Source organism: Vombatus ursinus, unplaced genomic scaffold (genome assembly GCF_900497805.2).
Source record: "Vombatus ursinus unplaced genomic scaffold, bare-nosed wombat genome assembly UNPS02014894.1, whole genome shotgun sequence".
Lineage (NCBI taxonomy): Eukaryota > Metazoa > Chordata > Mammalia > Diprotodontia > Vombatidae > Vombatus > Vombatus ursinus.
Window position 1 is genome coordinate 4,754,341 of NW_020954672.1, and position 143,394 is coordinate 4,897,734.

Genomic DNA, 143,394 nt, shown 5'->3' on the forward strand with positions numbered 1-143,394 from the left:
TCTATCTTCCTGGGAACTGATCCTGCTAGTATTTGAGGGTGGGCTAGGATGAGGATGCAATAGGGAAGGAGGTTATAATGATCTGGAGGTCTCCTCTGGATTCTAATGGCCCTTTTGCCAAATTGGGGCTAGGCAGATTCTGGGTTACCCTCAGTGTATGTGCACAATGAGGTTCCTTTGGTCTCTGAGTATAGCTGCCATGGAGGAAGTGTGGGGTCACCCCAAACTCAGGGGCACATGTGATGCTCTGTCCACCCCCCACACCCATTGAAGCCATTCAAAGTTCTGTGGCTGCTTTCCCCATTCTAATGTCCACTGAGGTGGAGGGTAGGGAGAAAGGGACCACCATTTGCTGCTGCTTTTGGCTAAGATTTTCCCCTTCCTCCACAAATGGATGCATGAAATCTCTCTCCTTCTTCAAACGTGGTGGTGAAGGTCTGAATTAGCCATCCATTCAGATTACTCCTACCCCTGAGTGAGGCAGCATACACAGCACCCTACCCTGTGGGCTAAGGGGTGAGGGGAGGAGAGAAGAAGTCCAATGTTAGAGATCAGGGCCAGCTTTCTCTGCAGTAGTGGAGATATGATAGGGAGCTCAGAGAACCTCAGTGGTGGAAGTGGGATAGCTTTTGGATAACGGACTAGGATCTAGTCCAATTCTCTGTTGGAGAAACATAGACATAGTGGAAAAGGATGCCTTGAGTTTGGCATAGGGCCTTAGAGTCTTAGATTATGGCCTGCCTAGCGAGGTCTGAAGCCTTTGGGGAGAGAGGGGACCTATTCCAACTTCCTTTGGCTCCTCATCTCCTTCTCCCTTCCAGTGAGTGAAATCATTGGCCGAGACCTGAGTGGCTTCCCTGTGCCCCCTGGAGAAGAGCCTCCTGCCTGAATTGTTGCTGTGGTGGTGTGCTCCACCTGCCCCCAAGCTTTCTCTGCCTGGATGGTGGCTCCTGCCCTCCCCTCCCTCCCTCCCTCACTGCCCTTCCTCCTTCCTCCCCTTTCTCCCCCCTATAGTTTTGGGGTAGAGTCCTCCTCTGGTGCTGCTTCATTCTACCTTTGGGTTCCTGGCCCCGACCTCTAGCCCGGGGTCTCACCCCACCAAAGTGGTGCTACTTAGGAAGCCCTGGTGGCAGTGAGGACAGGTGTGGGGAGAGGGACTAGACTGGGGTGGGAGGTTGGAAAAAGAAGAGGGGGAAGGTTAGAGGGAGGAGGAGGAGCCTAGGAAAGTACAGGGAGCTTCTAGGGGATGGTCTCCTTGACTAGAGAGAGAGAGTGATGACTCCTGGGCCTGGTAGAGGGGACCCCTGGGGCTCTGGTTAACAAGGGTAAGGGGTGTATATAGATAATATGTACAGGATGTGGTATATTGGATGGCAGGGGAGATTCTGTATTAATAATAAACTGCTCATTGGTTAGCATAATTGACTCAGTTATTTTTTTGGGGGGGGGGTTGAGACAAGCTATTCTCTAGCCCTGCTTTCAGGAAGCCAGTGGGATTGGAGAGAGAGGAAGGTTGGGTGGGTCTCCAACTGCTGGCACTGAATCCAAGAGTTTCCTGGAGGAAGTGAGCTGGTGAGGGAAGGAATCGGAGACCTGCTTTGTTGAGGCTCACAGGGGTTGGGAGTGGGAAGGTGGGGACGGGGGGAGTTGTTGGTTGAAGGAATGTTTCTCTTTAAGGCTCTGGCCAGGAAAGAACTATTTCACTAGAACTACTGAACTACTACCAGACAGAGGGCTCGGAGAGAGGTGAAAATTCAAGCTTTAGGTTTTGCATCTGGCTCCCACTTGAGGCAGAAACCTTGAAGATTCTGAATGTGTAATTCATCTAGGCAAGGGGCATTTCATCACCTGATGGGGCCTACAGACCAATGTCCCTTCCAAGCTCCGAGATTGTCTTCAAACCCAACCTTATTGTTTTATAGAGGAGCAAACAAGACGAGTGGCAAAATAACTTGTCCGTGGTGACAGTCAGTGGTGGAACCGGGACAAGAACCAAGCCCAGGGATCTTTCATAACTCAGTCCAATTCACTGAACACTTGAAGCTGCCCTTCCTCTGTGATGCTACCCTTAGCCTGAGGTCAGCGGGATCTGTGTTCTTTGAACTGATTTCCTAGAAGTGTAGATGTATTTACTCTAATATTCCCAGCCCTGGTGAACACACACACACACACGTAGATTACAGCTGTGGACCAGAGAGGAGGTACCTGGTCCGACCCAGCACTGACCTCCTTGGCAGGATACTCTGGCAAGCTTAGCTAACCCCAGAATTTCACTATCAAGAGCACCGGCGCCCTCTGTAGGTCAAACAGGAGCACCCAGGGATCTTAGCCAGTCGTAAAATCCTTTACCAGTGATAAGCCCCAAGTGCCATTTTGAATGTCTTCTCCTATACTTAGATGTAGTAGCCCTGTGGTTTTAGTCCCTAGGGTTGGTTTGGGGAAGGGTGGGGACCCCTACGAGTACTTAACATTACAAGGCTATGGAATATTCTCAGGTAGAGAGTGGGATCCTGGGTTGTAAAAAAAATATATGAATGGCTTACCTTTATTAATCTAATAAAATGACTACTACATTCTAGGCATTGTGCTAAACTTGAGGGATACAACGACAAAAGTGGAATCCTTGTCCTCCTCAAACTTGCATTCTTACTGGGGAAACATATCCATGTAGCAATCATAGACTCTGGCCCTATTCTCCCAGAGTAGTCAATTAGGTTGCTTCCTCAGGGTTCTAGGGCTAGTTATCCCATGAAATGTTGGGGGGGGGTGGTGGTGATGTGTGTGTGTGTGTGTGTTTCTTCTCTAAAACTATTGGCTCAAATCCCCATTCCAGTATATTCCAGCCCCCTCTGTCATTAGTGATTAGTGACTAGTGCTCCAGTTCTATTTAACCAATTAATATCAATTAGCTTTTAAAATAAATATTTACTTCAAAGATAAAAATACGAGAACTTAAGTTACAAACATTTCCCCTCCAACACTTTCCTCTATATCATCCCTGTCCCTGGGGAAAGCGGACTTATACTTAACACAATTTCTACCTAGCATTCACTCCATCAAGTTCATTTCCAGATGGTGGCATGTTTGATGGATGGATGAGTGCGGATCTCTGCTGCTATTATACTGGGCCAGGAAAGTATGGCTTTTGGCAAATTCTGGCATGGACTCCAGCTCTCAGACTTTGGTGATTCACTCTCCTGACCTTTTGAAGCTCACAAGGTCATAACCATCTCAAATCTCCTTCCTCTAAAACAGGAAAGAATAAATGCAAAGAGGTCTATATTTATGAGACCACATGTCAACCTTAAATGGGGAGGGCCCTAGCCCTCTCGCCTTGCAGCATTGTCTCTCTCACCAGAGCTCAGCCAGGCAGGATAAAAATTAAGAAACTGGGATTGGATAACTAGTGCCTTTTGAATTCGTCCTTGTTTCAGCCTACATAGGCAATCAAAAAAAGTTCTTCTTCATCTCATAGTTACTGGACCTGAACCAGTTAAAGTTGATGCAAGCTCAAGTTTATATGGAAATTACATCAGCAGAACATACTACACATGGTCATAAAGACCAGGCTTATTGGTCATAAAAAAGTATATGCAAAATGATTACAAGGTAGTTTTTGGAGGGAAAACACTAGTGGCTGGGAAGAATGAGTTCTCAGGAGGATCTGCTCACCTAGCGTTGGTGGACCCTAATCAATGCATCTTCTGGAAGGCTTTGCAAAGGACCTAGATCCCAGGGGTGAGTGTGGCAAGAGCTGGGTCGGGGGTTTATAGGGTGGCTTTTGTCTGGGAAGCCAGTAGTCTGGAAGATTCTCACATCTCACTTCCCTGGCTTTCTGTAGTATAAATCTGTGTTTTTGGTGGGTTGGGGGTGGGTGGGGTGCTTATCTCCCTTCTTTAGATCTTAAGCACTGGTATACCCAGGAAGCAGTGAATACAGAGACTGGATAATTGCCCCAGTGCCCTCTCTTTGGGTAATATCCTAATCATTTCTGTGTCCAGAAACCCCCTCTGACCATTTAAGAACTTTTGCTTAACATCTCCTGTGTGCAAGGCGTTGTGCTAGGTGCTGGGCCAGAGAAATGCCGTGATAAAGACAATTTGGTTCACCCAGCCCCACTCCTTACCACCATGAAGCTCTTAATCTAGTAGAGGTGGTGAGTACACATGAGACTACAAGGCGGAATGAATTAAGTGCCATTGAAGAGGTTAAACAAAATGCAATGAAAGTTCAGAAGAGATCATTCTGGCTAGAGGAAGGCTTTAAGGCTTTGAGGGAGGTGTACAGTTTCATCAGGAAGAGATGTGGGGGAGGTAGGTAATCTTGGGAGAGGGAACTGAATAAGCAAAAAGTTTGAGGCAGGGAGGTTTAGTGGACAGATGGTTGTATTTGGAGTCAGAGGACCTGGGTTCATAATCTGACTCTGTCACCTTGAGCCAATTACTTAATTTCTTTTGGCCTTAGGTTTTGTTTTTGTTTTTTAATCTGTAAAAGGATGGGTCAGACTTTGGTGTTCCGTCACTTCCGACTCTTTGTGACCCTATTTGAGGTTTTCTTGGCAAAGATACTTAGAGTAGTTTGCCATTTCCTTCTCCAGCTCATTTCACAGATGAAGAAACTGAGGCAAACAGGGTTCAGTGACTTGCCCAAGGTAACATTGCTCATAAGCGTCTGAGGCCAGATTTGAACTCGTGGAGATGAGTCTTCCTGACTCTAGGCCTGGTGCTCTGTCCACTGTGCCACCTACCTCCCCAAGAGTTGGACTAGATGACCTCTAAGTTCCCTTCAGACTAAATTTATGCTCTTAAATGCATAGTGGGTACTAGAAACAGAGAACAGTCTGCTCTGGGTGGAGCGTGTGGTGTCTGAAGGGAATTAGTAAGACATAAGTTTGGAAAGGGGAGAGTTGGGCTTGATTTTGGAGGCCCCTGAGAATTAGGCTAAGGAATGCTAACTGTATTTTGTAGGCAGTGAGACTGAAAGTTTCTGAGCTGGGAGATTGTATGATCACAGATGTGTGTTGGACAGATCAATGTGGCAGTGGCGAGAAGGATGGATTGGAGACAGGAGAGACTACAGTCAGGTAGGTCACATTGGAGGGCATTGGAGAAGTTAGAAGCAATGAGGGGGGTAGCTAGGTGGCACAGTGGATAGAGCTCTGGCCTTGGAGTCAGGAGGACCTCAGTTCAAATCCAGCCTCAGACACTTGACACTTACTGGCTGTGTGACCACGGGGCAAGTCACTTAATCCGGATTGCATCACAAAAAAACAAAATAAAACAATGAGGTCTTGAATTAGGGCCGCAGCAGTGGAAACAAAAAGGAAAGGACAGACGAAAGAGACTTTATGGAAGAAGAGTGGCTAGGATGCGGATGTTAGAAGAGTTGACGTTGACTGAGATCAGACATCGGTAAGTTAAGAGGGCTAGGTTTTTTTTGGGGGGGTGGGGAGAGAGATAATTATCTCAGCTTTGGAGATATTGAATTTGATGTGCAAATGGAATGTTCAGATGGAGACATCTAGCAGGAAGTTAAAACTATGGGTCTCAAACCCAGAGGAGAGATGTAGGTTTCATATATACGTACAAACATCATCATCACTGAAGTGATAATTGAAGCTATGGGAGTGCTTCACGTTGCCAAAGGAAGGAATAGAGAGAGATAAAAGAAGAAAGAATGATGGCAATGATGTCTTGTATAAAACTGACATTCCTGGTGTGGAAGGAGGAAGAGATGCAGAAGAAATAGTCAGAGACAAAGAAAGAAAATTATGACTGAAGTCTTCAATGTCAGAGGAATAGGCTATCACGATGAAGGAGATGATAACAGTCAAAGGCAAGACGGTAGAATAAAATGAATACTGGATTTAGCGTCAGAGGGCTTTGCCACTTAACACCTTTGTCAATTCTCTTAACCTCTCTTGGCCTCAATTTTCTTATCAATCAATTAAATTAATGTTCAATTCTACAAAAGCTAGTAAGCACCTACTATGTGCAAGGTATTGTATTAAAGGCTACAAAACCAAAAATGAAACAGTCTCTTCTCTGGAGGAGAGAAGAGGGAAATATATATATATATATTCAGATAAATGAAGATAAACTATATGGGGCAAATGAGAGTACTTGGAGGGGTGGAAAGGGAAAGGGGGAATCAGGAAAGGCCTCAGCCAATCAGTCAGTCAGTGAATTTAGCTTTTATTAAATGCTTACTAAGTGCCAGGTATGGTGCTAGGTACTGGGGATACAAAGAAAAGCAACAACAAAAAATAAGAAACAAAAAGAACCAGTTTGTTCTCCAGGAGCTCACAGTCTAATTCAGGGGTGGAAAACCTGTGGCCTCAAGGCCACATGTGGCCCTCTAGGTCCTCAACAATCCCCAGGGCTTGTTCTGTGAAGTGGATTCAGTCAAAGGGCTGCACTTGAGGACCTAGAGACATGTGGGCTTGAGGTCGCAGGTTCCCCACCCCTGGTCTACGTACTGAGTACATTCATGCCAGGTTTGGGTGGTGGGAGCAGTACTCTGGGTAAAGATAGAGAGACTGGAGAAGGGTTATCTTTTACATGAAACAACTAGTAGATCAGTTTAGTTAGAACTGTATGAACAAGAGTTATGATATGTGTGAAAAGTTGGGCTAGAGCCAGATTGTGAAGGGCATTAAATGATGAAATAAGCAAATGTATGTGTTATCTTAGAAACAATAGAGAACCATTGTAGCTTACTGTAGGAAACTAGGAGGCACAGGGAATGGAGTGCTGGACTTGAAATCAGGAAGACTTATTTTCATGAGTTCAAATCTGGCTTCAGATACTTTCTAGCTGTGTGACTCTGGGTAAGTCCTTTCATCCCATTTGCCTCAGTTTCCTCATCTGTAAAATGAACTGGAAAAGGAAATGGCAAACCTGTCTTTGTATCTTTACACTTTAGTATCTTTGCTAAGAAAATCCCAGTTGGAGTCCCGAATAGTTGGACATGAAAACAAAGTAGCTTATTGAGCAGAGGAGTGACATGGTCAAGCCTGTGCTTGAGGATGATTATTTTGGTAGCTTGTGGAGGATAAGCTGGAGAAGGTAGAGAATGAGAAGAGGGAGACTGATTAAGAAGCTATTATAGAGGCCTAAAATGAAGAGGTTGGACTAGAGATCTAAAGTCTGGAATCTGCGGTAGTCAAGAGGATAAGCACTGAGACAAGGCGATTGGGTTTGGCAGTTAGGAGGCCACTGCTGACTTTTGAGAAAGCCTTTTCATGGGGTGGAGGCAGGGACTTGCCTGAGCTCTCCCCCAAACCCTTCCAAATACCTTTAAAAATGATTCTAAGCAAACTCTAGAGCAGCAGAACTCAGAAAAAGACAGAATGAAATAAATTTCCAGCCTAAGACAACTCGGAAGATCGGCAGGAAAGTTCTGTTGCACCAGGGTGAGAGAGAAGCACGGTCCAGTGCAGGCTGAGCCAGCGCAGCCCCAACCCCAGCAAACCCCGAGCAGACCTCGGGGAAACTGAATCACTGGCAGCAGCGGTGGTTTGTAGACATCTCAACCCACAGACACCAAAGACAACTTAGAAAGTCAGCAGAAGAGGTCTGTCGAACCTGGGTGAAAACGGAGCGCAGTTCAGTACAGGCTGCGCCAGAATAGCCCAAGTCCCAGCAAACCAGGAGCAGGCCTTGGGAGTGACTGAATCGGTAGCGGCAGTGGCTGCTTGTAGAGATCTCAGCCCACAGATGGTAAGGGGGTGAAACGACTGGTCAGAAGGAGATTACAGGGGTCTTTTTGCTAGCACTGAGGCACGACTCTGTTGCTTTGCCCATACTTGGATCTGGGTTGCAGTCCTGGGTGGCAGTCCCAGGGTGAGCACACCAGAGCTTGCAGCCACAGTGGAGGTGGGACCCTCCTCACAGTTCCAGGGCAGAAAAGAGTACGTGTGGTCACTCACAGACCACAGCACAGGCCAGGAGAATAGTAAACACCAATCCTTAGGTCATACTACCTTGAAAGAACTGAAAACTTATGGCTCTGTAGAAGTATCTCTGAAAACAGCTGCACAAATCCCCAAAGCTTGTGACAGTGCGCCCTCCACCCTGGAAGCATAGCCCTACTTTATCAAATAGTTAAAAGTTAAGTAATAGGCTGGGAAAATGAGCAAACGATAGAAACTCTGACTATAGAAAGTTACTATGGAGACGAGGAAGATCAAAACACACACTCAGAAGAAGACAACAAAGTCAAAGCTCCTACATCCAAAGCCTCCAAGAAAAATATGAATTGGTCTCAGGCCATGAAAGAGCTCAAAAAAGGATTTTGAAAATCAAGTAAGAGAAGTAGAGGAGAAATTGGGAAAAGAGTGATGCAAGAAAATCATGAAAAATGAGTCAACAGCTTGGTAAAGAAGACACAAAAAATACTGAAGAAAGTAACACCTTAAAAAACAGACTAGGCCAAATGGTAAAAGAGGTCTAAAAAGCCAATGAGGAGAAAAATGCCTTAAAAAGCAAAATTGGCCAAATGGAAAAGGTGGTCCAAAAGCTCACTAAAGAAAATAATTCCTTAAAAATTAGAATGGAGCAAATGGAAGCTAGTGACTTTATGAGAAATCACAAAACAATAAAACAAGACCAAAAAAATGAAAAAATAGAAGACAATGTGAAATAGCTCATTAGAAAAACAACTGGCCTGGAAAATAGATCCAGGAGAGATAATTTAAAAATTATTGGGCAACCTGAAAGCCACGATCAAAAAGATGCCTAGACATCATCTTTCAAGAAATTATTGAGGAAAACTGCCCTGAGATTCTAGAACCAGGGAGCAAAAAAAAAAAAAATAGAAATTGAAAGAGAAAGCCTTTTGAATGGAGCTGTGGGAAAGAAGTGGGGAGTAAAAGCCAAATTTGAAGGAATTGATATATAGAAGTGGAGGCAATAAATATACACTACTTTCTTGAGGTGAGCAGAAACTAGAGTGAACAACAGATAAGGTTTTGTTTTTAAGGAAAAGGGAAATGATGATATTAGTAAGCAATAGAGAAGGAGCCATTGGAAAGTAAAAAGATGTTAAGAAAGAGAATTGACTGGCTAAGATTTATGAAGAGGAGAAAAGGGATTAGAGAAGGGGTCAGAAGGCTGGGGAGAGAAAGACAGGGCAAGTCCTCCTCGATGACAGGAAGGAAGGAGGAGAAGACAAATGAAGATACAGAAACATTTCGAGGTTTAGTGGGAGGGAATTGAAGGAACTCAGAGTTCAGCACGTATCCTTGATTTTCTCACTTTAGTCAGAGGGAAGGTCATCTGATGCATAGGAGAGTTGGGGGGATGGGACTGGAAAAGTGGAGAAGGTTTGTAACAGCTACTTCAGGGAATTTGATAGGGATGAATGAAAGAATTGCCAAGGGGCAAAGAGCACCCATCTGAGGTCACCCAGCTTGAATTTTTAGTGTACCCAATTAGCCCAGTTTCATTTGGCAACATGAGCAAGCTAGTGGGGTGGGGGATTACCCCGGATTGGGGAAGCAGATGATGGGGGTGATCCAGGATTGGGATCAGGACAAAGTTCATGGCAGAAGGTCAAGGATGTTTTTGAATTCACGGTCCAAAGTATGGACTTTAGAGGGGGGTAGGCTGGATAGGGAGGGAAAGAAAGTCAGAATTTCATCTAACATTAAAAAAACACAACATTTTATGGAGGCCTTTTGCTGTTCATCAAAATCATTTCCCACCACCTCCAAATGGAATCATCCTTGGTGAGAAAGAAAAAAAAACATTTCAGCAAAATCATCTGATTTTAAGATTAAGTCTGACAGTATTTTCTCCTAGTAGGCCCCTACTTTTGTGCATTGAGGTAGAAGGTATGTGGTATGGCATAATGGATAAAGTGCTGACCTTAGTATTAGGGAGACCTATGTTCAAATTCTACCTCACACACCTACTAGCTGGATGACCTTGGGCAAGGTGCTTAACCTCTCACAGCCTCAGTTTCCTCATATGTAAAAATAGGGATAATAATAGCACCAACTTATAGGTGGTTGTGAAATTGAATGAGAATACATGTAAAAGTGCTTTGCACATCTTAAAATGTTAAATAAATTAAATGAACAACAGATAAATATTAGCAATTATGATGATTATTATTAATTCTCTGAGATCTTCACTGGTTTTTCCAATTAATTCAATGAGTTGAACCAAGAATTCACCTTCCTTTTCATGATTCTTTTATTTACATTGTTGTAGTAACTACGTGTATTACTTCCTTGGTTCTATTTATTTCACTCTGCCACCATACCTACAAATCATCGCATGTTTTTCTGAATTCCTCATAGCTATCCCTTCTTATTGCACAATAGTATTCCGTTGTACTCATACTTGTTCTTGTCCTCCTGATCACTCTTCCTCTCTGTCTCTGCCCCTCCCTGAGACCCCTCCCCCCCTTTCTAGTCAGTATAATGAGTTTACAAGTAGCTGTATAAAGGGTCAATAGCAGGAAATTAGATTGCAAAGGGGAATCTAGAAGTCACATACAAACCATTTCAAAGATCAAAGGAGTATACTTTACAAATTGTATTATGTATTAACCAAAATTCACATCCTATTAATATCTGTTGAATCAGGGGAAGCCATCTAGGTGTTGCTTGTCAAGGTTTCTGGTCCTGTGATATGTAAGTTCCAGACAAAATCCAGACTTCCATAATTCTAGACTAGCAGAACTTCAAAAAGGTGCTGATAATTTTAAGATGATGACTTTGAAGTCTTATGATAACTTTGAGAAATGATTTGGATATGTTAATGAACTAACCCCAAGGTAGCCCAGATAGGAATTGGTCTGTTTGCCCAAAAACCCTATAAAGTGAGACCTCAAACTCCTGTTCCCCAATACTCTTCCTTTCCATCAGGGCCTTGATGCCTAGTACTCCCAACTCTAATCCATGGTTAAGGATTAATGTTCTCTGCCCTTCCCCCCTCCCCATTCTTTTCCTTACTGCCTTATTTCACCATCCCATTCCTCCATCCCCAAGCCATGCCTCTGCCTCTGCCTCTGCCTCTGTACAATTTTTTTTATAGGCAATTGGGGTTAAATGACTTGCCCAGGGTCACACAGCTATTAAGTGTCAAGTGTTTGGTCTGAGGTTGGATTTGAACTCAGGTCCTCCTGACTTCAGGGCCGGTGTTCTATCCACTGTGCCACCTAGCTGCCCCCCTCTGTACAATTTTCAATGTTTGTCTCTGCTTTTTGCCCCTATACCCTCTATGTTTAATTAAAGTGTGATTGTCACCCCATCTCCTGTTGTCAATCATGGTCTTTCCTGTTGAGTACCCAAAGAATGGGGCATTTCTGGTCCCATTTCATAATTTCATAAACTAATTATCAATTCATACATCATAATTTTTTCAGCCATTTCCAAATTGATTCACTTTGTATTTGTGGGCAAGTCAATCTGACAAGCATTTATTAAGCACCTGTTAAGCACAAGACATGGTGTAAAAATGAAAAACTGTCTTCAAAAAGTTTACATTCTCTACTGGGAGGAGATAATTATATACATGATGATTTGATGTCTTATAGTTTTTTTAAATTTTCATAACTCTTATCTTATTTCATCCTTCCAACATCTCTGAGAGGTAAGCAGGGCAGAGATTATTATACCCACTTGAGATAGGGAGACTGAGGTTCCATGAAATTAAGGTTTGTAAACCTTAACATATTATCTAAATGTTAGCCATTAAAGTTTATTACCTAGTACATTTTCTTGAACATTGTAGGCACTTAAAACATTTTTTTTCAGTTGAATTGAGATGTGGCCCTATGGCTGAGGAGTGATGGATGAAGGACTTGGTCTCAGACCTTCTGACACCATGCCAGCCTTTCATTTTAATCTTATTTCACGTGAATAAAAATGCTCCCAAGATGGGGGTAGAGGGAAGGTGCACAATATGATTGGTCCAGACCTGGTAACTCAGACATTTTTGAGGCAGAGCCTTTCTCAGCCAGATTGTATTGCTAGGCATACAAACTTCACCTTAATTTAACCACAGGAGGAGAAGAATTCCTTTCCACTGGGACACAGGCGTCAGACCCTATGTGCTATTCCTAGCCTTGGTCAGTGGCTCTCGGATCTAAGGAACATGATAGGAGGGTAATTCTCTGCCCCTGAGGCATGGTATCCTTATCCCTTGTTCTGTTCAGTGGAGACAGGAAGTCATCCTCATGGGCTTCCCAGAGTCCTAGTCTCAGCCCTGGTCAGTGACTTACTGATATGGGAGGAAAGTTTCTTCATTACTGCTAAAGCACAAGCTTCAGTGACCCAATTCTTGCTTTCTCTGGAAAGGTCAGATGATGGCAGCAAGGTTACATGCCCCACTTTGTCCACAGAGGTACAGCTTTCAGGAAACCTAGTATCAGCTTTGGTTAGTGGCTCATGAGTTAAAGAGAGGTTCCTGTGACCTTGGCTTGACCTATTACCCATGTAGGTGGTTTGGTTGGATTCTTACATGTAGGGACAACTCCAAGAATCATTATGGGATACTTTATTAGTAGCACAAGGATACTGAGCACTACCAGAAGCCAGTGGTGGATGTGAATAAGGTCCAGAGTCTAGCAAGATGTGGCAAAACCTGTATTGAGTTTGCCAGGAGAGTGGCTCTCCTCCTTCGGTAGTTACACTGTTTAGGTAGGGAGGAGTGCTTATATAGAGGTGGGGGGAACACAGAGAAGCAGGGGATGAATGTCTAGTGCTAATTAGAAATAGTGCTGTTCCTAAGGCTCCGGGGCAGATCTTAAATCATACTTATTTGTCCATTTAACCCAAGATGTTGTGGTTAATCTAGTTTTCAGAATCAGGTTACAAAACAGGACATGTTGACGACTTGTTCAGACTGCTTGCAATTTCAAGCAGGGGCCTAATAGCAGGGTATTAGCAGGTAACAGAACAGTAGGGTCAGGACCCGTAGGAGTTAAGTAATACCTGTAGCAAGAAAGAGCTGATCTCTGGGCATTTGCTAAGGGGGGGGAGACAAAAACTGGCAGTGATTGCTCCACTGACTAGGGATTTGAGTGGGGTTTTTCTAGGGTTTTTTTTTCTAGTGTGTTTCCCCCAACCATCTGGATGGGTATAGGGCATTCCTCCTTAGCCTCTAAGTGAGGATGAGGTGTTCGCCTCAAGCATCTGAGCAGTGGTAGGGCTCATGTCTAGATGCAAGGTAAGTAAAGTAATATCAGACCATCTTGACAGTGATGGCCTTATGCCAAGAAGCAAGATAAGGAATGGTAGCTTATCAGAATACATAGTTTGGGGAGACCCAGGAATGGGGGTCAGGGTAGCAAGCCAGCTAGGATTCCAGTGAGACTCCCTCCCTATTCCACCCTCCTCTGCTAAAGTTCCTTTTTGCCTATTAGTCAAGAAAACCTCTGTCATTGAAAGTCATGAGAAGGTTCCCAACACAAAGCCCTTTTGCTTTATTTTCCTGATTTCACTTATGCTAAGAGCTGGTTCTGGGTGTACAAAGGCAAAAATGCTTCAAATATATAAATCCATGCACTTCTTCGACATTAAGGTTTTTGTTTTGATTTGGCATTAGGTCTTAGAAGCAAATCTGGTTCTTCTGACATCAAGAAGTCCCATCTTCTTTCTGATTTTTCACCCCAATGCCCTTGTTCTTTCTGACCTGGAGTAAGCCAGTTCCAGAATTTATTTATTATTATTTTTTTTTTACCATATTCCTTTGTTCGTTCCACTCCCTTAAATAGGTTCTGATAGCTTAAGATTTGTCAACCTTCCCTATAGTCTTGCTGCTTCCTCTCCTAGTTGCCTCTAACCATTTGACAGCCTAGTGAATTTTATATGGACCAGGTTGGCCTCCAGGTGATAACATTTTTTTGGCTATCACAACCCAAGAAAAAAAAGCCTTTCAGTCTTGTTCAACACCCTTCTGCTTCTGAAATGATGGTGGTAGTGTATTAGGAAGGTGGGAAAAAAGTACTAAGGACCACACAGATTTTAGTCCATCAATAAACTATAATTTGACTGTTGATACTCTAAATATGAGATCCTTGTCCAATGACCAACAAGTAATCATGTAGCTGTAGTAGGTGGATCATATAAATCTGGATATTCTTGCCATAAATGGAGCCAGAAGAAAGATGGAAATGACAACAAATAGGATTATTCACAAAGGAAGGAGTTGGAAGAGTGAGTTTAATTGTATAATAAGATGTAATAAGAAGCATTATTTCATGGAATGTTTGGTCATCCCATAACCACTGTACTGCAGTACTAAGACAAAGTATTTGTAAAAAGACCACTATAAAAATAATTGCTGCTTATATACCAACATTGGTTTTTACCTATGTGTTGTTATCCAGGCTGGAAAGTTTGGAGTTTTTAAAATTGGAGCCTTACATTGCAATGAGACGCTTGTCCTTGCTCTGATGCCATAGGTCTATAACTCTTTGTGTCCAAAGGAAAGACCATTATTGAATGTCACCAATGACATTTTGGCCAAATCCAACCCTAACCCTAATTTTTTTGTTGTTTTGCTGAGAACATAGTTATTTATTTCTATTTTTATTGTTAAAATAATAAAAGTGAATTATTTTTTAAAAATTTCATTTGAAACCATTGATCACTCCCTCTTTATACTATTTCTTTCTTTAATTTCCATGATGGTACACTTTCTTTGATCTTCTCCTCCTACCTCTCCAACCACTGTTTTTAATTGTGAGCTGCCTCCAAGGTTTATTTTTGCTTCTCTGTTCTTTCTTTATTCACTGTCTTTTGGTGATCTCCTCTACTTCTGTTGCTTCTACTGTTATGTGTGGATGATTCTTAAATCCAAATCTCCCAACTTCAACCTCTCACTTGCACTATGGTTTGGTATTTTCAGAAGCTTATAGGAATTACTGGTATATCTTCACTTTTTAGAATCACAGAATCTGAGTTGGGAAGAACCTTTGAGATGATCTAATCCAACCCCTAGAAGAAGCATGAATCTCTTCTACAAAGTCTTTGACTAGTAAACATCCAGACTCTAATTGACAGGAATTTCATTCTCTCTCTATAATTTCCCCACATTGGACTTAGTTCTTCCCTCATATATAGACAGATATATAGATATAAATACGTACATATATATATATCTATATATCAATATGTACATAAATAGTTCTCTATGTAAATTTATATTATACAAATTTTACTTTAAGTAAAGAATTTGGAAAGAAATCAAATAAAAAAAAACCCAACTATGTTAACTTTACTGTCCAGTACTATGCTCTCTCTCTGCTCCTGCCCCTTAGTTCAGCGCTCTGCATATACTGCCACCCCAATACCCCTGCCAAAAAAAAAGCCAAAAGAAAAACCCTCCCAGAGAGACTACTGCTGCCACCATGCTGGATAGAGGGCTTGGCTTGGGGCCTCCAGGACTGAGAGAGGAGACCTTTGCCCCTCACCACTCACCTGCTTACATGTCTTCACTACATATCTGCCTCGGCTCCCTTAAGTTCCTCCTCCTGCTCTTGATTCTCTGTCCCTGGCTCCAAGTGTCCTTAAACTGTGTGCTGGCCTCCTCCTTCCGTGAGTACATGGCTCTCTTCCTCTCTTCTTTCCCTATGCCTGCAGGTAAATAGTCACATTATGTAAAAATTGTTTTGCCGTAAGTGTCTGCAGAAGGGTCCACTTATGTATAGTGAGAACTGTCCATCTATATCTATGTATCATATATATGTGCGTGTATATACATACATACGTACACATACACACACATATATAACACATATATGTTGCTGTTCAGTCGTTTCAGTGTCTGACTCTTCATGACCCCATTTGTTTGTTTTTTTTTGGCAAAGATACTGGAATGTTTGCCATTTCCTTCTCCAGCTCATTTTACAGATGAGGAAACTGAGGCAAATAGGGTTAAGTCGCTTGCCCAAGGTCACATAGCTAGGAAGATGAATCCTCCTGACTCCAGACCTGGCACTCTATCCACTGCACCACCTAACTCTGTGAGTGAGTGTGTGTGCGTGTGCGTGTGTGTGTGTGTGCATGCACATGCACAAACATATATAAATTGTATCAATTATTATTAGTCTAGGGGATAGAGTTTTTCAAATTCAAGCTAAATTTTTGATCACCATTTCTAAATGGGGATAAAGAAGACCCCAGGCTCTATATCAAAGGCCTGACAGCTTTCCAACAAATACCAGTTTCACAATGAACACATATTACAGTTAGGATAGAGACCTATCTATCCAAGTTGATAGCAAAACAGAAATCATAGGAAGTATACATAGAAGAATATATACCAGACTATACAGAGTGAAGGAGCTCTCCCATTGGGAGAGAGGTAATTCAGCTCAATCAAGAGAGAATGTGAGATCTCACCTGAGGGGAAATTCCCTAAAGCTGATGCAGCAAGCAAGGGAGAGGGTCTGCCAACTCCTCTTATGTCAGCTTTTCCCCAGAGTCTTATTATCCCTTCAGCAACCTGAAGTGAGACTAGCATTATCATCTTCTTTCAAAGCTGGAAGCCAGAAGTGCCCAGAGCCTGAAGAGACTGAAGGGACCTGAAAGGACTGGAGCTCTCCTCTTTCCCACTCTCACCAACACTGTCTCACCCTTCACACAGTCTCAGTGCATTGATCTCCATCAATGAGAGAATCTTGTATCAATAGTCTTTGGGACTCACGTTACATATGTCTTTAAGTATAAATTGAATTCCTCTTCCATATTACAATCTGTCAGAGATTTGAAGATAGTCTCTATTCCTTCTCCCTTAGCAAAGGTTTTTCTTCTTCAAGAGAAATATCCCCTCTTCTTTCAAGTGAATCTTGGATGCGTAACCTGTGACCCAGTTCTTGGTTTATAAAGAGCAGTTTCACTTTTGGAATGTCTTAGCAATCATATTCTTTGGTTCATGCTCCCAACCAGTTTCTCATAAGAATATCAGAGGTTAAATTAAGCCTGGGTCTCTCTACAAAGGGCAAAATGGCCTGTAGCATCCCTGCAGATGGTTACTTAAAGGAACAATACATCATAAATATAGAACAGGATTTGTTGCATGTAGTCAAAGTAACACATACAGGATTAATACCTGACCCCCTTCCCCCTTTTGTAGTCTCAAAACCTTGATTGACAGCAAAGGTCAAAGTAACCTAATGTCTGGATAAGTGTTAAGGTGTAAATGGCCAGGCCACAGGGCCTATGATGCATTAAAGGGGAGTGAAGGCAGAAGGGCTCCCAGAGGGGAAACTTTGCCCCAGGCTGGTAGGTAAGATTGTGTGAGACACAGGGGTTTGTCTTCAGCCAAAGCAGGATCCATATCCTTTCATAAATAAAGATGGGGTACAGGTTGCTGGGAAGTGGGGGTAGGAGAGGGAGAGATAAATAGCAGGACTAACAGCCTCAAAGACAAAGAGAAAGTAATAGTTGAAACAACTCCCCTTCTTTCTGTGCTTCTGGCTCTCCAGACTTTGATACCATGCTTCCTGAGTAGCTACCTTCTATTCCCTACCCTGGCTGTTTTTCAATTCCTTTTTATATATTGTCTTCCCTCACTAGAATGTAAGCTCCTTGAGGGTAAGTGCTTGGAATTGCGTGAAAGCTGAGCCCCCTTCCCCATAGACCTACATAGTCTACCACAGTAGCAGTAGTGGCAAGGTCCAGAATAATTTCTCCAGATGGTGGCTTTGTCTCTCTCTGCTTCTCCACTCTGACTCCTGCTTGCTCTCAGAACTCAGAATTGTCAAGGAACTTTTCCTCTTCTCTCTAAGAGGCTTGGTCCTGGAACTCCATATTGTGCAGGAACTCCTTCATCATTGCCTTTGGCTGCTGCCATCTCTTTGGCCACCATGGTTCCTTGGACAGGCTGCAAGCCCCTACAGGCTTTCCCTCTCTGTCCCCCTCTCCCAGCTTTTATTCTCTAGATCTGTATCTTCTCTCCCTTTTAAAGGTCACACCTGAGAGTATGACTCTGGTGTATACTAACCAAGAGTGAATCCATCATCCTCAAGAATCCTTGATGTCAATGAGCCAACAGTACTTAGGGAAATGGAATTCATTCACATCCTATCACAGAGACATCATCCAAGTTCTGAATATGGTATCACTGGGGATGTTTATACTCTATATGAGGGAATTGAGGGGATTAGGACAACAAATGGTTAATTGTGGGAATTGAGTGAACCACATTGATACCATCTTGTGACTCAATTCTGGAGCTAACTCACTTTCCTTTCTATTTAATTATGAGCAAACAACAACAAAAGAATCGGGCTATAAAGATCTATTATGGTGACAGGGAAGCTTAAGACACAAACTCAGAAGAAGACAATGACTTGAAAACATTTACAAGGAAAGCCTCAAAGAAAAATTCAGATTATATACAGGCCCTATAAGAAAAATACCCTAATTTTGGGGGGTTATTCTATAGATTGCTAAAGTGGGTAATACCACCCCTTAGGGGGTGCTAGAACAATCCAGGGGGGTGGTAGTAGCCTTGGGTGCAATTGGGAGGTATTGAATAAAAATAAGAGGGTGGCAGAAGCATTAGGAAAGAAGAGAAGAAAATTTTGAAAATCCATTTGTACATGTTTTATCTGTTGTGTAACAGAGTTAAAGTCATAGTGATTACATTATTTTCCAAATAAACACACAAAATACAAGTTATAACTGATCATTGGTTAGGTCTACCAACTGGTCTTAACAAGGAAGCATTGGCAGGCTTGTATGTCATGCATTGTCGGGAAGTCCAGCATGCATTGGCAGGAATATGTGTATGTAATGACTTATTTACAATATGACACTATGTACAGTTACATGACACAATATTGCATCATCAAAATTTCAATGCAGGAAGAATCCCACAAATTTACAATAAATTATTAAATTTAAGATGAGTCATTTAAAATATATTTCATATATTTTTTGAAATGATGCAAATTTCAAAAAAACACTAAAGGGTTAAAGAAAGTAGATTTCTGGGGTGGGGTGCTGAGTAAATTTTTTTTGAAAAGGGGGCAGTAGGCCAAATAAGTTTGGGAACCTCTGCTGTAAACCCTGGTAGGATGATATAGTTAGCTACCACCTGGGGAATTGGAACAAGGATTCCCAGAGTTTATAAAAACAAAACCAATGCAATTAGAATTAGAAAGAAAACAGTTGATTGAAAAAAAATTTACATTAACTCTCTCTGATAAAATTTTTATGCCAAGATATATATACATACATATCCATATAAATACATAGATACATACATATATGGAACTGATTCAAAATTTCAAGAATAAGAGTGATTCCCCAACTGAGAAGCAGTCAACTGAGTTCAAATCAGGCCTCAGACCAAACACTTGACACTTACTAGCTGTGTGACCCTGGGCAAGTCACTTAACCCCATTGCCTAGCCAAAAAAAAAAAAAAAAAGGAAAGAGAAGCAGTCAAAGGATGTGGATATAGTTTTCATTTATTTTTTCCAATTACACATAAAAACAATTTTTTACATTTTTTTAATGTTGAGTTCCAAATTCTTTCCCTCCCTCTTTCCTCTTACCCTTCATTGAGAAGGCAAGCAGTTCTATATAGGTTATAATGCATAGTCATGCAAAACATGTTTTCATATTAGTCAGGTTTTGGAAAAAAAAACATAGATGAATACCCCCCCTCCAAAAAAAAAACCTCAAGAAAAAAAAAAGAAAGTTTTAAAAAAGTATGCTTCAGGCTGTATTCAGACTTTCTTTGGAGGTGGGTAGCATTTTTTTTTTTTATCATAAGTCCTTTGGAATTTTCTTTCAACATTGTATTACTAAGTCATTCAAAGTTGATCATTTTACAATATTGCTATTACTGTGTACAATGTTCTTCGGGTTCTATTCATTTCACTTTGCATCAGTTCATATAAGTCTTCCCTGGTTTTTCTGAAACCATCCTGCTCATCATTTCTTAAGGCAAAGTAATATTCTATCACAATCATATATCACAACTTGTTCAGTCATTTCCCAATTGTTGGGCATCCCCTCAATGTCCAATTCTTAGCCACCATAAAAAGAGCTGCTATAAATATTTTTGTACATATAGATCCTTCCCCTACCCCCTTTTTAAAACTCTCTCTGGGATACAGACCTAATAGTGGTATTGCTGGGTCAAAGGGTATGCACAGTTTGATGGCCTTTTGGACATAGTTTCAAATTGTTCTCCAGAAGGGTTGGATCAGTTCACAACTCCACCAACAATGCATTAGTGTTCCAATTTTCCCACATCTCCTCTGATACTTATTTTCCTTTTCTGTCATATTAGCCAATCTGATAGGTTGTGACATGATACCTCAAAGCAGTTTTAATTTCTCTTTCTCTTATCAATAGTGATTTAGAGCATTTTTTTCACTTGTGGCTATAGATAGCTTTGATTTCTTTGTTTGAAAACTGTTTTCAAAGGAAAGAACTCAAGCTTTGATAACTATAAGAAGAAATGTTCCATACCAAAATCAAAGTAGTTTAAGAAATGCAAATTAAAGCAACACTGAGGCTCCATCTCATACCTGCCAGATTGGCAAAGATGACAAAAAAGAAAAGTGACAATTTTTGGAAGGGCTGTGAGAAAATGGGCCTTGTTGGTAGAGCTGTGAATTGATCCAGCCATTCTGTAAAGCCATTTGTAACTATGCCCCAAAGCCACTAGACTTTGCATATCACATCCTAGTATCCACTGTTACTACTACTACACCTACACTCCAAACGGATGAAAGAAAGAGGAAAAGGATCCATCTGTACAAAAATCTTTATAGCAGCTCTTTTTGTAGTGGCAAAGAATGAGAATCTTTGGTGTCAGTGAACCAACAGTACTTGGAGTGATAGAATTCATTCACACCCATTACTGAGACATCATCAAAATCCCAAATGTGGTATTCGTGAGGATGTTTATGGCTTGTAGAGGGAGACATCTTCAAGAAGAGCCTAATCTTCACGAAAGTGACCAGCTGAATTCCAGGCTCCTGGCCTCAGGGAATCATCACCCCCTCACTTCCTCATCAGTAGCCTAATTGCCTGCATCAGCAAACTCCATTCTAGAAGCATGAAATTGGTTTTTCCCAGGTGATTGAGATCTCACTTCTAGAGCAGCTCTTGAGTTGTGGAATAGCATCATGGAAGACTTGTGACCACAAAACCTACAATATTGAGAATTAGACATTTTCCCCAGTTCTTAGGAACTCTCAAAACCCCCTAAAATAAGAATTAGGTACAAAAGGAAAAGTACTTGCAATTGTCTCCACCAAGGCTACACCACCAAGAATCTCAAGGAGGTAACAACTTGATGATTTAACAACAGAGAAGAATAGTTCCCAAGGGCTCACTCAGTACCAACTCAGTATTTTCCCTCTACCCCAACTCTCTGGCACTGTAGCATTCCTCGGTTCATAGGCTTATGCTCTGAGATCCACTCAGTAATTTCATTGTTGCAGCTGCAGTCTCTGCTAGCACACACACCTTGCCTGTGACCTCACCCCACCATTCTGTGGCAGCAAGCAGCAGACCTAAAATAGGCATTGTCATTCCTTTGCTTCTTGTCCCCTATAGAGGAGATGTCAGTATAGGAAATCAAAAGCTTACTTTGTCTGCAGTAACTCAGCCATAGAACTAAAGAACAGAAGGTACTGGGGCAGGGTGACATCGTGTGTGTGTGTGTGTGTGTGTGTGTGTGTGTGTGTGTGTGTGTGTGTGTATGGTTGTATGTATGTGTGGGGGGTGGGGTGGGGGAGCTGTTCCAGGCATGAAGGAAAGAGGACCAACATGCAAGTAGGAACAGTTCTGTTTCCCCAGATGTAGCTTGGGTCAGGAACTGAAACTGATGAAAAGTTAATTTCTCAGTTTGGGAGGAGGCAGAGATAGGTTTGGGGTCTAGCCCTGGGGGGAATCTTCCAATAAAGGGGATGAAGTAATAAAGTAGGTGATATGGGTAGCTAGGTTGCACAGTGAATAGCGCTTTGGCCTTGGAGTGAGGAGGACCTGAGTTCAAATTCTGCCTCATACACTTGACACTTACTAGCTGTGTGACCCTGGGCAAACCACTAACCACTTAACCCTGATTGCCTCACCAAAAAGCCAAAAAAAAAAGTGGGTGATAGGGGAATATTAAAAAAAAAGACTGAAATTACCAAAGGTTTCTTTAAAAAAGACAAATAAAACATATTGTGCTCAAGCAGATAAATCCAAAGGGAAGATGTTAGTAACTGATAGGAAGGTGGCCTCTGGAATATTAAAATGAGTTCATATATCTCTGAATAAACATTACAAGAGAAAGAAAAAATGAAGCAAAACTTGAGGCAGCAAAACCTGTGGATTCCTTTTAGAATCACAGCAGGATGCTTCCCAATGACATAAAAGAGAAATGTGAATCTTGAAAACAGAACTGTATGGCTTGTATAGGAAAAATAATTAACAGAATGGAAAAACCATGTCCATGGTAGCAAATCTCTCCGAAGAAGCAATAGAAAAAAAAACAACTATAATTCCATGAAGAACACAAAGATTAAAGAAGAAATAAAAAAAAATAAAGCTCCTGAATCAAAAAATAAAAATCAAGAAATGAAACAGAATTAATGAAGAGAATGAAGAAATTCTTTTTTAGAAAAAGGAATAGAAAATCCGACCTCAGACACTTGACACTTACTAGTTGTGTGACCCTGGGCAAGTCACTTCATCCTGATTGCCTCACCAAAAAAAAGCAAAAAAAAAAAAAAAGGAATAGGAAAAAAAACTCTAGCAAACAAAATAAGTTGAAAAGAAAGAGAAGAAGGAAGGATTTTAGTTAATGGAGAGAGAAAAAAAGAAGGGAAGAATTAGGCAACTAAGTAAAAGGAAGAAAGAAAAAAGAATTAATAATTCTCCCACCCAATATAAGGGGTGGGTGGGAGAAGGAACTTGAGGGTAGAAGAAACAGCCTGGAGAATAGAGTTTCCTTAATGCAAATTAAGCAAAAATAACAGAAGAGAGAAAAGTATTCTTTTTTTTGACTAGGCAATGGAGTTAAGTGACTTGCCCAGGGTCACATAGCTAGTAAGTGTTATATGTCTGAGGCCAGACTTGAACTCAGGTCTTCCTGACTCCAGGGCTAGTGCTCTATCCACTGTGTCACCTAGCTGCCCCGAAAGTATTTTTTTTTTAAAGAGGAAGAGAAACAAAAATCCTAATTCGGAAAATTTAGGGACGTAGAGAAAAATATAAGCCAAACTATCATAACTTTAAGTGTGAATGGATTAAACAATACAATAAAATAAAAGAGAATTATAGATTGAAAAAGAAAACAAACTCCTCACAATGGATTGCTTATCAGTTTTACTGTTTTTTTTCTCTTTATCTTTTTTTGTTGGTCAATGTAACAAAAAAAATCAATACAATTTGAAAACATAATAAAAAGCATAATCCTACATGATTCAGACATAAAAGATCACCTCATAAACAAATTAGAAGATCAGGGAAAAATTTCTTTTGCAACTGCAGGTGGAGGAAGAGTTAATGACCAACCAAACAGGGGATGGGGAGGATCACAGAAGGTTAAATGGACAATTTGGATTGTGTAAAAATAGAAAATGTTTGTACAAGCGTTAGCTTTTTTTTTTTTTTGACTGCCCTATCCCATTATTTACTCATTCTGGCCCAACTAAAATCTCTAAATCTTTTTTTTAAACTATGATTACTTTTTAGCTTAATCTCATCTAATAGAGGAAGAGAAGGAAATAATCATTTATACAGAATCTGCTATGTGCCTGATTGTGCTAAGCACTTTACAAATATCATCTCATTTGATCCTCAAAACAACTCTGTGTGGGAATTGAATGAATCACACTGACTCCATCTTGTGAATTCTGGAGTTAGCCTTTTCTATTCAATTATGAGTCTAGTCTAATTTCTGTATTGTGAAAAAAAAACTTTATTCAATTATGGGAATTGTGAGCAAATGTTATTGTATTGTTTAAACCTAGCCCTGTGTGACTGGGAAGCTGGATCACCTCTACTTGTTACTCAGAGACCCTTAACTAAGGACCTTGGTCATGCTGACCGAAAGTTCAGTCAGATTCAAAGACTGATGCAAGGAGCTTTCTCACAATTACACGTCTCAAGCAACCCATATGTTTTATCTGAAAACTGGCCCTGTACTGGTTTATCAGTTATTGTTTCCATGTTCCTTTGATTGAATACAGAAACTTTTGGGGAGTGGGACACCTTTCCCCCTCCCAACTTTGAAAGTCCCTAATCTTTCCTCCAATTAGAAATCAGACTACCTGATTTTGTATCCTGATTAACTTTTTTCTTTTAATTGGTCTTATTTGAGTAATTGTTTTTAATACATAAAAATCTGTCTCACTCTATATTTAGAGTCTTTGGATTGACAGGCAAGTCCATTGACCTACTTATTATGCCTGTTTTGTTAATAAATCCAATTTATTGGATTTATTGTTTCCTCAGTTATTATTTAGTTATCCACCGCACCTGCAAGGTAGGCACTGTTCTTGTCTTAATTTTACAGTGGAGGAAACTGAAGTTTAAGTGACTTGCTCAATATTACACAGCTAGTTAGGTGTCTGAAGCTGGATTTGAACTCAGATATTTCTGATTCTTCGTTTAGTGCTCTATCCACTGCACTATCTAGCTGTCCTAGTACGTATACAACTGACATCTCACAATACCTAGCAAAACCTGGGCCAGCTGTTAATAGATTCTCATTGATTAAATGATAAATTTCCTAAAGCTTATTATTGTGTAGGGTTTTTAGAAGGTGTCAAAGCAAATAGGAAGGGGTAACCAGCCCACATTTATACTCACTCATTTACTCACTTGCTCACTCACCCATCACAATCTTAAACTGGCATTTCTTTTTTTCTGTAGGCCTGTCTTCACCAATGTATCTACGCAGATCTCAGTTCCCTTAATCCTCTGGATCCCATTTTCCTAAATCTATATAACTGTGGGACCCTGTCAGAAATGGGATATTCTCCTAAGACAAAGAATCACAAAATTTATCTCGGTTAATAGAAACAGAATGTTAGATCCAGAACAGCACATCTAATCCAACCACCTCATTTTACAGATAAGGAAATAGAGACCCGTAGAGAGATTTAGGGATTTGCTTATTTTCACATAGCTAGTTAGTGACAAAGACTAGACCCAGGTCTCCTGATTCTGAATCCAGGAACTTTTCTACAAAGGTACTGGGCTAGTATAGGATTTAGCTATATTCTTGGATGAGAATTAGTCCCATTTTGTTAAATCAGTGCCCCTCTATCCTCCATTTGGATGTCTTCCTAATATTAAAAGAAATTTATAGTTTCAGAGTCTTCTTGTTTTGGTCTGACATTCTGTGGTTTAATATCTGACTATCTGTTGAGTGTTGTCTTCCATTGTAGTGGAAATACTTTATTTTAAAGTTGCTGTCTTCCTTATTATTTCATGGAACATTTGTATTGGAAGGAACCTTAAACACAATCTAATCCAATAATTCTTTTTTTACATTTTAAAAAATTTTGAGTTCCAAATTCTTTCCCTCCCTCCTATCCCTCCCTCACCCATTGAGAAGGCAAACAATATGATACCCACTAGACATGTGAAATCATGCAAAACATATTTCCGTATTAGCCATGTTGCCAAAAAAAAGCAAGAAAAATAAGGGGGAAAATATGCTTCAATTGGCATTCAAGGTTCATCAGTTTTCTCTCTGCAGGTGGATAGTGTTTTTCATCATGAGTCCTTTGAAATTGTCATGAATCATTGTATTGATTGGTGTAGCTAAATTGTTAACAGTTTATTATCATTAGAATATTGCTCTTACTGCATATAATGCTCTTCTGGTTCTCTTCACTTCACTTTGCATCAGTTCATATAAGTCTTCCCAGGTTTTTCTGAAACCATCCTGCTTATCATTTCTTACAGCACAATAGTACTCCAACACAATCATATACCGCAACTTATTCAGCCATTCCCTAACTGTTGGGCATCCCCTCAATGTTCAACTCTTGGTCACCACAAAAAACTGCTGTAAATATTTTTGTTTTATTTTTATTTTTTATCCAGGCAATGGGGTTAAGTGACTTGCCCAGGGTCACACAGCTAGTAAGTGTTATGTGTCTGAGGCTGGATTTGAACTCAGGTCCTCCCGAATCCAGGGCCGGTGCTCTATCCATTGCACCACCTAGTTGCCCCTGCTGTAAATATTTTTGAACATATAGATCCTTTCCTTTTTTCTTTGATGTCTTTGGGATGTAGACTTAGTAGTGGTATTGCTATAGCCTAATACTTTGTATGAGATGAGATTACTTAGAGAGTTTAAATGACTTGTTCAAGTTCACAAAGCTAGTTAGTGGCAGTGTTGGGAGAATAACTCAGGTGTCCTGACTTCTTTCACTCCACTCCACTATGCTGTATGCCACACCATACTGTTTCTTCAGTTGTAACTGGATGAATGTTTGTGATGATGTGGTTAAAATGACCAGAGGACTGTCTTTGAGTTTTTTCCTTCTGTTTTTTCATAATTACCCTCAAGTATTTTGGGGTCATAATGTCCCCAAATCATTTTATTATACCATTCCAAGAATGGGCAATATCCTTCATCAGTGACGCAGGCCTTTCTTTATCCTTAACACATTTCCAAATACATAGGGTCATAACCACGAAAGCATTTGGGAACATTGCATTACTTGGAAGCCATCCGTCTCACTCACTTACCTTATTCCCCACACCGATTGATAGCTTAGTCACCCTGGACAGGTGGGCAGTAGGAAATAGATTGTTTCCTCCCTTCATCGAAGATCATAGCACCTAGTGCTGAAAGGGGCCTCAGACACCATCTAATCCAAAAGAAGAAATTGAAACTCAGAGAGGTTAAGTAACTGTCCTGTGATCACACAGCTAGTAAGTGTGGAGATCTGAATTTGAGCTCATGTTTCTTGTCTCCAAAAGTCCAGCCTCTTTTCCACTATACCATACTGCCTTTTTGTAAATTCCAGTGTATGTCTGTTTTATTGTATCCTATAATTCTTTATGATGTTGACTCTCAAGTTTATATATTTAGCTCTAACCTTTCCCCTAAACTCTAGACCTGAATTGCCAACTGCCTGCCAGACATTTCTACCTGTAGGTCCCATAGTTGTCTGAAACCTAAATCCAAAATGGAATTTATTAAAATTACCCCCAAACCTAACCCTCCTCCAAACTTCCTCATTTCTATTTATGACACCACCATCCTGACAGTCATCCAGGTTCATAGATGTCATCTCCACCAAGGTTTGCTGATGTTACCTCTACAACATCAAATCTGTATCCTGTCTACTGACAGAGGCTTTTCACATTAAGTGGCCTCCCTGGTTCTTCTCTTTTCTGTCTCCAATCTATCCTCCACATTACTTATATGCTCAAAACATAGATCTGATGATTATGTTACTTACCTACTTAAAAAAATCTTCCATGGCTCCCTACTGATTCCAGGATAAAATATAAAATCTCCAGTCTGGCTAAGAATTTAAAGCCCTGCACAATCTGGATCCAACCTACTTTTCTAGTTTTATTTGATGTTAGTCCCCTTCTGTGTGCTTTGTGTTTTAGTCAAGCTAGTTTTCTGAGTATTGCATGTACACAGTTTTCCATCTCTCACCACTGTGCTTTTTAACAGTGGTTGTAGGATCATAGCTTCAGAGCTGGAAGTGACCTTAGAAGTAATCTAGAAGCTGTGTCCCACCTAAAATAACAGTGTTAGAGTAGGATTTGAACCCAGGTCCTCTGACTCCAAATCCAGTTCCCTTTATATTGAACTATACCCACTCTTTCATTTCTGGAATGCATCTCTCCTTCAGTCCCATGGACTCTCTAGCTTCTTTCAAAGCAGAGCTCAGGTACTACCTGAGGGTGCCTCCCCACCCCCTTCCTCTTTAAATGATACTATGTATATATCTTGTATTCACTTATGTGGGTACATGTTCTATCTTCCTAGAGGAATGTAAACTCCATACTTTCTTTTCTTTTTCTTTTCTTTTTTTGGTCTGTATCTCTGGACTATCTCAGTTATTTGCATGTAATAGGCACTTAAAATTTTTCATCAAAATAACTTAATATAAAATATCTGCATATACCCCCATTCACAGACCAATTTTATTTTATATCCATTCTGCATTCCTAACTCTCTGAACTTTTCCCACCATACCCCAGCAGTCTTTTCTCCCTGAAAGTTCACTTCATTCTGTGGTTCCTTCCTCTGATCCATTGGTTTCTCTCAGAATCTCTATTTTAAGGAAGTGCCCAGGCCAGCTCAGTCATGCCTGTTAGACAATGTATTAGAATGTAAGGTTCTCAAGGTCAGTGATTGGTTTTCTTTTTGCTTCTATCTGTATTCGCAGCACTTAGTACAGTGCTTGGCACATAGTAAGCTCCTAATAAATGCATGATTACTTAAATTTTCTCCAAGGAGAGTTGAATCTAAATCCATTTATAAGTAATATCTGACTTCACATTTTCTTTCCTTAACCCTACTAAGATGCTAGTTTGTAATAAAAATTATAACCATAATGATTAATAATTATGAATATAGTTGATAGAGAATTGGACCTCTGATTTCATCAGTGCAAGGAATTCCCAGTTTAGGAAACTCCTTTTAGCAAGACAGGTTGGCACCTGCTCTGTTACTCATAATCCTAGAGAGCTGCCCAGAGTATTGACAAGTGAAGTGATTTGGCACACAGGCAGTATATGTCAGAGACAGGACTGGAACCTAGGTCTTCTTGGCTTTGAGGTTAGCTCTCCAGCCATTTGTTACATTATGCTGTCATTCTAATTATGTGTATAATGAACTACATATAGGCATAGAGATAGAGATAGAGGTGGTTAGATATATATGTATAGATTTAGATCTATAGATACACACATATATGTATACATATACATACATACACACATTGCCTTACATCTGTAGAGTGATTTATAGTTTACAAAGTGCTTTCACATATATTATCTCACTCCATCCTTTTCACAAACTTTAAAGGTAGGCAGGGGAGGTATGATTATCCCCAGTTTATAGATGAAATAACTGAGGTCGCCAGGCAAGGTTAAATGGAAGAACTTCTTTACACCTGTGTGAATGGTACTGTCTTAAGCTCAGTACTATGTTTTATTTTACTCTTTCACTTAATTCAGTATGGAAGCTTTTTAAGCCCCAGCCCTGACTCACTTGAATTAAAGAGTAAGTTTGCCTTTGCCCTAGAAGAAAGAGAGGGGGGAATCCCTTTTTTAAGGTTTAGGATTAGGCCGGGGTCAGTGAAGTACAGTTATCCTTCCACATCACGTTTCCCCCCAACATGATTTCAATATATCTTGGGTTGGCATAAGAAATTAAATGGAAACTTTAGAGAAGTTTTGTGAAAATTGCAGATGACACGTGAAGGTCAAGAGACAACATAGAAAAAAATTTAGAAACTCAGAAATTCGTAAGATACAGGTATAGTATTATATAATGTCAACATATTATATCTTTGAATACCATAATAATTCAAACTTCTCTGGTATAAAGGGAAGGCCAAAATTTTTTACACAGATTTTCCAGATCACAAGGCACCAGGCCCTTAACCCCTGAGATGTGGAAGGGATAACTATACCTACTTTTACTTTAGAAAGAGACATGGGTCCTGGGTCTATGGCTTTGGTAAGAGTTGGAGGAGGTGTCTGGTAGAGAGATTGGCAGGCTACAATACCTTCCTTTCTACTCCTCTCAAGCCCTCTGTGTCTCCAGACTGCTGCCCTACTTCTCATGGAGGGCCTGGAGTCTCTAACCTTTAAATTTACCCTGGGGCTCCCTCTCTATTGTCCTAGTTCCGTGGGGGAGGGAAGAGGACTTTGTGCTTAGATCTAGTTTCTTACAAGGAAGCTCCTGTAATTTCCTTCTCAAATTAATCTGAGGCAAAGAAGGAAAGGTCTGAGGGGGTTGTGGAAAGCTGGTTATAGAGAAGAACTAGATTTGATTTGTCCACACTCCAGTATCTCCATCTGCCTACTACCTTCCCGCTGCCCCCACAGCAGAACTCAACCCTGGGGTATGCTCATAATCAATAAACTCTACCTCACTACGCCCAGATCCTTAAGCACAGTACCCTGGTCCAAACATTTTATGTTATTTAGGAGACAGCTCAACAAAATGGGAGGAACAGTTGATCTGGGCTCAGAAGACCTGAATTTGAATCTTGACTGCCACTTGTTATGTGTGTACTTGAGCAAGTCACTTAGCCCTTATGGTCCTCTTCTATCCTCATCAATTAAATAAAGAGGTTGGATTAGATGACCTCTACAGGATTAGAGATTCTTAAACTTTGATCCATGGACCCATCCATGAATAATTACATTTATATGGTGCTTTCTTCACAACAACAATGTAGACCTCTAATGGGTATAAGGATCTGCTGGTTTAAGTAACCCCTTCTACCAATGCAGATTGGTACTTGTTCTGTAACTTATAGACTTAGGGAGATGAAGTAGAAAGTAAGGTACTGACTGAGGTAGGTATTAGAGGTCCTTTTATCCCCTTTTGACAGACAAAAAACTGGAGGCTCAGAGTCTTTAAGTGATTGATGCTTTAAAAAAAAAGTGTGTGAAATGGGATTTGAATCCTGGTCTTTCGAACTTCAAGTCAAACACTCTGTGATATCTATCTAGAGCAAGAAAGTAGAAAAATATTGGAAACAAATCTTTATGCAGGGCCTTGAATGCCAGGCTAAGCACTTTGGACTATGACCTATAGGTAAAGGGAAGTGGTTGATGATTTTTGAGTCACTGAGTCACCTGGATCATAGAATTTCTTGCCTGGATTTTAGACATCATCCAGTCCAATCCTTTTACTTTATAGATGAGCAAACAAGTCCAGAAAGTGACTTACCTAAGTACATACAACCAAGTGGTGACAGAGCTGCATATAGAATCCAAGTTTCCTGCTTGACTAAATTCATTAGTCTTTCCACTATGTGAGGCTGCTTTAGACTATATCACCAAGGAAAAGGCTCTACTGATTAGAGGTTGGAACACTGTAGAGCTCTTGGAGAGCTCATTCAGTGACACCTTGAGGAACATTTTTGAGAGGCATAGTGAATAGAAATGCTAGTAAATTGGAATTGGGAAGACCTGAGTTCAAATCCTGCCTCAGATGCTTGCTAGCTATGTGACCTGGACAAGTCATTTAACTTGCCAAAGTATGAACATTTAACAATCTGTTTTTATGAGATGGGTCTAGCATGCCCCTGGATGTTGGTGGTGGTGGGTTATATAATAACTATATGTAACAACTCAGATGTTTGGTAATATGAGTTTGAACTAAGGAGACAGCATTGGAAATGGAAAGAAACAGAGATATTCAAGAATCCACACACGGTAGAAATTGCCAAGTGAATCATCCAAAGTCTGTAAGTTGAGGATGAGAGGAGGAGTTTTCTATGAGATATAAGTAAGAGAACCCAGGAGCTGGGGTGGGAAATATGTTCCATCCATCATTCAGAGGTGGAGGTGGGGACTGAGGTGTAGAGTGACATGAAACTGTTTGATGAAAGAGGAAGAGCTGGGAAGATTGAAGGGAACTGAAAAGCTAAGAACACCGCCTAAGACCTCAGCTTTACCATCAGCTCTTCTCTTTTTCAAAAATAGTTGGGGATAGGGCCAAAAACAGAGGAGACGGTGAAAATGGACAGATACTCCATTTTATCTTTTCCAGAATCCAATCTTGGGAAAATATAGTAGAGGATCTTTCTTCTTCTTCTTCTTCTTCTTCTTCTTCTTCTTCCTCTTCTTCTTCTTCTTCTTTTCCTCCTCACCTCCTCTTCCTCCTCCTCCTCTTCCTACTCCCTCTCAAAGCACCCTACCAACTAAGCAGTGGATAGAGCACTGTGCCTACACTCAGGAAGACTTGACTTTAAGTTCTTCCTCAAACACTTCCTAGCTGTGTGACCTTAGGCAAATCACTTAACTGCTATCTGACTCAGTTTCCTCAACTGTAAAATGGAAACAATAATAGCACCTACCTCCTACTGTTGTGAGGATCAAATGAAATAATATTTGTTTTTGGTACCTATGAGCATTTAATAAATGTTTGTTTCCTTCCTTCCATACCATGTCATCAGAAGGCAATTATGTGACTTGCTAAGAGTAAACTGGGATTGTAGAATGTACCACAAAGCTTGATAGAGAGAAAGTAGGTAGGCAAGCCCCAGATATATGTGAAAGTGTTCAAGGATCTAAATGACATTATTATAGGGGTACCATGAACCCCCTCTCATCCCCAATTCTAGAGAGTATCATGAGTCAACCTAGGATTTGATTTCTGGCAAAAATCTACTTTTATTGACAGGATGCTATTACTAAAAGCCAGTCTGTCTTCATCTAGGACAGGTTTTATCTCTTATCCTAAACTTATTTAAACTTTAATCTTTTTTTCTTTTGACAGGGTTCTTAGAATAGCAGGTCACAGAAATGCTGTAAATACTTTACTTAGATTTCAACAAAGCATTTTAGAGTCTCTCATGTTTTCCTTATGGATGATAGGCTAATCTTCAGAAATGGGGGAACTCTATGATTGGCTAAGGGCAATGTCCATCAACTACTGATCCTTTGTCAGCCGGCTTTTGGGGGCTGTCTACAGGCCTTAAGACTTTGCCATTAAGGTCTTGGACAGGGGTGGAGAAACCTGCGGCCTTAAGGCCACATGTGGCCCTGGTTTTGGGCTTTCCACTTGTTAGAAATGTTCAAGGAGAACTTGTATATACTAGAGCAAGGAAGTTGTGGTTTTTCCAAGCATAGTTTGCTCAAAGTACATTCATAGGAGTGTGGGGAAGATGTGTGTGTGTGTGTGTGTGTGTGTGTGTGTGTGTGTATGTATATGTGTGAAGTATAATTCTAACCTATAGATCAAATATAAGTAATATAATCATCAACACATGGATTAATTAACCGTAGCCTACATGACTTCTATTCTTACAGCATTAACTAAATCAAATTTAAGCCTATACTTCTTAATTTACTAATATAATCACTGATACCTATTAAATCACAAAGAACTGAGTAAATACTGATTAAATTGAGTAGAGGTATCAAAATTATTTTCATGCAAATTGGAAGGATATGGACTAGATCACAGTTCAGTTTGGCGAATTTAGGGACTGGGAAAATGACTAGACACAAAGAATATTCATTAATAACTTCATGTTAACTTAGAAAGAGATGTCTAGGGGGAATGAATGCCTCAGTGATCTGTTTTCAGGCAGGCTCTGTTAATTTTTAAGATTTTTATCAATTACTTTGGTGAAGGAATATATGGTATACTTGTTAGATTTTCAGATGACATAAAGCAGGGAGGAATAGGTAACACGTTAGGATCCCAAAAGATCTCGATAGATCAAAATATGAACCAGTTCTACTAGGATGAAATTTAATAGAAACAAATATAAAGTTCCATACTTGAGTTAAAAAAATCACTTTAAAAAATATATGATGGGGTTAATTGTGATTAGACTTCAGTATGTATAACAAAGATAAGGGAGATTGATTTATTTTTATTCTGAACTTAAAACACACTAAATAAAACATGCATTTCCATGTACATGATAGAACAGAAAAAGACTTATATACAATATCACAGATCTGTATTATGTACCGCTTGCTTTTCTTTTTAAGTAATAATAATAGCTAGCGTACTATGTGCCAGGCACTGTACTAAGCACTTTTACAAACACAATCTCATTTTATCCTCACCACAACCCTGTGAGGTAAATGTTGTTATTGTCCCCATTTACAGTTGAGAAAACTGAGGCAAATGAGGTTAAGTGGCTTGTCCAAGGTTACACAGCTATTATGTTTCTGAGGCTGGATTTATATATAGTACTACATAATAATTTCAGTTCTCAATGCTGTCTTACTTGTCTGGGCTACTTCCTGGCCTTCCTTCTGTTCACTTCTTTGCATTAAAAAAAAAAAGCCTCAATGATCTTTCTTCCTTCCTTCCTCCCTTCCTCCTTCCCTCCCTCCCTCCCTCTCTCTCTCTCTCACTCTCTCTCTCTCTCTTCTTCCTACCCTCTCTCTGCCTGATGGAAAAGAAAAAAAAAGCAGAGCCCTTCTAACAAATATACATAGTCAAACAAACAAATTCCCACATTGGCTGTATCTGAAAATGTGTGTTTTATTTTGCATCTTGAGTTCTATTACATCTATATACTATAATTTGTCTAGCCATTCTGTAAAACATGAATATCCCCTTAGTTTCCAGTTCTTTGTTACTACAAATAGTGTTGCTATAAATATTTTTATACTTATGAATCCTATAGCATTCTGGACATGGAGTCAAGAAGATCATAGTTCTAATTCTGCCTCAGGTATTTATTAGTTAGCTGTGTGACCATGGGCAAGGAACTTAACCTCTCTCAGACTCAGTTTTCTCATTTCTAAAATGGGGTTAATAATAGCACCTACTTCACAGAGTAGTTGTGAGATCTAAAAAAAGATAACATGCTGCAAACAAATGCTTACCATTATCATAATTATTTACCTTTTCATTAATTGCCTTGGAGGCAGAAGCCTATTGCAATATAGCTGGGTCAAAGAGTATGCACAGTTTCATGAAATAAAGGAATTTTAGTAGATTGCAAACTCAATACAAGTTAGTAATGCAAGACCTGCATTATTAGAGAAGCAAAGATACCAGTACACAGGAGGTGATAGTTATGCTGTACATGACCCTGATCAGACCACATCTGGACTATTATGTTTAGTTATTTTGGGAAGGAGAGTCAAAGAGCATCCAGGAGGTGATCCAGTTTGTGAGAAGCGACATGAAATAAGGAATTGGGAATGTTTAACCCAAAGGAGAGCAGACTTAGGAGGGAAATGATTACTGTTTAAATATTTGGAGAGATGTCACGTGGATGAGAGATTTAACTTGGTTCCAGAGGGTAGAACTAGGGGTAATAGGTAGAAGTTATAAAGAAGCACATTCCTATAAGACTTCCTGTAAGAGCCAAACAAAAAGGGATTGGGATGCCTTGGGAGCTGCTAGGTTCCCCCTCAACAGAGGTCTTTAAGCAGAGAGGTTATACAGGATGGTCTTGTCCAGAACAGGTTGGATATGATAGGCTCCAACTCAGAGGTTCTACAATTTGTAGCTGGAAAAAAAAAAAACAACAACTTAGAAAGTTTAGGAATCTGGGGCAGCTAGGTAGTGCAGTGGAGAGAGCACTGGCCCTGGAGTCAGGAGGACCTGAGTTCAAATCTGGCCTCAGACACAACACTCACTAGCTATATGACTCTGGGCAAGTCACTTAACCCCAATTGCCTCATATTAAAAAAAAACAAACCAAGAAAGTTTAGGTATCATCAAGCCTGAGATTAGGTAATTGTATTTTATCCAAGCTTCTAATTATCTGACCCTGGTATATTATTTCTGAATTTTTGTATAATCTTTTGCTTCATAAAGAAGCCCTAGAAAATGTATTTTTGTAATGTGGAGTGTGTGGTAGAATGTGGTTAGTGTTTTGAGAATTTCAGGACCCTTGCAACTACTGCCCGAATAAATTGGCACAGGATACGGACTGGTAAATTGCTGTTTATTCACTCATGAGTGTGACATACACCATCAATAGGGGTTGGATATATGTCTCATAATTCTGCAGATGACTTCTATGTGTCATGTATATATATGTATATATTTATATATATAGGTATGTAGATATCTATATTGAAAGAGAAATTGTATATGTATAAATGTATATGTGTATATATGTATATACATAATTTATGCATATGTACATGTGCACACACATATATCCTACCGAGGTATGTGACCCAGAGAGTGTGACACTCAGGGAGCAAAATAGAAGAAGCAAAATTTACAAAGCAGTTTTGAGTAAGATCCAATAGGGCTATAGGTAGGATTGTTGTTTGTCCTCTTTTCTCGAGGAGGACCATGATATCCGGGAGATGATGATATGACTTGCAATTGAGTTTGATTTTGAGTGAGGGAGGGCTGTGCAAAGTCACCAGCTTCACTTTCTCCTCCAGAGCCATCTAGGTCCAGTGGCCAGACATTCATCAGGATGACTGGAGATGACCCAGGATGCAATGGGAAACCCTGGCCCTTTTAAGCTAAGGTGATTTCAGGTTCTCACTTTGACTGAGGTAACACCCATTCAGCCAATAGGTCTCTTTAAGAAGTGAGTCAAGGGATAGCCCTTTTAACAAACAAACAAGCAAAAAAATCAAACTGGGAGGGGAAGACCCTCAAGGTTGCTGGCCAAAAGAGAAACAATTACTATTTGTATGAAGAGGACCATGACATCAGGGAGGTGATGACATGACTTGCAATTGACTTTGATTTGAGTGAGGGAGGGCTGTGCAAGGTCACCAGCCTCACTTTCTCCTCCAGAGCCTTCTGGGTCCAGTGGCCAGATATTCAAAATGTGTCCTTTAGCATAACCATTTACAGCAGACCCAGAAAACAGTGTCTTCTTTATCAGTCAGTTGGTTATTTAACAATTGTTAAATTCCTATAAGCTTTATTGGATAGGCCTAAAGTGATTAGAGGGATATTGGATAGGTGATTGGGGGAAAAAGGGTGCCAGAGCAGATAATGTCAAAGGGGTATCAGAAAGGGAAAGACAAAGAATAGCAGCAAATATTGAACAAAATGGAGTCAGTTATGTTCTCCCCAAAATCCACTTCAACAGAAGCAAGGAAATAGGAAGTTGATGCTAGAGTCAGGCATGCAGTTACAGCAATGCCACTGTATCACAAGGAAAAAGGGCACAATTAGGCATTGGGTAGGACAGTTACCTGAAGCCAGGGAGACAAGCAATCTCAAGGACCAAGATCAGGAAGTTCATTGGCTCATTGGGGTTTAAGTATCAGTAAAGGTTTAGACAACACTGTGGATTCTAGGTTTTCCCATTTTGCTGTATCCCTAGAGTTTTGTAGTATTGTAAAGGGCTGTGGGTAGGCTAGATATTGCAATCCTGAAGGACTATATATAAGAAGTCACCTTTTCCATGGGAAATCTTGTTGTACCTGGGCAGAACAAAGGCAAACACCTGTTCAACCTGTGTAACTTTATTCTGTTAATTTATTACTTGTTTCTAGAATGGTCCAGCCTCACCTAACTTTGTACTACCCTCATTTGCCTCTGTTGGTATGCCTCTGCTTAGATTCCCCACCCCCACCCCCAGGTAGCTGCAAGAATAAAGAATGCCTTGGCTAACTGAAAAAAAAAATAAATTAAAAAAAGGAGCAATCCATTAATTCTTCAAAAATGGTGAAAGATGAAGGCCTGGGACCAAGAGCAGGGTCTTCTGGTTAGGTCAAAAGGAGCTGGAATTATGGGTTTATAGATTTAGAGGCATAAGGACTCTTAGAGACTATCAACTTGCAACCTTGTTGTTTTCAAAGATAAAGGTCCAGAAAGTTTTAGTGACCAAGGTTACAGATGTTGCAAATAAGAGAACCAGGTTATGAACCCAGGTCTTCCTATTCCTAATCCAATGATCTTCACATGCTGCCTTATTGATAATCCTTATTAAGCACCTACTACATACAAAACACTGTGCTAGTTTGGGGATACAAGACCCTGAGAGATCGCTTCCCTCCTGTGTGGGCTACCATCTTTGGGCCGCTGTTCCAGTCAAGTATAAGACCTTGTTTCTGCTCTTCATGAATCTATTTGGGAAGACAACAGATTCATCCAAGGGAAGGGGGAAGAGAACAAGATAGCTTATATTAAAGTGTTGCACAGACTACTTGAGACTGACTGTATATAAAAACGTGCTTCTTCACCAGACAAACTCTAGCCAGACTTCAAAAGATGACTGAGATGAAATTAGTGGCCACTTTCTCCCTTCCACCCAATTTTTCCTTTCATATTGTAACTCATACTTACTGGTTGAAAGGAGACTTAAAAACAAAGGTTGTCTTTAAAATCTTCCCTCCTCTCCCAGACCTTCCATCTCTGTGGCCTTAGGGAATGATAGCGGGTTGCTGAACAGTCCTAGTCCTTTTGTGTCTTCAGGAATTTTGTGGGATGGTATAGGTCCTATTACCCTTTAACTTCCTGTTTGTTTTCCTGACCTACAGGTTCCCTAAAGGCTAAACCATCCTCCTTCTAAAATCACTATTAACCCTTTTCTCTCAGGAAAGGAGATGCTGGAACCTGTCGCTTGTGGGGTGCCAGAAGGTAAAGGGGGTGGGGTTGGCTGGAAGTGGAAGTGGCGAATTGTCCCAGATTTCAGAGGAATGGGCCTTGCAATCACTCATACCTCTAGACCTTGAACCTCACTACTGCCCCTGTCCTCTTTTATTAAAGTCGCTTGGAAGGAAATTAACTTTTGACCCCTGAACTCTGGACCTTGGCCCAAAGCTTAAGACTTCATTTAGGGGTAGCCAGGGACCTTCCTTTCCCCTCTTAAAGTCTTCCCTCTCCACCTCCTTTTCCCTTTCCCCTCCTCCACTTGCTCCACAGACTCCTGCAACGCTGGGGAGAGGAGAAAAGTTTATTCTGTTCTCCAGAAGCCTGAGGAGCGAAGGCTGGGGACCTGGAGTGGTAGAGGGTGGGCGGCGGAGAGGAGGGCGTAGGGGCGGGGTTGAGTTTGGAGCGGGTCCCACCCCCAGCCCCAGCCCCAGGGCAGAAAGAAAGTGCAGTTTGAGCGGGGGAGTTTAGCTAGTCCGGGTCTGGGGCCCTGGGAGGGCGGGATCCGGCGCCGCGGCTGGTGGGTCGAGTAGGAACTGGGTTGCTGGGGCCTTGGGAGAGTTCTGAGGGGGGCAAAGGCAGAATCAGGGGCTGAGATCCGAGCCCTGGGAGGGCGGGATCCGAAACCACAGTTGGTGGGTCCCGAAGGAAGGGGGGCTGCTGGGGCCTCCAGAGAGCGCTGAGCAGGGACAGGGACAGGGACTGGGACCAGAGCCCTGGGCAGGAGGGATCTGTATTCACAATTGGTGGGTCCTAGAGGAAGCGGGGGCGCAGGGTTCCAGGAAGAGCACTATGTGGGGCTGGGGCCGGGCAGCGACTGGGACAGGAGCAGGGGCTCTGGCGAGGTGGCTCAGTTGGGGAGTTGAGTTGAGGGGTTTGGGGAGTTGCGCACGGAAGAAGGGGCAACGTGTCACCTTCCTCTGCCCGCCTCCGACCCCCGGGACGGATTGTCTCTCTCTCTCCTAGGGTCGGCCGCGCAGCCATGCGGGGCCGGGAGCCCCCGGGGCGCTTCACTGTGCCAGCGGAGGCGGAGGACTCGGTGCTGGAGCTTCGGCCCCATGTGGAGCGCATCTTTAGGGTGCAGCTGAGTGTCCTCGGGGAGCCGGAACCCGGGGCCCCCAGCATTTGGTTGCAGCTGGAGGGCCCCCAGGAGAACGTGGGCAGAGCCAAGGTAAACTGTGCGCCCCTCCTCTCAGCCTTTCTATTCTCCCCCTCTCGATTAATATCCCCTTCCCAACCCAGATCCCTTCTTTGTGCGCGAGGAATGATCTCAAACTCCTGAGTTAGCGGGATACTCCAAGGAATTGTCCAGTTCATTCTCCCAATCTGGTTTGGATGGCGCCTCCTCTAAGTCCGGTAGAGGCCCCCCAGCCTGTGTATCTTTTTTAGTTCTCTCAAAGATCGACCCCTCAGCCTCCCTCTTTCCTGCCCCACCCTCCTCACTTGCGTGTGCCCTCACACGTCCATCCCCTCCCCTCCTGTAATGTGAGAAGTCGGCAGTCTATAACATTGTGTGTGTATGACTTGGGGGTAGGCCTGTCCTGTGAGCCAGAATTTGGGGGTATCTGTCCCCCGAGGCACCTTAAACCTTGTTCTTATGGCACCATCCTATGAGTTAAGGGCCATGCTTTTCTGTGATCTGTGCCCCTTGGCCTCTGCTTTCAAAGTCAAGCTGGAAATCTGTTTCCATGTGACCCAGGGCTCAATTGAATCCTGTTTTCTAAGTTTTAAAACTTGGAATCAGAATTTGAACTGGAAAGGGCTTTAGAAATTATTCAACTCAGTCCCTTGGTTTTGTGTAACATGAGAACATGACAGCCAACAGCACCTTAGGCTGAGGGATAAGGAGAAAACTGAGGTCCAGAGGACTTGTGTTTTTTGTCCAAGAAACACAGTAGGTAGCACAATTAGAGGTAGAACCCAGGTTTCCTGATTCCCAATCTGTTTTTAAACCTTACCACACTGCATTGCTATTCCTGTCCCTTGGGGGCTAAAGGAATAAGAATATATGGGGTGGGGGGAAGGAAAGGAGCTCTGGAAGGCTCCTGTAGAGTTGTGGGGTGGGCGGGGATTGGGGAGGAAACTGTAGGCTGCCAGGATGAAAGAGCCTGCTGTCTGTGGCTGGAAGTTTGACAGACCAGGTCACAGTGAGCCTCTTTTTTGGTTCTGGCTGGCTTTCCCCACAAGTCTCCCCTTGGACTGAACTTGCAGGCTCTGCCCATTCCTCTTGGTCCCCACCCTATAACTACCCCCCTCAGTCATTACTGAAGCTTCTCTCTTTTCCTAAGGTTGCTGTCTCCTTCCAATTATTTTATCTTCTGGGTTAGAAATGCTACTCAGTCTTTCTTTGTTGTTCCTCTCTCCTGAACTGTTTCTCCCCCTCCCCCCTTTCCCAGCTGTGTCTCTACCAAACTGTCCAAATGGGCCCTAGGCCATGGGGTGGAGGAGGCCTAGCTACACAGCAGCTGGCTTTGGATTTTCAACTAGGCTAATTTAACCACCTCGGTTTTCTAAGTTTTCTAGGCATTCAAGGATGACTACATACAATGTAAGGGGAGATGGCAGTGTCCTATTAGCTGAGAGGACTGAGATGGTTATACAGAATTTCTCTAATGATAAATTCTGTTGGGGGAGTATTTTAAGGAGTGGGTCCTTTGGGCCCTCTTATTTTCATGAATGTAAAATGAACTGAGGACCTTTTCTGGGAGTGCCTCCCATGTCCCCAAGTAATTGTTCACATTTATATAACAATCTGTGGTTTACAAAGTGCTGAGTACTACCTTCTCACAATAAACCTTTGAGGTAACTAGTACAAAGAAATGTTACGGCAGTTTTACAGATGAAGAAACATACTGGGAACAACATTATTTAATTAGTAGTTTTAAAGACACAATATTTTATTGATGTTCTTTTTGAAAGTTTTAAAAGTTACTTTTCTTCTCCTTTTTCTTCTGGTCACTTTTTCTTCTCCTAGGACCATATTTTGCAATAAGTAAGTACAGTTAAGCAAAACATTGGTGAAACCTGAAAATGTATGCTTTATTCTATACCTGTAGTCTAGCCTTTTTCTGCTGAGAAGTGGGAGGCCTTCTCCCAGTTCTCAGAGGTAATGATTACTTACTGTATTGATCAGAGTTCTGTAGTTTTTCAGTGCTGTTTTCTTTAACATTATCATGGGTCATTGTGCAAATTGTTCTCCTGGTTCTGCTTACTTGGTTCTATATTGGTTCTTAGGAATCTTCTCAAGTCTTCCTGAATTCTTTATATTTATAGGTTCTTCGGATGCAATAACAGTTTCATCATATTATATACTACAAAGTATTGTAAGCTACTAGTTATCAGAGCTGGTACTTGAATGGGAAGATTGGGTCTATGAGTGGCCACTACACCTCCAGATTGGGTAGCATATAAGGACTTAGTCTCCATAAATTTTTTTAAAAAGATTTATGAGATATTCCCTGTATACTACTGAGCCCTCCCCTCCCCTCCCCGGAGATCTTTCTAAACAAAGTTCCATTGCTTTTGGTTCTATAGGACAGTGCCTCTCTCCTGCAGGCCACGTCTCACATAACATCCTATCTACCTCCTGTTCCCACTGTTTTTGGAAGTTCCTTGGAGCCAGTATCACTACTTCCTGAGGAATTAGCTCCCCAGGGCCTCTTATTCTTTCAATTCTGCCCTTCTCACAATTGACAAGTGTTTATGGAGCACCTACTATGTTCCAGGGACTCTCATAAATTCTAGGGACACAAAAAGAGTGAAAAAAATTTTAAAAAGAGTGAAACACACATATGTACACAGATTTCCATGTTTGTGAATAATATCCATGACCCATTGAGAAGCCTGGGTTTATAAGAGGTTTCAAGTAGAGACATGGGAAAGACAAGGGATTTTGACAGTATCATCTATTCTCTGTTATTGAAAAGAGCAGGCAGAGAGAATTTATGCCAGGTGCAAGTAGGGGATGAGGGTGTAGGCCAGAGTTAGAAACAGCACTGACCTGGAAGTCACCAGGCCTAGGTCTTGGACTTAGCTTGGGGGTGGTGGCAGAGCACTGACTGCTACCACTGCTGCCACTACTCCTTCTCCTACACTTACTTACTATTTACTACTACTATTTAGGATATATGGGTTTAGAAAACATTTTCCATATATTATCTCATTTGGTACTCACAACAACCTTGTGACATACATGCTATTATTATTTTCATTTTATAGACAAGGAAATTGAGACTGGAAGAAGTTAAATAAATTGCCCAGGGTCACACAAAAAGTAAATATCTGAGGCTGGGTTTGAACTCAGATTTTCATTATTCCAAGTCTCAAGCTCTAACTGCTGTTATCACCTAACTGCTTGTGACCTTAGGCAAGTCAAATACTGTTTTGCACCTTCGGTTGTTTATTTGTAAATTGAAGAGGTTGGATTAGAGAGATGTAACATTCAATGACTCTAAAGTGAATAAATTTCCCAAGTATAATGATGGTGATGCTATTGATCCTATTTAAAAAATAATTTTTAATTTAAAATTAATTTTAAAATTAATAAACATTTTAAAATCTTTTAATAGAGTTACAGAATTGAACATGCTTTGTTTATGACATGATGTGTGTGTGTGTGTGTATGTATAGCTATAGCTATATAGCTGTAGTTTATATATATATATATATACACACACAGGGAAGGGGAGGGTTGAGTCAGTCAGAGAGGTCAGTGAGAATAAAGTGAATGGGGGAGAAAAAGACTAGGATTAGGAAACTTTGGGGTATATTTGAGTCTGAGAAGGTGGGTCCTAGTGGCTTTCAAATTCAGAGGACCATGAAAGGTCAGATGAGTTAAAGGGTCACGTACTCATGTATGTATATTCTTGTTAGATTTTCTGGTTTTTACAAGAAAATCTCTTTCTAGATCTCTGGGGAGGGGGGGATCTCTAAATTGTTTTGCTGTACTGAGATGCTTAAAAGAATGAATACATTACTGAGAATATTATTCCTGGGCAGCAGGGAAAAAACCCTAGGATGGCCTGGCCTCTCTGTAGTGAATTAGTGAACAAAAAGAACTTATTATTTTTTTCCCCTTCAGGGAAAAGCTTGGGAAACAGATTATTTCCCCATCCTTTCCCTCTCCCAAGTCCCTGGATCTTTTTGTTTTGTTTTGTTTTTGTTACTTTTGCTTTGCTTATTTTAGTGGGTGGCTTGTAAGCAGAAGCTGGTTTTCTGGAGGGGATGATTGTGAGGAAGGTATTTCGCAAACTTTAGAGAGCTTTAGCAATATGAGTTATTTGTTCTTATACTTCTAGTAGGTTGTAACCTCTTTTGAGGATAGGGATTGTGGGTTTTTTTCTTTTAAAAAATGTTAAAATTAACATCTTATTCATTTGTCATAGAGCTATCTGTTGTAACAAAGATTTCAAAATAAAGAAGAAAAGCAGACAACTCAGCAAAACTAATAAATATATCAACTGAGTCTTGAAATATATGCAGTATTCTGCATCCATAGGCTTCCACCTTTGTCAAGAAGAGAGGGAGACATACTTTTTCATCTGGTCTTTGGGACTTGATTAAATTGTAGTTTCACATTGTTCAGTTTCAGTTTTTTAAATTTCCATTTACATTGTTGCAATGATAGTCTTTTCCCTCCCTGGTTCTGCTTACTTTACTTTGTATCAGTTCCCATAAGTCTTTTCTATTTTCATCACAATCCCCCACCCCCTTTTTAAAACAGCATAGTAAAATGCTGTTACATTCACATACCACAGTTTATTTAGACATGCCCCGTTGGTGGCCATCTACTTTGTTTCCAATTCTTTGGAAGTAAAGAAGTGCTTTTGAAAATATTTTCATGGATGGCTGTGTTGTTTTTAATCTTTTTGTCCCAGCTTGTTGTACTGTGACTTGAACATTTTGCGTACTTAATAATTACTTGAATTGAATTGGATTAAGATATTTAAAGTAGGGAAAGAGAGACCGTGAAGAGATACAGCTCAACTCTATAGTTGCCCTTCCAGCCAAAGGGGAATCATGGGAATAGCAGAATATTGATGGAAGGGCACCAAAAGTGAATTTCAATACCTTCTTGGTGTGGGGGGAGGGAATTGCCTCTTGACTAGTGCAGAGATAGCAGAAGGAAGCTGGGATTAGACTCTTATGAGCATCAAGTTAAGGCATGTGGTGGCAGTGAATGACTTATGAACCCATCACTGAATTTAATAATTTAATTCAGCAAGCATGTGTTAAGCAACTGATATGTATACAGCACTGTGGTAGGTTATAGGGGAGAAATAAAGCTTAAATCAAATATTATCCTCACCTTATGGAGTTCTAGTAAGAGAATATGAATACACTAATATCTGTAATGTGAAGTAAGTTTATCAGAGAGGTGCAACTAAGGTGCTATGTATAGTTGCAGGGTGTGGAGGAAAATAGGTCACTACCAATTGGATTGCTTCATGGAGAGAGAGAGGGATTGCTTTTGATTTGGGCATTAAAGGGTGGCTAAGGAATTCAGTACACTGAGGTGAGAGAGGGCAACATCCCAAGTATAGGGAATGGGAAGAGCAAAGGCAAAGAGATGGGAAAGTCTGGAGCCTTGCTTGGTGGAGGGTAAGTAGTCCATTTTGGCTGGAACATAAAGAAGGGGAGATTGTATAAGGATAGAAAAAGGTAAGTTGGTTAAGTTAGAGAGGGCCTTGAATGCTAGTCTCAGAAGTGTAATCTAGGTAATAGAGAGCCACTGAAGCCTGATCTCTCTCCTGTATTCTAGTCCTGAATTGCCTCCTTCTTAGTGGACACCTCCTTTTTGATATCTTACAGATAGGCGTTTCAAACTCATTAAAATGGAACTCATTATTTCCCCCCAAAACATCTTTTCTTTAAACTTGCTGATTTCTTTTGAAGGCACCACCATCCTTTCAGTTGCGAAATTCTTAACCTTGGAGTCATCCTTGATGCTTTCCTTCTCACCCCCCACCCCAGCCATATCCAAACAATTGCCATGTCTTATCAATTCTACCTCCCCGGGATCTCTTGCATCCTTTCCCTTCTCTACATTCACATGGTCTTTGCCTAGTTCGTCCGGGCTTTTATCACTTGTCTCGTGGACTATTTAAATCACCTTCTAATTCTCTCTACTTCTAGTCTTTCACCTCCCATCCATCTTTCACATAGCTACCAAACTGGTAAGTTTAGGTAGGTGGTATAGCGTATAGGTTGCTGAGCCTGGAATCAGGAAGATCTGAGTTCAAATCCAACCTCAGTTCATCTATAAAAATGGGGATCATAATAGCATCTACTTCACAAGCATGTTGTTAGGATTGAGTGAGATAATATCTGTAAAACTCTTAGTGTAATGCAGGGGTGGGAAACCTGTGGCCTCAAGACCACATGTGGCCCTCTAGGTCCTCAAATGTAGCCATTTGACTGAATCCAAACTTCACAGAACAAATCCCTTTAATAAAAGGATTTATTCCATAAAACTTGGAGTCAGTCAAAAGGACCTAGAAGGCCACCTATGGCCCCAAGGCCACAGGTTCCCCACCCCTAGCCTAATGCCTGGCACCTGGTAGATGTTTAATATATGTTTATTCACTTCTCCCTAAAATATCAGGCTTATCACATCAGCCCCTTCTCCCCTGAAATTTTAGAATCATAGGATGATAGCTTTAGAGCTGGAAGAGACTTTAAGCATCATTAAGTATGTCCCTCTCATTTTATAGATGAGAAAACTGAGTCCAAGAAAGATTAAGTGACTCACCCAGGGTCACACAGGGCTTGTCTAAGGGAAGATTTGAACTCAAATCTTCTTGGTCCAAGTTCAATGCTCTATTTATCCACTTCACCAAAGCTGCCTCTCAGCAGTGACTCCTTATTACTTCTAGGCTAAAATATAGACTTTCCAGTCTGGCATATAAAGGCATCCATAATCTGGCTTTCGCTTACATTTCTAATCTTGTTTCATATTATTCCCCTTCATGGACTTTCCATTCTTGTCAAATTGGTTTGCTGATTGATGAAATACACTTGACATTATATTTTCTGTCACTGTCCCTGTCCACAAATGGTCCCCCACACTTGGAATCTCTTCCCTCCTCATCTCTACCTCTTAGAATCTCAAACTTCCTTCAATACATAGCTCAGGTGCCCTCTCCTACCTGAAGCCTTTCCTTTTCTCTCCAGTTGTCTATGTTTTCTCCCTCTTGAGATAACTGAAATTTACAACTTTGTACATGCTTAGTGTTGACTTATGAGTGTACCTGTTGTACTCTCCAATGGGTATAAGTTCCTTGAAGGCAAGTACTGCTTCATTTTGTCTCTTGTAGCCCAGTGCCTTGCAAATAGTAGACATTCAGTGTTGAGTTGAATTGAAGGGTTTTAAGCAGAGGGGTGATAGGGCTAGATCTATGCATAAGGAAGATTAGTCTGGTTAGTGGCATGGAGAACTTGGAGGCTCATTAGGAAGCTATTGGAATAGTCCAACAGATGGTAAGTGAGGCTTTATCCTGAGGTGGTAGCTGTAGAAATAGAGAAGAGGAGGAGCCCTGATGCAATAAATTTTTCAAAAGTAGACTCAAAGAACTTGGTAATTGGATATGATAAAAGACAAGAAATGAAAGGGTCAAAAATAACACTCCCCCTCTCCACTCCAAATGTGGGAGACTTTTTCCAATGAAAAAGTAGTGAAGTCAGAAGAGAGAAAAGATTTAAGGGGAAAGATAATAAACTTAGTTTTAAGATATGTTGAGTTTGATGTCCTGGTCAGGCATTTGGGCTGATATGTCTTGTAGGCAATTGGAGTGCTAGTTTGGTAGGCCTAGAAAAGCAGGATGAATCCAGATTGTTAAAGGTTTTAAATGTCAAACGAGTTCTGATGATCTTATTTTACCCTACATCGAATAGAGTCATTGAAAGTTCTTGAGCAGAGGTGTGACATGGCAAAATTTGGGCTTTATGAAGATTGCTTTGGCAGTAATATGGGAGGAGAGAGAGACTGGAAGCAGGGAGATCAGTTAGGAGGCTGCTGTAGTAGTCCAGTGGAGAAGTGAGGTTTCAAAGTAGGGTGGTAGCTCCACTGAAGTGTTGTGAAAATGGAGGTTACTTCTGTTATTATACCTCTGTTAATATAGCCCAAGACTACATTAGTTTTTTGACTGATGAATCAGCTTATAGTCTGCTACAAATGCTATCTCTTGATTACCTGGATTCTTTTTTTGTTTTGTTTGGGTTTTTTTTGGGGGGGGAGGCAATCAGAATTAAGTGACTTGCCCAGGGTCATACAGCTAGTAAGTGTCTGATGCTGAATTTGAACACAGGTCCTCCTGATTCCAGGGCAGGTGTTCTATCCACTGTACCACCTAGTTTCCCTGATTACCTGAATTCTTCTCTAGCCTCATAATGTATACACTGTACTTGTGCAGTTGACTATGTTTAAAATTCAAGCATAGAACTTTACATTTGCCCTTTTAAAATTTTCTCTTACTATATTTGGCCCATTGTTCTAGCTCATCAAGGTGTTGGATCCTAACTTTAGTACACTTTGTTAGCTATCTCTTATCTGCAAATTTGATAAGTATGCTATTTATTTCTTTATCAAAGTCATTGATGAAAATATTGAGTAGCTCAGGGCTAAGGACAAATATCTGGAGTACTCAACATGAGACCTCCCTCCCCTCTATATGGACATTAGTTCTTTAGTCACTACTCCTTGGGATCTGTCATTCAATCAGTTTACAAATCCAAGCTTTGTCTAAAAAGTGGTACCTAGAATTGTACATGATACTCCAGGTGAGGTCTAACAAGGGCCAAACACAATAAGACCATAACCACCCTCCCTCTAAACATTATACCTCTCTAAGTAGCCTAAGGTCACATTCACTTTTTAAACTGCTAAACTTTGGGGCTACATTGATTTTGTAGTCTACTAAAACTCTTGAGTCTTTTTTATAGCTATCTGATCACGTCTCTCACTCTGCACTTGGGCAACTGATTATCTGCACCCATGTTTAAGACTTTATCTTTGTCCTTTTTACATCTTACCTTATTAGATCTAGTCAGTTATTCTAACTTTATGGTGTCCTTTTGGATCCTGATTCTGTCATCTAGTATGTTAACTAACCCATCTAACTTTGTAGCATTGGCACATTTGGTAGGCATATCATCCATGTCTTTATTCAAGTCACTGATAAAAACTGTTTAACAGAATAAAGCCAAAGACAGAGATTTCTGGCACTACACTGGAGACATCTTTTTTTTTTTCCTTTTCTTTCTTTTTTTGGTGGGGGGGGGATAGGCAGTGGGGTTAAGTGACTTGCCCAGGGTCACACAGCTAGTAAATGTCAAGTGTCTGAGGCTGGATTTGAACTCAGATCCTCCTGACTCCAGGGCTGGTGCTCTATCCACTGCACTACCTAGCTGCCCCTGGAGACATCTCTTCAAGTTGACATCAATTTATTAATCATCATCTTTGGGTGTAGTCATTGAAACAGTTCTCAAATCTACTTAACTATCCTATTAGCTCACATATTTCCCTCTTGTTCATGAGATTTTGATGAAAGATCTTATCACATGTTTCACTAAAATCCAGGTATATTATGGCTCCATCATTCCCCTGATCAAGCAACTCTGTAAGAAAAAAAAAAAAAGGAAGTAGCATTAGTTTAGCCTGTAATCAAGAAATCCATACTGGCTGTTAGTGCTCACAGCTTCCCTTTCTAAATGTGCATGAGCCATTCTTCTAATAATACAATCTAGACATTTGCCAGGAATCCAAGACTATCTCACTGACTGATAATCTGAAGAATCCACTTTCTTTCCTTGTTTTGGAAATCAGTTTCCAGTGCTGTGGAACCTTTCCCATTTTCCATTGTTTTTGAAAGATCACTGATAACAGTTTAACAATCCCATTCTTTCTGTAACTTAGACCAGAGGTGTCAAACATAGCCCAAACCAGATTAAAATGTAATTGGAAAATATTTAACAAAATAAAACTACAATGGAACATAAGTAATATTAATATGTGGTTTTCTAAGTCAATGGGGCCAGGGATCCTTATGTACAGTTTCTATTTGAGTTTGACACTGCTGTTTGAGACTAGATTTCTTCTTTTTTTAATTTATTTTTTTAATTTATGGAATAAAACAAGCATATCCATAACAGTATAATAAAAAGGATGATTGCACATGAAACTGCAAATCTATTATGTACAACTTGCTAGTCCTTTTAAATATATGATAATGTTATCATGTACATTTTTTCCTTTTTTTCTTTCTTCCCTCCACCTCACCCTAGAGATGGCTACCATTAGACACAAATAGATATATGTATGTAAAATTATTCTATACAAACTTCTATTTGTGTTCTTTCTCTGGCTGCAGATAGCGTTTTTCTTCATATGTCCTTTATTTTTAATTTGTACTTTTATAATAGTCAGGATTACTTATTTGCTCAAAGTTGTTCTAAAAACAATATTGCTGTTACTGTATATAATATTCTCTTGGTTCTGCTCATTTTGCTCTTCATTATTTCATGCAAGTCTTTCCGTGCCTTTCTAAGGTTGTTGAGCTCATAATTTCTTATAGCACAGTGGTATTCCATCACAACCATACACTACAGTTTGTTCAGCCATTCCCCAACTGATGGAATCCCTGCAGTTTCTAGTTCTTTGTCACCACAAAGAGAGCTGTTATAAACATCCCATTCACATTCAAAGTTATAATTACTATTTGTGAATTTCCCTCCATCTCATTTTTACTCACTATTTTCTTTCTCATATAATCCTGAATGAAAAAAAAATGGACATCTGACAAATGAAAGATTTTCAGGTATTTGTAACAAAAAGACCAGAACTGAATGGAAAACTGTCATAATTACTAAGGTAGTTTGAAAGAAAGGTTGGGGTTGAGTTGTGTATGATGGGGGTGATTCTGAAAAACAAAACTGGGTAGGAAAAGGTAAGAGGGAGCAATTACATTATAAAAATGGGGCAATAAAGGAAGAACTAATACAGAGGAAGCAGGTGGGGATGGAGAGCTGGTAATGGTAGATCTCTTCTAAATGACCTGTATTTTGTGAGAGCACCTAGGCACTCTCAGACTGTCTTTTCCCTTATCTTAGATCACTTAATTTCTCTGACCTCCAGTTTACTCATCTGTATGATGTGGGAAATGTGCATTTTGGGGTGTAAGAAGGCAGTACCATGTTGTGATATGTATGTGTGAAATGAGTAGTATAAAAGACATAGTAGTTTCATACATATGAAGCTTGGAAGAGACATCCGAGGCCATCTAGTTGAATCTCTTTTGAAAAAATTAAGTTTTATTTTTTAATTAAAACAATTTTCTGGGGCAGCTAAGTGCTGCAGTGGATAGAGCACCGGCCCTGAAGTCAGGAGGACCTGAGTTCAAATCCGGCCTCAGACCAAACACTTGACACATACTAGCTGTGTGACCTTGGGCAAGTCACTTAACCTCAATTGCCTCACCAAAAAAACCCCCCAAACAAACCCAAACGATTTTCTCTCCCTCCCATTCTTCCCACCATTTAATTCAAAACAAAAGAAAACAATAAATAAAATCCTTGTAACAAATAGGCATAAACAGAACAAATATCTGTGTCCAAACAATAGAGGGTGTCCCAGAAGTCTTAGAACAGCTTTAATCTGCTTTAATAGCTTAAAGCTGTTGCTGTAAGACTTTTGGGACATCTCATGTAGGTCTCATTCTACACTCAGAGTCCATTGCCTCTCTGTTAGGAAATGGGCAGCCCCGGTTCATCGTCAGTCCCAAATCCTTTATTTTATAGCTGAGGAAACTGAAGTCTGAGTGTTTATGTGACTTCAGCCCAAGGTCACATTGCCAGTAATTGTCAGAGGTGGGATATAAATCCTACTTTTCTGACTGCAGAGACAGGAGTGTTTCCAATATAGTATACCGCAGGCAGATGGGTGGTGCAGAGGATAGAACACTGTACCTAGAGTTGAAAAGGTCTTGAAATCAAATCCGTCCTCAGACTCTTGGTATCTGTGTTACCCTTTGCAAGTCACCTATGCTTTTTAGTCTCAGTTTCCTACTCTGTAGAAAGGGGATATTAACAGGGTTTACTTCCTACAGTTGTAGTGAATATCAAATGGATATCTGTAAAGCAATTTGTAAACCTTAAAGTGCTATATAAATGCTAGCTATTATTATTTTTATACTGTCTTTGTCATTGAGGACCAGGTGACTGGAAAAGGAGGTGGGCTTTTAAAAAATTATATTCTATTTTTTCAATCAGCAAAAATCTACCTTCTCTCCCTCCCTCACAAATCCTCCTTTTTCTCCTCCCTCACAGAGAACTAAGGAAAAACAAAACCCTTGTTGCAAATATGTATAGGCAAGCAAAACAAATTTCTGCATTTGCCATGTCCAAAAAGAATAGATGTCTTAAAATTTTGTGCTCTCTGTCCTTTACCTCTCTGTCAGGAGAGAGTAACATGGCCTTTTGTGTAGTAGAAATGAGAGGCAATGGGTGGACAGCCCAAGTAAGACATCAGCAGCCCCAAGATAACCAAACCACAAGGGAAAGGTCTCCAGTGTGTTGGGTAGGAGGTTTATGGAAAAATATGGGCAAAAATTTTACAGGCTAAGTCCTGGTGGGTTTTGGTCTATCTTGGCAGAAGGAATTTTTATAGTGATGAATTCATTATAGTATCAATACATCAGAGTATCAGCATTTATTGATTTTCAATGAAGTAAATAGTTTTACGAAGATCCAATAAGATAGGCTTTTTAACATGAAACATAGCATATTAGATGGAGAACTGGCCTTGTAGTTAGGAAAACCTGAGTTCATAACCCATCTCTGACACATACTGGCTGTGTATCTGTGGGAAGACATTTAATCTTTCAGGGTCTGCAGAGACTAAGAGTAGACATTGTGGGATGGTCAGTGGATTTTCTTCACTAGGAATTCCTTATGCCAGTGAAATCATAGGACTAGTTAAAAAAAAAGTGCTAATAAATTTGAGCTGCTGTAGTGGTCATCATCATCATCACCATCCATGTTGTCAATATGAGAAGTGGATAGTATTGATAAAAGACTGGCTTCCAAGTCAAGAAGGCCTGAGTTCAAGTTTTGACTCATGCTGGCTTTGTGAATCTAGGCAGGACACTTAGCCACTCAATGACCTGAGGCAACTCTAAGAATATAAATTGCAGAGCAGGTGGCAATCTGCATTGGTAGAGGGAGTTTCCTCACTAGAGATTTCCTACAATGATGAACTAACTCATGGGTCAAGATTCCACACTCCCCCACCCCCAGCTCACCTAAGCTGAATCTTCTGGAATTGCAGTCAGGAAAGACCTAGGTCCTGTCTTCAGCACTCAGTGCCTTTGTGCCCTTAGGCAATTACCTAACTTCTGAGCTGAAGTTTTCTCATCTGTAAAATTGGGGATGATATGGATAGCACCTTTACCTCACAGGCTGTTGGGAAGCTCTTGTACATCCAAGAGGGGCAGCTAGGTGGTACAGTGTAGTGCCAGCCCTGGCATTAGGAAGATTCATCTTCCTGATCAGATCTGACTCAGACACTTACTAGCTGTGTGATACGGGGCAAATCACTGAACTCTGTTTGCTTCAGTTCCTCATCTGTAAAATGAGCTGGAGAAGGAAATGGCAAACCACTCTGGTATCCTTGCCAAGAAAACCCCAAATGGGGCCACAAAGAGTCAGATACGACTGAAATAACTGAAAATACTGAACAACATACATCCAATATGATATGTAGAAAATGCCTTCCAGATTTTTACATACTATATAAAGTCAGTTATTTTCCATTTTATTATGAGTCCTGAGAAGCAGAATTTCTTAATGGTTAGAGAAGGAAAGAGGGAAGGGAATAGTCATTTATATAATTCCTACTATGTGCCAAGCACTGTGCCAAGCACTTTTATAGATATTATCTCATTTGATCCTCACAGCAACTTAGTGAGATGGATGCTATTATTGTCCCTATTTTATAGTTGAACAAGCTGAGGCAAACAGAAGGTAAGTGACTTGCCCAGGATCACGCAGCTAGTAAGTGTCTAAATCCAGACTAGAACCCAGGTTTTCCTGACTTCAGGCCTAGCACTCTCTCCACTGTGCCACCAGCTTAGTCTTAGACACTTGTGTTCAAGTCCTGTCTCTGATATATACTGACTGTCATCCTGGACAAATCACTTAATCTCTCAAGGCTCCAAGGAACTCTCTGAAACAATAAATAGGGAAGCATGTGCTGATTTGAATTGGGAGAGGGAATTTCCTCTCTGGGAGTTCTTAATGCCAATGAAATCACAGGTCTGATGAAACAATGAATCTTGCTGTCTTTCTAGAATGTCAGCCAGTAGGTGGGGAATGTTTTGGTCACAGTAGCTCATGAGGATTGTTAAGAGATAGAAGGGTGTTATCTATGTTGGTAGAAGGTATACCCATTTAATGAAATTGGGGGTTTCCTAAGGTGTTGAAGCAAATTGGAATCCCATAGCTGGATTTTGTTGTTGATGTTTAGTCGGGTCCAACTCTTCGTGACCTCATGACCATATCGTCCATGGGTTTTCTTAGCAAAGATACTGGAGTGGTTTGTTATTTCTTTCTTCAGGGGATTAAGGCAAACAGAGGTTAAGTGACTTGCGCAGGGTCACACAGCTAGTTAGTATCAGAGGACAGATTTGAACTCAGTTCTTCCTTACTCCAGGCCTGGTGCTATAAATTATGTATAAAGATGTATGTGATTAGCAAACACAAATGGCCTAAGACATATATGGGGTGGTTTGGGTGGGTCCTAGGCAGAAGTCTTTATAATGATTACATTAACAGTCAGCATTTACATATTGCTTTAAGCTACACAGGAATGCTATTTATAACCAAGAAGATAATGTCATTGTAAACACTTGTCCAATTAAAGTGATTTTTTTCAGTCCATCAATAAACATTTATTGAATGCTATCTGCATACAAAAGTATAAAAGTAACAACAATAACACTATACACATATATACACACTATATATACATACACATGCACATATTTGTGTATATGTATACATACATATAGACATACATATATACACATACACACATACACACATACATACATATATATGTATATATATATATAAGATCCTCTTTTAGGTATTATTGAGCTCTCTGAAGCCTGTCCTTCTAAGTGGAGACTTCAAATGCTCTGCTGATTGTAACCCGATCCAATCTAATTCAAGTCTGTTCAATCTAACAAGCATTTATTAAGCTTCCACTGATACCAGAAACAGATTTTGAAGTTGCTTTAGTGTCCTTCCTGATCAATAAATCACATAACCATAGACTCATATAATTTTAGAACTGAAGTGACCATAAAGACTCTAGCTGACTACAAGCACAAGGGTCCAGAGGAAACTAGAAGGGCAAATTTGACTGAGTAATTGGAAGGAGCTATATGATGATACAATACCCATATTCTAAAGGGAAGAGAAGAAACAAGTGTTCCTTCAGATCCTTAATGTCTTCAAAGGATAGCAATAGAGTTAAATTAGAAAAACAGAGGTCTCGGGGATGGATTGGCTCTGTTCTGAGGGTTTTAAGAGGAACAAATGAAGGAAAGATAAAAGGAGGAATATGCTACTTGCTAGTGCCTGAGAGGAATATATAAACTTGGAAGAAGGGGTGGGCAAGTGGGCATTAGAAGAAACCCCACTTATCTGAAACAGACAAAGGAAGGTTGAATACACACACATACAGAATTTGGTGTAGAAATACATCAAACTCAATATGGAAACAAGTGGGAATGGCCGAGGGTAAGAGGAGTGTTAAGAGAAAGCACAATATTAGGGAGGGGGATAGTCATACGCAAAACAAACTTCCTTATCCTGAAAAAGATATTACAAAGGAAAAAAGGAAATGCAAAGAAAGAGAATCTAAGGGGATGTCTTAGATCACCTCTTAGGCAACTGAGAAATGGCTAAAAATTTTATATGAATATAATAGAATATTGTTGTGCTATAAGAATTCATAAAAGAGATTTCAGAGAATCCTGAATAGTATAAACTGATACAAAGTGAGGTAAGCAATTTATCCAAGGAAAACAACGTTGTAAAGGGAAATAACTTTGAAAGACTTGGCAACCTTGACCAAAAAACTGAGTACATGTTTCTAGAGAACATATGACAAAGCATATTACCCACCTCCTGATAGAGAAGTGGTAGATGTAAGGTGCAGAGATGTTTTAGAACATGGCCACTGTATGGATTTATTTTGCAGTTAGGTGGCTCAGTAGAGATAGAGCATTGGACATGGATCAAATCGGGCCTCATACACTCATTGCTATGTGACCCTGGGCAAGTCACTGAACTCTCTTAGCCTCAGCTTCCTCATCTGTAAAATGAGGATAATAATTGCACCAACCTCCCAGGAATGTTGTGAGGATAAACTGAGATATTTGTAAAACATTTTGCAAACCTTGAAGTGCTATGTAAATGGTAGCTATCATTGTTGTTATTAATTTCCTCTAGTACTCTATATTGGGGCAGTGAGGTGGTGAAATGGCAAGAGTACCAGGTCTGAAGTCAGGAAGACTCATCTTCCTGGGTTCAAATCTGGCCTCATAAATTTACTAGTTATATAACCCTCTGTAAAAATGAGCTGGAGAAGGAAATGGTAAACTACTCCAGGATCTTTGCCAAGAAAACCCCAAATGGGGCCATGAAGAGTTGGACATGATTGAAATGACTGAACAGCAACAAAAATCTTTCCCTCTCTACCATCCTGCCACCTAGTAATGGCTCTTTATTATGTTACTAAGTTAGATGGAGTGAACCCTGTGAACATTAGAAGGCTTGGAACAGCTAGAAAACAAAGGATCAGTTTATTCTGGGCAGAGCCACACTGGGCTATCCCCTGCAAGCAAAGGGGAATGGTCAATGGTCCACAGGAGGATTATATCTCCTCTACAGTCTCTGGATTGTATACCTCAATCCAGACTTATCTGTCCTTATAGCAAATACAGTAACTGCATGACAGGTTAGGACTCACCTGTTTTTTGGTTGTTTGTCCTCAGGCAGCTTGTGCCGCACAAGCTACTCTGAAAACAGCACTGAGACACATTAATGAGAAACCAATGAGATAGGAACTGATTCCAATTTATAAGAATAAGAGACATTTTGTAAAATGATTTGTATTTCCACAAGGTACTACATAGTGCATATCCTTTGATCTAGAAATATTACTACTAGGCATATACCCTGAAGAGATCAAGGAAAGAGGAAAAGGACCCCTCTATACAAAATATTTATAGCAGCTCTTTTCATAGTAGCCCCAAACTGAAAACTAAGGGTGGTGGTGGTGGTGGATACCTTTTGGGAAACAAATCATGGCATGTGAAAGTAATGTAATGTTACTCCATAAGAAATAATGAGTTGGACAGTTTTAGAGAAAATTGAGATCTTATTGATGCAGAGTAAAGTAAGTAGAACCAGGAGAATAGTTTATTAAATAATAGCAGCATTATAAAGAAAAACAGCTCTTAAAGGCTATTCTTAAAGAAAATCTGATCAATGCAATAATAAGCCACAGGTCTACCAGACTGGAGGTTAGGCATGCACCCACCTTCTGGCAGAGATGATGGAATTAAAAAGCTAACTGAGACATCCATTTTTGTACATGGCCAATGAGGAAATTTGCTTTGCATGAAGTGCATATTTTCTATGAGGGTTTTTCTTTTTCCCTTTTTTCAGTTATGGGTGGTGAGGGAATGAGAGGCAGAGAAAGTAAATGCTTGTTAATTGAAAAAAAAAAAGAGAGAGAGAGACCACTCAGGAAGAGAGAAAGAATGGCAACTTGATATAAAACTGCAGTATCTCATGACTGAAAAGGACCTTAGAGTTGTTCTTACATAATTATGGATCAGGAAATTGAGACTCAGAAGGGGGAAAGGATTTGCTCATGGTCACACGCCTAGTTGGTGACAGAACTGGGTTTAGAACCTGGATCTCTAAACTTGGACTCCAGACAAGAGTTGAAGAGATGCACTCTTCTCCCCTTTTTGTAAGAAGAAGAGTGGTTATGGGTTATGTGGTTGTAGAGCTTTAGGAATTTTCACTAGCTGTTCCTCTTCATTCTAGGCATGGTGGACTGTACCTACTAACCTCCCTGGCTTCCTTTAAGGTCTAACAAAGATTCTTCAGGAAGCCTTCTCCAACCCTTCTTAATTGCAATTCCTTCCATCTGATAATTTCTTCCTATTTATTCTGTACATAGCTTGCTCTGTATATAATTGTTTACATGTTGTCTCATCCATTAGATTGTAAACTCCCAGAGTGCAGGTACTGAATTTTGCCCCAGTGCTTAGCACAATGACTGGCAAATGTTTGTTTGTTTTTTTCTCTTTTAAATGGTATTTTACTTTTTTCCAATTACATATAAAGACAATTTTAAACATTCCTTTTTAAATATAGAATTTTGAATTCCAAATTATCTCCTTTCCTCCCTCCCTCCCCTCCCCCTTTCTAAAACAGTAAGCAATTTGATATAGTTAACAAAAGTTTATTGATTGATTATGGATATATAAAATCGAGTATACTGTCAGTTACTGAGGTTTTAGTTGTTTTGCTGACCTGCCTTCCTCTCTGCCCCTTTAAATCTTTGTTACAAGGGATGGCTTGATGAGTAGGGTAAGGAAATGGAATATATTCAGGAATGAAGAAAATATGAAAACAAAAAATATGATTTAAACTGACCCTCTCAGGTGTCGATTCTCAGACCATTGTTCTTTACTTACCTTACAACTCTATTTTTATCTTTATCCACATTCATGTATCCCCATCCCCTCAAGTTTTTCTTCCCTTCCCATTGTACACCCAATTTCAGTTGTCTCTAATATTGAGAAATGGGTTTGTGAGGCAGGTGAGGCCAGAGGAGAGAGATTGCATCTAGTGAATTAGCTTTTTAACTGTGTGGGGAGAGATGCCAGTGTCCTGGTATGGGTTGGCCTGCATGACTTCTGAGGTCCTTTCCATAACTCAGACCTTCTAGGATCTTGGGTGCCTCTAAATCAATAACCTTTTTTTTTTTTGCATGTGAACCCCTTTGGCAGTCTGGTGAAGCTTCTCAGACTAATTTTTTTTTTTTGGCGAGGTAATTGGGGTTAAGGACTTGCCCAGAGTCATACAGCTAGTAAGTGTTATATATCTGAGGCCGGATTTGAACTTAGGTCCTCCTGACTCCAGGGCTAGTGCTTTATCTACTGTACCACCTAGCTGCCACCAGAGTAATGTTTTTAAATGCATAAAATAAATTAAACAAGATTACAAAGGAAATCAATTATATTAAGATAGTTATCCAAATGTTAAGAAAAAAAGTTTTCAGACCTTGGGTTATGAACCCTTACTTTAGATGGACTTCTTTTCCTACTTATATTTTGGCTGTGGTACAATGGGCAAAGTCTGATAGGTGGGCGGTGAGCAGTTAATGTTTTCCCTTGGGAAAGAGAAGCCTTAACTTTACTATGTTTCTTTCCCTAGGAATATGTGAAAGGCCTATGCAGCCCAGAGCTATGGGAGGAAGTCAACTACCCACCAGCCCTGCATTGTGTCTTCCTTGGAGCCTGCAGCCTCTTCCTGGATTGTCTATGCTGGGGTACCTCAGCCCACATGGTGCCCCAAGCCCCAGGCTCCCTGCTGCTGGGAGGCCTGGCTGAAGCCTTCTTCATGGCCCAGAACCGGGTAGAGGCGCTGGCAAAGCGGCTGGGGTGTGACCCCCTTCCACCCACCAAGTCTCGGGGGGTCCCAGAGGCTGAAGTGAATAGGGCTTTCCGGGCTCTGCTGGTGGGCAGGGAGGATGAGCACTCTGGAGCCCTGCTTCGTCTGCCTCTTACTGTTCAGGAAGAGCTCTTGAGGCTGGTGCAGGAAGCTGTGAAGGATGGGGGAGATGCAGAATGGATGGGCCCTCTTGAACCTCCTCTGGATGGCTCTTCCAGGCCTCGGCCAGGGAGGATATCAACCAAGCCCCTTCTGGAGCTCAGGGCACTCCAACGTGGCCAGTACTGTGGGTCACATGGAGAACCTGGGAAGGTCAGCCGGACAGAAGATAGACAGGGTCATGTAATTAGAGAGGGCATGACAGTCCTAGAACTAGGAGGACGGAACCGGGGCAAACGAGTCTATAGGGAGATCCCTAATCTGATTCCTAATTGCAGGGGGAATAAACGGCCGGTCAATTCCCCTTCCTTCAGGGAAGAGATGCTTGGCCTGATAAGGCAGGTCTTGGGGGACGGATTGAGTCCACTTACCCTCACAGGGCCTCCAAATGGTGCTAGTGCTTCGAAGGCACAAGGTTCCCACAAATCTCCCTCAGAGCCCCATATTCGCTGGGGGGATAGTCCTTCCAAGAGGAAAGAGGACCCTCGTGGGAAGAGCTCAGAGGAAGGGCAGGAGCAACCCAGGGTAAGTTTCTCTTCTGAGAATTATCCGAAACTGCGCTCTGCCCAGATCAGGGAGGTAGGGTTAGCACAGAAGCAATTCCATAATCTTGAGGCAAAGGCTGCCTTTAAGTCCCAGGCCCCAATCCCATTTGCTTCCTGGAAGAATGTGAGCTTCCCTGGAGCTTGGGGGCAAGGTAGTCCCTGCAGACCTCTGTGGCTAGGGCCTCAGCATTTTGGTGTAGGGCATTCAACCTTCTGGAGGGTACAGGATGGGCACTCATCCTCCTTGCCCTGGGGCCTAGACTGGGGGCGCAACTTACCCCCCAATCCATTGAGGCAAGCAACTCCGTTCAAATACAAGGTGCAAGCACAAAGTCCTGTCCCTGTGAGACTAGATTGGAAAAGCAGACCTCTCCTCAGGGATCCCGTCTTGGTGCCCCCATCTTGTAACCCAGGGTGGTGGCAGGTGCTAAAAACAGCCCCTCAAATGTGCCAGAGACCAGTGACCCTGACACCTGGAGGCTACGATGTCTCTTCAGGGAACCTGCAGAGAGGAACTCTTGTTGGGGATTGGGAACCAGGGCTACTTCCCACTTGGCTTCATGAACCAAGGCTGGTCACTACCTTTGGGGAGCAAGGAGCAATACAAGAGCTGGTGACCCCTTTCCCAGAAATGTCCCTTGCCAGGGCAGAGATCTTAACAGATATCCTTCGGGACGTGTCTTGTGGACAGCCCTTTGGCCCTGTCCCTGTCTCGCTGCTGAAGTACTTTGGGGAGCCTGAGAGGCAGAGACAGGCAAATTGCCAGCCAATACCCTGCTTTGCCAGTGGCCCGGTTTTCAGGGAGAAACGGAAGAAGAGCAAGTGCCCCAAGACTGTGAGCAGTGACCAGCATGTGCCATTTGTCCATCCACAAGTGAATAACTTGGTGACCAGCTTCCAGCGTTTTCATGAGGCCCTGAGTGTGCCTTTCACCTTGAGCCTTGAAAACATCCCTGGGAAGCCAGGGCTTCGTCATATCATCATTGATGGCAGCAACGTGGCGATGGTGTGAGTGACACTGGGGCCCCAGGGCAAGGACTTATAAGAGCCGGACCCCTTCTCAATGTGTTTTACCAAGATGGAATTTAGTTACAACAAATATCAAAGGCAGCCTTGAAAGGGAAAAGAAGCTGCCACATATGGAGAGCAAGGGAGTGACTTCTCCCCATCTGAAATATACTTTCTTCTCAACTTATCCAAGTATTTTTCACTCATTCATTCAACATATATTTATTAAGCATAAGGCACTATGTTTACTCTGAGTAAGGTACTGTGCTCAGTATTAGGGGTACAGAAATAAATAATGCATTCTTCTTACCCTCATAGAACTTATAATTTAGTAGAGGTGATAAGAAGTACACATGTAAGTAAGGTACAAAGTAGTGTGTGATGATTATAGGTTGTTCATTTGTGTCCAACTCTTCATGACCCCATGGATCAGACTGTCCATAGGGTTTTCTTGGCAAAGATGTTAGAGTGGTTTGCCATTTCTTTTTGTAGTGGATTAAAGCAAACAGAGGTTAAGTGACTTGCCCAGGGTCACACAGCTAGTAAATGTTTGAGGATAGATTTGTATTCAGGTCTTCCTGGCTCTAGGCCCAGTGCTCTATCCACTGAGCTACCTCACTGCCTAATACATATCATAAGTAGGAAGGAAGAAAATAAACATTTATGAAGCACTTACTATGTGTCAGGTACTGTGCTAAGTATTTTACAAATATTATCTCATTTAATCCTAACAAAAAAAGCAGGTGCTATTATCACCCCTACTTTATAGTTGAGGAAATTAAGGCAAACAAGGGTAAGTGACTTGTCCACAGTTGCACAACTGCTAAGTGTGAGGCCAGATTCGAGCTCTTGAAGATGAGTCTTCCTGATTCTAAGCCCAGTGCTCCATCCACCGTGCCACATAGCTGCCTGGACGGGACCTTAGAGATCTGCTAATCCAGTTTGTTTATTTTATAGATGATGAAACTTAAGTCCAAAAAATTCAGTTGACTTGCCTACATGTATTAAGTTAGAGAGGGAAAATTGGAATCCAGGTCCTTTGATTCCAAAGCCAGTACTTTTCCATTAGACTGTGCAGTTTTGGACCTTGAATGAAAGGTATGATTTCAATGGATAGAGATGGAGGGAGGGCATTCTAGGTGTAGGGAACAGGGTGAGCAAAAGTACTGAGGTGGGAAAGAGTGAGATGGAAAGCTTGGCTGTGTAGCACAAAGAGGATCGGGTGAAATGTCTGGAAAGGGAGGCTGTAATTAGATTGTGAAGGGCCTTGAATGCCAGGCTAGGCCCTGATACTTACTTTAAGGCAAGTTCAGTTCTCATCTTTATTTTGAAATCTTCCCTAACCACTCTAGTTCTAGAGGGTGATCCCCCTCCTTTGAATCCATAGTACTTTTTGTCTATACCACTCACTTGTCATGACTGCCTTGTGTCATAGCTCTTCATGTAATTAATTTGATTTCCTTTACTGGACTGTGAGCCCTTTGAGAGCAGAGTAATATAAACATATGTATGTGTATATATATATATATATATGTATATGTATATACATACACATATATAGGCAGCTAGGTGGCATACTGGATAGAGCACTGGCCCTAGAGTCAGGAGGACCTGAGTTCAAATCTGGCCTCAGACACTTATTAGCTGTGTGACCCTGGGCACGTCATTTAACCCCAATTGCCTTACCCCAAATTATACATATATGTATGTATGTATGTATGTATTTATATATGTATATGTATGTATGTATGTGTATTCCACATTATCCAGCACAATGTCTTACATTCAGCTCAATAAATAGGATAGCCATGTAGTAGAGTGGAAAGTATTGGACTTGGAGTCAGCCCAGACTCTGGTTCAACTCCTGAGGCTAACATTTATTTAGATATCACAGAACCTTTCTGATTCTGTTTCCCCCTCTGTAAGATGAGGAAAACAATACTTGCTATATAGGATTATGAGAAAAAAAAACTCTTTGCAAACCTAATTTAGTGCTTTGCAAGCGTGCCATTATTATTATGATGGAAGGGGACAAGGGTGTTAAGAAGCCAGGCCCAGACTTTTGGTGATAAGTTCCTTTTTAGTGACTTCTAAGTGACTCCTTAATGTGAGGGTGATGAATTGGTCTGGCAGGTGGTGGTCCAAACTGAAATTGCCCTGATTGGTTATACCCTAGGTGTGTGGAAGGAGGTGTATGAGTGTTGCAAGGACATCCCCAGGGGCCAGTATAGGGGTATGCTTTGTCTTGTCCCCTGTGACTTGTGCTCCAGGGATATGATGGTACTTTCTCCTTCCTTCCCTGACCACTCTTTCTTTCCTCTTCCTCCAGCCATGGCCTCCAGCACTTCTTCTCCTGCAGGGGTATTGCTCTGGCTGTACAATATTTCTGGGACAGAGGGCATCGAGAGATCACCGTTTTTGTACCCAATTGGAGGCTGAGGAAGAACAGTAGGGTGAGAGGTGAGGGGCAAGTACAGCCTTTGAACTTCTGTTAGTTCTCATCCTTTCCCTTTCTTGTGGCCTCCCTCTCTCGCCTGACCTTGAACTGTATCTACCTCCTCATTCATTCGTCTTCCCTTCTGCTTTCTTTAACCCAGCTTTGACTTTCTCACCCCCCTTTCCCCCTTGCCTCTTTCATCTGGTATTGACCCCACCAACCCCTCTCCCTTCCCCCAGAGGGTCACTACTTGACGAAGCTACATTCTCTCAGCCTGCTCTCCATCACCCCTTCCCGATTCGTGGATGGCAAGAGGGTCACCTCCTATGATGACAGGTAACACATTCTTTCCACACAGGGCAATGTGGTATTTAATAAGGTTTTAGATGTAGGGTTTGAACCCTAGTTCTGAAACTTAATCCCTGTGAAACCTGTAGGTGAATCACTCCTTGGGGGCTCAGTTTTCTCATCTGTAAAAGGGGGATGATAATACTCAGACACCTCCCAATATCTTTGTGAAAAAAAATACTTTGTAAGCTTTAGTTGCTCACATTTCTCTACTGCTTTACTATTATTGAAGGAGGGACTTCTACCATCTTCAGTTCTTGCACCTCTTTGGAGAAGGATATAGGGGTGGTTGGGTTTGGGGTAGGGTCTAAGGTTGGCATCTTGGGATCTAGTACCCGGACAACTCTGAGAAAAAGAAAAGACCTCGGAGATAGTGTCTCTGGAAGATAGGAGGGGAAACTAGTGAAGGGAAAAGGAGATGGGGGAAGGTTTACAAAGGGAATTTCATTATGTGTCTGAAACCAGAGACTGACTTTGGAATCTGTAGAGAGAGAGTGGATTTTTCCATTTGTTCATTTATTCAGAAAATGTTCATTAAGGTCCTCTTCTGTGCAGAGCCCCAGTGCTAAGAATCAGGGAGGAGATTCAAGATGCCTACTTTCAAGGAGTTTAAAATCTGACAAATCTAACAAAAGTTAGCACACATTAAGTGCTTAATGGGAGGAAAAAGTGCTGTGAAATTAAATGAAAAAATTTTAACTGAAGGGAAGAGGAGATACTGATTAGGGAAGACGTCATGAAAGAAGTGGCATTTGAAACCAAAATCTTGGAGGACAGTTAGAACTGGGGAAGGAGAGTGAATTCCAGTTATGATTACCCAAAATGAGCGAAAGTAGGATGGGAAGTATGTAGGGGACAGCAAAGTAGTCCATGGTTGTCTGAGGAACAGAATACATGATGGGGACAGGGGTGGGTGGGAAGAGTAAGAATGGAGCAGGCAGAATAAATTTGGAAAGGTAGATTGGAATCAGCTTAAAAGCTGACCTAAAGAATTGGATTTTATTCTATAAGCAATAAAGAATCACTGAAGGTTTCTGCATAAATAAGTGATATAATCAGGGTGGTATACTAGGAATATTAATTTGGTAGTATGTAGTTAGGTGGATAGGTTAGGGGAGGACAAATGAGAGGTGGAGAACCATGTATATTATAATAGCTTAGGTAGAAGGAAAGAGGTCCTGAGCTAGAGTTGTAGCAATAGGGATAGTAAGAAAGAAATTGATTTGAAAGATACAGCAAAGATCAATCAATCAATAAGTATTGATTAAAGGCCTATGACATGTGAGTCATAGTACTGGGCTCTGGCAATACAAAGAGATGAAATTAATAGCACTTGGTAACTGATGAGATATTCCTTGGAAGAGAGAAAGATCAAGAGAGGGTGAAAGATGACTCCAAGAATGCAAGTATGATTGATTAGAAGAATGGTGGTGCCATTGAAAACAGGAAGAGGAGTGCTTTGGTTGTTGTTCAGTTGTTTCAGTTGTGTCTGACTCTTCATGAACCCATTTGGGGTTTTCTTGGCACAGATACTATAGTGGTTTGCAATTTCCTTCTCTAAAGAGGAGCGGTCTTATGGGAAAAGATGTTGCTAAGCTTGAGATGTCAGTGGAATATCTTGTAGGCAGCTGGACATGAGATCTAAAGCTAGGGAAAGAAGTCAGGGATGGATAAAAGCCTTAGTGCTAATTACACATCAAAGAAGATACTAGATCTGGGAATTATCTACAAAAAGAAGTGATGATTGAAACTGTAAGAGTGGATTAGATCACCAAGGTAAGGGTGGGGGAAAAGAAGAGAGAGGAGGAGATGACCAGTGATGGATGCTCGAGCATTGCCCATAATAAGGGAGCAAGAAAGTAAAAGGAGCCAGAGAAGAAGCGGTCAGAGAGCTGACAGGAGATCCAGAAGCATGAAGATCAGAAACTAGAGGAGCAGAGTATTTTCAGAAAGTCATTACTAACAAAAGCTATACAGAATTGAAGGAAGATGAGGGCTTAGAAAAGGCCATTGAATTTGTTGAGTAGGAGGTTGCTAGTAACTTTTAAGGGAACAGTTCTAGTAGAATGATGGGAACAAAAGCTAGGTCATAAGGGTTTGAAGAGCAAGCAATTGATGAGGGAAATGGAAACAATGAGTATAGATGGCTTTGTCAAAGAGTTTGGCAGTGTTGTTTGTTACACAGGGACTTTTTCTTTTCTTTTTCCCAATGGAGGAGCGTTTTGTGACAATCCTCTATATTATGGAGTCCCTCCTGGGAAGACACAGGGTTCCTCTGTTGATCCTTGCTTTGTACATTTGGGCTCATAGTGCCATGCTCCCAGCTTAGGTGCAGCTACCAAAAGGTTAAGTCCTTGTCCAGGTACCCAGTTTACGTGTAAAGGGAGGCCCATGAATCAGCCAGAAACATTGTGGAAAACAGCCCCTTAATGTGTTTGAAGGCTGAGAATAATACGTAAAACATTCAATGCAAAGCTTTATTGGCAAGTAATGGGGAAAAGGGAAAAAGGGAGAGGGAGAAAGGTAACCCAATATGTAACTCAGACACATACAGAGAGTATAACTCACATTAGAGTGGTGCTGCATTGGGAAGCACAGAGACATGGGCCCATTCAGCTTGAAAGTCACACTCCAAAGTGTCCCTCTAAAGGTGAGACTAAGAGTGGGATACTTATACCCTGATTTTGGTGGCCACTTGGAGCTGACCGTTTTGCATGTCAGGGTTTGGGATACATAGAGGAGTTTTTAGGTACATAGGTGCAGGGAGAAAAGCAAGCAAATTGTCAGAAATACATTGCCTGCCTGCGTTTTTCCATGAATAGATTCTATAAGCTACAGTATCCTTAAGGGAGGTAGTCATGGTAGTCTTAAGACCACCAGGCCTAATCTTATAATAAGGAGTTGAGGGGGTAGTGTAGAAGGGGAGAGGATGGGTATAAGGAAACAAATAAAAAGAGTCATTGAGATATCTTAAAGATGCACAAAAGAGACAGAAGAAAGGGCAGAAAGAATCAAACAGGCAGGACAACTTTGAAAGCTATAGGTGGAATTTATTGTATCATTAAAATACTTGTAATTATTATATTATTTTAAAAGAAAAACAAGCTATATATAATGGAGACCTGTAGTTTCATATGAAATCCTCTTTTCCTTTTCTATTCTTTGTTGGAAACTGTCATTTTATTTGTTGTTAAGTTCAGAATAAAAACAAAATAAAAAAAAACTTAGCAGTGGAAGCAAAGCATGAAATGGAATGATAGCATTAACTCTGTTGTGAAAGACGGTTGAGGGAGACTGATTTTTTTTCTTAGCAGGATAGGAGAGATGAGTTTAGTTGTGGGAAAAAAATCATTAAAGTGACATAATGAATATATTTCAGACAGAGAAAGGGATAGAGAAAAGTCTCAAAAGAAATAGGAAGGATTGGGATCAAAGCAGCTCAGAGAAATGATTATTTCTTTCTTGTATTTAATAACTAATTATTGAATTAGGACCAAGATTTTTCCTTTTTCATCTTCCTTATTCATTCATTCCATTGTAGGACATCTTGGGGAAAATGTACCTAACCAGGCTGAGAAAATTGGTGAATTCCTGTTCATCATGTTTGTTCAGACAGGTCTGGGGTCAAAGGGGATTCCCACTTTGATATGTATATAGATAAATCTCTTAAGACTTGAGTGATCCAAGACTCTCATTAGAATGAACCCACATCTCATCATATTCATTTTTTCAGTAATTGTTAACCAATTAGAGATGCTTGCCACCCTCAGGAACACCCACTTTTACAAGGGCATATAAGTTATAAGCCCACCACTATGAGGGTCTTTGGCATTTGAGAGTGCCACCAATCTCTTTTATTAATAACATGCTACTATTATTATTCAAAATGATTGATTACTCAGAAACTATGTCTGTCGAACTTTTTAAACATCTCACAGCTAGGTGGTACGGTAGTGGATACAACCTGAGCCTGGAGTCAGGAAGACCTGAGTTCATATCTTTATTCAGATACCTGTGTGACCCTGGACAAACTCTTAACCTCTCTCTGCCTCAGTTTCCTCAGCTGCAAAATGGAGATTAAAGTAACAACATCTAGTGTTTTTATAAGGATCAAATGAGATATTTGTAAAGCACTTAGCACAGTTCCTGGCACATAATAGGTGCTACAGAAATGCTTATTCCTTTCCCCTTCAAGGGCACAGGTAGAGGCTTTCGTCTTGATGAGAAAAGAAGTCACCGCTTCCTTGGAGAAAGAAAATAGGGGAGAACATGTGAACTCTCTGCATAAAGTTAACATAGTTTATATTGAGCTTCTTTTATAGATTTCCACATAGTTACTTGTCAGGTCCCAATTCCCCACACTTGGGGAAATAGTGTGCTGCTCTTTTTGGTATCACATTCCTAAATGGAGGCTCTGTGTGTGTGTGTGTGTGTGTGTGTGTGTGTGTGTGCGTGTGTGTGTGTGTGCGTGTGTGTGTGTAAGTGGGTTGGAAAATACCTTCCCCCAATATACCTATCGGCTCTGGGGCTGTTAGTCTCAGATTATCTTTTTTTTTTTTTTTTTTGGCTAGGCAATGGGGTTAAGTGACTTGACCAGGGTCACACAGCTAGTAAGTGTTATATGTCTGAGGCCGGATTTGAACTCAGGTCCTCCTGAATCCAGGGCTGGTGCTCTATCCACTGCATCAACTACCTGCCCCAGTCTCAGATTATCTTAAGGCACTTGGTTATTAGTGAATATCCAGACTATTTATGCTTGCGGGTAGGGTCATGGTTGTGGTGGTATATGGAGGAGAATTTCTAGAGATGGAGAAGTGGGCGGAGGGAGAGGGATGGCATAACTCTGTATGGAAGAGACAGTGGTAGACTTAAATGGGACCAATAGTGCCTTGGGTTGAGAGACAAACCAGATTTAGAAGCACTGGTCCCACATTCTAGTTGAAAGAACATTGGATTTGAAGGCGAGAGACCTGGGTCAAGTCCTGGTTTTGGTCCTTATTAGCTGTGTTGACCATGGGCAAATCATTTCAGCTCTTTGAACCTCAGTATCCTTATCTATAAAACGGAGGTGAAAATACTTGTACCACTAATCTCAAGGATAGCAAAGATGTAAAAGAGATAGGTTGATAGATGAAACAAGGTTTTGGAGGAGATGGGAAGGTTTGAGATCAAAAGGTCACAGGTAGAGGCTGGACCAGGAGACTTACTTCTTTAGACCCATGAGGGGAGGAGAACATGTTAGTACACTGGGTGAAGTTAAGTTTGTTAGGACTGAGCTTCTTTTATAAATTTCTAGGTGTGTGTTACCTTGGCAGGGGTTGGGGGTAGGTAGGAATAGATAGATGTCTGGCCTTGGAGTAAGGAAGATCTGGGTTTTCGGGTCCTCCTTCTGACATATTAGCTGTGTAACCAGGGACAAGTCATTTTAGCCTCTGAGTGCCCTCTGTCACCTGACTTAAAGTAGAAGAATTACTTCCACACCATGAAATTCCTGATACTGGTGAAACAACAACAACAACCACCATTAGCATTTATGTAGTGCTTTAAGGTTTGTGAAGCACTTTACAAATATTATGTCTTTTCATCCTCACAACTACCTTGGAAGATAGATACTGCTATTGTCCTCATTTTACAGATGAGGAAGCTGAGGTAGACAGGCCAAGTGACTTGGCCAGGGTCACACTGCTATTAAGTGTCTGAGGCTGGATTTGTACTCAGATATTTCTGACCCCAGAAATCACAGAACTTAACAAAAAAAAACTTACCCAACAATAATAGCAAAAAAATTGCCCCATCAGTTTATGAGGCAAATTAAGGTCATTTACTGAAGTAATTGGAGGAATTTAAAAATTAGGAAGCTAGATCAATTTCTTCTAAACATTTCAATTCCCTCATTTTGCAGCAAAGGCCCCTCAAATGAGCAATTATTTGATAACTCAGCATCCTCATTAGGGAAGGGAAAAAAGGAGAAAACCTAACATATAAGACATGTGTCCAAAAAAGATTGAAGGATTGTTTTTTTAGAGCCAGTTGGAGATGGGGGTCACTGTTTGGTCCTCCCAGTGTCTTTCTAGATTGGTGTGCTGCTGCGGCAGCTGCCAAAATGGCTTCTCAGGTTTCCCCTTTTGTTCAAGCAAAATCCTATCTCTAAAGTATGTTAGAAATGTTCTCTCCTTTTTGGAAGTGGTGATTGGTAGGGCAGCAAGTGTTGGTGATCAATAGGGATGTAAAGGGTCTTGTTTATGATCCCAGGCACTATGGGGCTGCTTAGGCCCAGGGGGAGACTTACCTGTGAAGTTATAATTGAGGAAATTGGGAGTGGCAGATCTTTTCTACTGGTTTTAGTGATGAAAGCAAAAGAAAGCAATGTGTCACTAAAAGTGCATAGGTATATGAACTAGTAACCAGTTAATATGCCAATGCATCTTTCAGGAGTTCTGCCTCTAATTTGCATGGCCTTTTCCAAGATGGTAGGCTTGGGTCATTCTCTCAAATGAAGAACAAGGGCTCTCTGATGATGTGTTTAGCTTTTTTTCCCCTGGAGATATGACTATTTAGCTATTTCTCTGTCCATGGGCATCCTTATGTAAAACGTTAGGTATGCTATGCAAATTATTTTTACTTTGTTTCTATTGAAGGTGCTGCTATAAATATTGGTATGTATGGTATTCCATACATTGACCTGTCTTTTTATCTTTTTATCATTGACCTCCTTGGAGAATAAGCCTAGCAGGGAGATCTCTGGGTCAGTGTTATAGATGTGGTAGTCTCTTTCTTAGCCTAATTCCAAAATATTTCCAAGAATGGTTGGAGCAAGTCACAGCTTGTGGGAATTGTGGAAATTGAGTGAACCACACTGATTCCATCTTGTGACTTAATTCAGGATCTAGCTCAGTTCCCTTTCTATTCAGTTATTGAATTTCATTCAATTTCTGTCTTGTGAGAAAACTGGATTCCATTGTTTGAATTTAGCCCTGCATGACTGGAAACTGGACCATCTCTACCTGTTGCTTAGAGACCCTTAACTAAAGACCTAGGTTATGCTGACCAGAAACCCAGTCAGATTCAAGGATTGATGCAACAAATTTTCTCACAATTATATATGTCAAGCAACCCATATGTTTTATCTGAAAACCAGCCCTGTAGTGATCAGTCAGTTACTGTTTCCTTGTTCTTTAATTGAATACAGACCCTTGGGGGGGAGAGAAAGGGGGGATTTCAGGGAATTGAACCTGTTCATTCTCCCCCTCCCAACTTGGGAAGTCCCTTATCTTTTCTCCAATTAGAAATCAGGTTATCTCATTTTTTTTATTCTGGTTTGTATCCTGTTAATTGTTTTCTTTTAATGCATGAAAATCTGTCCCCCCCATATTTGGGGTTCAGTGCCAAGCTGAGGATGCCGGCTCCCAGATTCGTTATGCAAGTGGCTTGTATTACTTAATAAATCGATATATTTAGAAGCTCAAACCTTTGTTCCCTCAGTTATTTCGGATTTCACCTGTCACAAGCTTCACCAACAGAGTATTAGTGTGCAGTTGCAAAATTCTAAGTAGCAAACATAGCCTTATACATATTATAAGAAAGGTCATAGAAACCACAAACTGGATGTTGAAATGAATCTAGGCTTTGTTTAACAGGCTCTAAGCATGAGGAAAGCACTTGGTGGATTTTTAAGTGTTATAGAAATGTCAGTTATTGTTTCTCCAGCATACCTCAGTGTGAGATTGTTGGAGTATCTCCTTAGTAGGTCCTCAGTAGGATCTTAGTAGGACCTTTACAGTAAACTCAATCAGCATAGTATTGAGGAAGTGGCCCTGATTCTAACTGATGACTTGGTTTCTCTCCACCCCAACCTTGGGCAGGTTTATGGTGAAGCTATCAGAGGAAACAGATGGGGTCATTGTCACCAACGATCAGTTCCGGGATTTGGTGGACGAATCAAAGAAATGGATAGGGATCGTTAGAGAACGGTAAGGGTGATGCTCCAGGGGGATCCTGACCCTGTGGTCAGGTTTAGGGGCTTTTCCCTCCTTCCAGACATACAGGCTCTGTTTTAGTCCCTGTGGGATTTGAGGTGGGGGGGGTAAGGAGGAGGAGGAGAAGAAGAAAAAGGGGAAAGAGACCCTCTGGAGAGAGGAGGACCTATATCTTATCAACCCCCTCTGAGATGAGCTGTTGGGTTTTAGCAGGATCTGACAAAGCACTTAAGCTAAACTTAGATAGGGCTGGGGATCCTGGGTAAAGTTTGGGCTGACTCCTTGTTTCCTAGGAATCAAATGAGATAATATTTGTAAAGAACTTGGCACATAGTAAGCATTTAGTAAATGTTTATTCCTTTCCTCCTCCCCTTCTCCCTTCTAGGGAGTATGGAAAGGGATACTCATGTGACTTGTCCTCCTCCTCTCTCTTATCTAGTCTGCTGCCTTTCACTTTTGTGGGGAACATCTTCATGGTTCCGGATGACCCACTGGGGCGGGATGGCCCCACCCTGGACACGTTCTTGAGGAGAACAGATGGGTAACTGATTCCTCTCCCCTGGACAACCCTTCTCTCCCTCTTTCTGCCACTGTTTCTTTCTAACTCCTTTAATGAATTAAGACACTCTATAAAGGGAATGCCTCGCAGAGGTAGCATAAATCAAGCAGATTCCGCCCCCGTGTGTCAGAATGAGGGAATGACTATCCATTTATCTAAACCTAAATATCCATTAGGCCTCCCAGCATCTGATCATGTCAGACCCTTTAAGGACTCAGCTGACCTTCCTGGGCTACCTACCACAACCCATTGGGAAGATAGTCAGAGTTGGCCCTGAGCAAAATGTTAGAATAGATAAGGTGGCTAGGTGGGCACAGTGGATAGAATGCTGCAGTTTAAATTAGGGATACCTGAGTTGAAATTCTGCCTCAGAGACTGTATAGCTGTGAGATTTTGGTGAAATCATTTCACTTTTCTGTGCCAAGTTTCCTTATATGTAAAATAGGAATAATAGTAGGACCTAGCCTCACAGGATTGTTGTGAGGATAAAATGAGATAATTTATGCAAAAATTTATGTAAACCTTAAAGCACCAAGTAAATGCTAGCTATTATTCTTTTGCAGCCTCTTCTCATCTTCTTTTTCTACCTTCTCCATACCACTCCCTGAATTATTATCTTATTCCTGAAAAACTCTGTTTCCAGCTCGCTGTCAACTAATACCTGCCAAACTATTAATAGTTAATTATAATATTATATAACAATAATAACTAACCAAACCAGTTAGTGGTAAGGTTAAGGTATAATCCTCCCTAGAATAGTAGCATTTAAAGACTACAGTACCCAAAGGAATGTATTTCTGGTGGTGAGATTTCAGGTGTTATGCGAGAAGATATCGGAGGAGTATTTTAGGGGCAAGAGCGTGGTGTTGCTCAGATTATGTGATGTAGGGAGTTACTTACTCTGTCACATCTTGGTGATGCTTGAGGATGAAATAGGAGATTGCTGTGTATTTTTCCTTTTTTTGTTTTTTGCTGTTTTTTCCCATCATTCTCCTAAGGATGACTCTTCTGGGTGGTAGCTCCTCTTCCTCTTTCTCTCTCCCACCTCCCTCACCCTGCCTCTCCCACTCTTTTCTCTCTTTGCAGGTTGGAGTTGGCTGTTAGCAACTTTCTGAAGGTCTGGGAGACAAAGCCTCCTGCCAAAGCCTCCTTTCTCCCCATAAAGGCCAAGGGGCTTCAAGGTAAGAAGCATCTAAAGAGGGGCTGCTGTGGACCTCAGCAAAAGGGGAAGGTGAAGACGCTGCCAGAGGGTGTAGAGAAACTGATGGCCAAGGAGGAAGACTGTCTAGACGCTTGCCTGTCCACAGTTTTCCGAGAAGAATGCCCCTTCCTTTCAGATGATATCCTCCGGTATTTTAGCCTCCAGGACAACACCTCGGAGACCTCTCTCTCTCCCTGGAGAGGCTCTTCTCAACTTGATATCCCTTGGGGCGGGGCCGGGCAACCCACGTGCCAAAGGGTCCTTGACCACTTGGCTCAACTGACTGTACCAACCAGCTTCTCTGCTCTCTCCTTCTTTGTGGGGTTTATGGGCTGCCACAAAGATGTCATCCCCCGCTATTCCTCACTCGTTGCTCCGCTCCACGGCCTCCTCAAGAAGAACACGCAGTGGCAGTGGACACCTGAGCATTCTCAGGCATTCCTGGCCCTGAAGCAGGCTCTGGTGTCAGCCCTCTCCTTGGTCCCCCCTGATCCCCAGTTGCCCTACCGTCTGGAGGTGGCAGTGAGTGAGAAGACCTTGGCTGCTGTCCTGACGCAGGAGCGGGCAGGGCTGAGGCGTCCCATTGCTTATACTTCAAAGCCCCTCCTCCCCCAGGAGGGCAAGGCTGCCCTGAGCAGAGGCGGTGGCCTCTGTGCCCTGGCCTGGGCTGTGAGGCGTTTTGCCCCCTCTCTTGGATCTGTCCCTGTTGTTCTGGAAGCCTCCTATACCTCCGGGGACTCCCCAGACCCCGAGCAGAGGGAGAGTCTAGAGACTTCTGATGCATGGCTGGCCCGATGGTCCCTCCTAGTACAGGATAAGGACAGAAGGACCTTGGGCACATCTTTCCTCCCGGGGCCTCTGGGTGACAGTGGTGTCCCAATGCCCACACCTGATTCGTTGCCTCAGTTTTTCCAAATACTGCCACCTTTTTCTGACTTGTCCTCCTTTGTATGTATTTATACTTCAGGGTATTGTTTTTACCAGGATACTGAGTGGTGTGCAGGCTTTGGGTTGTATGTCCTGTCTCCTGACAGTCCCCCCCTCTCCCTCTCTTTCTCTTGCTCCCCTCATACGCCAACCTATGCCCACCTGGCTGCTGTGGCTTGTGGCCTGGAGCGCTTTGTTCATTCCTGCATCCCTCTGGTATTTCTGGTTAATTGTAGCTGGCTCTTCAACATCCTTATAGACCTTCTTCCTCTCTGGCACTCCCGTGGTTTTCTGTCCTCAGATGGGGCCCCATTGCCTCATCCAGCCCTGCTGTCTTATATCACATCCCTGGCCTCTAGCCTCCCTACCTTGCCCTTCCTCTTCAAAGCCTCTTACAAGGGGGCTCTGTTTAGTGTGACAGTGGAGGCCTTAGCCAAGCAGGGTGCCCAAGGGTCGGGGCCGCTGTGGAAGTTGCCAAGGCATATCATGCCTTCTGTTGGAGTGGCAGCCAGTCCCTTGGGCAATGGGCCGAATCTTCAGGCGTTACAGGAGAACGATGCTGTTTTGTTAGAATCCATTTGCCAGCTGCAGGCTGGGCGTAAGCTTCCCGGACATTCACCCCTCAAGCCTTTTGAACCTGGAATCAGTTTTGTGAAGGAGTGCAACCTGCTCATGTACAGAGAGATGAAGAGACCCAAGGTCTGGATTGTTCCGGAGCAAATCCGGAAGGATCTGATTTACTCCGTGCACGATGTCCCTCCTGGTCCCCACGCTGACCCAGAGGAGACCCTCAGGAGGGTGAGGATGCTAGGCTGGTGGCCTAAGATGCATGGGCAGGTGAGGGCCTACTGCAAATGTTGCTTGTTCTGTACCTCAATAAACAACTTGAGCAAGGAATCCAAGTGTATGCGGACCCAGTGGAACTCCACCTCTGCAGTGCCCTGGTCTACTCTTCAGATTGATGTGTTTGGGCCCGTGCCTGCCAGTGAGGAGGGCCACAGGCACGTGCTGATTGTGGCTGACGCCTATTCCTCCTGGACGGAAGCTTTCCCACTGAAGTCCTTCACGCAGATGGCGGTGGCCCAGGTGCTGCTGCAGCAGGTGTTTTCCCGATGGGGGTTGCCGGCGAGGCTGGAGGCAGCCCAGGGATCTCAGTTTGCCAGGCACGTCCTAATGAGCTGTGGCTTAGTGCTGGGAGCCAAGCTGGGCAGTATTTCTGGGGATATCCAGCCTGCTGAACTGAGGGATAGGAACTCAAACCAAGCCTTTAAGAATTTGTTGGAGGAGTTTATCATCCTTCACGGGAAGAACTGGGCCAGTTGCCTGCCCCTTCTGCATATGGCCTTTCGAGCCCTAGAGTCAGGACCCACACCTTTTGCGGTTGTGACAGGGAGTGAGATGAGACTGGCTGAATCTTTGTGGTGGGAGCTCAGTGGGGCCCATGTTGAAGGGCTGAAGATGGATGTGTTCTTACAGCAGCTGAAAAGCAATATACTAGAAAGTCAGCTGCAAGCAGCTCTGGCCTCTGGGGACCAGTCTGTCCTAGCTCAGAGCAGCTACTTTCAGCAGGAAGTTCAGGGGAAGGAGTGGAATGTGGGAGACCAAGTCCTGCTCTTAAACTTCCCCAAACCTGGCTCAGCTCGGTGGGTTGGACCCTATTATATTGTAGACAGGCTGAGTCTGTCTCTGTATAGGGTCTGGGGTTACCCAACTCCAGGGAAGCTGGGAGTCACATACCCCACTAACTTGATGAAGTCGTATCCTCAAGGTGGTGCTCCCTTGCCTTCAGTGATATTAGAACAGTTGGAGTAAGCCACTGTTCCCCGCTTTGGAGCGGGGGGAAGGATGCCTTATCTCTCCCCCTATTCATCACTGCTCACACACAGCCTCTCCTGGGCTTCAGCTAAGAACTAATGTCCTGGGGAAAACTTCCTGACTTGAGAATATTCAGAGACTGCAAAGGATTTTCTCCATCAGTTCCCCTGACATCTTTGCCCAGGGTAGTAGTTTATACAGTATCTGTTACTGGGTTCAGCTCAGCCAACCTGCTGCTTCCTTTCAGGAATCATTCCAGAATCTCAGCACTGACGGGCCTTAACCTATCCCCAGGACCTCTGAGTGAGAACCTGACCAAACCAACCTTCTCCCAGGGAGAGGAGGAGTCTCAGCAGGGGTTCCTTCCTTCATCTGTTTCAGTGTGGGATCATCTAGTGCTGGCTTTGCCAGGATGTCTGAAAACCTAGTGGGCTGAGTGAGAGCAGTGAACTCCGATAGGGGGTAGACTTCTTTGGTAGGACACATAGGCACTTCTCTTAGGCCACATGTAGGCCCAATTAGTGACCCGGGCAAGACTGTGCCCTGTCCCATTCAGCATGTTAATGTTGAGGTATTTGATGATGCTGGATCCAAAGGGATCCTATTTAGAAATCATTGGAGCTGGGTCTGGATTCTCATCCAGTCACTGGCAGCTTTTAGGTCAGAATATACCAAAAAAAAAAAAAGTGTTCTGACTCATCAAGAGCCATTAATGGAAATCTCTGGGCCAAGAGTCCTGAGGTATAGAAAAATAGGTAGGAGTTCTGGGAAGGGACTCTTCCCACTTCATTTTACTCTAACTCCCCAATCCCATCCTATGAGAGTTTCTGTACTCTGGGAATCTTGATGCTAAGGGTGAGATCACTGAGCCAGAAGAGCTTGCCTTGACTTGTCCAAGGAGCTCAATTCTTTGTTCCAAAGGGGTGGTAAAGTTGAGGCCTGTGTTGCTATGGCAACAAGAATACTGGAACTCTGCACCTTCCCTGCACCGGCCCCTCCCCCCACCAGCCAGACAAACACACTGTGTTTGTGAAATAGCTTTGCATTGTACCTCTTGGGATGGGACCTTATGCATGTGCCTTCTGTATGATAGGAAAATTGGTCTCCTTCGTTGAACCCTCACCCTTTCCCACCCAAGTAACCCTGTGTGAAAACAGCTTTGCCCTAAATTACATCCTGGATGGCATCGTACATATGTCTTCCATGTAATGGGAAAATTGGGCTCACTCTTAGGGTCCCCTTCTTCCTCACCACATTACCCTCCTGAGTGAAGTAAACTCTGACCCATGTACCCTGAATGGGACCTTATGTGCCTTTTGGGAAATGGGATTCATTCCTATTGCACTCAGCCCCCCAATCTACAAGCCAGTCATTTCCTTAATTCTCTTTATAGTAATATAGTATTTCTCTTTAAAGTAATTATAGTATAGTATAGCAATTTCTCTTTATAGTAAGTGGGAGTGAGTCTTAATTTGATTTGTAAATAAACAACTCAAACTGGAAGTGAGCTTATTAAGTCTTTTGGATAGAAATCAGGCTGGTATTGAGGAAGGGGGAAAAGCTCAAATGGGATTGTGGGCCAGACTTACCAAATTGAGAGGTGGAAGATATCATTCATGTACTCACCGCTCCTTTTACAGAAAGGAACCCGAAACTTACTGACTTATCCGAAGTTACACAGGTGACTAATGGTGTAGTCACTTGATTTTGAGTGTGATTTCCCACCCTGTTCTGTGGCTGAGGCATAAATGGTTCAGGGTAGAAACAAAGGCAGCTACACATTTTTTAGAAATGATTTAAACTTTTTTACCTCCTCTTACTGTATCTGTTGGAGAAAATTGTTTCCTTAGATCAGGCACAGTCCTCACTGCCGTTGGCTTCTCCCATCTTTGCTACTTCTTACCCTTTCTCTTCATAACCCAGTGGCCCTACTCTTGGTCACTCAATTGAGATCTGAAATAGGAGGGAACTGTTTGGAGAGGTTCCTCTCTGTTTGTGTCCAGGCCACTTGAACAATCTCACAGGACCACATAAGCATCTTCCCCCAACCTTCCCAAAGTGACCCATGTTATACCTTTTGTTGTTCAGTCATGTCTGACTCTTCTTGACCCCACTTGGGGTTTTCTTAGCAAAGGTACTGGAGTAGTTTGCCGTTTCCTTCTCCAACTCATTTTAGAGATGAGGAAACTGAGGCAAACAGGGTTAAGTGACTTGCCCAGGGTCACACAGTAAGTGTCTGAGTCCAGATTTGAACTCAAGAAGATGAATCTTCCTGACTTCAGACCTGGCACTCCACCTACTGTGCCACCAAGGTGCCCAACATTACACCTGCCGTCAGTAAACATACATATACACACCCCTGTCACTAGGTCAGTGAAGCAAAGGTCAGAGTTCAGCAAACAACTGGTATGAATGACACCTCAACTTTTCAAGTGAGTTTCTCTGAATATGTGCATCTCATCATCCTTCATATAATTTGGCATGAAAATATTTATCAAATGAATGATTTATAGAACATGTAGGAGAGAAAGCAAGGCAGGGAGACCCAGTGGGGCCTAAAAGAGTTCTCAAAATAAGAGAGGCAATGATTTCCTTTCCTGCTTGGGCTTTCAAGGATGTCTCTTGTCCCAGGGGATTCTCACTGGAGAGTACCCACCTCTTTGGTTTTCAGCCAAACAGATCTGCAACGTCAGCATTAAGTTTGCCCCTCCCCTTGTGATATCACCCCTGGAGCTGAGGGAGGAAGTGAAGGAGGAGAGAAGGAAAGCTTACAATTGAATTGCTTCAGCTTAAAGGGATAAGGCGGGGAAGATCATTTCACCTCTGCAGATGGGGGAGGAAAGAAAGAAAACACTTCATTTCGCTAGGGCTCATGGTTTTGAATCAGACAGAGCTTGGGTATATATAATTGCTGGTTCCTATAAATACTGCCTGGGTGTCCTCGGGCCTATTTACTACTTCTGGGGCCTCAATTTCCTCACCTGTAAAATCAGGATGACCTCTAAGGTCTCTTCCAGCCAAATCCTATGAATAAAGATAATATGATGGCTCATGTTTCCGCAATATATTAAAGTGCTTTGCTTAGAATGTTAGGATTGGAAGGGATCCAAACTCCTTATTTTGCAAGTGAAGAAAGTTGAGATGTGAAGTGACTGGCCTAAGTAAGGTCATATAATTCATGAGGTGTTGGAGTCAGAGCTAGACATGAGACTGTCTTCTGAGGCCTGGAGATGTTGCAGGGTCCGTTAAACTACAATGTTATTCATTATATAATGTCTGGTTTGGTGGTTGTGACCCTCCTAAAGACAGATTCTTAGAATTTTTGTAACTGCAAGTGCTATCCTTCCTCTGGGAATGTAAATCAATTGATACTGCTTGCTAGAGATTTTGTTATACATGCATGCATAATTAAATGTAGCTAAATTACTAATTGAGGCCTTTCCCCCCATTCTAGGGGATTCTTGTGTATTAGGAGTTTACCTTGTCTCTCCTTCCTCTGTGGAATTTGTTAGTATTCATATGTAGAATCTCAGTTTTCCATCTACTCTATGTATATTGTATGTACCTATTTATATCCATGTTGTCTCTTCCTCCCTCCCCCATTAGAGTGTAAGCTCCTTGAGGGCAGGTACTATTTTTCCTTTGTCTGTATCTCCAATGCTTACCACAGTGCCTAGCACTTAATAAATGCTTGTTGGTTAATTGATTGGTTTTATTTGATTCAAGGAACAAAACTCTAAGTTTGTCTGCTAGAAGGATTTTGAGTTCTCATTTGAGAAAACAATCCAAGGCCTTCATCCTGGCAATGGGCAAGTGGTAAAGAGCTAGAACTCCCTGGTACTACCCCTGCTTTTATTAATCATTTACTACTCATTTACTTACATAATTACTCCTACTTTTATTAATCATTTACTACTCCTTTATGTATATAATTTTTAATTGCTTCTCACTATCTTTTGTTTGCATCATTTGTTTGCCCAAATGGCCCCATAGCATCTAAGATAGTACATATTGCTTCCCCACCAATTGCCATCTTGGAAAAGGGTTGCCTCTAAGAAATGAGGGGAACACCCCCTGACATATCGTCTGGGAGGTCATATTTGGAGCTTTAATCCGATTAGAGCTTTTCCCTCCAATCAGGACACAGACCTGGAAGACTGCGGCATCCCTTTGCTGTGGTTTCATGGTGTATCATGGTAGCATGGTGGCACCATTCAGAGTCAGACCACCCCTAACCCAAGTACAGGCATTTATTAAGGATTGACGCCCTTCAGAAATGGGCTAGGTTCCAAGACGAACCAGCAACGTCAGTGAAAGCAAGATAGATTTTTATAGAGTAAAGATGCAATTACATAACAGAAATGATGAATATTAAAAAGGCAGGAGGGGTTTGTCAAGGGATTAGGTACTAGGGGAGGGGTCCCTGCTATGGTTCAGTGGTCAGACATCCTGGTCATGATTCTTTCTGATTGGTTAGCTATTGTGGTCCTGTCTGATCAAGATGGATAGTTAGGTATTGTGGTCCTTTTTTGGGCTAAGTGGATGATATGATTGTGGTTGGGTACAAGAACACACCTGTTCAAATATGTGGATTGGATCTGGGGGCAGTGACTAGCTAGGGGCACACTCTGTATTGAGTCTGGGGGCCTGAGGTGTGGTTAAAGCCAGATTATGTGGTTAAATCAGGACATGCCTGCTGTTCAGTAGGGCCCATAAGGAAGTTAGAATATTGGGCCTGGGGGCAGCTTTACTAGGATTCCCTCACTTTGAGTCTCTTTGTTGTTGTTGAGTCATTTCTGACTTTTCATGACTCCATGTGGGGTTTTCTTGGCAAAGATACTGAAGTGGTTTGCTATTTCCTTCTCCAGCTCATTTTACAGATGAGGAAACTGAGGCAAACGGGGTTAAGTGACTTCCCCAGTATCACACAGCTAGTGTCTGAGCTAGCCATAAAAACTAACCAATAAATCTCTTTGGGACATGTAAGTCTTAGGCATGGATCTTCTCCTTTTCCTCCTCCTAGCAGGGAAGTCTCTAGCAGGGAAGATGATGTACACAAAATTACTCATTTGGAGAGGCCTTTGCCAACAAATGTAGGAGTTGTAATGGGTAGGAGAAACTGACCAAATCTCATCTTAAAAGTCTTGGAGAATCCCAAGAAATAAAGCCCTCATTCAGATTGCTACAGTGAATGACCCTAATTTAGAAGCTGTCTCATTTGGTTGGATTTCCATGGTGTCTGGTTGCCTCCTCTTTTCCCAATATGTCTCATTTCAAGATTCTAAGCTCCTTCCAGAGGAGTTAGGGGTTAAATGGGAGGGAGAAGAAGACTTTTTGAGTCATCCTTTCCATCTGATTACCCTTAATTCCACCCTTCATATCTGCCAGAATTGTTGTTTCCTTGTTTTCTAGCTAATCCCAGAGAGTCAAAGGCTTATGTCCTGTGTTCCTCCATCCCACTCTCCCGTTGTTTTTAGGTCAACCCAAATGGGATCAACAGATCTTGTGGTGAATCAAGTAGGGTACTAGTCAGCCTTGAGGGTGTTGTAGTAGAGAGAGTGAAAGCTAGACTGAGAGTCAGGTCCTCAAGTGCAGCCCTTTGATCAAATCCAAACTTCAGTCCAAGGGCCACACTTGAGGACCTAGAGGGCCACCTGTGGCCTGGAGGCCACAGGGTCCCCACCTCTGGCTTAATCTGTCTCATTCTCAGTTTCCTCATTGGTTTTAAAATGAGGATAACAGCACCTATTTCACAGCATAGTTGGTAGGATCAAATGAGATAATATATGTACAGTGCTTTGCAAACCTAAAAGTGTCATCATATCAATGCTAGCTATTATTATTGAGGAAGATCTCTGGGGTCCTTGGCATGGGACTGCTCCATTCTGATACCTGGGCCTGACTTCCCACCTGGGGTCTTCTCTCACTTCAGTTTGTTTTCCCTCCCTCCACCATGACTAACCCCCTGGCCATACCAAATACCAAGTAGCAGTTGGACAGCACTGAGGAGCTGGCTCTCTCTACAGGAAACAGTTTTCATGCACTCTGGGGCTGGTACCATCTGGGTTTCTGTGGGGTTCCTGTCAGCCCAGTTTGTGCCACCTGTCCCAAAATATAGCTGGGAGATAATGTGTTTTGGGGAGGGCAGTAGAGATAGGGAATTAGTAGCAGTTTCTTTACCTATGCCAATAGCATGTCCTGGGTTATGGAAACTGGAAGAGAGAGAAATACAGGGCAAAATGGGGCATTATGGTTGGGAGAGAGAGGTAGGTTAGGCTGAAATTGGAGGGATATACTGATGACAAAACTGGCTTTACACATGCATTCAACTCATTTATTTATTATGGAGGGTTTGGCACTTATGCCCATGCAGAAGAATAGGATTTGAATATGTCAGCTATATATCCTGGATTTTTAGTATGATGACAATTTTTGGAAAAAGAAAGCGTTCTTTTAACAGCAGTTATCTAAAAGATTAGCTATTCTCAGGCCATATTTGCCTTATGATTTGGGGGTGAAGAATATATGGTCATACTCCCTGCTCCAGGGATACTACTGCTGGTGTTGAAATGAACGAAAATTAGAGACCCACAGCTGATTAAAGTCCCTCCCCCTTGAAGAAAGTCCCTTGACATTCCTGCATTCCAAGAGGAAGGTGAAAGGAAGTGAAAGAAGTCAGGGTAAGAGGTGGGTAGTAGTGGGGCTAGCAAGAGGAGAGAAGGGTACTTTCCCTCAGAGAGGAAAGATCAGAAAGCCAGAGAAGCTAGAGAACTTCCAGCCACCAAGCAAGTTCCCTCGGCGCAGACGCAGGGATACTCGGTCCCCAGGGTCCAGGGGTAAGAGCACAGCACTAGTGGCCGCCTCTCGAGTCACATCAGGGTCATTGGCAAAAGCTGAGATCACAGGCCATGTATTCAGCATCAGGCTTACCTGGGGATGGGAGAATTTGGGGTATTAGGCCCTTTATCCTGGGACCCCCCACCTTCCCCGATAGCCTAAGAGATCTTTGGTTTATAGTATGGCCATTCTTTCAATGAGATCATTGATCATTTCTGAGGCAGCTAAGTGATTCAGTGGATACAGGGCTGGGCCTAGCCTCAGGGAGACCTGATTTCAAATCTAGCCTCAGACACTTACTAGCTATGTGACTCTGGGTAAGACACTTCTGTCTGACTCAGCTTCCTCAACTGTAAAATGAAGTAATAGTAGTACCTACTTTTTAGGGTTGTTGTAACTTAGTACAGTGCCTAGCATATAGCAGGCAGTTAAAAAATGCTTCTTTCCTTCTTTTCCTTCCTGAGAGCAAGGGTTGACTAGGCTCTATGTCTATGATCTTAGGATTCTATGACCCTAAAGCTTCCTATGCCAGGGGTTCCAAATTCCCTGGGCCAGGAAGGCTAAGTATACTCCATCTCCCTTGACCCGGCCTACCACCACCATTCAGCCTTTAGAAGTGGACCTTTGGTCTCTAGCCCACTGGATATGGCCGTGGGTCAGCCGTACTCTGAAGTCTGACCCCTTAAATGAAATGGGACCGAGGCAGGGACAGCTCTACGCTCCTTGTCAGCAGGAAGCAGTTTCAGAAGCCGAGACCGTCGCCCTTTACCCCAAAAGAATTTGGGTCCCATTTGTTTGAGGAGGGAATGATGAGGTATGGGCCCAAAGTGAGACCTGTGTCCCAATTTGGGCCCCATTTGTCTATGGGCCCTAGAAAACCCTTGGATTGCCCTTGAATTCTCCCACTTGATCAAGGAGATCTCTGGCATTCCCCTGAGGCCACGATTGGTCAATTGGCCTTTCTATAGGCTACACCCAAACCTCCAATTCTGTAATCCTTGACCTAGCCTGGCCCTCCATTTTCTTGTCTCCCTATGGCCCCAGGCCACTTTCCACCCTTAATCCTGCCTGGGCTCTATTTCCCTGGAATTTTATTACCTCATAGACTATTTGGCCACTCCTAGATACCTCCCATAGTCTTTCTGTATATAAGGTCTATCTTGTCTCCATTAATTGATTTTTATAATCTAGCCACTGCTGAGATTTTTACAATCTGGCCACTAGCTCACAGGTGCTCAGATTCCTTAAGAATCTGGCCAATATGGTGAATCTTTAATGAACCTTGTCTTTGGCTGAAAAAAAAAAGAAGTGGACCTTTGGACTTTGCCAGGATCTCCAGTCACTCATTGGCCACAGGCTGGTTACCAACTCGAGGTGATCCAGAGTACTGTGGAATCCTGTGGCCACTGTCTTAAAGTGGGGGTGGGTGACTAAACAGAAGGTTAGAACTGAAGTGAGAAACACAGCATGAGTCAGGGATGGGGTTGGGGATATCCTGTCTTTGCCTATCTCTTTCTCTTCTTGAGCTTTGAGAGAAGCAGGGCTCTGGGCTCACCTGAACTGTCTGGCGGTTGTATACCTTCACCACATGGAACCGGAAACTGTAGACACCACGGACAGGGGCAATAAAGGAGCCTGAGGCCCTGTCAAAGCCATTGCCTTCATTTACCAGGACCTAGGCAGAGGGAGAGAGGGGTAGGAAAAAATAATATGGGAGGGGTGAGAAGGAGGAGTTTCTGGTGAGTAGAGAAAGGAAAAGGTAGAGTAGGGGGAAGGAGTAGATGAATGGGGTAAGGAGGAGTAAGGAGGACTCTTGAATGAGGGTACTTGGGGGAAGGGGAGAAAAGTGTAGGAAATGGCAAAAGTGGGAGAAAAACTATGGGGCTGGTTTTCTTGAAGAGAGAAGAGATGAACTCTGGGAACATAGAAGACTGGGTGGGACTCAGAATAGAAGGCAGTTTTCCTCTCCACTCAGGGTTCAGCAGGTAGGACGGGTGTGGTGGGGGAGGAATGTTACCTGGTCAAAGTAGATGGCGCCACTGGTACCATTGCCTGTTTCTCCAGCTGGTTCATGATGGTGGCTACGGACAGCAGCAAAGGCCACCCGCCCTGGGGGAGCCTCTCCCAGGGCTGCCCCACCTGGACCTCCTGCGGTTGCCCGGCCAGGTTCACATACAACAAGGCACTCTCCTTCCAACAGGACAGGCTCTGTCCCTTCCTGTGCCTGTCCAGATCCGAAGGCCAGCAGTACAAGGGTCAGGAAAGACATCACAGTCTCAGGTGGTTTTTCCCAGTGTCCAGGACCACTTTTATCCCCTGCGCTGCAAGGATGAAGCCCACTATACTTCACTTTCTATAGCTCTTCTTTCTCCCTCCTTCACTTTCTCTCCCTCCTACAGTCTTTCTCCTTTCTGCTCTCTTCTTCCTCTTTGTCTCCCTTGGTCTTATACTAACTGCCCCTCTTGTTTCTTCACCCTAGTCTCCTTGTCAACTGGTCTTTCTAGCTCTTGTTCCATCTCTACCTGGCACCCACAGGATCTGTGTGTCTCTGTGTCCTGCCACGCACTGCCTCCTCTGCTATGGATCCCTCCCCTTTGGCAGAGTGTACAACAGACAGCCAATGGGCCCCAGGAAGGAACGGAGGGACAGGAGGGACCATAGCCAGGACCCCAGGGAGAGTCTTCAGAGCCAGTGAGGCAGGAGCTAGAGCTGATGAGAGATAGGAGTGTGTATGGGGGGGGGGGAGGCTGCTCCTTTTGTCCCCAACTCCTTACATACATGGCTGTTAATGCTAGTATAATATTGCTTTTCTCTCCTCTTCATCCTTAACAAATGAGATAACATGCAAAGTGCTATGCAAACCTTAACTATATAGATAATAACTATATATTATTATGGCATTAATTCTTATTATCTTGCTCCCTTAATCAGCCTTATTCCCTCCCCCGTCCTTCCACTCTCCTTAATATCTTTTTCTTGTACTGAGAATCAAAGGAAGCTGTGAAAAGGGGTAGCCATCTCTTTTCCCATATGATTAAAGTTCTGGAAAGGAAAGTGAACCAGGGACCGTGAGGCATGAGTTCTAGGCCAGGTTCTGCCACTAATGAGCCCCATGACAAGAATTCTCAAGCTTTTTGGTCTTGGGACCCCTTTAAACTCTTAAAAATGATTAAGGACCTCCAAAGAGCTTTTGTTTCTGTGGAGTATATCTATGGGTATTTACTGTATTAGAAATTAAAATGTCAGTATTATTATGAAAATAGTTTAGCCTTGTGGTCCTCACCCTTATCACCCTCCCCTGTCCCCACAGGGTCCCTGAACTACACTTTGAGAACTTGACTTCGGTCCAAGTAACAACCCCTAGGGCTCAGTTTTGTCTTTGCACAGTTAAGAGGATTGGATGAGGCAATCTCTAAGGACCCTGTTAGCTCTAAAATTCAGTTCAACAGATATTAAAATTCTAGGATTCTAGGATGCCATTTCCAATTTATAGAGTAAACAATGTACAAGGGAAGGTCGGCAGAAAGGAGACTTATGGAAAACAGAGGCAGGAAGAAAAAAGAAAGAGAGACAGAAGGGAGAAAGGCAGGAGAGCAGGAAGAAGTCAGAAGTGAAAGGTGGAAGGAGGGGAGGTGAATGGAGGACAGGGAGGAGAGGATGCCCTCCTTAGGTAGGGCCTGATACTGGATAGAGCAAGCCTCTGGACGACTTCCGCCTTTCCTCTCCCCACCACCTCTTTTGACTCCCTCCCCACCTCCCCCCCCCAAGCCTGGGTGGAGACCCAAAGTCCCTAGGGTTAGGTCAGCCTCAGGGTGGAGCTGGGTAAACTCCTCCCCTGACCAGGAAGTGAGGAGGAAAGCAGTTGTGTACGTGAGAGAGAATCAGGAACCTGTGGTCTGAGAGGGTCCAATTGAACTAGAGACCTGCTTACTCTTACTCCTCTACCTCCAGGGCGGGAGCTTCGGGTTCACAAGCTGTAGGACACCGAGATCCTTGGGAATAAGATCTAGGTACTACAGGAGCCCACTGCCAAGACGGATAAGTGCCTTTCAACCTTCCCATTTCTCCCCAGGGGAGGGATAGAGGTAATAGGTGAGATCGACGAGAGGAGGACTCAGAAACCCAGAGATAGAGGAGCAGAGGTTTAGAGCCCCACGACGGGGCAGTAAGGACGAGAACTGGGAGTCTTGTCCCCGGGGTCAGCTGGGGGAAGGGGGGTGGAGCAGGCTGGGGGAGGTGGGCTTACGGCTGGACCGAGGGGGCGGAGTAATAGGTGGGAGCGTGGCTCGATAACCCTTTAGGACTTCAGGTTCTGGGTTATGACGTTGGAGCTGGTCAAGGTTGTGGCTGCGAGCCGGATCCGATCCTGGTAGCGGAGAGGATTTGGATAGAGGGGCTGCCATGTCTGAGCCTGTCTTCTTCCTACACTATCAGGGCTGGCTTCGCAACCATGCTCCCCTCGGGGACCACTCCTGGGACCACGGACCGTTTCACAGTGTTGGCGGATGCAGAGGACGTGGTGCTTAAACAGCGGCCTCAAGTGGAACGCATCTTCAGAGTGCAGCTGAGTGTCCTTGAGAAGACCTGCCCGGGGAGCCCCCACATCTGGTTGCAGCTGGAGGGGCCCCAAGAGAATGTAGGCAGAGCCAAGGTAACACTTCCTCTCCCTTTCCCCAGGCTGCTTGGAGTGGCGGGCTGGGGGAGGGAGAAGGGCCGTAGGAGGGCCCTCTTTCCTGCTCTTGGAGAACCTCCCCTTCCTCAAGCTTCCAGGAAGCTTTGCTGGACTCTGCTTGTTGCTCTTCTTTGTCCACTTCCTTTGCCTCTCCCTGTCTCTCTGGCAACGTCAAGGGCCCATCACTCAGGGGATTTCCCGGCTCTCTCGTTGTCTTTTGATTTTGGTTTCATTTCTTTCAGGCTGCCAGATTTCAACTTTTCCGTACAGAAGCTGGGAGAGGAGGTTGGGGTGGGGAGTGAGAGCTGAGATTCCTTATCCTTCCTAAATATCACCGCCCCCCCTCCCCTTTCTTTTGTTGGTTTGTTTCCCTGTCCGCTTTCTCTCTCTCTGTGTGTAGCCCCAATACTGGAAGCATTGGTGGGGGGTGAAGAGTGGGTAGAGAGAAGAGAACTGAGAAATGGGAAGAACAGACATCAACTAGAAGAACCATTCCTTCCCTTTCCATTCCTCCAGGAGTACCTGAAAGGCCTTTGCAACCCAGAGGTGTGGGAGGAAGTCAGCTATCCTGCAGCCCTGAACTGTGTCTTCTTTGGAGCTGGGGGTTTCTTCCTGGACTGTCTGTGTTGGGGTACCTCAGCTCATATGGTGCCCCAAGCCCCGGGCTCTCTGTTACTGGGGGGCCTGATTGAAGCCTTTGTCATGGCCCAGAGCAGGATGGAAGATCTGTTAGGGCGACTGAGGCAAGGTGGTCTCCAGTGGCCACAGTCCAGGAGTGCCAGGGAACAAGTGACTCAGGCCTTCAAGGCCCTCGTTGGGAGCTATGGAGATGAACAATCCAGGGCTCTCCTGGATTTGCCTGTGTCTGTCCAGGAGTGGCTGGTAAACTTGGCAGGAGAGGCAGGTAGGGGCAAAGGACTGCCAGAACCTCCTCTGAGGCAAGAGAGGAGCCCAGTTCTCGTTGGGAATGGTGGTTGGGAGGACCCTGTCAGAAAGACTCCAAGTGAGGGCAGAGAAGTCAGGGAGGGTGACATTGTCTCATTGGGCACCAGATCTGTTGATCAGGAAGGGCTTAGGGAAGGGGTTTGTGCTAGGGAAGAGTGTCCTGTAGAGAGAGACTGGGAAAGACTGTGGTCCATGGGAGAGGAGGATTCCAGGAGAATCAGAGAACTGGTCAGGGAAAAGGACTCACATACACAGAATCTCTCTGGGCAAAGAAACTTGGAGAGACCAGGGAGTCCCAAAGAGGGATTACCTAGGCAGAGAAACTGGGGTAGGGAAGGGATCCCTGAGGAAAGAAATTGTCCATCTAGTAAGAGGGACTGGGAGAAAGATGGGTTCCTTGGGGAGAGACATTGGAATGAGGATGGCTTGACTATGGGGAGAGACTGGGACAGAGATGGGCACTTTGGGCAGAGGGATTGTGGGAAAAGGGGACATAATAGGGAGGAGGACCAGGACAGAGAACTGTATCTGGAAGGAGAGGAGCTATCAGGTAACATGTCTCAAAGAGAAGAGCTCCAGAGCAAAGATCAATTCCCAAGCCCACACACTGTCAAGGCTGACTTCCTGGGGGGGAACCAGGCTGCAGCTGATTCCTATGGCCATTCTCCTCAGGCAGTGGTATGTGACTGGCAGTGGAGGGGCCCCATGATGCCCCTCCTTCAGCTCAACAATGGAGAATCCTCTCCACCAATGGAGCCCAACCTTCTACCTGGGGCTCAGCCCACATGGCTTCTTTCTCCAAAGCCCGGGGATGGGCAGTCAGTGGGACTTAAGGGACAGGAGCCTCTAAAGGGAAGCTTAGGTGGCATCACTGCTGGCAGCTGTGAGGTGACCAAAACCCAGCGCTTTCTGGAGGCCCTGAAGACCCCGTTTTCCTTGAACCTCACTAACGTGCCTGGTGCAACAGGTCTTCGACATGTTATCATTGATGGCAGCAATATAGCTATGATGTGAGTACACCTCTGACCTCCAGCCTGAAGGCACTGCTTAGGAAACTCCCTGAGGCATGGGGGCTTAAAGAAAATAATAATAGTAAGCATAATAATAGCTAGCATTTATATACTTTAAGGTTTGTGAAGAGCTTTACCCATATTATCTTACTGATTGTTACAACACCACCATGAGGCATATATTATTTAATTACCCCATTTCACAGTAGAGGAAACTGAGGCAGACAGTGGTTAAATGACTTGTCCAGGCTCATCCAGTTAGGAAGTGTCTGAAGCAGGATTCGAACTTAGATCTTCTTGATTCCAAGTTCTTAGCTCTCTTGTGTTCCAACAAAGCACCTGAAGCAACATGGTGAATTAGGTAATGAAAGTATTATTCAGTGCTGTCCTGGTAGCCAGCTTGAAAGGTTAGAGCAGATTGTTAGCTTTTCAGTGTGAGCATTTACCACTCAAAAATTGGCAAATGCTACAGATAAAGGCTTAATTTATTGTTCTGTTCATTGTCTAGACTTAAGAAAATAGTCCAGAAAATGCTAACAATGCAGATTAAATGTAAATGTGTTATGGGTATTTGTCTTTTTTCCAGGGAGCCAGTTGTTAAACATTTGTCAACACACCGCTGATTATTGTCGGCATTTTGTAGGTGAAGACATGGAAACAGGGGCTCAGAGACGTGATGCCACTTGTCTTCAGTCTTGTGGCTAGTTGGGAAAGGGACTGAGATCTGAATCCAAGTCTTTGATTCCAGTCGCAGCAGAGTGGCTGATTTGCTGTGTGATTTTGGGAAAGCCATCTTTTCTGTGTCTTGGTTACCAGATAAACTGATCTCAGGTCATCTCTAAAGATAATGCCTCACTAAAGACACTGAGGGATGGCATCAGTGTTACATCTTGAGGCTAAGAGTCAGCATAGGTGGAGAGTCCTGATTTTGGCATTCAGATGCCAGCTCTGCCACTTTGTACCTGTGGGAGCTTGAATAAGTCAATTAACCTCAGTCTCAGTTTCCTCCTCTATAAAATGAGAGAGGAGGTTGGACTAGATCCTATACTTTTGACTCTATGGCCAGTGATTTAGTTCTACCTCACTGGTTGATTGTTGTTATATCCAAAACAGTGGATAGGGCCACAGACAGGTCTGTCTGCCCTCTCTGAGCCTTGTGGAGGATGCCTTAGACATAGAGGTACGTATGAAGAATCTTGTTCTCAGGTTCAACAACAATCTAATCCCAACCATTTGCTTTTTCAGCCATGGCCTGCAGCATTTCTTCTCCTGTCGGGGCATAGCCTTAGCTGTTCAGTATTTCTGGGATCGAGGGCACCGGGAGATCACTGTCTTTTTGCCTCAGTGGCGCCTGAGGAAGGATGCCAAGGTGAAAGGTAAGCAGAGTTTCACCCCAGACTCTATTTACCCATCTTCCCTATCTTCCTTACCCAGGGACTAACCAGGTCATTCAATCCCTTCCCACCCTCATCCGGATCCCTCCCCCACAGAACGTCATTTCCTGACTAAACTACAGTCCCTCAGCCTGCTCTCTGTCACCCCCTCTCGAATTGTGGAAGGGAAGAGGATTACCTCCTATGATGACAGGTACTCTCCCCCAGCCCCAGCCTTGGTGACAGGGGAACCAAGGGAGGGCATATGGAACCATGGAGGAGGGAAGGTTAGAAGAACCTATTCTCAGCCCAAGTTGGGGGAAGTTGGTAGCAGTGCCCCTTCTGCCATGTCCGTTCAGACAGTCACCATGCAGTTTATTAAATGTTGTGTGCCAGGGACTGGGCTAAGTGTAGGGGATACAAAGAAAGGCAAAAACACAGAGCTTACTTATAATTGTGCCAGTCCCAGTTCTCTCCCCCACCCCTCCATTCTGTGTGTGTGTGTGTGTGTGTGTGTCTGTGTGTGTGTGTGTGTGTCTGTGTGTGTGTGTGTGTGTGTGTGTGGCTTGCCTCTGTCCTGTCTCTGGAAATTCAGCAAAAATACCAGGAAAGTATATTTTTCCCTGTGGTCATGGGTTAGGGGAGGACCATCAGTTTCTCTTGGGGAGGGTACTTTTTTTCTTTCTTGGAGGTGGAGTACTTTCGGAACACAGGAGGAATAGCAAAAAGAATACAGGAGTAGGAATCAAATCTGTGTTCTGCCACCAAGTCTCTAAAGCTCAGTTTCCTCATTTGGAAAATGAGAGGCTTAGACTAAGGTCCTTCTAATTCAATAAGTGATGAATCTAGCTCCTGTCAGGGATGTAGGGGCTGGATTCTGTTCTTTGAGGCCCCTTGAGCACAAGCATCTCTGATCCCATCTCAGATCTCTGATGATCTCTTCTGAGGTCAGAAACTTGCTCTGACTGTGTTCATTCATTAATTAAATTCACACATACAAGGCTAGGTGAATAGAAGTGTTCAGCTAGCTAGAGAGAAGCACTGAATTTCATAGTGGTAAGGAAGCTCCGTGGCAGCTAGATGGTGTTGTGGTTAGAGTGCCGGAGCTGGAGCTCTGAATACTCATCTTTTTGAGTTCAAATCTGACCTCAGATGTTTACTGGCTGTGTGGCCTTGGGCAAGTCACTTGACCCTGTTTGTCTCAGTTCCTCATCTGTAACAAGAGCTGAGAAGGAAATGGCAAACCACTCAGTATCATCTTTATAATCCCACTCCCACTGGTACTTGAGCAAAGAATATTCTTTTAGGGAGGGGGTAGAGAAGATTGTCTATTGAGGGGGAACCCACTACCTCCCAGAACTTCTCATTTCACTTTCAAATGGCACTAATTGTTAAGAAGTTGTTGTTGTTCAGTGTTCAATCTCACCCTGCACTCCCTAGATTCCATGGATCGTAGCATGCCAGCCCTTCTATCCTTCATTATCTCTCAAAGTCTGTCCCAGCATGTTCATTGCTTCCATGACACTATCTACCCATCTCATCCTCTGCTACCCCCTTTTCCTGTTGCCTTCAATCTTTTTTTTTCTAATTTCAAAAAATTTGTAAATTTTTTTGCCTTCAATCTTTCCCGACATCAGGGTCTTTTCCAGTGAGTTGTGTCGTCTCATTATGTGACCAAAGTATTTTAGCATCAGCTGCAATATTTGACCTTCCAGTGAATAGCCTGAATTAATTTCTTTAGGTATTGACTAATTTGATCTCCTTGCTGTTGAAGGGACTCTCAAAAGTCTTCTCCAGCATGCAAGTGTTATCCCCTGAAAGGCTTCAGCTAATCTCATCATCCAGCACCATCATTCAATAAAGTCAGTTCCAGGGCACTCAGATTTCCTTATAGTCCAATTCTCACAGCCACACATTGCTATTGGAAAAATCATAGCTTTGACTCTACGGACCTTTATCAGCAAGGTGATGTCTCTGCTTTTTGGTACCTGTGCAGATGTGCCATAGGAATCTTTCCTCACATTGAACCTAATTGTTCTGATTTTTAGAAAATGATCTTCTCTGCTCCTTACATCCTTTGCTTTATCTTCTATATTGGGCCCCAAGCGGAACAACTTTCATCTCTCCTTCTGCATCTACCTTCACATCCTTCCTAATCTTTTCTGAGCTAAATGTTTCCAGTTCCTCCAACCCAGTGCAATAGTCTTAAGGTCCCTCACCGTCCTAATCATCTTCTTTTGTACACTCTACAGGGTTTAGTGGCTAGATTTTTTTTTAATTTTTAAAATTTTATTTATTTTGAAAAAGCTGGGGCAATTTACTTTTCCTCCTGTGCAATTTTCATTTATTTCTTGAAATGTGGTGTAGAAAAATAGGCTTAAAAAAACCCATTGTGTTTCAGATGAAGCTTCTTGACTAAGCCTTTAAATTCCAATCATTCTGGTTTTCATGGAATGGCCAAAATAGCCCCCAGCTCAGGCATCTGAGGCTCTTCCTTGTTTAGGTTTTGATGTCTTAGAATGAATGTAAATAGCAATTGTTTTCTGTTGGGGCCAGAAACTCTGTGGGTGTTCCCCTTGCTGATTGGTATTTTTGTGATGTTAAGTTGTTGTTCCACCTACTCTCCAATCACCCCATTTGGGGTTTTCTTGGCCAAAATACTGGAGTGCTTTGTCATTTTCTTCTTCAGCTCATTTTAGAGATGAGGAAACTGAGGCAAACAGGGTTAAGTGACTTGGTCAAGGTCACGCTGCTAGTAATTGAAGCCAGGGAGGCCTTTAATTTCATTTGTGCTCTTAGAGAGTTGTTTGGAGGCACTGAGAGGTTATCTAACTTGCTCAGGGTCCTAGAGGCAGTGTGTTTCAGAAACAGGCATTGGGCCCAGTTTTTCCTGAATCTAAGGCCAGCTTTCCACCTGCTATGCTATGCTACCTTTATATAAAATATATGCAAAATAAATACAAGGTGATTTTGAAGCCAAAGAGCTAGTGGCTGGGGAGATTGGGGAAAACCTTTTGTAAGGGGTAGCAGTAGAGCTAAGCTTTGAATTTGAAGAGGTGGAGGTGAGGAGGGAGTACAAGCCAGGCAGGGGGATGGCCTATGCAAAGGCATGGGGAGAGGAAGTTGTGGAGTGTGAGGAATAGCAAGACCTTTTGGCTGGACTGAGGAGTGCATGAAGGGGAATGACATATAATAATCCTGGAAAAGTAGATTATGGAGGGTAGCTGAGGATGGATTGGAAAAGGGAGACCAGTTTGGAAGGTATTGTAACAGTCCAGGGGAGAGGTGAATTAGGGTGGTGTCAATGTGAGTGGAGAAGAGGGGATGGATGCCAGATGTTGTGGAGGTAGACGTTGATTCATAAGATATAGACCCTGCCCTCAAGGAGTTTGTAAATTGATCAGGGAAAACCAGAAACATATTTAATTATAACACCAGGCAGGATGTGATCGATTCCATGAGAAGTACAAACAAAATGCCGTAGGAATTATTTAAAAAGTCATGTGAAATAAAGCTGGTAGGTCATTGAGTCCAGGCAGTTCTAAGCTGCAGTAGGCTAAGCCAGTCCAGTGTCTGCAGGGAGTCTGGGACCAGATGATAAGGCTCCTAGGAGCTGGTATTGGAAGATATCCCAGATTGCCTAAGGAGGTGAGATCTCAACTGTCCTCATTTATTATGACCTCAAGCCTAGATTGTTGCAGTCACTTCCTAACTGGTCTTCACCATTCCATTCCCTTCCTTGTGGCCACTGATAATCCATTGATACTTGCTCAAAAACCTTGTCGAATCCTTAGCCTAGAAGTGAAGACCTTCCGCATTCTGAATGCAACTTTCATTTTTGGTCTTAACTTCTTACTCTCTGTGAGCCAAGTATTATCAATGGGAGGAGCAGTGGATTTAAGAGCCAGAGGAACAAGGTCTGAATCCCACCTCTGAAACTTACTACCAATGTGACCTTGGGCAAGTTACTTAACCTTCTGGGCCTCAGTGTCTTCATTTGTAAAATGAGGGAAGTGGATAAGATGAGCCCTAAGGTTTCTTCCAGCTCTAAATCTATGATCCTTTGCTTTCCATTTTGTGGATGAGGAAAGGAGGCTTGGGAAAGTTCATTGACTCCTTCAAAATCACATAACTAGTGAGATTCAAACCCAGATCTCACCTGAAACTTTTTCTAGAGTCCTTTCCACTATTTCTACATTATTTCTCAATAGTTCTTTATTAGTAAATAAATGTGACAACAATCCTGTAAGTCACTAGTATAAGTATCCCTGTTTTATAAAAGAGTATCTTGGTATCGGAGAAGTCATGTAACATCTGGTATCACACAACTAGTAAATGTCAGAGTTACTTGAATTCAGGTCTTCTGCCTCTCCTCTTTTTTTCACTATTTCATTCTGCCTCGTGTGTGAGTATGATGTTCAAGAGGACAGGGGCAGGATGATGCTGTCTTGTATAGGGTCTACCTAGCACAGAGTAGGGAGGGTACAAGAGAATCAATAAATAGCTGCTAAATGAATGGGAGAGAAGAAACAAGAGCAGGATGAGGAAAAGAGAGTGAAAAGAAAATGGCAGAAAGTATAGGGGATGGGAAGGCAGCCCTGGATCTGATGAGATAAGGCCCAGGAGTTAAGTTTGTCGTCTTAGGTCTCTTCAGCAGTTTGAGTCTGGAGAGCCCAAGATAACTCCTCAAAGTTGTGTGAGGTTATTCCTTTGGGTCTGTCTTCTGTGCTGACTCTTTGGTGTTTCCTGGTCCCCAGGTTCCTATTTCACAAGCTTTAGATAGTTGGAATTGTTGTGATTTTGTGTTGTGTTGTGGAGGTCATCTTGAAAGGATTCAGACTCAGACCATCTCCAGTCCAAGCAAAGGCATTTATTGGGAATGATACCTCTCAGAAGTAGGCTGGGTTCCAAGAGGAAACAGTAACTTATCAGAGGAAGACAAGGATTTTTATATACATAATAGAATATATGGATATTGAAAAGGCAGGAGGGTTTTGTCAAGGGATCAGGTAATAGGAGAGGGGTCCCAGCCTCAGTGGAACTATGCATGTGGTTACCCACAATGCATATAGAAAAACCCTTTTGGGGGGGACGTATATGTATGATAATGATATTATGATAAGCCTCTCTACATTATAAGTTTGCCTAAAGGACAGCTATTGCTATTACTGTATTTAGGGAAAGTCCTTTCTATTGTTTTGGGGTCCACATCCTGCTTGGGCATCCTGGTGCTGCAGTTTTCTGATTGGCTGACTTGTGGTCCTGTCTGAGATTAGATAGATATATGTGGTTGTGGTTGAGTGCATGGAAATATCTGCTCTTTCTGTGAGAAATATGAGTTTATGGGTCTGGGGGCACTGACTGGCTAGAGGCAGTGGCTAGGATTCCATCACATGGACACACCTGCTGTTCTAGTGAGGCTTATATTAGAAAGTTAGGATATTGAGTCTGGGGGCATTGGCTAGCTAGGGTCAATGGGCCTACCATTCAGTGGGGCCTGTGATTGAGTCTGGGGTCAGTGGTAGGGTTAAAGCCAGATTGTGTGGTTAAATCAGGACACACCTGCTATTCAGTGAGGCCCATAAGGAAGTTAGAATATTGGGGCTGGGGGGCAGCTCTATTAGGATTCTATCAGAATGATGGTAGATAGGCTAATGTGGGATAAAAGGGGTAAGTGAGAGGAAGCTCAGAAATCTTGATCAATGGGAGTAGGTTTTGGTGTCTATGCGGACTCCCCAGATCTGAATTGGAGGGGTGGGGAAGGGATTTTAAAAATTCCAGGAATGAACAAATCCATTACTCTTTATCTCATGTGGGCAGGTTCATGGTGAAGCTGGCAGAAGAAACTGATGGCATCATTGTTACCAACGACCAGTTCCGAGACTTGTCAGATGAATCTGTGAAATGGGCAGAAATCATCAGAGAGCGGTGAGGAAGCCTTTTTTGGAGAATGGGGCACAGGGCTTCTCCCATTCCTCTGAAACGGTTCTGGTTTGTCCATGGGGGATAAGGGTTGAAAGTAAAGTTGTTTGGGCTGCTAGAGCTGAAAATGGTTCCTAATAGTTCTGGTGGGATGAGTTGTTGAGGCTTAGAACCATCCCCAGTATCTGGTGAAGCATCCCTTGGGGGCAGGCTGTCAAGTTTGGGGGGTTGTTCTTGATGATTTCAGTGATGGTATATCTTCTATCTCTGGCCTAGTCTGTTGCCCTTCACTTTTGTGGGGAACATCTTCATGGTCCCAGATGACCCACTGGGGCGTGAAGGCCCCACCCTGGATGAGTTCCTCAAGAAACCAAATAGGTAAACAGTCAAACCTTCCCTTCCTTTGCTCCTTTTCTCTTGCCACTCTGTGGTCCCCTCCTATACAGTCTCCACTACAGAAAGCTTCAGCCCAGGTTGCTTGGGTGGCATTGTGACCTCTCTCTGTGCCAGTTGTCTGAGCATTTGGATGAATTGCCAGGGACTTACATTCAAACTACCCTTCTAGGGAATTCTGAGACAAAGTTTGCTTGGCCCCCACAAACATTATGGGTTTTTTTATCAGGGTATTTGGGTATGGTAGGACTTAGAGGTTCAGTGAGCCTTTTCTGGACTAGACCTTCTTTTCAGAGATTTTTATCTTTGCAGACTCTGCTATAGCAGTGGGTTGATTTTTCTCTTTAGTGTTAAGCTCTGAGAACTTCCATGGTTATGGTCCTTCTTTTCCTCTTCCTTCGAGGGCACTTGGGCAATGGTCTCTGCTCTCCCTCAACTCTTTAGTGTCTCCGTCCTCTTTCCCAGGCTGCAGGCTTCAAGAGGTCGATCAACCGGTTGCCAAGGGCCTCCCCATAACCGACCTTCCCGACCCAGCTCCAGGGCCCGATCTCAGGTTCGATCTGGAGCCCAGCCTCGACCACTACCTCGACCTCGACCTCGATCTCAGCCTCGACCCCACACCAGGGGCCTGACAGAATCTGAAATTCAGCCAAAGCAGCAGGAGCAAAAGGAGGAAGATGAGGGAATGAGTGGCTTACGAAGGGCAACAGAGACTGAGCGGCTTCGGCACAAGCTGCTGGAGGTGTTTTGGGGACAGGACCATAAGGTGGACTTCATCCTACAGCGGAACCCCTCTAATAGGGACCTTAACCAGCTGTCAGAGGCCCTGCTCAGTTTGAACTTCTGAGCCCTTCAGCGAATGGAGGTTGCTGGTGAGGTGCATCCTAGTGATCTGGATAGCTGGGTCCTGCTTCTGACTAAAGAGTGAGATGTGGGGAACCATGGGCAAAGCAGAGAGGCAGGAAGCAGGGACCTCTTTTCCCCTTGGCAGGCTTGGATCCAGATGGTTAGGAGGTTAGGACCACTCCATGGCTATCTTGGTTCCCAGGGACACTGGAGGAGTATTAGATTGTGCCAAACCCTGGAAGTCTTTGTGTTATGTGAGAGATTACATGTGGACACAGCAAGGAGGTAGTGAAAACTGCACTCATCTAGGAATCAGGACACTTGGGTTCTAGGCCTGGGTCCTAGTACCCTTGGCAAAGCGGTACTCAACTACCTTTAGGCTCAACCTAAACTTCTATTTCTTCATCTATAAGAAGGAAATAAATATACCTGTTGAGGAGAAAGGGCCTGGAACTCTACCAATTTCCAGGTATGGTTATCTGCCAGTTCACAGGGTTCATTTCATTTTAGGTGAAATTCTTTGGTATCCATGTGGGTCCCAAACAGATCTTAGATTGGCTTCTTAGTGTTAGAAGTCCTAGGCTGTTTCCCTTTTAGACAACTCCCCGTCCAAATGTATCCTATAGTTACATTTGGATTTATGTGTTATAATTAAGTTTACAAAAATATTTTCAGGGTTCATTAAAAAGGCAGCTTTTGTTTAGGTTATTTGTTTGCTTATTGATCATTAACTACAACTTGACGGTGTGGCTGTGGTTAAACTTGCAGAAATATTGGGAAGCCACAATCAGTTGAATGATAATAAAACTTCTCTGAAATGATCCCAGGTAATCATTTGACTTACTAAAATCCATGTATAGGAACACACCTGTATTATGTATGAGATGTGTGCGTAATGGTGGTGTATGTGCATAAACAATAGGGATGGTCACCTGATAATAATCCATTTACCTAAAAACGCTGGTTATCAAATGACTGGGGAATAGAGGACTAGAAAGGATAGAAAGGTAGACTGGGAATCGGGTTCATGTTATATCCCTATCCCTACCCTGGAGATCCTTTCTGGGCTTCTTTATCTCAGATATTCTTCTCAGGGACGCCCCCAAGTCCCTACCCACGATAGCATGGGTGCTTTAGGAACCTTTTGGGAAGCTGTAACTAGGAATAGGATTACTGGGTTCTAATTCTCCAATCTTTGGAATCTGTCCCATGAAGGGGGTTTTGCTTGGGATAGGCACTGACATTAGTGACATCATTGTATGCCTATCAAAAGGTCCGGGATGGAGGGGGGAGAGAGATTTTGGTTAGTATTTGAGGAGGGAGGCTGGTACTTGGAGTGTGGTTGGTAGCAGAAAGACCATAAATAAAATTTCAAGCCATGCTTGTCTGTTCATAAGGTCATTAAGGCTTGTTTCTGAACCAGACAGTTGGGTTGACAAGTTTCCTTAAACTGCAAAATGTCTAAATGTGTTTTGTTGAGGCTTGCCTTATGAATGCATGCTTGCCTGTTATTTGGAACCACCAAAGGCAGACTGACTCTACCTCAGATGCTAAGGACCCCGGGAAACTGGATTAATGTAATACTGCACCAGTACCTGGATCAGCTCTTGGTTTCTCTGTCCCTGTTTGGGAAATCCTGAGCTCCTTACAAACTAACATTCCCATTTAAGGTCTAGATAGCTTGGCAGCTTCAGTGCTTTATTTATAAATATATTTTTTAAAGTTTTATTGTTCTTGTAATTCTTACTAAATAAAGGGTATCTTTACCACTACCCTGCTAAGGGCTGGGCTATAACTACCTGGTGCTTTGAATGATCAGTCTACAGAGAGGATCTTGTTATAAACAATATTTGTAAATATCAGTTCTTTCTTTTCTAGCCTCATTTTAGTTTAGGCATTGTGGTATGTTGGGTTTTTGTTCCAGCTGCTTTTTGTGACTGGACAAGTCACTTAACCTAAGTTTCAGATTTATCATCTATAAAATGAGGATATTTGATTGTCTTCTGGAAGTATATTGACAAATGAACTTTTACTGTCACAGGTTTGGGTTTTCTTTAACTGTCCAGGAGGCTTAGGGCTTTGCCTGGGAGAGGTAGTCCCATTAGTGACATCATTGTTTCTGGGGCAAACAAAAGATCCCTGAAAAAAGGTAAGGGTTTTTTTGGTTAGTATTTGGAAAGAGGAATAGAAAAAATTTAAGGGGCAAGAAAGTATTTTGTGGTATAACTCCTGGAACCCTATGTGGAAGGGGGAAATCAAGGAAGGGCCTCTGTCCTCTTGAGATCAATCAAAGTAAGGAGAGCTTGGACCAGTGCAGTGATGCCAAAAGAATGGGCCTGTTGGCAGCTTTTTTTTTTTTTTTTTTTTTTTTTTTGGCTAGGCAATGGGGTTAAGTGACTTCCCCAGGGTCACAGAGCTAGACTCCAGGGCTGGTGTTCTTATCCACTGCGCCACCTAGCTGCCCCTGTTGGCAGCTCATTTAAGGAATCTTGTGGCCAGTCCAGAGAAAACAAACACAAGTTGGTTAAAACAGTTGGCTTTATCCTCTGTATCTATAGCACTATATATAGCTTAAGGGAAAAATGAGATGATGAGATGAACTCAGGCTGTGGAGTTCCATGGAAAGGGGCTGGAGGGTGGTGGCCCAAGGTAACCTGATTAGTGATTTGTGACAAATTGCTTAGCAAAGAAACAACAGAATGCATTTATACATACACGCACATACACATATACTGTTGTAATTGTTATGGTGCAATAAAGAAACTGAGTTTCATTCAGACAAATGACTTATTTATATTTAGTAGGGTATACAGCTGCAGAAACAAATTGGGTCCAAGGCTCCTGGTAGCAAAGCACAATGACCATTGGTTTTTACACAGTTAATATACAATTTGGAGGGAGTGAAAAATAAGAACAGGATTATAAGGATTGAGACACCTGGTTTCTTATTGGTAGAGAGGACTGGAAGACTCTGAGGGGAGAGGGGTAGTTTTGTGACATTCCTTAAGTTGGGTGACAGTTAAGAGGGGAAATCTTGTGACTTAAATTAAAATTTAACTTTATAAAATTGTGGATGGGGCAAAATGAAGTCACTAATGTTACTTTATTATAAATATCTTATACATATATGTTTTGTGTACACACATACATACACACAGAGTCTGAGAGCCTCAGGAAAATGTTTTAAGGAATTGGTTATATACATAGGATCAAGATCTGAACAGGACGGCCCCTTTCAGAGAAATAGCCCTTTAAGCCTTTTCAAGACACACACTGCTTCAGGGCAGCCTCCAACTCTGGAAAGACATATTGATAGCCGCTGGCCAGAGTCCTTCGAGGTATCACGTTCTGGCCCTCCAGCAGCATAACAGCACGTTCTCGCCCAAAGACTGCTTGGACAGCAGGGCTGGGCAGAGGGAGGTAGGCAGGGCGGCCCAGAGCAGCACCTAAGGCCTTGGCAAACTCAGCATTGGTGGTAGAGGAAGCTGGAGAAACCCCATTCAGGATCCCATTAACATGGTTATTCTCTATAGCATGGACCAGGATCCCTGACATGTCCTCAATATGGATCCAGGGAAAGAACTGTCGACCTGAACCAGTAGGCCCACCAAGGCCTAGGCGGAAGGGCAGCAGCATGGAGCCGATGGCACCACCCCCACGGCCCAGCACGGCACCTGGTACACATCAGAACATTATACAGGGCAGGCCTAACAGCTTCCTGGGTAGTCCTATTGCTTCCTTATTCTGCCCCTTAGATTGATAACTTTTTGCCCCTCTTTTTTCTAGGTACCCCTCCTATTTTGTCTTTCATTCTATTCTGCCTCAGGCTTTTGCCAGAACCAGTGGTTGGGCAATTTGGGTGTTATCGCTTACTCTCTGGGGCCTCAAGATCCACCATCTCTTCCACCACTCTGCCCTGAAAGACTGGCCCAAAGTCCAATTCTCTGGAGCTGAGATGTTATATATGTTATATATATATATATATATACACATATTTTTTCTTCTTAAATGCACATCCTCACGTTTCCTAACTTGCTTCCCCCACTTACTTCACTCCAGTCCTAAGGAGTTCCAAACCCATCCTAGCCCCCTCACCAGAGCGAACCACCACCTGGCGTGTGGCATCCCCGGGGAGCTTGGCTGCTGCTTCCCACCTGGACACCAGGTTTGAGAAGTCAAAATCACCACCAGGACTGTCCTCATCATACTCTGCAGTCAGGCTGGGCTGGTAATAAGCTGTCAGAGAAAGAATGTCCTTGTCTTCTACCTTCACAAGTGACTTAAGCATTTGCTTTTCTCACTCTCAATGGCTACAGCTGCATTGACACCCACAGGCTCCGTAACACTCCCCTGATCCCCTAGGATCTCTTCTGGTATTTCCTTAAGGGATACCAGAGATATTATAGCTTATCCCTTTGTATATCACCTCCCTGGGTTCTGTTGAGGGAATCCAAGGGGTTTTCCTTTGACTTTGGACCACCTCAGGTAAAGTATAAGTTATTTTTGGGGAGCCTGTTTTGCATGTGTATGGTGATGGGAAGAACAGGGCAGGAAAAGGGTTATGGCTTTCTGAAGCTGAAAGGAATGATATTTAAAGTCCTATAGCGATGGCAGTAGGGCAGAAACCATACCCCTTTCAGGAGCCAAGATACTACTTTTCCTGGCATTGTCTTACCTAGGTAGGGGCAGAGCTCAAGCTGCAGCTCTCCCCAATTCTCCTCAGAGAGGGAGATAAGGTCTGTGATATACCTGTGCCTGTGACCAAGACCCAGACCTGGGGAGGCTGTGTGGCCTTGGCAATGGCTGTAGCCAATATGTGGGTAGTGTCGAGACGGCTGCTGAGTAGGTCCTTCCGGTAGGCCTCAGTCCACCTGTAGTCAGTGGGAAGAAGTATATCTCAAGAATCTCAAGTTTCTTTACATTTGGCATTCTGACCATTTTTTTCATCCCTAGGCCCAAGGGTTTTCAAGACTTTCCTGCTGAAGACTGAGTCACTTCTGACCCTTTCCATCCATAAGTCCCTCAATAATCCTTATGGATATATGTGTGAGAGAGAGGCCAGAGAGGGGATGGAGGAATTTGTTAGGGGTGTCTGCTCACTTTGAAAATCCCCTAACTACCATTCTACAAAGTCCACAGCAGTCAGAATGCCTTTTTGAGGGTTCTCTTAAATCCCCTGCCTCTACCACTGAGGATACTTTCCCAAGCTCTTAGAGTGACCTTCTGAAGGGGTTGAAGATGTTCTCCCCAGCCAAGTTGACCACAGCTTCACAGGGGGGCAACCCAGAGTGGGTAAGCTCATTCTGTGGAAAGAAAGCAAAAGATGTTCCAACAGGGCTGGTTTTTCTCCCCAAAGTTTTTTTTTCTACCCAGTTTTGTCTTCTGGGACACAACATCCTTTAAAGGAAGGATTCTTCTTCTTGTTACTTGAGGGGTACCTTCAGTAAGAAAAATACAGAATTGTACCTTGGAATATTTCTTTAAACTTGGTCTCTTTATGTACTATCTTTACCAAGGCAATGCTTAAGTTCGGTTTTAAAAATTCAATTTATTTTAAAGTTCCTTTTAACAGCTGAATTTTTTATTGAAAAACAATGAATGACCAGGATGATAGTGTACTGTCAAGTCCAGAGAGGGGAGGCGGTTCTGGTAGGGCCCCGAGAAATTCTTTTCCATCACGTACCCAAGTGATATGATTGGCACCGGGCTGGCGGGAGACCACCGTCACCTCGTGTCCTCGGGAGCGCAGCAGCTGAGTCAGGGCCCTGCCGATGAAGCCTGTCCCACCGCCTGGCAGAAAGCAGCCTGGCCCTCGCCTAGGGCACGGTGCCCCTCTGTGCCCAGGGCCTCCCCTCCCCCTCCCGCCTCCCTTCTTCCCCGGGGGTCCTCCCCCTCCTTGCCTTCCCAGAGTCCGTCCCCCTCCTCTTCCACAAGGCCCCTCCCCTCGTCACCCCCCATCTCCTCTCCCCCAGGAGCTCCTCCCCCTTCCCCGTCCTTCGCCAGGGCCCCTCCCCCCATCGCTGCCCTTGAAACTGTCGAAGTGATCAGAGTCCTGGGGCAGGGGAAGGTCAGCCTCCGGCCGAGGTCAGGTTGCCAGAGCACAGGCTGGGACAGCGGCGGGTCAAAGTTTGCAATTTCTCTAACTTCCACCTAACGCTTCTCTCCAGACTCATGCCCCCTCCGCGGCGCCACTCACCTATAAGCACCTTCATTTTGGCGGCCGGCTCTCCGTGCGCCTGCGCAGGCAGCAGGGCACCGCCCCCACTACGAAAGGTTCCGCCTCCTCCGCGCCGCGTTCTGCTCATGCGCCTAAGAGCCCGCGGGGGCCAGGTGTGGTGAGGGGGCGGGGTTATGGAACCGGGCCCAGAGAACCGACGTCTTTTAAAGGGACCGGACTGTGTGAGTGGGACACATTGGGAAGGGAACGAAGCCGCCCCATCTAGAATGTCACTCCTGAAGCTGTATTGTTGCTTCTGTGGTAGACTGGGTGCAGATCCCGCATCCTACGCTTCCTAGGTGTGTGACCGCTCTGTGCCTCAGTTTCCACCTCTGTAAAATGAGGGGGTTGGACTTGGTGGCATCCAAGGTCTTTCCCAGCGTTAAATCTATGATTCCCTTGACTGTTATGAAGAGAAGCCTCCCGGCATATGGTGACCTAGGAAGTGAAGGAGGACCAGGAGAGAAAAGGGGCTGCCCGAGTGGGCAGGTGTACAACCAGAGGGGCTCACAATGGGATCCACCTCCTCACCTGGTTCTAGGTTGGAAACCTGGACTCTCTGATGGGCTGAGAGGTATGCTGGAGAGGGTTGGACTAGGTAGGTGGCCTGAGATCCCTCCCATCTCTGAAATTCTTGATTCCTTTCTCATGGAGAAGTGGGAAGATGACTTGTTTCATATCCTGGCTCTCGAGGACTGTTTCCTTATCCATGAAATGAGGTCAGACTAAGTGTCTAAGGATCCTTCCATTCTAAAATCTATGAAATCAGCTCTTAAGGGAAATAGCAAAGATACTGAAATATATGATTCTTTTTTTTTTTTTTTTGGCTAGGCAATGGGGTTAAGTGACTTGCCCACAGTCACACAGCTAGTAAGTGTTATGTGTGTGAGTTCGGATTTGAACTCAGGTCCTCCTGACTCCAGGGCCGGTGCTGTTTCTGCTGCGCCACCTAATTGCCCCTAAATATGTGATTTTTAAAAAAAATTTATTCAGAACCCATTTATTGGTGTAAAAATAAATTTGTCTTCTGACATAAATATGTGATTCTTAAGGCAAGGATAGTGGATTTTCTTAACTTTAGTATTTAGAAGTCAAATACTCAGAAGTCAAAATGATACATTCTCTTTTCCATGTATTGAGTTTAAGATGCAACGGGACATCCAGTTTGAGATGTCTGAAACACAGCTGGAAATTGGAAATTGGAGGTGAGCAGAAAGGATAGATTTGAGAATCATGAGCATAGAGATGGTAATTAAATCCCTGGGAGCTGAGATCATTAAGTGAAGTAAGATACAGTCTAAAGAAACATTTAATGAGACTTTTGTTACTTCCTAAACTTGAGATAACCAATGTCCACATTCTCATCCTCACTGGTGTGAAGGTGCTTCTCCAATGGCTATGTTAATCAAATTTGGAAAAGGAGGAAACCCTTTTCTAAAAGTTACCTATGTAGTCTGGAAGAATCGGGCCATCTGCCCTTACAAAAGAAATTTGGTGTGGTTTACTCAGAATATAATTCTCCCTAGACTCTTCTTAATATCTCAGCTTATGTTATCCCAGAAATGCTATGCTGTTTTTGGCTCTCCAGTTAATCAGTATGTTTTAAGTTTTGTTTTTCAGTGGCCTTTTCATCCTCCTCTTACCCTTTAAACATGGTGTTTCCCCAGTGTTCTATCTGAACATTCTTTTTATCCATGCTCTTTCCTTGGTGATCTTCTCTGCTCCAGTGACTTCATTTTATCCCCTCTATTCAGAAAACCCTCAAATCTGTGTCAACTTCCATTTTCCCTCCAGGATTCTGGAGATCTTTATCTGGATGTTCTCACTCAGAAAAATCAACAGGTCTAAAACAGCAAATATTCTACCATGTGAATCCCAATTTATTATATAAGAAAGAGACAAATGAAATTGGGTGTGTGCCTCCAGATGTCTGGGGGGGGACATTATCTGATGGAGATTTCTGTTCTGAGTACTGTTCAAACAGTCTCTAGCAGTGTCCTCTTTCTTGTGTCCACTCTCCTACAAGATTGATCTTAACACAATTTTAAATTACCTTGCCAATAACCAGGTCAAATAATGACAGTTAACTTGACCCTTCTGTCTCTGTTTATAAAATCAAAATTGGAACCTTGGCCAATTGTCATGTTGATAAACTCAAAAACAGGAAAATTAGAACCCAGTTATTGAAAATCAAAACCCAGTTTTTATACTTCACATTCATTCCATACTTCACATTCATTCCCTTATCAGGAGGATGAGATTCCACTAAGGAATTAATAACAGAACACTTTTTATAAAAATATGGACTTCAATACACACATAATACATTGAGTGATCAATTTTAAAACAGTACATGTCAAGTAATAAAATAATTCCAACTTCTGGTCATGCACAAATAAATAACACCTAATTAAAGTAGATGCTTCTTTTAAGTCGTTTACAAGATAGACCACAAGTCATTCTTCTTTTAACACTAATTAATTGTAACAAACTGAAACAGGTATGATATTAACTAAATAACAGAATAATATCCTGGTTTCATAAGTCCTCGACCTAATTATCCCCATACCATTATGAAGAATTAAAGGACCCTAACTTATACAGGAATATATACTAGTAACAGATATCAAGGCTAAATATTTAATTCTAAAATTCTAGGCCAAATAGTTCAATCTTATACTTCCATTTTACTATTATAACCTCAGATGTTCCAGCATCAATCTATTATTTAATAGATTTAATATTGTGCTTACAAAACTTTTTGATTATAGAAATTTGCCATAAAAGAATATGGACATAACTATAGTAAGGGACCAGTGTCAATTCCAGGCAGAAGTTATGTAGATGGCCAAATGCCAGGCTTAAAGTCTGCCAGGTGTCATAGTGGGGAAACTGAGTCAGGAGAATCCTACCTCAGCTCCTACAGAATAGTCGTTTTCCCGACTTTCCCATGAGAATACCCTCTGCAATTCATAGATGCATTTCATAGACCCCAACAGGGTGGCTGGCATCATGGATCGGTAGCTCCATAGCATTCCTTGATAACCATACCTTGAGTCAGACTCAGAATAAAGTCAGTTATCAGTTCCATAATGTCTTGAATAGCAAGTTCCAGTAATCAGAGTGTCAGACGTGACTATAATCTCACATTGGTTAGGGAACATCTTTAAAGTGAGCCTACACATGTTCTAGTTCCTGATTAAATAACATCAGGAGTAAAATCAAATTTCCATTAAGATCGCAAGTTACTACTCTAATAGATTTGCATCTCTGTTTCTCAAGCTTATTTATCCTTCTGCAACCATATTTAATCTAAAGAATGAAATACTTCAGGAATTGAATCTTGTACATGTGAAAAGTCCAAACACTAATTTTAACCTTTGCTGGGCCATGGAATGAATTCAGATCAAAACAGCAAGATCTTCCCACTTACAACTCAGTACAGCAATTGCTTTAGTATTAATCATCAGCCTTAGAACTCTGTTGCTGCTGCTGACTCTGTGTTTCTCAGAAAGCACCCATTAAGGCCAGTCCAAGGACACAACAAACCTAGGAATGAAACTCGAAATTCACAGTAGTTTTGGACATAATTGTCATCAATATCAAATTATTACGGCAATAAATTAGCTTGCAAATGGAAATTCAGTAGGCCTTCTAAAAATCACACAAAAGATTTTGCAAAACATTTCGTCATAAAAGTATTTCCCTTTCTTAAAAGCAGCTTGCAATTTATCCTATTACTGTAACGAACTAAATTAATTACAAGGAGATTTTACAGGATCCCTTCTTTGTAATTATCAAGTTTCCTTTCACAAAAATGCTTTTGTAAATACTTGATTTAAACAATAACTCCAAATGACTTAGTTAACAATCTTAATTTTTTGTAAGTGAGAACCAAATAATTTTAGCTGCAACTTCCTTTTAAATATAGACAAAACTTGGAAGTTTATGATTTCTTAAATTGCAGTGCTTCAAAATATTACAACACATGCTTGGATAGAATGACCTAACAGCTTCCTAAGCCATTCATTTTTTTCATTTCCTCTAAGAGTACAATTATTAATCTAACAGCATCCAGATTATAAGAGAAATTGCTTTTCTAACAACATAGGTGATACAATTGTTTACCAAATTGTACAATTTAGAAATGTAACAATACCCTATACATTATAATGTATTCAAAACTTGAAACAACCCATTATCAATTTAGGTAAATGCATTTCTAAATCACTTTGCACAGAGTCATTCATCTCATCATTAATATGTTGAAACTACAAGTTGAAACTACCTTATATATTTTCCCAAGATTTCAAATGAAAAATCTGCTATCTTAGTAAATATCGTTATTATTATTACTTGTTTATAACCAAATATACTTCATTAAATGTTGTTTCCAAAAAATTTGTCACATCCTTTTAAAAAAAGGCCCAATTCATATGCAACAGAATACAGATTAAAATTGCTTTAACACCATTTCTACTTCACCATGGTCTTTCAAATTTTAAAATCTAAGAGAATTTTAGGAATGCAATACGATTTAGAAATACAGTAATAACATAAACAATAAACTTCAGATGACATCAGTTGTATTTTCAGATTATCACATATAGAAATTATTGATTTTATTACTTTTGGTATTTTAAAACTACTTCAAAGTTACCAGGTATGGAATAATTACATTAAATTAGAGAAGTAATAATAATGTTGTGTCTAGCATATGCCAGTTGTTGTACAATCATGTGAGCCTCACAACATCCCTGGGAAGTGGGTTCCACTATTATCCCCTTCTGAACAGTAGACTGAGGTAAATAGACATAAATCAAATGAAATCTAGATTTACAATCACTAATGATAAATATTTAGAATTTTTTTTTAAAGTCCAATACTCTTGGCCCTTTAAAAGGAAATATTGTCCATAAATTCATACATTCCCTTAAAAAGACACAAGGCTGTATAATAGGAAATGCATATAAAGTTTTACAGTTTGGAATCACTTGTTATCATCAGGTTAGCTAAAGGGTTTGGCCCAAGTGAAGAGACCTAAGGAATGTGATTTAATGCTGACAGGGTGTGGCTAGTTTCCCCAGGCATAAACCTCCAGAGCCTCCAATAATTAATTGAACAGTACAAGGAAACATCTCAAGATTTTATGTTATAATTGCAAATCACAATGGCTAATATCTTTACTATAGCCAGTATTTATATAAGGTTAGATTTACTAAGGCCTTCCTATAAATTTATCCCGAAAGGCAGGCAGACACAATTCCTTCTAACCCTCTATAACTATCTATTAGTTTTCAAATCAAGCTACAAAATTTTCATTTTCAATCCTTCTACTTAAAACAAAATCAAACTTTCTCACACCTTCTAATGTAGAAGCTGCAAGGTCCTGTGTAATCCTGACTGTGGTTCCATGATATTTAAATTGTTTCTTTCTGGCTGCTTGCAGTATTCTCTCTTTGACCTGCTAATTTTGAAATTTGGCTACTATATTCCTTGGCATTTTCAATTTGGGACCTCTTTCAGGAGGTGATTGGTGTATTCTTTCTATGGCAATTTTACCATCTGGTTCTAGGACCTCAGGGCAGTTTTCCTTAATGATTTCCTGAAAGATACTATCCTGGCTCTTTTTTTCCATCGTGATTTTCAGGTAGACCAATAATTTTTAAATTTTATCTCCTGGATCAATTTTCCAGGTCAGTTGTTTTACCAATGAGGTATTTAACATTTTCATCTATTTTTTCATTCTTTTCTGTTTGACTGATTCTTGCTCTCTCATAGAGTCATTAGCTTCCATTTGCCCAATTCTAATTTTTAACAAATTGTTTTCTTCTATTAGATTTTGTACCTCCTTCCCCATTTGGCCAATTGTATTTTTTAGGGACTTGCTTTCTGTTCAGTGTACTTTTTTTCCAGCTGGCCAATTGTATTTTTTAAGGACTTGTTTTCTACAGTTCATTTTTGTCCTTCCTTTTCCAAGCTATTGATTCTGTCTTGCATACCTCTCATTTATTTTCCCATTTTTTCTTCTACCTCTCTCATTTGACTTTTAAAATCCTTCTTGAGCTCTTCTTAAGAAGGCTTTTTGGGCTTCAGACCAGTTCATATTCCCTTTTGAGGTTCCAGACGTGGGTTTGTTGACAATGTTCTCTTCAGAATTTCTACCTTGATCTTCATTGTTCCCATTATATGAATATCATATGTTTCTTTTTGCTCATGATGTTTGCTTATTTCCTGACCTTTAAAGAGATTGAGCTCTCCTGCTGAGGAGCAGAGGGCACTGACCTAAGCTTCCTGTGTTGGGAGCCTAGGTCTTGGTCACTGGCTTTGTGTGCTGAGGCCTCTGATGTTGGCAGTTGGAGGCTGTAGGGTTCTGGCAGCTTACCTGGTGTTGGGCTGGGATCAGCAACACTGTAACTCTAGGAGTAGGATTGGGTAGTGTAGCCCCTGTAGATTTCTTGCTCACCTGGGCCTTTCCTTTTACTTTCTTCAGCTCCTTTCAGATGGATGTTACAGGATGTTTATCTGCCTGGGGCCCCTTGGAGCACTGCTTCCCTTAGTTTTGCTGAGGCACAGGGAGACCCGTTTGCTATAGAATGCTGAGGCACCTGGTGGTTTTCCAAGTTGGTTTCCACTGGTTGCCCTACCCTCACTGAGGCACTCGGGGTCCTGGTGTTGGTGTTTGCCTGCTCTACCACCTGGGTTTCAGAATCTCTTCCTGGTGTTCTGAAGTGAGGCTTTCTGCTAGCTTGCTGGGATGCCTCCCTGCTCCCCTTCCCTGGGGGTAAGAGGGGCCTTTCCCATTAATCCCTCAAGCTACCTGGGCTACTGGACTGCTGCACTCTGTCTTTCTTCTGGTTCAGCTGTTCCAGGGTTTTTCCTGGGGTGATATTTTCTGGGTTTTCAGAGGTTAATAAGGGAGGGTAAGAGTGACTTCTTAGTCCACCATCTTGGCTCCTGGAACCACACTTTCTCAACATGCTTAAACCATCTAAAGCTGGCACAAAGGCACCCAGAACAACCATTTGAGGGGGGACTTAGAGCACATGGGCTTGCTATGGACCACCCCACCCCCATCTATTCCCAAACCATTTTTTCTCTGCCTGTCATATTTTTGCTCAAACCTTTATTTCTCTTTCCTAATCTTTCAAATCCATTACTCAGACTACCTCCACTTTCCTTTACATTCCAAAGTAAGGCCTGTGTGCCTATGATAGGAGGCAGTAAGTGTGGCAAGCAAGTTTTGGACTCCAAAGAGTCCTGGGTTTAAATGCTGCTTCAACCACTTTTCTTTGTGACCCTAGACAAGTCATTGAGTTTGACTTCCCCAAGTGCAAAATGGAAATAATAGTACTCTTAGTAACTGGACTAAATATATGTAAAAGCTTCTACAGATTTTAAAGTGTTGATTAACAAGGTGTCCCAAAAGTCCTATTGCAGTTGTAAACCTGGGACACCTGTATAGATATCAGCAATTTCATCCCCTAACATTTGATATCAGTTCTGAATTCTGTATACTTCTGCAGCTACCTCCTCTCTTAATAACTCCCCAGTCTATAAGGCTTACCTGAAATTTAAATACACTGGCTTCTCTTAGTTACTGAGGTTGTTTATCACAATGCCTGGCATACAGTAGGTGACTAATAAATGTTTATTGATTGGATATCTCTAGTTTACATTGGAGAACTCTTGCAGCTGCTTCAGTTTTTTTTCTAAAGAGCCCATATCTTATACTATAGACCAACACATTTATAACATTTTAAGACTTAAGCTTCTCAAAGATTATTGCTTACAATGATAAAGCATAAGCTGAATTTTTAAAATGGACTTGATTTATTTCTAGACTACCCTGACAAGATATGATAGACAAGAGTTGGGTATCTACAAACTGACAGTTTTTGCTTTACATAAATTTGTATTACGTAAATTCTACTCTCCAGCCCTGGGCCAGGCTCTGGCTCCAACTAGTAGGAGTACCAGTGAAGCCACAGGGTCCTCTCCTTGCTTTGGCTTGGGGGACAGCAGAGCCGAAGAGGGGACAGGGCCACGTGGAAGTTGCCACTCCCCTCTCCCCAAAGGGACAGTGAGGTCAGTAGAGCTATCCACTTACTAAATGAGAACTGGCTGTACTTTCTTACCCAATACTTTTCTTTCAGGCATGACCAGCAGCCTAGATTCTCTTGTCTAAGTGTAAGGATGGGGGCAGGGTTCAAGGGTGTGCTGGTAGATGTTTAACAACCAGCTATCCAAAAAATGTATTTACGGTTTTAAGTTTAATCAGTATTATAACATTTTCCCCGCTGCTTTCTTAAATCCAGACAATCAGCAAAACAATAAACGAAGTCCTAATTTGTAGGTTTGTTGATTTCTTTTTTTTTTTAAATCAGGATTGCTACCCCTGCTTTTTTTACTTCAGCCGAAGCATAATATATTCTGCTCCAGTCTTTTACCTTTACCCTGTGTGTGTCGCTCTTTTTCAAATGTGTTTCCTATAAACAACATATTATAGGATTACAGTTTTTAATCCATTCTGCCATCCACTTCCATTTTATGGGACAGTTCATCCCATTCACATTCAGTTATGATTACTATCTGTGTCTTTCTCTCCATCCTTTTTTCCCCGTTTATGCTTTTCTTTCTCCTTTTCCCTCCTAGTGTTTTGCTTGACCACAGCCTCCCTCAGTCCCTCCTCCCTTCTATTAGCCCTTTCCCTTTTCTTCCCCTTTACCCTTACTGCTTTTTTCCTCCCTTCTATCCCCCCTCCTTTTTCTTTCCCCATTTCCCTCCTACTGCCTATAGGACAAGTTAGATTTCTATACCTACCTGATTATGTTATTCCCTTCTTGAGCCAAATCTGATGAGAGTAAGGTTCAAACAATGCTCATCTGCCTCCCTTTTTTCCCTCTGCTGTAATAGGTTTTTGTTTCTTTTCTTGTAATTCACCCTTGCCTGCCTCCCCCTTTCTCAGTACATTTTCTTAGATCAGATTAATCCACTTACTTGGATCCATTTAACCCATTTGATTAGATTTTTTTTTTTATCATTACATCAAAGTCAACATATACATCCCCTTTATGTGTACTCCTTTAACATGGTGTAATAACAATACAGTTCTCAAGAGTTGCAAGCGTCATCTTCCCTTGTAGGGATGTAAACAGTTTGCCCTTATTAACAACATTTTGTATCTTTCTGTCCCATTTACCTTTTTATGTCTCTTGAGTCTTGCATTTGAAGATCTCTGGTCTTTTTATTAGGAAGGTTTGGAAGTCCCCTATTTCGTTGAATATCCATCTCCTCCCCTGAAAGGTCATGCTAATTTTCGCTTGGTAGTTGATCCTTGGTTGTAATCCAAGCTCCTTTGCCTTACGGAATATTTGCCTACAGTCTTTTAATGTAGAAGTTGCAAGGCCCTGTGTAATCCTGACTGTGGTTCCATGATATTTAAATTGTTTCTTTCTGGCTGCTTGTAGTATTTGCTCTTTGACCTGGTAATTTTGGAATTTGGCTACTTTATTCCTTGACATTTTCAATTTGGGATCTCTTTCAGGAGGTGATTGGTGGATTCTTTCTATGGCTATTTTACCATCTGGTTCTAGGACCTCAGGGTAGTTTTCCTTAATGATTTCCTGAAAGATACTATCCTGGCTCTTTTTTTCCATCGTGATTTTCAGGTAGATCAATAATTTTTAAATTGTCTCTCCTGGATCAATTTTCCGGGTCAGTTGTTTTACCAATGAGGTATTTAACATTTTTATCTATTTTTTCATTCTTTTCTTTCTGTTTGACTGATTCTTGCTCTTTCATAGAGTCATTAGCTTCCATTTGCCCAATTCTAATTTTTAACAAATTGTTTTCTTCTATTAAATTTTGTACCTCCTTCCCCATTTGGCCAATTGTATTTTTTAGGGATTTGTTTTCTTCAGTGTACTTTTTTTTCTAGTTGGCCAATTATATTTTTTAGGGACTTGTTTTCTTCAGTGTACTTTTTTCCCAATTGGCCAATTGTATTTTTTAAGGACTCTTCTACCTCTCTCATTTGACTTTTAAAATCCTTCTTGAGCTCTTCTTAGAAGGCTTTTTGGGCTTCAGATCAGTTCATATTCCCTTTTGAGGTTCCAGATGTGGGTTTGTTGACAATGTTGTCCTCTTCAGAATTTCTGCCTTGATTTTCACTGTTCTCATAATATGAATCTATGGTACATTTCTTTGTGCTCATGGTGTTTGAGTATTCCCTGGCCTTTAAAGAGATTGAACTCTCCTGTTGGGGAGCAGAGGTCACTGACCCAAGCTTCTTGTGTTGGGAGCCTAGGTCTTGGTCACTGGCTTTGTGTGCTGGGGCCTTTGATGTTGGCAGTTGGAGGCTGTAGGGTTCTGGCAGCTTACCTGGTGTTGGGCTGGAATCAGTAAGGCTGGAACTCTAGGGCAACTGTAAGTTGCCTGCTTTTCCTTTCTTTTTGCTTTTTTCAGCTCCTTTCAGATGGATGTTGCAGGGTGTTTATCCGCCTGGGGCCCTTTGTAGTGCTGCTTCCCTTATTTTTGCTGAGGTACTGGGAGACCCGTTTGCTATAGAATGCTGAGGCACCTGGTGGTTTTCTGAGCTGGTTTCCACTGGTTCCCCTGCCCTCACTGAGGCACTCGGAGGTCCAGGTGTTGGTGTTTGCCTGCTCGACTACCTGGGCTTCAGGATCTCCTCCTGGTGTGCTAAAGTGGGGCTTTCTAGTAGCTTGCTGGGACACCTCTCATTCCCCCTTCCCCTAGGGCAAGAGGGGCCTTTCCTGTTAATCTCTTAAACTACCTGGGCTACTACACTTCTGGTTCAGCTGTTCCAGGGTTTTTCCTGGGGCAATATTTTCTAGGCTTTCAGAGGTTGATAGGGGAGGGTGAGAGCAACTACCTTTTTACTCCACTAGGTTGGCTCCCGGAAGTGGAAGATCCTCTGGTTTGTTGATTTCTGAGGTGTAAACACTTGCTGACAATTTAGCAGCTCTTGGATCCTTTGTGAGCTGGTTCCAGCACACTGGTGAAGGTTATATGGGTTGGGAGAACTCCTTATTCTGACATGAACTACTTTGCCAAGTTGCACAGCATTGCTGGCTTAATCCCTGGCAAAAGATTTGCAAATGTTTTATCACAAGGTGTTCCTAGAATTTATCCTGAAAATCTGAGGGTTCCCAAATAACTTTGTCTTAGCCTTTAATAACCACCTTAAGCTTCAGTGCTCAAAATCTGACTTTTCCCATTCAAATAAAAAACTGGGATTTTGAGGGTAAGAAGTCCTGAGAATTCTTAGATCCTTGGTCAGAGACCACTTGCCAGCATTTGGAGAAGAGTGTCTTTGGTGGCAACTAGGTAGTGCAGGGGATAGAGTAAAAGATAGACCTGAGTTTAAATCCTGCCTCAGATGTGTGACCTTGAGCAAGTCACTTAACCATGCTGTGCTTCAGTTTCCCCATTCACAAAATGGGGATAATAATGGTATCCTGTAAAATTATAGGGTTGGTGTGGGGAATGAATGAGTTCACATATGTAAAGTGCTATGTAAATGCTGTGGTTATTGGTGGTCTGGCTTAAATACTCCATCATTTGCACCATTGTTCACATAATTTAAATCTTGATGTTGGACTCTTCCTTCTCTCTTACACCTCATATGGAATCAGTTACCAAGAATGGTTGATTTTACCTCTGCAACAATGTCTCCCACAACTCTCCTTTACTCTTGATTCCCCATTGCTACCACCCTAGTATATAGGCTTTCATTATCAATTGCTTAGACTGTTGCAACAGGTTTTCTTGATTCTGTTTCCCTCCCTCTATTCCATCATTTTTCTTACACCATTGCCACATTAATTTTTTCTGAATTTAGGTCTGATCACATCACACCTGTGTTAAATAATCCTCAGTGGTTCCCTGCTGCCAACCAAATAAAGTTCACACTCCTTTGCTTAGCATTTAAGGCTTTCCTCAATCTGGCATCAACCTTTTTCTGGTATAAATTATACTATGTTGAATATAGAATACTTCCTTTTTGTACTCTCTACTCCAGTAAACCAGAGTTGCTTGCTGTCCGTCCCTAACCTCATCCTGTACTTTGCTTATGCTACTTCCTCCCACTGTTCCCTATCCCTGGAATATATTCTCTGTTTTATTGAATTTTTATTCATCCCTTAAAAGTCCAACTTAAATGACAGCATCTCTGTTGTCTTTATCATCTCTCCATTTGATGACATCTTTCTCCCTCATTCTCACATAGGAGTTTGTTTGCATTTCTTTAATGTACTTATATTGTATTATTTTGAATAATAGTTTAAAGAATCGTAGATCTAGAGCTGGAAAGGATCTTTGAAGCTGTTAAGTCCAGCCTCATTTTCCAGTTGAGGAAACTGAGGCCCAGGCATATTAGTGACTTGCCTAAGGTCACATGAGCATCATGGGGAATAGGTGGGATTTGAACCCAGGTCTTCTGACTCTAGTTATGTATATATCATATCCTTTTTCTGGTGTGGTGGAAGTAGATGAACATGAGAACTATTGAGTTTTGGAGAAATATTCTCCTTAGATAAAATAACCTCTAAGACCAAGGAAATAGAGCTGTAGGGTTTGTATTTGACTTTCTTCTTTAATTGACAATAACAGGATGGACAAGAATGAATGATTCTATTTTAAATAGGACCTCCACCATCTTAGAGATTTCCTGATAATATAGGGAATTCTGATAAGACTAACTGCAGAGAATTGCATTTCCCACAGGAACAAATCTGACCTTAAGCGATTCCTGTGACCCCCTGGCTTACATACTTCTCACATTTCTTTTACGCCATAGAAAAGATTGCTGCTCATTGGCCGTGTACTCTAAATGAGGCTAAAAAGTTATAAAAACCCTGAGAAACTGCAGCTGCTATTAGGGAGCAGCCTTTCTTAGCACATGAACTTCTTTTCTTTCCAATTTAGCTGCTCATTTTTTGGCCTCCAGTCTTACAGACATGATGGTGGATAAGACTCTCCCTTCTCCCTCCCTCTCAAGGAACTCGGACTGGGAAACACTCACAACACTAGGCTTGAAGCTGCTTGAAGGCAGGCACATCTAGTTTTTCTGTCTCTGTCTCCAGCTCAGTGTTCTGTGCATGGTAGATGCTTAATCAATGTTTATTTGAATAGATCTTTGAATGTCTGAAGATTTGAACATCTTCTATTAGCTTAATTATCTTGAACCTTGAACTACTTCTAAGTGGCTCAAATTTATGGTGCCTGGTGATTATAATAATAACACACTTACATAGATTTGCAAAACTTAAAATGACCCTTCTTTTATTTGTGGCAAGAGTTATGATATTAACCTTAGTGTTGGAGATTGTCTTCTGACGCAAAAGACTCAGGTATTCTTTTGGCTTATTCTTTTGACTTAAAGCTCCACACATAGGAAGCCTGGGAAAACTTGCATCAAATGTATTTTTAATAGTGTGCAGAGACCAGTTCTCTACTTGCAAGCAGCAAGTTTGTGGTATTACATAGGAAAGCTTTTTTTTTTTAGGAGGAAAAGTGGAGTGAATAATTTTTAAAAGCCAATACTCTAAAGTTTGCATATGTTTTTACATATATTATCTCATTTGATCCCCACAAGGACCCTGTGAGAACATGACTAATGTTAAAATGTTAATGTGATTGTAAATGTATAACCTATATCAGATTGCTTGCCCTTTGGGGGAGGGGAGATGAGAGGGAGGGAAAAAAATTTGAAACTTAAAATCTTATAAAAAATGAATGTTCAAAAGTCTTTACATGTAATATTGGAAGAAATAACTATTTACTAAAAACAAAAACAAAAAACCCAAAATAACTGTCTTGTGAGGTAGGTGTTATTACCTCCATTTTACAGATGGGAAAACTAAGGCAAAATTCAGGATAAGCAATTTGCCTCGGAGTACACAGCTAGTAAAGACTTAAGGCAGGATTCAAACCTAAGTCTTCTGATTCCAAAGCCCTGCATGCTGCTGGTTGTACCATTCAGCTGCATCCAATCAACTCTAGTAGAATAACCTTAAACAGAGGCCACAAGATATAGTGGAAATTAGACTTCAGTTCAGTATAGAACTGGGTAGTCCACCTTTGGACATTTGTTAGCCATGTGACCCTGGGCAACTCATTTCACTTCTTTAAAGTTTCAGCTTCCTCGTTTTCAAAAGAATGCCTGTTATACCTACCTTTATAGGTTGTAGTGAGGATTAAATGAAATCATCTCTATAAAGTGCTCTCTAATCCAAACTGGGTTATAGAAATGTCAGCTATTGTTACTGTTGATCCCAAAGATTTATGTAAATTCTGGAGTCACAAACTCACTTAATTGTGAAGACTATTGTTGGGGTTGTCAGAGATCGGGCTTAGCTGGTGGCTCCTTCCTTTTGGAGGGGAGTGGGTGGGCTTACTTCTCTCTCCCTCTTCTTTTACTTTCCTTCTCCCTCATTCCTCTCATTTTCTCTCTCCATGTGTCTCTTTGTCGACCCCTTTCTATGGCTCATTGTCTAATTCCACCCCCCACTCCACCCCCACCATGCTCCATCCTTCCAGTCTGCCTTCTCCCTTTTTTATTCCTCATGGCTGTATAATACCAGCAGCCAATCTCCATTTATCAATGAATTTCTATAGAGTCAGCTCTTTAGTTCAGGATGAGCAGAAAATACAAAAATTAAAACCAAAACCTCCTCAGACTTTCCCTTCTCTTCAGGTTGTGACCACACTCTCCTGATTGATCCTTTACCCCCTCCATCTTTACTTTCCCTTAGTGACCAACCATACTCATTGACGTGCATGTTCCTTGGGGTAGATACACTTTGCTGAGGTCATTTGCTCAAATGAGTTTCTCTGAATGTAGAGCCTTATTTAGATCTAGTGAGTTTTTTAATTTTTTTATTTTCTATATCACTAACCTGGTTATAAATATGGCTCAGGGGTGAGAATAGAATCAATTTAAGTGAATTAAGAATTAATTAAACATCTGGAGGTCTTACTATTTGGCATCTGTCTAAACATCTTGAGTCCTATATAGTATTTACTTCTTTTTGGCCCAAAACAAGGATAGGGAATATTCATTTAATGATATTTATCCAGCACAATTCTTTTTAGATTTTATTATCTCAAACATACACACACACATATGGTTTTATTTTACTTTTCCCCTTAATTCTCTAATAACCTTTTTTTTTAAAACCTTGACTATATCTCAGTTGAATGTGAAAAAAGAGGATTTTTGTCCATGATTGGGGCTAGAAATTTTCTGGAGAATCAACTACCAAGAAGCAGTAACTAGTGGCCTTGGAAGACTGGACATTTAAATAGTCTTCTATGACAGGGAATCTGGAACTCTTAGGAGAATCTGGCTTCTCAGGGTAATAACATGTTACAGCTGAATATTCCAGTTGATTAAGTTGACTTTTTTCCTCTTCAGTAGAGGCTGTGGTCAAAGCATTTGATGCTTAAGGAGAAACCCTGAATTCTGATGTTTCTTATGATCCTAGAGGTTTGACTCTTGGAAGCAACTGAGCTGAAGAATGGGAAACTAGGTATGTGTAGGAATGTAGCTGATGTAAATAGAGGTAGCTGGGACAGAAGAGTTCTTTGGTTTCTCAGTTAGACAGGGTCATATATTTAGAGTTGGAGGGACCTTAGAGATAGTTTACTCTGACACTCTCATTTTACATTTAGTCAGTAAGTGGCACTGCTGACTGATAACTTCATCCTATTCCTAATAATAACCAGACACTGGGAAGGCTCCTGTTGACCTTGATGGTTGCATGTTCCACCCAACATCAGACTAGTGCGAAATTCTTCACAGTTTGTAATGTGATGGGCAAAATCTGAAATAACTGAGGAAACAAAGGTTCAGGCTTCCAAGCATATTAATTTATTAAGTGATGCATATCAATTGCATAACAAATTGGGACCAGGCCTCCTTTGCTTTGCACTGGACCTCAAATACAGGGGAAAATAGATTTTTATTCATTAAAAGAAAAACAACAGGATATAAACCAGGATACAAAATAGGTAATCTGATTTCTAATTGGAGGAAAGATTAGGGACTTCCCAAGTTGGGAGGGGGAGAGTGAACTGATGCGATTCCCTGAAATCAGAAAAAGAGGTGTTCCACTCCCCCACCCCTCCAAGTTTCTGTATTCAATCAAAGAACAAGGAAGCAGTAACCAATTGGCCAGTACAGAGCTGGTTTTCAGAAAAGATATATAGGTTGCTTGAAATGTGTAATTGTGAGAAAACTCCTTGCATCAATCTTCAGGTCTCCTAAGAAGGAGGCAGAGGTGGTCCAGCACTTCCCAGCCATCCAAGGCTAGGTTCAAACAATACAATAAAATTTTCTCATAATTCCCATAACTGAATAAAATTTTCTTACAAGACAGAAATTGGACTAGACCCATAATTGAGTAGAAAGGGACCCAGAATTGAGTCACAAGATGGAGTCAGTGTGGTTCACTCAATTCCCACAATTTCCATGGTAGATAATGATTTTCTCTTCCTCAAATCTCTCTGAGGGACCTCTTTAGACTAAGGAGTCTGGCTAGTGTGGATTTAACCAATCAGAATAGTTCTGAGCCCTCATTTCATAATGAAACCCTGCCTCCCAGTCTGATTCTGCTGTTCAATGAAGAATTTTAATCACATGCAATATTACAAAATGACATCTGTGACAGAAGCTACTAGACAAGCATGAATACTGTATGCAGAGGTTTTTACCATTCTGCATTCAATCAACAAAAATCAAAATTAAAAATATGTTTAAAAACTTTTAAACAGGCCATGTTCCCATAGCTGCTTTTAGACCTAAATAGTCTTTAGCCTGTCTACAGTTTCTGCTCATACACAAGAATTCGAGGATTCAGTTTAGGGTGCCCAGGCTCAACCTTAGCCTGTGAGGTGGTGGTTGGGGTTTAGATATAATTCCTGCTCTATACAGATGAAAAAGCTCAAGCCCAGAGAATGAAATGATGTGTCTAAGGCTACACAGTTAATACAAATCTGAGCCAGAATTTCACCCCAGGTTCTCTTGACTCCAGATCCAGGGTTTGTCCCACTATACTTTCCTTTCCCCTCATTTTTCCTCTAAGAGTTATGATGCTTAGGAAGTGGAGGCAGATGCAACTTATGTCCAGAGATGGGTGGCATCTCTGGAAAGATGCAGTGGACTCCTTTTTGCATTTAGACTGCCCAAATTCACCACTCTCAAGCTGGGGCTAGTAAATCAGGAGGAGGGCCCTTCTTCTCATTCACTAATTCATTCATTCAACATATATTTATTGAGCGCTTGCTATGTGCAAGACATTGTATTAGGAAGTATAGGGAATACAAAGATGAGTAAGACACAGTCTCTGCCTTTCTGGATGAAATTTTCCATCTAGGAGGGGAAATGGCATATATACAAATAATTATAAAAGGAGGTATATTGTCTGAGTGCAATAAGGCAATTACAAGGTGCTATGTTCAATTAGAAGGAGGAGAGTTTGCTACTGTTTGGGAGGATCAGGGAAAGCTGGCATTGGAGTTGGGAGGGCATCCCCCAAGGATGTCCAGATTGGCCCTGTCCAATCCACGCAAAGAATAACACCCTCAAACTCCTTCTTCGGGACCTTGAAGTCAACTGCTTCTGCCTAAAAAGTTTCATCCTCCTTTCCCTTTCAAGGATTAAGGCCCTTTTGGACTTGTGAATGGGCAGATCTCATGCCACAATTTCTTGTTTTATTAACTCTTTATATTCTAGCCTTCTTTTTGATTCTACCTTATACGTAGCAGTTGGGCCCCTCTGTGCTTCATTTCTCCTGAATCCAGTCCCCTTTCCTCAGTCTTCTGCCTCTCAGTGACAGCAGTATTGTTATGCAAGATGCCTTTCTTTGTATTTCTATAATGTCCTTCCAAAGATAATCTCAACTATTATGTCACCAGCCCCTTAGGAAGGCAGAACTTGATTTTCTCCTTTATATCTTGAAGGGAGAAATTTCCCAGTAACCTCCTGGTTTCCAAATCAAGCATATAGTTACTACCCCACCTCCCAAAATGGCTTAACTGCTCCACTAGCTATGCTCCTGGCTTCTCAAATGCTGGGGACAGACCACAGTTACACATGGGTTTTCTGTATTCATTATATGGGTCATGAATCGAGAGTGAGTGTTAACAATTGGGCAGCCTGAACTACTAAAATAATCAGGGAAGGGCTTCGACGCTGTTAGGAAGATCCCTGCAGAAAGGAATCATGGAAATAAATGGACTAAAACTGCATCCAATGAGAAGGCAAAATTGTGATCTGTATGGATGGAAGGACTTCCCATATTGGTGAGACCCATAAAAGATTGAGCTCTATGCTTTTCTGCTCACATCTTGCACTAGGCTGCACTTGGCCTGGAGGACATATTGGGGGAAGAATCAGGTCGTCTTCCCCCACTTCACCTCCCTACATTTCAGCAGCTGTTCCAAAGGCCTGCTGTCACTTCCAGGTAGTCTTATAGCAGACTTCTTTTACTACTGGACTTCTTTTGATACCTATTTTCTACTTTCTCCATCTGTAATCCTTGATTCTCCTGCTAGGATTTCCAGTGGATTCTCTTTCAGGAGGAATCAGTAGGAGCAGAGAAGTAAAGAAGCATATGTGGACATATTTAGCCTGTCTGGTTATCGTCCTGTAAAGGGAAAACCCTGGCTTTTACTGGATAGGCTAAAAAATTGGCCTTCATCTTCTAGATAAAGTGCAGTACATCATATACTTCTAATTGTAAGTCTTTATGTAATTTGTGAGTTTAGTTTGGAAAAAAGTAAGAGACATATAGCCATCAAAATAGCAGGTGGGTGATCTGATATCCCAGCAGCTTCTAGGTTCGTAGTTTTATAGTGAGTCATACATACATACACACACACACACACATATAAATATATATATATATATGTTTATGTGTGTAATATAAATAATTATATATGTGGGTAGTTAGATTCATCTGGAAGAATCTTATTATTTTTTCTAACTCTATAAAATAATTTTTTGGTAGCTTGATTGGTATGGCATTGAATAAGTAAATTAATTTAGGTAGAACTGTCATTTTTATTCTATTAGCTTGGCCTATCCACGAGCAACTGATGTTTTTCCAGTTATTTAGATCTGACTTTATTTGTGTGAAAAGTGTTTTGTAATTGTGTTCATGTAGTTCCTGGGTTTGTTTCAGCAGGTAGACTCCTGAATATTTTATAATGTCCACAGTAACTTTAAATAGAATTTCTCTTTCTATCTCTTGCTGTTGGATTTTGTTAGTAATATGTAGAAATGCTAATGATTTATGTGGGTTTATTTTATATCCTACAACTTGGCTAAAGTTGTTTTTTATATTTCAAGTAATTTTTTATTTGATTCTCTAGGATTCTCTAAGTATGTCATCATATCATCTGCAAAGAGTGATGGCTTTGTTTCTTCTTTGCCTATTCTAATATCTTCAATTTCTTTTTCTTCTCTTATTGCTAAAACTAACATTTCTAGTACCATGTTGACTAACAGTGGTGATAATGGATATCCTTGTTTCACCCCTAATCTTATTGGAAATGCTTCTATCTTCTCCCCATTACAAATAATTCTTGCTGAAGGTTTTAGGTAGATGCTACTTATCCTTTTAAGGAAGAGTCTATTTATTCCCATGTTTTCTAGTATTTTTAATAGGAATGGGTGTTGTATTTTGTCAAAAGCTTTTTCTTTTTTTTTTTTTAAGCAATTGGGGTTAAGTGACTTGCCCAAGGTCACACAGCTTGTAAGTGTCAAGTGTTTGGTCTGAGGTAGGATTTGAACTCAGGTCCTCCTGACTTCAGGGCTGGTACTCTATCCACTGCGCCACCTAGCTGCCCCACAAAAGCTTTTTCTGCATCTATTGAGATAATCATGTGGTTTTTGTTAGTTTAGTTGTTGACATGATCAATTATGCTGATAGTTTTCCTAATATTGAATCAGCCCTGCATTCCTGATATTAATCCTACCTGGTCATAGTGTATTATTCTCATGATAAGTTGCTGTAATCTTTTTACTAATTATTTTATTTAAAATGTTTGCATCTATATTCATTAGGGAAATTGGTCTGTAATTTTTTTTCTGTTTTGACTCTTCCTGGTTTAGGTATCAGCACCATATTTGTATAATAAAAATAATTTGGTAGGACTCCTTCACTTATTTTCCCAAGTAGCCTACATAGATGATGTAGACTAGATGATCTTTAAGATTTTTTCCATCTTCTACCATTCTATGATGGTGGCATAAACTATTTCAATGAGCTTCTTATCTGAAAAACTTGTGCCAATGAGGGGTCCCTATGGAAGGAGATGTGGGGCTCTCTCCTGGTTCTTGGGCACAAGGGTCTAGGGGAGAGGGGAAGGACAGGGGCTAAAGAACAATAATTTTCTGCTTTCTTACCTGGTAGCCTGTGGGAAGATTTGTCTCTATTCCTCTATTCCTCTATTCCTCTCATATTGTGGCTCTATGACTGAGTTTCCTAAAAATTCAGACAGAAATCTCCCTGTTGGATTATACCATACTCTAGGCCACAAAGTCTCTGTGGAAGGTAGTATAGCTTCTTTTGTATGTTATCTAAGCCATTTTTTTCTTCCCCTCCAGTTGGGTTACTGACCCAGACTTCCAAAAGGCATGGTGCCACACTGACATTTATTTCAGGGTAAGAAGGCTAATTAAGATCTTCCAGAGACTTAATTAGACATTATATCCAGCATTTATCATTTTCTTCTTAGAAGACATTAGTAGAAGATATTAAGTCTCTGGAAGATCTTGAGCATGGAGGAGGGATATTCTCAGAGCGGACTGCATGCCCAGGCAATGAAAGATCCTATTTCTCACTCTTAGGTTCATCTCATCTCTCCATCTTGCATGCTCTCCTTAGAGAAACTCATATTCCATATGTCTCTCAGTATCTTATACTTCTGAAATAAAGATCAAAATTACCCTCAGAATCAACTAGCTTTATGGGTGGGGGTGAGGAGGTGGGCTGGAAGGAAAAGGAAGAAGCAGACAATTCCTTTACCCTATGATTTTACTATGAGTATAATTAAGTCAATGTATATAATGCCATGACACTCTTTCCCTCTGACCCCAGGTTGTAGGTTTTAGGAATTGAAGTGATTGTGATTCAATTGCTTTTGGCAGCCCGGGGGTTTAAAGGGAGGTTAACTTCTGAATGCAAAGGAGGAGTCAGCTCTATATTACTTGCCTATGCCTTGGTCATAGATTGAAGGGTTAATGAAAATTATTCAGGAGAAGGTTTTGCAAGAATCCAAAGAGTAATATATGTAACGGTAATAATAACAACATACCAGGGCAGATGACTGGGAATCAGAAAGGGGTTTCAGGGTAAAGCAAACATGGTGGAGTCCAAACACAAAGTACAGGAGAATAGATAAAGCTAAAAGAGGTTGGAATATAACTAAAGGTTGTTGAGGGTAAGTGGAGGGTGCCACTCTTCTCACTCTTAAGTAATGAGTGAGGAGTTGGGAATTCAATCACTCAGATACCAACTCTGGGCACCTTGCTTGGGGCTCTGATTCCTTTTCTTTCACTTTTGTTACAGATAGAATGAAGAGCAAAGTTAAAAAGTATTGTGAAATCCATCCACTGACCTGGCAAGTCTGTCTTGGGGTAAAGGGTTCCACATTTAGAGTAGTGAGCAAGGAGGGAATTAGTGTGGATTAGATTGTAGGAAGAAGAGTTGAAGGTGCTTAATGCCAAGGTCTGGGAGTCAGTACATCTGATATCTTAGGCTGGATGTGTGTTTGAATCCCAAGGCATAAAAGATCAGCCTATAAGGTAGAAGCCTGATAAGTCTGAGTTTTTACTTCTTTTAGTGTTCTGTACACTGATTTCTTTGTGGATTGACAGAATTGGTATGGGAAATCAGCATCAGTATCAGGCTTTGGAGTAGGGTACCACAATTTGCAAGGATGGTAGAAGCTGAAAACCACCTTCCTTCCCATCTCTTTATTCCCTTTCTTCCCCTTCTGTCTCTAGGGATAGAATGATGGTTCTGTGTGGGTTGGGGTAAGGGAATGGAATGAAATAAGCATTTATTAAGTTCCTACTATGTGCCAGGCACTGTGCTAAGGGATTTACAAATATTTACACATATGTCATTTGATTCCTCCAGTTGAGTAAGTGAACCTTCCTCGCAGAAGTCCAAGCCCAGTTCTTTACATGAGGATTTGGAGGGTGGGGTTCTGATTTGGGGGATGTCAAAGTTGGGGTCTTAGTAAGGCTGGAGAGAACCAAGAAATTGTAGGGACTTCTGTAAATACCTGAGTAGATGCTAGTTATCTCCATATGTCAGGCTTGTGCCTATCATTTAATGATTGTTGAAATTAGGAAGAGAGGAAAGAGGATCTCTAGTTCACTTTGTAGGACTGGAGAGGCCAAGGGAATTTCAAGGACCTCTTATGTTTGGGCAAATACCAGTTTCTCAGTATTTTAGGCTTGTGCTTGTCATTTAATGCTTGTTAAAGTTAGGAAAAAAAAGAGAATCTCTAGTTCACTCCCTTCCCTGTTTTTCCCTTTAGAAAAACATTTTGTCCTATGGGACCCCACCAAAATCTGAATTTTCATTGGAGGATACCTCCATATTACTTTAATTTTTATTGGAGTATACCTCTACATTACTTTAAGGGGCTTCTATATAGTATAATATGTTTGTTATAAAGCAGGATTGCACCCTTTCTCCTGAGTTGAGCCTCACTTGGTCTCAGACCTTAATCATTCTCAGGAGCATGAGACAGTATGAATGCCTTTCACTGAATTCAGAGATCAAGGCTAGGAAGATCCCTAATTAAACCCAATTATTGTAACTCTTTCTCTTTCCCCTCCCATCACTCTCTCTCTCTCTCATTTCTCATTCCCATCTTTTTTTTTTTTTTTTTTTTGTGAAGCAATGGGGGTTGAATGACTTGCCCAGAGTCACACAGCTAGTAAGTGTTATGTGTCTGAGGTCGGATTTGAACTCGGGTCCTCCTGACTTCAGGGCCAGTGCTCTCTCCACTGCGCCACCTAACTGCCCCTCATTCCCATCTTCTAGTGGAGGGCACTTCATCTTCATGCCTGCATCTTCCATCATGTTCCCATTGGTCTCCCCACATTCTTAGGTTGCAGTTGAGGGTTGAGAATGGTATGAAAAAGCATGGGGTGGGTAGCAATATGGGAGGACCTTTCCAAAGAAGATTAGACACATTTCCTTGCCTGCTGAGCAAATCTTCCAGGTTTTTGTGTTGGTCTCTAAATCTCTTGGAAAATCAAAAAAGGTACGAATAGTTCTCCTAAGCTTCTAGATAGCAATGTAAGGCCAGATGGCTGAAGCTCTCCATCCCTCCTGGCTTTTCTTCCTGGGACATGGAAAGAGGAGCGGAGGGAGAAAGGAGATTGTAGGAACTAAGAAAGGGAAGGCTCCTCAGGCCTTGGGAGTATGCTTTAGGTATATGAGAGGAGAGGCTTCTCCCATTGGGTTTTGCTACCCTCTAAGCGTATCAGATATAGTGAATCTGATTTTTTCCCTTGGTCAGATAAGTGTTGTTATAAGATTATGTGAAAATGCCTTTAGTCTCCCCCTTCTGATGTAAGTAGAATTGCTCCCCCTACTCCAAGACTAATGTGACCTTATATTGTCTAGTGTACAGGAGGAGACGGTAGGAGGCACAGTGCAAATGCCCAGAATATTCTTGGCCAATAGGAATAGTGTAAGGCGGGTTCATGCTATATGTGCTTCAGACAGTTACAAGACTACAAATTGACTTCAGGAATTAATATCTGTCAAAAGGAACTCATGGTCAATGAGGCTGTGCTTTAGGGTTATTGACATGGCAGGAGCTGCTTTCTGCCCTGGCCTGCTCCCTGCTCCGCACCAACCTACTCCGTGTGGTACCTTCCCTCAAGAAGAACAATTGTCCCTTTAGGTCCCTCTGTCCCTTTTCTGTTCAGATAGTCCATCACCCAACGATTTACCCCAGGTATAGTACAGCTTGAGTGTATGAGTGTATCCAGCTAGCAAGTTATCCCTACCCTCCATGCAGATGTTCATTCCATCTGGAGGTAAGAAGATAGGGCTGGTAGGAGTAGCCTTTTTCCTTAGATGCCTAGGAGGTTTTAAATTAGAAATAACTTACAGGAAATAATGGAGCTGAATGGGGAAGAGAATGAACCTCCATTAGGTTCATAGCTAGAGAGGCTTTAGCTAAGGTCTTTGACCTTTGCTCCTTCTGTTCCTAGAGCTGGAAGGTGATCCAGGCAATGAGATGCTAGAAATGCAAGATTACACGTGTCCAGAGCCTGGACCTCGCCTTCCCAAGTGAATAAAATGAGCGCTTCATCCCTATTTTCTGGGGGGTGACCAGGGAGGGCCTAGTGAATCCTTTTTGACCACAGCCCAGAAGCTTTGCTCTTCTTCCTCCCAGACCTCAAGTGAATCTCAAGTTGAAGAAGGAGAACAATGCATGGAGCAAAGTGTTATTGAAGTAGAGATAAAGCTGGAGATAAAACTATTGGAAGGCAAAGAAATTATGGCATTCTTCTTACCCTCCAATATGCTGTCTCTAGTCAAACTCAATTTTGTAATTTAGGGGTACAAAGTATTTCTAGGACAGGCTTAGTAAAGAAAGCAGAATTCAGTATCATGGAAAAAAAAATCCTGCAGTCTGGGTTTCTTCCTTTTCAGGGAAGAAACGAATACTTGAGTCATCAATAAAAAAATAATTTCTTAAGTGTACAAAGCACTATGCCAAGCACTGGGGATGCAAATAGAAAAGCAAGACAATCCCTGCTCTCAAGGAGCTCACATTCTAATGGAGGAAACAACATGTATAGGAGCTTTCAGCTGCAAGTCAGATGGAAAGGCACAGTTGTCCCTAGGATATAGCAGCAAAGCTCATGGTAAAAGACAAATGGAGTTGTCCTAAGGTGATGGGAAAATGTCTTCTGTCTGTACCTTGTGGTCTAGATAGAAAACATAGAAAAATAATAGTTTTATACCAAAGTAATTGATACCTACTTGTGCAGGTAGGTATATTTTTTGAACTGAGGTCTTCCTGGTATCTCCCTCAAGACACATATTGTACTGTGTTGTGGAAACGCTTGTTTTATTCTATAAATTAAAAGTAAATTAAAAAAATAAAAGTTAAAGACACATATACACTTCCCTCTTGTGAAGCTACTCCTGGCTATGGATCTTAGAAGCTCCCCAGGCTAGGAATCTGTCATTGTGGTGACTGCAGGAGATCTGCCACCTAGAATTTTTCTTGGGATAAGGAATTCTTTTTTCAGCTCTGGGGCTTATGAAGGGGTCCATCCAGCTCCTGTCACCCCTCACCCTCCAGGGAATGAATGTGTATCCAATTCCTTCCCCAATAGCCTAAGAAGAAAGCAAAGTCGACAAAAAAAGATTTTCTTTACACTCCGGAGTCTGGGGAATAGGACTGGTTGTAAAAGAGAACACATGTAGTGTGATTTGGAGAAGAAAAGGAAGAACCCAGGTCCGGTAGGACCTAGGATCCTGAGGGATGAGGATATGAAATATGAAGGATGTTCCAATGTCACCAGGTAGAAGTCTTGACCTCTAAGCAGAAGTGTGTGTAGGGAACTGAAGAGAAGAAACTACCCATAGGCGTTTCTTATGAAAGAATAATGCACTGAAAGCCAAGAATAGACCCTTTTCTAGGAGGCTTGAGAATTGGTATCTGGGGGCCTTGGGTATTGGGGAAGTGAAAGCTGGACACTCCTCCTTCCTGTCTCCTCAGTAAGTGGGGAAGGGGGCAATCTCTTCCAGTTTAGTCTATGGATATTACTCTTTAGAATTCTTCTAGCAAATCTAACTACACAGCCTCAGGGCAATGTTTAGGGCTGAGGAACTATCTCCATTTTAAGATAATCTGTAGGATTTATGTTGTAGAGTAGTGGGGTTATTGGCTCCTCTTGAATTGTTCCTAAGCTCCTCCTGAAGATGCTATCCACCTTCATCAAGACTTAATCATCCCCCTCCCAGCCTTCTTCCAGTCTCAACCTGTATCTAGTAGTCAGCCACTTAAATAGTATTCATTCTTTAGCATCTTAGAATCCCTTTCCCCCTTGACCTTCCATTGTTGTTGTCCCTCTCCTAACCTGGATAGCCCACAAAACCTAATTTTGATATTTGTACTTCTGGGCCCCTGGAGAAAAGATGGTAAGGAAATTACACCAGTTGGCTCTACCCACAGAGTTCTATGTAACCCTAGCAGTGCTCCTTTATAATTCTTTTACATTCTTTTATTGACTCCTTTCATCCCCACCAAGAGCTGTACTAAGCTTTTTTCTTCTTGCTTCAAAACCTTAATCTGCACTCTCATCTCTGTTCCCCTCATTCCTTCTTTTAAAGGGCCTTAACTTTTATTTTATGGCTATCTGACATGAGCCACCTCAACTTCCTTTGTACCTCAAAATCTCTGTCCTTAGCCATCCTCCTCTCCCTTGCCTCAAGGAGAGGAAATAGTTCTCTTTTCCCACTTCCATCTGGGCCTTTGGTTTCTTCTTCTTTGGGATCTTGTCCCTTTCATAATCTCCTCTCTTGTGCATGCTCAGTTTCTCCTCTCCACCCCCTCCAGTGGCTCTTCCCTTTCTCATTCCCCATGGTTGCCTATAGTTCTGTTTTGGTGTCTAGTATGTCACTCTGCTAGTCTTGTTTAACTATCACCAGCATCTCTGTCCTCTCCTTCACTGACAAATCTTCTAGAAATAATCCAGTGGAGTCCAGTTTTACATAGGAATTAGATTTTAAAAGGCAGCATGTAAGACAGAAATCAAAACAGTGAAAGTTATCCTTGAAGATAACTTCAATGAGCCCTGGTATCTTTAAACAGGTGTAACTGGCAAGGGGCCAGGGTTTCTTGAAAGACTGTATGGGAGAACAGATGAATCTGAGATGGTTGCTATAGAAACAAGTGAATGTAAATTTCATTTTTCACTCTACCCACCTAAGCTATTGATTAGGAGACGGGTAGGAACCGGGACTCCTACTCAAACAGAAGAAAACAAAAATAAGTAAAGACTCAGCTCACAGGAAAGCTGGTGATCAGGGAAAATAATACTCTTGAAAGAGCTTTACACTTCAGTATGATTCTTTTTGCAAATGATCGCACCACCATATAACTGTTTCTTCTTCCTGAAAGGAAGTAGACAAAAGGAAGTCAAAAGGAACAACAAACACATCAAGGGGTCTTCTAGCTGACCACCAATGTGAGAAAGCCTAGCCAAGGCCATCTCTTAAGGTTCACTAGCCTAAGCAGAATGAATGGATGTTGGTATGATGAAGAGATTCTAGTACCACACTAGCATGGTGAGATGCTCACGTTATGGGAGATATGCTGAAGCTGGGAAGCCAGAAGGATAAGCAGATTTATATCTCCTATTCAATATTTATTCCTTGTACTTTATTCCCTCCTTCCAACCCCGACTCCACCTCAAATCCTTCTGCTGGGGATATAGCTGAATTCAGCTAAATTACATCTTTGAATGATTGATTAGTCACTCAAGAAACACTTATTATGTGCTTACTTTGTTCCAGGTACAAAGGGCACTAAGCGACTAGGCATACAAAGAAAGGCAAAAACAGTCCCTGCCCTCAGGGAGTTCGAATTCTAATGGGGCAGCCAACGTGCAAATAACTATGAACATATAAGATTTTATACAGAGAGAGATACACACTCAGGGTAGCTGAGGGGTAATCTCAGAGAGAAGGCAGGGGGTGCAAGGGGTACTAGGAAAGATATTTTGCAAATGGTGGGATTTTAGCTGAGACATGAAGTCCAGGAAACCAGGAGGTGGAGGTGAGCAGTGAGAGCATTCCAGTCACTGGGGAACAGCCCGGGGCGGGGGGGGGGGGGGGGGTGGGGGGGGGGGGGAATGTGCAGATCGAGAAGAGGAGAGACTTGTTTGAGGGACAGAAAGGAAACTACTGTAAATGGATTGTAGAGAGGATTGAGGTATCAGAAGGCTGGACTAGGAAGGAGCCAGGTTATGAAGGACTCCAAAAGCCAAACAGAAGATTTTGTATTTAATTCTCGAGGCAATATGGAACCACCATTTATTGAGTAGGAGTGGGGTGATGTGGTCAGACATGTAGGATTCACTTTGCTAGCTATATGAGTGATAGGCTGGAGTGGGGAAAGACTTGAGGCTGGAAGGACTAGTATACTACAATTCCTATATGATATACTTTGATTGTCTCTAATTCTTTACCTATTCTTTTGTCAGCCCCTTGTAAGTAAGACTTATATCCGTATTTTACTGAAACTACTTTGTAGGAATGGTAGAAGGGGCCTGAGTTCATCCCTAGCGTCTTTTTCTTTTGTATTGAGTAGGTGATTTTGCCTGGTGGGTTCAGTTGGGAATCCTGGGGGGAGGATAGGAAAAGGGACAGGAATAGGAAGGGTAAGAGGTAGGGAACTATTATCTATTATCCAGATCTTGAGGGACCCATTTCATGTTCTGTGGAAGGAGGTTGAGATCCCTAAGTGAAGAGAGGAAATGATGAGCAAATGTTGGGAAGAGGGTCAAGCTCCAGCCTGTTTGTTTTTTTAATTTTATCAACTACACACACAAGGTGACATTTCTATATACTAAGACAGAAATAGAGGATTATATGTAAATTGTGAATCTTTATTACCAAGAGTGCTATTTTTAAAAGTACATAATTTTAAAGCTTGAATTCTTTCTCACTAGCTGGTGATTTTGGTTTTTGAGTGAATGAATGAAAAAACACCAAGTGCTTATTCTTTGACAATCACTGTTCCAAGCCCTGGGCAGTTCCTGACCTCAAAGAACTTACACCCTAATAGAAGGAGAGTGGAGGGGTGGCCAGGGAGGGCTCCTTTGGTCCTAAAAGCTCCTGGGATTGGGGAAATAGGGGAGCAGACACACCCTTCCTGGAGCCATGGCAGAGTTGATTTGATTATGGTTCTGGAAATGGAAAGCAGATGAAAGAGGAGGGTAAGCAGGTATATGTGCATGGTAATTGTTGAGAAGATGGTTGAGGAGTAGGGAATGAAGAAGTTAAGCTTGGCTGGGGCCTGCCTCAAGTTGTGGGTTGTCACCAATTAGGACAGCAGAGTCCTAGGCAGAAGTTGGGAGAGCTAGACAACTCCATCTGACACAGGAAGCTTCCAGACCCTTACTTCCCGAGGTACCTGGAGCTTCAGCTTCTGACTTTTGAGAACTGTTTCAATTCAATTTTGTCTTTCAGCACCAATCACAAAGTAACCAATTCTTTCTCCACTCTACTAGACTTTCCAGAAACAGAGGGAAAAGAAAAGAGTCTGGGCAGGGTCAGGAGGTCCTGAGATGAATAAGAGACATCAGTGGAGGGGATTGGTCGGAATCAGGCTCCTGCTCCCCGGTTTCTTTTGGTCTCTAGGTGTGTCAGTGACGAGTCCATGATGACCCAGAAAGCTGTGTATTAGCTTATAGATGGAGGAAATGTTGGAAGAAAACAAGTCATTTTAACACAGCCCAAGATTGCTTTCTTGAGCTCAGGATTAAGTGTTCAATGAGAATTGAGAAAAGACCTGGGAGAGAAGAGTATGACATTGGGAGGAGGAAGGAAACTGGGAGTTCAGCGGATAGTTTCCAACTTTGTCTTGGTGATTGGATTTATGGATAATCCCATTTGAGGAGCAGATGAAACAAATGAGAAAAATATGGTGAGAAAGCTGTGAGCCAGCTCCAGAGATGAAGTAGCCCTTTGGGTAAATGGGTTGGGAGAAAAGAGACAGGGATGGAGAGAGGGACTCTTTTCCTAGGAGTTTTTCCTGAGATAATTGTGCAAAACTGAGACCCATAGAGAGATAAACTTTATGAAGTATTGGAAAAAAAAAAGGTAACTGGCCAGTTTGTGTAGCCAGAGTAAGCTCTATCATGAGACTTCTGGGTTTTGAGCCACCCTGGAATAAGGGAAAGATGGGCTTTAACCCCTTCAAGAACAGGACTTTACTAAGTATCTGGAGCCATGTGTTTATGAACTGGATTCCTAAAAGGGTTAGAGCTTTCCCTGAGGGATTCCATTCTCTCTTTTAAGCAGTTTCCCCAGGCTAGAGTCCAGACCAAGTCCAAATTCATTCTATCTTCTGAAAAGTGAAGCTCTTTTCTGCCTGACCCTTTGTCTCCCAGTTGTATTTATTTGCTGTCACTGGCTTTAAGTGTGGAAACAATGATGATGGTTCTGTGGAAAGGAAGTATCTTTATTTCCATCTAGCTCTGGTCCTTTGAGACACTAAGAACTTGAAAGGGGAAGTCAGAATATAGAAGCCCAACTCCAGGCCCAGCCAAGTCTTAACCAGTTACCTTTAAGACTCATTTCCATGTTCAGTAGAAGGGTGAGAGGGTGGGTGTGGGAGAAACAGAAATGGAAGAGTAGCTCTATTTCCTCATCTGTCCCTGGTGCTCCTCTGTACTCTGCAAGGAGGGTTCAGCCACCAGGCCTTTCCTCATCCTCCCAACCCTTTAGTGCCTTTCTGGATCCCCAATGACCCTTTAGAGATAAGCTTCCTCTTTCTCCCCATTTTTGGGTCCTTTCTGTCCTAGGGCAGGAAGGAAAAATTGGCACTGAAATAAGCTATTGAATTTTCCCCGAAGTTCTTTCTAGAATGAGAATTTGGAATGGCTAGTTGATAAGATTCCTCTCTTGGAGCACTAATTTCTGTCTTTTCCCCATCAATAGCTAGGGATTGCAGGACTCAGAGACAGGATATTTTCCCAGAAACTCCTACTTTAGTCCCCTACATGTCATGGTATGTGGAAAGGTACCTTCTTCCCTCCATGGATGATGTCTTAGTTGATGACCATCAGAGGATGAGCTGGGGAGTTGGCATCCAAAAGGCTCCTAATGCCCTCCAAGAGATGATCCTTCTGTTCACTCAGGGTTCTTTTGGTCTAATGAAAGTACCCTCTTGCTCCCTCTCCTAATGGGCACTTAAATGGCTGTTTACTAGGGATCAGTTCTTCTTCTCTTCTTCCTTCTGAAGCCTGCTCCAAACCTTATGGCCCTTTTTGAGGTATGAAAACAGCTTGTGAGACCATTAATCATCTAAGGGGCAAGGGTGCCAATGGGACTTTTTTCCTTTTCTAGACCCAGCTTCTGACAGTGCCTTGAGAGCCTGTGACTATGATAGTCATATCTATTTTCCCTAGTTCCCAGTTTTAGCAGCTTCTCTCCCTAGAGACCCAGCCTTCTCTGCACCTGAGCCAGCTACTCGAAGCAGAGTGAAGGGGAAAGGAAACTGGTAAAAGAAGGTCCTCAGTGCAATCCAGTAATAGGCTGATTAGGTGAGGGTGCCTGGGGAGTACAGATGTGGTGATTCACAGAGGAACAATATGAAAAAAAGGAATATTTGCTGAATTCTCCCATAGTGTTGGCTATGACCTGGGAGGACCTTCTGCATAGGTAGAGTAGGCAACTGCTTACATGGCATAATTTCAAGGCAGAAAAGGGCTTCTTGACCTCAGAGTATCTTTCTAAATGGTCTGTCTCTGATGTTTGAAAGTCTACTACTGGAGCTTCATTCCTTTGGGTTAAAGAATTATCTCTTATTAAAATGTAGATATTCTCAGGAGAAGCAATACTCTAAGCTACTACCAGTCCTTTTCACCAGAGTGTGAATGAGTGCCCTAAGATAAAGATGGAAGAAACCCTTAGTGAGTGATCCCGCCTTCCCTTTCCACTTCCTGCCATGAGAATGCAAAAAAAGAATTCTCAGCTTTTCCACCTGCCTAGCATAAAGGGAGACCCTTAACATACCTGGGGGCACTTCTCCTGGCAGACTCCTTTGAGAGCATCCTAGTATTCTAGAAAATCCTCCCTTCTTCATCACCTCCTTTATACCTCTGAAGGGTAAGCCCCTACCCCTGGCTGTCCACATCTGCTTTCAATTTTGTGTGGACCACTCCTGCACCTTTTCCACTGAGCTATACTCAGTAAAAGCTACTGAGATGTACGTACACTTTAACTGTAGAATGTCTCTTGAACTAGAACAAATCTTGAGCTGAAGACAATGAGTTATCATGGCCTTTTCAACAGACAGCTGTGAATATCTGGTCTTTTGGAAAGGGGGAGGATAGAGAGAACGCGGAACTCAGCCCATAGAAAAGGCAGACACCATGAATAAGTGAGAAGGATTGGGAGGTCACTGAAAGTTTATTTAAGTAGGGAGCTGAGGACAAACATCACCCACTTCACAACTTTGCCTAGGGCTGTTCCCCTTCCCCCCCCCCCCCTCAGAGAACCAGAGTAGGAGTTAGGGAAAGTTCTTCAAAGCAGGTTAGGCCACCAACTGTACTTTCATGCTCCAGGTCAGAGATTCCAAAGATGGCTACAGGTTTGCTTTCCCCATAATAGTTCTCCTATAGTCCAGCCACTAGACTTGTTCCCAAGCCCTTGTCTGCTGGGAAGAAGGATATGCAAAGGAACAGGAGTGAATATACTTCCTCCTTGGGTCCTGGATCTGTAGTTGTGAGATTTAAAAACTGTGGTGGTGCCCCCTCCCTGTCTTTTCCACAGTTCTTCCCCTGGCTGCCCAAGGCCTCCTTTCTTTTACCATCCAAAGGAATCAAATATCTTCGGAGGCTGTTCCTCTCCCCCAAGCCCCTTTCTGTCTGGTTTTGTGTCCCTTGTCCCATCCAGCCATCAGGTTTGGGCCCATACCTGCCATCTCCTTGAAGTCCGAGTCCCCAGCTTGACATGAATGCTGTCAAACCATTGTCAACTGTCTACCCCATACTCTGGTAATTTGAGGGGTTTAAGTTAGCAGCCTTATCACAGCTTCATCCATCATAACACTTCCAAAGGCCTGACAAATATATCCTAGGCATAGAAGCCTCTGGTATTTGGAAGGATATGACTTATGTTTCTTCATTGATATAATAAAAATCAACTCGATTCCTCAAAATTCTTCAAAGTTTGGTGTTTTAGTAAATGGTAAACTAGAAGTGAAGGCTGGTCTATGAGTTAGGGTCTCTGGAAGGTTGATCCTGAACCTGTCACTTGAGTCCCCTTAAAAAATTGTTGAGTTCTCATTGCTTGGGGAAATGGGTAGCAGCTATCCAGTCACCTAAAGAGGTTTCCACATTGAGCTTCAATGGAGAGCAAGTCTCTTCAGGGGTCTAAAACCCCTCTGCAAATCATCTTTTGTCCATGTTTTGTGACTTCCACTCCAGACCAACCACGAGAGTAGATCCTGAGCTCCCCAACAACCATCCACCTCCCAAAAGACTGGGCCCTCTGGGAGCCCCATCGCATTGTCCTAAGGAGATTGAGTTCACCCCTAGTGGGAAATCAAGAAAGTCACCCATGGAAGACTGGTCAGTATCTGGGATCTTCTTGAAGACCGAGGCCATTGCTAGTCAGAAATCAAGAATAGATTAGTCGATATCTGGGATCTTCTCAAGTTAAAGAACAAAGAACTCCCACTGCCCCGGGGAAATAGGGGGAAATGCTTTGGCTTGCTTTCAAGGAGGGGGGAACAGGAGTGGAATAAAATGGATATGGTTTGGTGCCATGAGGAATCTCAAGTGGAGAAATGGCCTCTATATTGAGAGCAGGGCTATGAGAACAGGAGTTAGCATAAGGGCACTTGGAGCCTTGGGTGGGAGGAGGACACTCAAAGAGGAGCTAAGGGGAAATACATCTTACCTCCTTCAGTTTTGCCCAAGGCAGACCCTGGGCAAGGGTCTAAGGGACATACAACTCTGTGTCACTGTATGGGGCCCATAGCAAATGCTCAAAAAACATTTGTTGAATTGAAAAAAGTACATACATTCATTCATATAAATTGGCCTCTTACATTCTCAATGCTCTAAGAATAAGTATGTGGAATAAAATTTAATTTTTATATGCATAGAATTGTTTTGGGGAGGGGGTCCAAGAAGCATTCTTAGATTGAGAGAGTTAAGGAAATGGTTTGTGGAGGCTGAATGAACTAAGGAAGGAGGATGGTTTAATCACAGAATTAACTGTCAAAAGGAATTAGGATGGCCAGAGCAGTAACTAGCAATTTCTGCACCTGGGACAAGTGAGTGTGTATTAGGGGGTGGGGGTGGGAAGGGAAGGATTAAGTTTATCTGGGGTTGTGTGCTGCAGGTGGGGGGGAGCAGAAAGAGAAGGAATTTAATCCTACTTAGGAAACCTAAAAGTTTCTAAGCTTCTGGAGGGAAAGACCCTCCAAATGGGCATCTGTAGGGGTTTGGAGGCAGGTTAAGAAAGGAAACAGTTTTCCCTCAATTCAGAGCTCTTTAAAATTTCTGCCCTGGGTAAAGTTCTGACTGTCCTGACCTAGTAATGACTCTGGGGATTGCTTCAGTCTGTTTTTGAAGAGATAGGAGCACTGAGAAGAACCAGGTAGGGATTTATAGATTTAGGCAGAGAACATTAGAACTGGAAAGGGGCCTTAGAGTTCACCTTATTTATAGGTAGAGCAAATGACAACCTATTTTGTGTGGAATTATACCAAATTCATTCATCCAGCTCATTTGTATATATTTTCTTAAAATGTAAACGTCATTGGGAGAGGTACCACATTTTGCCCTAGTTGTGAATTCATTTATCAGACACTTTCTGAAGAACAGATTTTTATGCAGAGTTGAGATGGGATGGGGAGGAGAGAATGTGATCACCACGACAAAGAGGAGAGAAGCCATAGAACAGAGGGAATTGAACCCAAAGGCATCTTTTTTGGGTACACCTCTATTTTTTATCATAAGTGGAGCTGCTGTGATAGTTAAACTAAGATAATAAGGGAAGATAAGTTTTATGTATATGCAGGTTTAGAATCTTGTTATATATTCTCAAGAATGCTAAATTGAATTGAATACTTTTCAAATACTCTCTAGGTCTACCCTAAGAGTTTCCCCCTGATAAGGGCTAAGGGTATTACCTCTTCCAGGGATGTTTCCAAATTTATTGGGGATTCTTGAAGAAAAGAAATCCTTCAAGACTAAAAGGAATGTATCTTGAATGGTGAAATTTCAAACATTGTGATAAGCTTGTTTTGGAGATATTGGGCCCCATGCTCCTCAAATCAAACTATGTAGGGGCTTACTATTGCAAAACCGAAACCCTCCTACCTTTCTCAGGGCAGCTCCCAAATGGGAAATTCCCCATGGCTTTCCATTCTCTTTACACTGAGCCCAAATTGGAAGCAAACTTCCCTAAACACCTCCTTTCTCCACACTGTTGAGGATGTGGTTCTTTTCTTTCTACTTTCTTTTCTGTCAGTATCCTATTGTGCATTCCCATTATGTTCACTGCCCTATGGCCCACTCCTATGCAAGCATAGGTCTAATCAATATTACAATGGGAGGGATTATCACTATAGCTGAGCTAAATTTGAAATACACAGCCTTATCTAGAGCACCCAACTTGGCACAGGTTTAGTTCCCTGTGGGCATTTCCCTTTTCTATCAGCCATCTCTATCACTAGTCCTGACCCTTGGGGCTCATTGTCATTAATTGCTAATACCGCCTTTCTTACTTTTCTCCCTCCAGGTCTATGATAAATAATCTTTTCAACCCTTTAAGTTCCTGACCAAAGTCTTTTCCTGTTTGGGCTCTAGGTTCACTCCTTTGACTTCAGATTGAGGTTGTGGCCTGATACCAACTCAGCCAGTGGGGTCCTTGAGTGTGCCTTCAGGAAGCCGTTTGACTGTCTTTTTCCCCTTCACAGACTAGGGGAAATTGCATGGGATTACTAAATGTCCTGTAGTAGAGTATCCTATTTCCACTGGCACATCTTGGCTTCTCTTAAGCTCTTCTCCCAATCCATAATGTCTCCAACTAAATACTAGATCTTCCCAAATCCCCCTCAACCAGTCATTAGTCCACTAGGCCAGTAGGAGGGGTTCTCAACTGATTTACTGGAAAGCACTATTTTCTCTACCCCACCCCACCCAAATGGCTGAACCTTTGTTAAATTCACTCAGGAACAATTAGCTTGTCAAAGGAGTCTTTCAAATAAGCCAATAACATTCATAGTTCAACGTTTTCTGGCTCTAATCAGGCTGAACAAGCCTAAATTCATTATGACTTTTTGAAAAATGGATATTCTCTTTAAAAAAAAATCCATATGTCATCCTATGGTAAAACTGGCCAAGTCACTAGCTGTTCATACTTTTGAAGGCATAGGGCCAGAAATGTTTGTTCATGGTTCTGGGAGAAAGGATGTATATGGCCAGAGCAGAAGCAGTAATCTCTAGCCTCCAGGGCCACTATATTGATGAATAGTGGTACTGGGTGTCTGCTGGCAGGGGTCAAGGAGGAAAGCCTAGTTTTGGTATAGGGAGAAAAATTAGAGAAAGGTAGAGTAGACTGGTTGGAAGAGTAGGTAAAGGAGAGGAGAAAATGGAGCTTGAAAATTACAAAGAACAAGTTTGACTCCCAAATGAAAAAGCCAAATATACTCTGCTTAGTGGCAGAGACCTGAAAACAAATTCCTATTTCTGTTTTATGCTATCTTCTCTCTGGGAGTCGTATCCATTTGCCACATAGTATTCATAGGATTCTGGTCCTGGTGGAGTTTTTGATATAGTCCAGGGTTAGCTGTGATCCAAATAAATGCTGAGCTCCCATTTAGGGAGGTCTGTGATGTATTCTTCCCAATTGCTTCTCCATCTTCTTGCTCCTCCTGTTATTTCTGCTCATGGTTCTCTCTATTCCCAGATCACACACTGAAGTAGTTCAAGTCTTTCACCTCTAACACCTTCCTCCCCCAGGACAGGGGACTGTGATCCTTCCTTCTTATAAATCTTCCTCCTTATAACAACCCTTATTTTCCCATCCCAGTTATCTGTCCTTTCCTCTTGAGATCCCATGCAATTTTCCTGTCCTTGAATGGCCAGTACCACCCTAAATGTGGATTCAGGCTTGGTAGGGAGGATAGAGGGAGATATGAATGGGCAATATCATTAGTTCTAGGTTTAGGTTGCTTCTTCTCCAGGAAATGTATGGGTAGGGAAAGAGGAAGAGGGGATATGTTTCTGGCACCATCCAGCACCCTGGATAACCTCTTGGCTTTCCAGTTTGGGGTATGGGGTTGTGGGGTGTGGGGTGTAGGGAGCAGTCTATGTAGTTCAAGATTATGTCTGTGAAGTTCTCAGAGATAGACTAGCAACAGGGAGATATTGTTGATGGGCTTCCTTGTACACTCTCCATGTCAGTGAAGATTTCTTCTCTGTGTTTGTGTTGGGAGGTGGAGAAGGGGAGGATAAAGAAGATTAGAGAAAAGCCCACTTAAACTTGAGTGTAGGTCACAAAACAGGAGACTCCTTTAGGCAGCCTAGCGCTATATGTGACTGTCATGTCATAATTCCTGCCTGAAAGGAATTTATGTTTTTTTGGAAAAGACAATAAATTAAGTCATGTAGTTGAAAGAGGTAAAATCCGGATAGCTATGGTCGAACATGGTGTGCCCCACTCCTAGCATGGGTGGTGTGAAGCTCTCTGGATCTGGGCTCTCCCTCTCACATTACCAACTGCCGTAGAATGTTGTAGAAGAAATAGCTTCTCTGCATTCTGAGGATTCCCTCCTTTCTGACAAGCAACTGCCACAGAATTTTTTTTTTCTTTTGAGGATGATTGGGAGCCCAAAGATTAAACTCCTCTTTGCCCCTCACCCCCACCCCTGCCTTGGCTTTAACAAGCAGAGCTATTCACAATCTCAGATGTCTACCTCACAGTCCCAACATACATAAATGATTTACAGTGGTAGAGAATAGAAAGGTAACATGGTACAGTGGGAAGTGGATTGTATTTGGAGTCAAAGGACCTGTTTTCAAATGCCATCCCTTCTAGTTTCAATCATGTGACATTGACCAAAGTCACTTAACCTCTCCAACCTCAGTTTTTCTGTAAAATGAAGGAGTTGTTGAACTAGATGGCTTCTAAGGAGTCCAGCTCTAAATCTATGATAATTTCACAAATTTTGAAGGTCTTTTTTTTTAATCAATTCATTATTAGGGGTGGGTAAGGGATAATATAGCCCCTTAAGGCTATGGAAGATCCCCATGGTGTTTCCTATGTCTTTATTTTCTGAAATAATTTTTTGTTGCTATCTTTTGTTTTTACATTATCTAAATATCTTCTTGTATCCCCCAGGTGTCCCCTCTGAGATAGCCGTCCTTTATAATAAAGATTTTTAAAAAAATGGAAGAAGAAAAAAATGAGCAAAACTAAGGGATACTCTGAAAAAAGTCTGACAGTATATTCAATGTTTTATACCCAGTCTCCCACCCCCACCCTCAACCTCTGCAAAGGAGTAGATTCTCATATGTCTTCTTTGGAGCCAAACTTGTTCTCTATAATTTTGCAGCATGTATTTTTGATTGTTTTGTAGTGATTCTTTCCATTTACATTGTGGTAGTCATTGTATATATTGTTTTCTTGGCTCTCTTTTACTGCATTTAGAATCGGTTCATATATGTCTGTCTATGCTTCTCTGTATTCATAGTATTTGTAATTTTTTTAACAGCATGTTCATATGCTGTTTAACACATTCATGCACTACAATCTATTTAGCTATTCCCTAGTCAATAGACCATCTATTTTGTTTCCAGCAGTTTATTTGCTGCCACAAAGAGTGTTGCTGTGAATGTTTTGTTACATATTGAATCATATTTATTTATGAAAATGGCATCAGTTCCTTGACAGAGGATTCCAGAGGCTGGATATTCTGCTGAGAATAACTCCAGGGGACCCCCTAGTCACTCTTAATCTGAGACAGACAAGGAATCATTCATTGCTAATGGGGAAGGGAAACCCTGTAAGTGTTCTTTCCTTCAAATGACCTTGTATTTGTTGATTAGCCTACATGTATTAGCTAGCATTAACATAGTGTTTTAAGGTTTACAAAGTGCCTTACAAGATATTTCATTTGATCCTCACAATAACTCTGTGATGTAGGTACTAATATTATTTCCATTTTACAGAGGAGGAAACTGAGGCTAAGAGAGGTTAAGTGACTAACCCAGGGTCATACAGGGTTATGTGCAGAAAGATTAGAAATCAGGTCTTTCTGACTACAAGTCCAGCACTCTATTGGCTGCCTTGATTAGCTACCTCAACTACATGTTGGATACTACATGTACCCTAGTAGAATATAAACTCCTTATGGTCGGGGATTTTCAGTTTTATCTTTAACTCTTCAGAACCTTGCATATAGTATATGCTTAATAATTGTT

General features: G+C 42.1%; 5 protein-coding genes across 8 annotated transcripts in view; 3 read left to right on the forward strand and 2 right to left on the reverse strand.

Moving 5' to 3' along the window:
• The window catches only part of NFATC4 (nuclear factor of activated T cells 4), a 12,388-nt gene extending 11,012 nt beyond the window's left edge, over positions 1 to 1,376 (forward strand). Inside the window, exon 10 of the mRNA XM_027842938.1 lies at positions 822 to 1,376. Coding sequence (XP_027698739.1) covers positions 822 to 889 — 68 coding nt within the window. The 3' untranslated portion in view covers positions 890 to 1,376. The remainder of the gene's footprint in view (positions 1 to 821) is intronic.
• Positions 1,377 to 39,182: 37,806 nt separating this feature from the next.
• Positions 39,183 to 76,615, forward strand: NYNRIN (NYN domain and retroviral integrase containing). The gene is made up of 7 exons (XM_027843024.1): positions 39,183 to 39,371; positions 58,718 to 60,666; positions 62,996 to 63,126; positions 63,343 to 63,439; positions 71,314 to 71,421; positions 71,867 to 71,968; positions 73,073 to 76,615. Exons 1-7 carry the CDS (start codon positions 39,183 to 39,185, stop codon positions 75,924 to 75,926), a joined length of 5,430 nt encoding a protein of 1,809 aa, XP_027698825.1. The 3' UTR covers positions 75,927 to 76,615.
• Positions 76,616 to 82,251: 5,636 nt separating this feature from the next.
• On the reverse strand, positions 82,252 to 87,340 carry CBLN3 (cerebellin 3 precursor). 3 transcript variants are annotated; one of them, XM_027843199.1, is made up of 5 exons: positions 87,253 to 87,340; positions 87,013 to 87,132; positions 84,784 to 85,087; positions 84,322 to 84,441; positions 82,252 to 82,859 (listed from the first exon to the last, which is right to left on the reverse strand). In XM_027843199.1, the coding sequence occupies exons 3-5, from the start codon at positions 85,033 to 85,035 to the stop codon at positions 82,662 to 82,664; spliced, it is 570 nt and encodes a 189-aa protein (XP_027699000.1). In that variant the 5' UTR covers positions 85,036 to 85,087; positions 87,013 to 87,132; positions 87,253 to 87,340; the 3' UTR covers positions 82,252 to 82,661. The 3 variants fall into 3 exon arrangements, with proteins under 3 accessions (XP_027699000.1, XP_027699001.1, XP_027698999.1); XM_027843200.1 differs by lacking the exon at positions 87,013 to 87,132 and having other exon boundaries at positions 87,253 to 87,333; XM_027843198.1 differs by having other exon boundaries at positions 84,784 to 85,082; positions 87,013 to 87,262.
• Positions 86,578 to 98,758, forward strand: KHNYN (KH and NYN domain containing). 2 transcript variants are annotated; one of them, XM_027843197.1, is made up of 8 exons: positions 86,578 to 86,851; positions 87,201 to 87,417; positions 87,955 to 89,393; positions 90,639 to 90,769; positions 90,884 to 90,980; positions 96,587 to 96,694; positions 96,965 to 97,066; positions 97,547 to 98,758. In XM_027843197.1, the coding sequence occupies exons 2-8, from the start codon at positions 87,217 to 87,219 to the stop codon at positions 97,926 to 97,928; spliced, it is 2,460 nt and encodes an 819-aa protein (XP_027698998.1). In that variant the 5' UTR covers positions 86,578 to 86,851; positions 87,201 to 87,216; the 3' UTR covers positions 97,929 to 98,758. The 2 variants fall into 2 exon arrangements, with proteins under 2 accessions (XP_027698998.1, XP_027698997.1); XM_027843196.1 differs by having other exon boundaries at positions 86,578 to 86,776.
• A 1,942-nt stretch (positions 98,759 to 100,700) lies between these two features.
• Positions 100,701 to 104,232, reverse strand: SDR39U1 (short chain dehydrogenase/reductase family 39U member 1). The gene is given in 7 exon segments (XM_027843201.1): positions 100,701 to 101,601; positions 102,023 to 102,163; positions 102,677 to 102,798; positions 103,148 to 103,230; positions 103,611 to 103,692; positions 104,124 to 104,181; positions 104,184 to 104,232. Coding segments are annotated over 7 exon segments (948 nt in total). The 3' UTR covers positions 100,701 to 101,188.
• Positions 104,233 to 143,394: the final 39,162 nt, after the last annotated feature.

What these genes read in the sequence shown, in the direction of transcription:
- NYNRIN (XM_027843024.1), top strand. Translation starts at nt 39,183, where the DNA reads ATGCGGGGCCGGGAGCCCCCGGGGCGCTTCACTGTGCCAGCGGAGGCG. An exon ending in AGAACGTGGGCAGAGCCAAG is followed by an intron (nt 39,372 to 58,717) that starts GTAAACTGTGCG and finishes TTCTTTCCCTAG; the next exon opens with GAATATGTGAAAGGCCTATG. An exon ending in GGCAGCAACGTGGCGATGGT is followed by an intron (nt 60,667 to 62,995) that starts GTGAGTGACACT and finishes CTCTTCCTCCAG; the next exon opens with CCATGGCCTCCAGCACTTCT.
- CBLN3 (XM_027843198.1), bottom strand. Translation starts at nt 87,169, where the DNA reads ATGGCAGCCCCTCTATCCAAATCCTCTCCGCTACCAGGATCGGATCCG. An exon ending in GCGCCATCTACTTTGACCAG is followed by an intron (nt 84,442 to 84,783) that starts GTAACATTCCTC and finishes CCCTCTGCCTAG; the next exon opens with GTCCTGGTAAATGAAGGCAA. An exon ending in ACAACCGCCAGACAGTTCAG is followed by an intron (nt 82,860 to 84,321) that starts GTGAGCCCAGAG and finishes TCCCATCCCCAG; the next exon opens with GTAAGCCTGATGCTGAATAC.
- KHNYN (XM_027843197.1), top strand. Translation starts at nt 87,217, where the DNA reads ATGCTCCCCTCGGGGACCACTCCTGGGACCACGGACCGTTTCACAGTG. An exon ending in GGCAGCAATATAGCTATGAT is followed by an intron (nt 89,394 to 90,638) that starts GTGAGTACACCT and finishes TTGCTTTTTCAG; the next exon opens with CCATGGCCTGCAGCATTTCT. An exon ending in GCAGAAATCATCAGAGAGCG is followed by an intron (nt 96,695 to 96,964) that starts GTGAGGAAGCCT and finishes TCTCTGGCCTAG; the next exon opens with TCTGTTGCCCTTCACTTTTG.